This window comes from Phocoena phocoena, chromosome 5 (assembly GCF_963924675.1).
Source record: "Phocoena phocoena chromosome 5, mPhoPho1.1, whole genome shotgun sequence".
Lineage (NCBI taxonomy): Eukaryota > Metazoa > Chordata > Mammalia > Artiodactyla > Phocoenidae > Phocoena > Phocoena phocoena.
The window spans coordinates 50,663,043-50,795,372 of NC_089223.1; the positions used below are offsets into that span (position 1 = coordinate 50,663,043).

Genomic DNA, 132,330 nt, shown 5'->3' on the forward strand with positions numbered 1-132,330 from the left:
TAGATAAGCAAATATTAATAGGCATTTTCATTTATTTAAAAAATATAAATTATAGCATAGTATGCATACTATTCTGTACATTTCTTCCCATTTAATTACATTCTAAATATTTTATATGCGTATATAAAATCCTTTCTCATTTTTTAAAATGATTGTACAGTGTGGGTGTATTTCATTTAACCTGTCCTTACTGATGAAGATGTAAATTGTTTCCAATCTTTTGCTGTTATACTGCTGAAAGGAATTACCTTGTATAAATTTGTATCATTTTGTACATACATAAATTTCTCTGTAGGATAAGTGATCAGAGTATGTGCACTTGTAATTTATATCTAAAATTCAATTGATATCTATAATTTGTTTTTCCTTAGTTTGCACCAGCAATGCAATGCAAGTGTCCATTTCCCCATAGCCCCCCAACAGTGTATTAGCAATCTGTTCTTTGGCAATCTGCCAAGGTTAAAAAAAACACACAGAATGGTATTATGATGGAGCATTTCTTCATGTTTAAGGGGTTTGGGGATTTTTTTTCTTATAAATTTGTCTTCATATCCTCTCCCCATTTTTCTTTTTCTCTTATAATCCCCATCTACTTATTCTCATTAATTTTAAATCAACTTCAAGACAGCATCATTTTATCTGGATATATTTCAGTGTACATCTCTTTTAAAAAAGAACTTTAAAAAAAAAAAAAAAAGGACTTTAAAAAGTACCATCATTCCTAAAAATACTAATTTCTTATCAAATATCTATATGAAATGTCATTTTATAAAAGTATATTTGAATCATGATCTGAACAACAGTCCACACATTGCAATGGTTATTATGTCTCTTTTTTCCCCTGCAACATGTTTTAATAAAAAAATTCAAGTATCTGGAAAAGTTGGATTAAAAACATGCCTATACCTACCACCTAGATTCTACAAGTAACATTTTGCCATATTTTCTTCATCATGTATCTGTGCACCCATCAGTCTTTTTTCTTATGTGTGTCAAAGTTGTAGACATCTATACTTGAATCTTAAGCTTTGTGGCATCCATATCATTAAGTAAACTTCTTGTTCTTGAGGTAAAATTTACAGTGAATTGAACAAATATTAATTTGATGAGTTTTGACATACAGCTGTGTAACCCAAACCCCTTATACAAGCTATGGAACATTTCCATCACATCAGAAAATTTCTGTAGTCAGTTCCTCTACCTCTCCCATCCCTTCTTATTAGGATATTGTCTTCACCATAGATTAGTTTGGCCTATTCTAGAACTTCATAGAAATGGAATCAGTATGTATTATTGTGTAAATTTCTTCCTCTCAGCATGTGTTGAGATTCATCTATGTGTTTCAGCTCTTTGTTCCTTTTCATTGTTGAGTAGTATTCCATTGTATGAATATGCTATAGTTTAACCTTTCACTTGTCGGGTGAACAGCTTGTGGGCGCTGGGCTGTTTCCAGTTTTTGGCTATTATGAATAAAGTTGCTGTGAATATCCTGTGCAAGGCTTCATGTGGACCCACGTTTTAATTTCTTTTGGGTAAGTACTTAGTAGAATATCCTAAATTGCAAGGTTGATATATTTTTAATTTTACTAGAAATTGACATACCCGTTTCCAGAGTGGTCATCCTGTTTTAAACACCCGCAAACAATATGAGAGTTCCAGTTGGTTCACATCCTCACCATCTGATGTTTTCAGCCTGTAATTTTAGCCATTCTGTAGATAGTGGTATTTCATTGTGGTTTTCATTTGCTGTCCCAATAAATGATGTTGAGCATATTTTCATAAGCTTATTGACCATTCAGATATCTTTAGTGAAATTGAAGTGCCTGTTTCTTATTTCTTTTAATCTTAATGTTTCCCCTTCCATTTCTTTTTTCCCTTCTTATTTGTTGAAGAAATGCAATAAACCTTTAGAGGTTTTCCACAAGCTGAGTTTCGCTGATGCCTTTCAGTGATGTTAAATGAGCACTTTTCTATTGTGTTTGGTCTTTTTCTTAATTAATTGGCTTAATTGGCAGGAGACCTTGCAATGAGCTGGCTTTAAATACTGCCCCGCCACCCCCTGACAGTTTGTCACTTTATTTGCTTATCATGGCAGAAATTGTTTTTATGTGGTAGATTTCTTAAATCTTCCCCTTTTATGGCTTCTAGGTTCTGTGTCAGAATTAGGACATCCCAGTGAAATGATTTTGAAAGCACCTGGTGATAAAGCATGAAGGTGTGTAGCCAATGTAGACTCTAGAATATGGACAGCTCAGTGAAACCCACAAGGATCACCAAGGTACATTTAAGAATAAGCTTCTCAAATGATCCAGACTAAATTTGAAGCCTGTGAAACTTCACAAGTATATTCAAAGACTTGTGATCCCAAAACGTGCTTGGTTCTAACTGAAATAAAGAGGCTCTCAGCCTTTCTGCCACTTGATGACATTTGGGAATAAAGACCAGAACTGAGAAACCAAGTTACTCAGAATTTCTGATAGGCTGGCTGTAATTCCATCCATTTCTTGTCCCCTCAAGAGAGCAAATGGGGGAACACAAGTGACAATATTGGGCTAATTTTTAACCTGCTCTAATATATAGGAGTAAACTATTTGTGATAGACCTTATAATTGAATATGAATGATCCTAATCTGCTGAAAAGCAGCACCCCAAAATGGCATGGTAGTACTGCTGCCTGGAGACTTGTTCAGTCTTTCTACCCCACTACCCATTAGAGTCCTGAGTCCTCTCTCTTTACCAAGCTTAGTTATTAACTCAGGAATCTGACATCCTCAGCACTGCTTACAGTTGGTCTCTGGTTCTATTTTTTTTTTTTTTTTTTTTTTTTTTTTTTTTATGCGTTACGCGGGCCTCTCACTGTTGTGGCCTCTCCCGTTGCGGAGGACAGGCTCCGGACGCGCAGGCTCAGCGGCCATGGCTCACGGGCCCAGCCGCTCCGCGGCATGTGGGATCCTCCCAGACCGGGGCACGAACCCGTGTCCCCTGCATCGGCAGGCGGACTCTCAACCACTGCGCCACCAGGGAAGCCCTGGTTCTATTTTTAACTATGTTTACATTTCAAGATGATATGCTGTCCTTGAATAAAGTTTGTCTTTTATTCTAGGTATAGAAACTGTGCTTGTCAGATCCTTGATTCCTGATTTGGTAGATTGACATGCTTGCAAAATCTCTTACACAAAAGTAATTAATGTGTTAACAACAAAATCAACTGTCCTCAGGAATGTTGAGAATAAAATAGAAGACCTCAATAATTGACAATCCCCAAGCTAACAAATGTCTAAGAATCATTAAGATTTGACCTGGGAGAACATTTGTGGGGTTATTAGGCTAAGTTATTAAAAAGATGCTTTACTATATATCAAAACATGCCACTTACTTCTGAAATATAATTCTTTAAAAAGGGCTATATTTTCTCTTGGGCAAAGCTGAAATGAGGCTGTAATTTAGGCGAGGGCCCTGAGAGTTACTTCAAAATCATTAGGCCATACCTAGAGTCCTTTTACAGAATGGTTAAATTCCCTTTAAGAATTTAAATCATACATTTTTTTTCCGACTTTCACTATTTTTTATTACTAGGTGTTTTTTATTTCCATTAAATTTTTTTTAAAAAATTGAAGTATAGTTGATTTACAATGTTATATTAGTTTCAGGTGTACAGCAAAGTGATTCAGTTATACATATCTATATCTATCCTTTTTCAGATTCTTTTCCCATATAGGTTATTAGAAAATACTGAGTATAGTTCCACGTGCTGTAAAGTAGGTCCTTGTTGGTTATCTATTTTATACATAGCAGTGTATATATGTTAATCCCAAACTCCTAATTTATCCCTCTCCACTGCTTTCCCCTTTGGTAACCATAAGGTTGTTTTCTATGTCTGTGGGTCTATTTCCATTTTGTATATGTTAATTTGTATCTTTTTTTTTTTTTTTTAGATTGCACTAATAAGTGATATATACTTGTCTTTCTGTGTCTGGCTTACTTCACTCAGTTTGATAAATCTCTAGGACCATACATGTTGCTGCAGATGGCATTATTTCATTCTTTCTTATAGCTGAGTAATATTCCATTCTTTATCCATTCATTGATGGACATTTAGGTTGCTTCCATGTCTTGGCTATTGTAAATAGTGCTGCAGTGAACATTGGGGTGCATGTGTCTTTTCAAATTATCATCATACATTTTTATAACTTGACTGTAAATAATGAATGAACCAAGGACGTTGTGCTGAGCTATAAATCTGATTTAAAATCCTCATGCTGAGGAAAATTCTCAGATTCTATTTGGAAATAAACTGCATTTAGGGAGTTTAGTCAAGTTCTATTAGGTCAGACCGGTAGTTGTTTTGAGTATGAAAGCACAATTTTTTAAATTTAAATAAACTTTATTTCAAAATAGCTTGAGATATACAAAAATGTTGCAAAAGTAGAATTCCTACTTCTGCCTCACCCAATTTCCCTACTATTTACATCTTACATTCCTACAATATATTTGTCACAACTAACTTTAGTACATAACCATTAACTAAATTCCAGACTTCATTCAGATTTTATTAGCTTTTCCCTAGTATCTTTCATTCCAGGATCCCACATTACATTAGTCTTCGTGTCTCCTTAACCTCAGTCTTTCTTGTTTTTGATGACCTGACAATTTTAAGGAGTACTGGTCAGATATTTTGTTATATGTCCCTCAGTTGGAGGTTCTTCTCATGTTTAGACTGGGGTTGTTGGTTTTGCAGAGAAAGAATACAAAGGTGTCATTCTCACTGCATTCATCTTATCAAGGATTCATGTTATCAATGTGATTTATCACTGACCATGTGAATTTTGATCACCTGACCAAAATAGTGTCTCCTAGGTTACTATAAAGTTCCTTTTTTCTCTTTCTATAGTCTCCTTTCTCGAAGTTACTAAGCACAGCCCAGATTCAAGAGGTGGGGAGGTAAGCTCCACTTACCTGAAAGAATGGTAGCTACGTAAATTATTTGGAATTTTTCTGTATAGGAGAGATGACCATTTATTAATGGTGAATTAATGGTGAATTTCTTCACCATTTATTTAATGCTTTATATTAATATGGACTCGTAGGTATTTTATACTCTGGGTAATAATCCTATTCTGTGTTATTCTGCTCACATTTTTTCAGCTTTACTCATTGGGAGCTTTTAGCTTGTTCCTGTATCCCTTTGAGAATCAGCCATTTCTCCAAGGGGTCCTGGTTCCTTTTATTGGAGAATGATATTAGAAACCAAGGTTTGGTTTCTAATGAAAGATTGGGCATTGGGTGTGCCCAGTGATACTGGGGTGTCGACTTCCAGACCCTCTCAGCAGATGGGGCTTTACGTCTGTGTACCAGCCATATACACATACATATCTAATTATTTTCTGTATCTGACTGGAAAGCATGGTACTTTAAAAATCGTGGTAAAATATACATAACAAACTTTACCATTTTAATCATTTTTAAGTGTACATTTTTGTGGCATTAAGTACATTCATATTGTGCAGACAACACCACTACCATCCATCACCAGAACTTTTTCATCTTCCCCCAACTGAAACTCTGTATCCATTTCCCCCTTCCCCAAGTCCTTCATAACCACCATTTTACTTCATCTCTGCCATTCTACTATCTATGAATTTGACTGCTCTAGGCACTTCAAACAAGTGGAAACCTACTTGTCCTTTTGTGACTGGCTTATCTCACTTATGTCCTTAAGGTTCATCCATGTTGTAGCATGTGTCAGAATTTCCTTTTTAAGGCTGAATACTACTCTCTTATATGTATCTGTCATATTTTGTTTATCCATTCATCAGTCAATGGACACTTGGGTCGCTTCCCTTTTTGGCTATTGTGAATAATGCTGCTATGAATGTGGGTGTATGAATAATTGGTTTGAGTCCCTGTTTTCATTTCTGGGTATATACCCAGAAGTGGAACTGCTGTATTAATGGAACTTTTAATTTATGAACCAACCACGATACTGTTTTCCACAGTGGCTGTAACACTTTACATTGCCACCAACAGTGCACAGGGGTTCCAATTTCTCCACAAGTTTTTAATTTTGATGAAGCCCAACCTATATTTTCTTATGTTGCCTGTGCTTTTGGTGTCTTATCCAAGAAATTGCTACCAAATCCAATGTCATGAGTCTTTCTCTTCTCTATGTTTTGAGTTTTATAGTTCTAGCCCTTATGTTCAGATCTTTGATCCATTTCGAGTTAATTTTGTATATGTTGTAAAGGTCCCTTTTAATAATTTTGGCATGTGGATATCCAGTTTTTCCAACATCAGTTTTGAAAATACTTTCCTTTCCTCATTGAATAGTCTTGGCACCCTTGTCAAAAATAATTTGACCATATATGTGGGGGTTTATGTCTATGCTCTCTATTCGATTGGTCACTATGTCTCTTTATGCCAGTACCATACTGTTTTGATCACTGTAGCTTTGTAATAAGTTTTGAAATCAGGAAGTGTGAGAGACATTCAATTTTGTTCTTTTTCAAGATTGTTTTGGCTATTTAGGCATCCCTTGAGGTTCTACAGGAATGCTATTTCTGCCAAAAATATTGGGATTTTTGATAGAGATTACATGGAATCTGTAGATGGTTTTAGGTAGTATTGGCAATGTTTTGTAGTTTTTCGTGTACAAGTCTTTTACCTCTGTGGTTAAGTTTATTCCTAAGTATGTTATTCTTGGTGATGCTAAATGGTGGAAAGCACAATTTTTAAGGAAGAAAGGTCTAACATTAAGTTGAGGTATTCATGACTTGGTCCCTTTGCTTTTGTGGGCAGCTGCACTAATAACAGATCTTTGGAGCTTTGTTTTATTAAAAAAAACAAAAACGGAATGCTATATAGCTTATGTGCATTTCAAAATCAAATCTCAAGTGGTTAATTACTTATTCCTCCTTACATTCCATGTGGCCTCTTTTCAATTTAATTCAAAATTAATTATAAAATAACTTTTGCTAATTCAGGATAATTCCCCACATTATCTGTAGCACTTAGAACAGTGCTGGCACATATATGTGGTAAAAAATAAGGAGAATGAAGAATCACAAGAAATAAATATTATTTAAAGGGAAAAAAAAGACCACAAACGAGGCTAGAATTATTAGATTTTATTTTTCCCTAGTTCTCTTAAAACTCAGCTTCACCAAGTAACAGGTCAGACCTCTGGAATAACAACTCTTTTTCTGGGCTGTAACCCTTTTCAGGAGACAGAATTTATCAAATATCATAGTTCCAGGATGTTTCTACCCCATAATTCTAAGCCACTTACAGAATCATATCTTCTTAGGTCTTAACTGGAATCAAACAATCTAGACACATGTAACATAATCAAAAGAGCATAAACCATTTCTTTTCCTTCCCCTGCTGAATGCACTTCCCTCTTTTTCCCCAAAGGGTTTGTTACTAAGAGATGTTGAAGTATCTTACTTTCCAAGAAACCTGCCTACCAGTTCTGAATCTGAGCCTGGAATAAGGGATCTCTTATTCACAAAAGAATTTAATAAATATTCTAAGCTAATTATTCTCAGCCAAGACAAATTAAATTTGTTTTACTTTACACCTGACATAGCTTTGCTTCAATACTTCCTACTTGCAAAAGTCAAACCCTATCTTTAAAACCCCTTATAATTTCCATGACTGAGAGGAAAAGAGGGAGTGGGGAAGAGCTGGCTTGTTGTGTAGTAGGGGATTCTGAAAAGGGCAGATATTTAGTTTTGAAGTCACTAAGTGGAAAAACAGCAAATGTTCTTGCTCCTTATTCTGATAATGAAAACACATGTAGGCCAGAACTAGAAAATTCTGGTCCTAAAACGATAATATATTATAGTTTTAAGTACATTCAAAATTTATATTACTCTTTAATTTATTTTCCCTGAGTTTGGGTTCACAGTTTGATAGAGATACTTTAAAGAAGAGGTAGTTAGTGGGGGTAAAGAAGAAATAATGTTTGTGTCTAGCAGCATCTGGGAAAATATGTAACATCTGTCATTTCGATCTCAGTTAACAATTATCTTTTCCTCTAGAATCTGAGAATGTAACAGAGGGATGATCGTTTTCCTTTTTATTCTTATCCGCCAAGGACCCTCTCTCCTATAACATCCACCTCAGTAGTATTATCACTATTCATAAAAATGAACAGCCCTTCCAAATGCTCCAAAGTGGGGTTGTTTAGATTTAGCAGAGAGAGGCTCAACTGAGTAACTTTTATTCATACAGTCATTAGAGAAAATGAGCACAATTCCAGTACTGCCAACCACTGCCTTTTCTCCCTGGACCTGGTGTGTTTAAATCATTCCTGTCAATTCTTGAGTTGATTCTAAAGTCTGGGCTCTAGGGGATCCTGACATCTAACACAGGTAGGGACATTTTGGTCCAGATCTCAGCCTCCAGTCTTACAATGGGCTGCTGGAATATTGTTTCATCAGATGCTCATGACAGGGATTGCAAACTCGCTCAGGCTTGATACTTGAAGGAAGAGGCAGTTCGTTTGTTGAGCAGGCATTACAGAAGGTTCCTCTGCAGTTCTTACACACATTCTACAAGGAGAGGGGGAGATCAAGTGGGTAACAGAAGAGCAGGGCATAAGGATGCATGGGATATAAGAGGCCAAATATGATAGATGCTCAATGTCTAGTAAAATACTGGCTGAATGTGTGCTGTGTGCCACACAGTATCTAACTAAACAATCTGTCTACAAAGAAGCATACAGTCTAGTTCTTAGATTTAAATGAAGAGAAGCATTTCCACAGAATGCAAATGAACAGATACTACAATAATTATTTATCTTTATAATATATACTTTAATTTATATTCAGCTTTAGGTGGGCTAATTCTAAAATTAGTTTGCAATTACCCAAGCATACTTCAAATAAGGCAGGCAGTGACCTAGCCATGGGTAGGGTTGGGTAACTGACATAAGATTAAAAACTTTGCTGAGCATGAACTGGAAGTATAATTTCTAATACACTGATGTGCTCAGTGCTTTCCTATGATGCTCTACAAGCACATCCTTTGGGGTTATCAGTGCAGCAGGAGCACAGCTTCCTGCATCCTTTTTATTGGGAAGTTAGTCTCTTTATTAAGCATTTTGAGTCTTTAGTGGCCAAACTGTGGGACAGCATGTGGGTCATTATGGCAGTGCCACTGGTAAAGCTGTGATAGGTTTGGTGCACACATAGCTCCAAGGGTCCCTATTTAAAGGCTGTGAAGAATGATTTCCCCCATAAATAATGCTACTTTTCCCCAAACAATTCATCTTCCTGAGGGTGCCGCAGAGCTAGGGGGGGTCACTTTTATTTGAAAGCCTGGGAGGAGTCTTCCTCTGACATATTGCAGTTAGTTTGCATGGCTTAGAAAAGAAAAGCCAGAATTAGATTAGCAGCTTCTTCTGTTTGGGAACATATTTCTCTAATTACAACTTCCAATTCCATAAAGGCAGTTCATCTTTATCTGCTTCTGCTAATTTAAGACTAGGTCATGCTACAATTTTGCTTGTTAAAATTTAGCAGTATCACATATGGTGGCACGCAGGTTGTAACCCAGAATTTGGGCACGTTTCCTTCTCTTCTAAGCACTTGTTTCTGACATTCATTTGTCTATAACATTTCTTGAGCATCTACTATGAGCTGGGTACCATACTAGGTGCTGGGGGATCCTACTGTGAACAAGGCACAGCTCTGGCTGTCAAAGACACTTACTTTTCCTGCATGCTTCCTTCACCCTGCTGACTCTAGGATAACAAGCTGGGTAGGGGTTTAGGCAGAGACCCTTGAGGATCCAAGGGGAGAACAAGTGATTTGGTGGAGAAAGAGCTCATTTCCCTCTCAGAGGCTGTTTCCCCAAATAATTCAAAGAACCAAAGAACCCAACCCTCCACCCCGCCCCCAACCTATCTTCTCTGTACTAAGCAGGATGGAGTACTGGAAGGAGTATAGACTTTGGAGCCAGAGTCAGGTTGCATTTGGGCTTTCAGTAACTGGGATAATGCACTTGACACCTCTGAGCCCAAGGTTCTTTATATAATGATGGCACAAGGGACACAAGCTTAACAAGAACAAGGACTTGGGACTCGGTCTACATTTTGTTCATTACTCTTTCTCCGGCACATGGAATAGTACATTCCGCATAGTAGGCACTCAATAAATATTTACTTACAAATTTATGTTTGTTTTAAATTACTTATATAATTTGTATTTAATATTTTAATGGGGACTTACTAACATGACTTAATAGGACTGAAAAAAGTAGGTACACACTAAGTGCTTGCTCCTTTTGCTTTTCTCCCCACTCTCTGCACTCTATACAGCGAAGTCCCTATCGTGAGAAGCGGCTGGTGGTGCAGTGGGTGTCCCTGTGAAGAACCTGTTCATTTCTCGCCACTGTTACCTTTGTTAGACTGCAGTCTTCCTGGCACAGCTGACACATCTGTGGCTTTTCGGAGGGCAGCGGCTGATCCTAAACCACACAGTGAGCCGGTTAGTTTCCCTTAGCCCCGGAAAGACGAGTATTTTCAGAATATGCATTTTTTAGTTACAAAATTAACATAATCACACTACAGGCTATCTGGAAACTAGAAAAACAAATTACATACAGTCTCACCACCTTATATACAACTCTGATAATCCTATCATTATCCTTGGTGCTCTTTTAATTTTTATAATAAAGTAACGTGATTTTATCTATATAAAGAAAATTCATGTATATAAACGTAAAAAGCTAAAAAAAGGAAGCCCCATCCCTCTTGTCTTATTCTATCACCAAGAATGGAGGGAGTAGGCATCATTATATCCTAATAGATAGACGAGAGCAGTGACTCAGACATCGTAGCATTTATCAGTTTTCTCATGGAGTTGTCATCTACCACTATATTTGTAAATGTTTGGTTATTTCTAAGTGATCAAGAAGTATTTTTTCTCTTCATTTTATGTAAGGGAAGACTAAGGGAAAGGGAGGTACAGTGAGCTCTCAGGTCCCATGGTATGTCAAAGAGAATCTCAGATAGGAAGTTAAGAGCTGCTGTTTACTTAGTAAATTGCTCCAAACGGGGCTACTTCCTGTGAGCGTTTCAGCCAAATGCATGTTTGTTTAGGATATTATTAAAAGGATGGGAAGCAGAGGCCTGTATGCATTCATCTACCTCCCTTGCTGCCTTGTGTACAGCTAGGCATGGTCCAGCCAACTATTTATACAAGGTGTTTTAGGACAGGAGACTCAGTTACCTGTTCATTCACAGGGTGAGACGGCAGCCTACAATGGGAAAGTAAAAACAGTAACTAATAGCAACATATTTCCTTTTTCATCATTTCAAAAGCACACAAAAAGCAATACCATGGTTCTTTTATGTTGCTGAGACCAAAGTAATTATTAATGTTGACCTCCAAGGAGAGGAAATTTTGGTTGTTAAATCTATAATCTATCCTACATTATGCTATAGATTCCTGTTTAAAAATAGATTGGAGTTACATTTTGTTTCCTTTTTACTACCAAGAAAATAGTGGTTATGTTTCCCAACCTGCAAAACATCAATGGCCAAGGCCATACTTTTAATAGCTTTCTTCCTATCCAATATTATGGAAACCTACCCATTATCATATGTCATGTATTAGTCCCTTCTCCCACGTACCCATTCAGATTGAAATATTGCTTCATGATACCAGCTGAGCTAACCCCGATCTTCCCAACTTGGAACAGAACTTATACAAGAGGAGAAGCAAAGCCTCCTCCTCAACAAAGCCTCAGCTCTGGGAAAAACGGACCACAGATCTACAATGGTTCCAATTCTCTTTGGTTGAGTGGCAGTGTGACCATCAGTGTTACCAGGTTTTTGGCTGTTCCTTGGACCACAATCCCAGGAAACCTCGGTATGTTTTAGGTTTGCAGTTCTGGCCAGGATAGGCCCTGGCAGCAGCTATTATATAGTGCAGAGACAAAGGGCTTAAAAACAGAAGACATGATAAGGAGAGGCAACTTGGGCCTCTCTGTGGGCCTCAATTTTCTCACCTGTAAAGTAGGAATGGATGATTAAACTTTTGTAAGGAGATAATGAATGTGACACACTTTTGAAGCTGCAGAGCACAATACAAATATAAGGTAGTACACTTGTCCCTCCCTATCATCAGGTTCCACATCTGTGGTTGGTTAAATCCCCAGATGAGCAACCCACAGATACAGAGAGCCCATTATATTCATTATACTAGGCCATTTTATGTAAGGGGCTTGAGCATCCATGGATTTTGGTATCTGAAGGGGCTCCTGGCACCCTGGATACCGAGGGACAACTGTATTGTCTTATATTCTGAGGGCCTAAAATCAGAACCTGGCATGTAAGACCCTCTTGAATGTAAATGACTTGATTTTCGTCTGGAACGAGGCTGACTCTGAAAGGCCCTTTTGAGCCCTGGTTAATTTTGTGGTCTAATTCCTTCCCATGGCCCATGCTGATCTATAATGTTAGATGGACTGTAGTTTAATAAGGCTGGTCCTAGATCAGACCATGTTCTCTTTGGGAGTAAACTTAAAGGTACTGGAATCATTCTGGCTTTGGAGGTGAGGAAGAGCTGTTTAGGCTAGGTACCTGCAAAATCAGCCTACTGTTGGACTGTGTGATTTATCTTCCCCAGCAGCTAGTTTTGCTCCAGATGACACCCTATCTCATTCTTAAGGCATTAAAGGCTGGACAGGTACAGCTGCCAAAAATGTATACAGTATAGGTCTCTCAAAATCCCTCTATGGTATCTTTCCTTGATAATAATCTATTTTTGTTGTTGTCATTAATAAGACTTTAAATTTTAGAGCAGTGTTAGGTTCACAGCAAAGCTGAGCAGAAAGGACACAGATTTCTCATATATTCTGTTGGACCTCCCACCCTCCCACCACTATCAACGTTCCACACCCAAGTGGTACCTGATGTTACAGTCATTGAACCTAAACTGATACATCATAAGTCATAGTTTACCTTAGGGTTCACTCTTGGTGTTGTACATTCTGTGGGTTTGGACAAATGTATAATGACATGTATCTATCATTATAGTGTCATACAGAGTATTCTCACTGCCCTACAAAATCCGATTCATCCATCCACATCCTCTAAGCCCTGGCAATCACTATCTCCATGGTTTTGCCTTTTCCAGAATGTCACATAGTTGGACCTTCTTCATTTTTTAATACAGTGACAGTATGTTAATGTTTTGTTGTTAAAATAATTGTTAAAAGTCAACTTCCTTGGAACGATCCCATGTTCTTTGTTGCGGGGAAATGAGATGAAGAGTTAAGAAAAAGGAATAAAGCAAAACCGTTTTTCTCCTTAAGAGAAAAAAAGTAAGGGAAATTAGAGTATTTATTTGAAACATAGCTGCCTTTCACTTAGTACTTAGGTGGAAACAAGTCATGCCCAAGTACATTTAAGAACCTAGGAAATGCTATGGTTTGTGCTTCATTTACTTGTCCTACTGATCCAGTAAAGGTTAGATTAGACATGATCCTTTAAGTGATAGTTTGGGGATTAACCAGGGAAGAATCAGAGGACAGCTTGATCACCTTTCTTTCTTTCTTTCTTTCTTTCTTTCTTTCTTCTGGAATGGACTAAATGAGTTTGGTTTAATATCTATCTGGCTTGTTATTTATTCACTCCCCCTTCAAAATGTCTTTCTGAAATATTAATATTACAAGTCAGTGTCTGGTCTGTGTCATTGCCAGTGTATATCAAAAGCTCCCTTTTTCCCACCACCCCAAAATAGCTTTATATCTTAGTTAATACTTCATTAATAAACACCTGTGGCTTTCTTCCACGGGCTTTTTTAGTTTAACATTTTCCTCTTGAATTTTGTGCTTCTCATCCTGCCAAAAGAAAACAGCCCAATTTATTAATTATTCAGACCGTTAAACAATGATGATGCTGCAGACATTTTCTTCTATATTGTCTTAGCTTGGGTATAAAGCTAAGCAGCTTTTGTTTTTTTTTTTTTTGCGGTACGCGGGCCTCTCACTGCTGTGGCCTCTCCCGTTGCGGAGCACAGGCTCCGGACGCGCAGGCTCAGCGGCCATGGCTCACGGGCCCAGCTGCTCCGCGGCATGTGGGATCTTCCCGGACCGGGGCACGAACCTGCGTCCCCTGCATCGCCAGGCAGACTTTCAACCACTGCGCCGCCAGGGAAGCCCTTTTTTTTTTTTTTTTAATTAGGGAAGGAGTTTACCTTTCGAGATATTTTCCATCATTCTTTGTTCCAAATAGTTTCTTAACAAATGATTCTGATAGGGTTTGCAACAAATGATTTTCAGAGTAGATATTTTCTTTAATGCTTGAGACTCAAATGAAATTCAGAATGTATCCTATTTACTTACAAAGTGGCTTCAAGGTATCAGTTACTTCTTAGGAAAAAAAAAAAGAAAAACATACACACAAACCCCCAGCTGAGCTCTGGACAGCTAGTGAAACCGAGCATGGCCATGTCCGGCAGACTGTGTAATCCTCTAGACGCTCGGTCAAGTAGTTGCCTCAGTATCATGACAACTTCTATAGCCGATACAACTCGAGGAGTTTTCTACTCTGAAGGACCAATGGAAAATTCCAAACTGCATTTCTACCAATGCTGCTAAGCCCTGCCTGGGCAGTTTTAGGGGGACAAATTCTTCCTGTGGCACAAACACTGCTGTCTGCCTTGAACTCCTTGCCCATCAGCCTCTAAAAGGAGCATGTACGTTCTCAGACCACTCCTGGAAAGGCTTGCACTGCACAGCGATTCAAGATTGAGAAATCTAAGGCCTCACTGGAAAAACAGGATAAGATGATAGGCCAAGATTTTAAGTAAATCTCTGTAAGCCCTTATACGTAGATTTTATGTTCACTAAACTAAGATAATAAAGACAGCCTGCTACAGAGAGAATGGTTCTTTGCACGTTACATTAGAGGTGTAATAAATTTCCGTTCACCACTTTTCTACTCTCCAGCAAATTAGCAGCTCACTCTCTAGAAATTTTAAAAAGCTTTGTCCTGCTTTGTTATATATAATTTTTACAAAGAAGGTATTTTTTCCCCTGTATCTGACAGAAAAAGTATTTCACGCTTTCCTGATTTTATTATTTGAAGAGAGTGGCTCGGTTTCCTGGGTCCCAGAGATGATCGTAATCCAATGTTAGATCTCTCACCACTACAGGTTGCTGGAGGTCTCTTTCCTAACACTGTTCTGTAGAAGCTTCTACTCCTGCTCTTTAAACCACTCTGTATTACCTTCCTTTCCCCGTGCCTAATTCCCTTTTTTTCTAATTTTCCCAAGAGAAGTACCTTGAGTATACTAAAATTGAAATCTTCATGACTTGAAAAAGGTGTACAGAAGCGAATCCATATTTAAGACAATTCTGTTAAAGGGCAATTCAGGGTTGGGGAGGGATGACTATACCATATTATTAAAAATATTAGATACTAAAATAATCTTACTTAACAAACTGAAAGGAATAAGATGGTCACTGGGAATTATGGTCATTAATCCCCTTTTCCAAATGAATTCAACTTAGTGTCCCAGGGGCAGACTCAGAATCAAGCCTCCATGTGTTTACTCCAGCTCTGGCCTGCCACCTACGTACTCAAGGCCATAGCAATTAAGCATGTGTTCCATAAGAGAAAACTGTCCGGCCCATCAAGGTAGCCTCTAAAAATTAAGTAAATGAACATGGGAATAACAAATATTACCGTTTTGGGTTCTGGCTTCTGGGAACCCTTTCCTGGGATGCTCCTGTTGTTTTGTAACCTTCTTTCTCTTTCCTGTTTTAGTTCTAACTCAAGCTGGTTCCTGGGATAGGTGGGAGAGAAAAACGATGAAAATTTGGATTTCTGTACTCCTATCTTCTAAAGAATGCCAAACCCTTTTCTTAGAGTTCAGTAATTAAATTTTAATACTTGATTAATAAAAAGTAAACCAGATATATATGGACAACCAGGTTTTAAAGTACTAAAATACAGTACAATCAAACCAGTAACACTGAAATACATTCAACATGTTTAATCTTCCTTGGATGATTAAGAATGCACTTTCGGATCTCCCAGTGCCTGAGGGTCACGGCTCCGAATAGCAACATTTAATACTAACTCTTAATGAAAAGTTGTGGTCAACTGAATGACAACTAGTAAGATTTACTATAATTGAAAGACAGTATTTCTAAATTTTCAGCAAGATACAGTATGAAAGCACTAACTCTGTAGTCCCATTACATATGAATTAGCTGCTCTCTCTTCACAGTTATGTAGTAAATCCCCAGTTAACACCCTCAACCACTAGTATCCTTAGTAACTGTGTGCTTTTATATCCAACAGCAAAGTTCTGTTTGTTTGAAGTCAGTGCCTTAGGTACAGAGTTGAGTCTCATTTGAGAGACGGTATGGAAGAATGATTAAGGGCTTGGAGTCAGAGAAATTGGCTTTTAAATTAGTGTTGTTACCTATTAGCTTAACTGTGTGAATTTGGACAATTTAACCCCACTAAGCCTCAATTTCCTCTGAAGGTGGGGGTAATAAAATCACCTACAAATAGGGTCGATGGGAAGATGTTAGGAGAGAATGCATATGAAGTGCTTAGTAAAGTATTTGGCACACAGTAAGAATTCAGGAAATCCTGTTATTATTAGTGTTGTGTTGGCTATTAATTCTCCTACTCCATCCTATTTACCTGGGATCTTGGGTTCTAATTTCCTAATTCTTTGATGGCAAAAGATGTTGACGAGATTTTGGGAATGCTTATGTATGTGAAGCTTTCTGAATTCTAATTCTGGAGAAAGGACATGGCAGGAGAAAACAGACATGGCTTGATCAGGAGACCGCCCCTCTCTTGCTGTCTGGCCTTAGTACTTCCCATGACCACCCTGGCCGCTAAAGCCACCCGTTCTTCACCGCTGCCTGGTGAGTTCCTCCACTTCCAGCTGCAGACTGTTGATCTTGTCTCCGAAGTCCTGCTTGAAGAGCCGGTTGTCCAATTCAGCAGACTGGCGGCCTCGCTCAGCCTGGCGCAATCTGGATGTGAGCCATATGAACTTGTGATAAAAAACACAAGCCATGGTGGGGAGGAATACCAAGTTCAAAACACAAAATAAAACAACCCAAGGGCATGAAGAGACAGAGAGAGGAAAATAAACTTTGTAGGACATGGGAAGAAATTATGGGGGGAGAAAAGATGGAGAAGAAACAAATTCTTTAAAAAAAGCAAGATGAAGGTGAACCAGGCAGAGGAATAGTTGATTTTCCATTTTTTTTTATTCTAGTACTACAGTTTACAGCCATTAGATGATAAACAATAAAACATCACTTTTTAGAAAATCCATATCCAAAGCCAACCTCGAGTACATAGTAATTAAAGTTAAATCCACTTTTTTGTTTGTATTTATTTCCTAATAGGTTTGGTAGTTTATATTTCTGTTTTACACTCACTGGAACTTGCAAATGGGCAACTACCTTCTTATATGTGGAATGAGAACATTTTCCTGGTCCCTTCCCTAAACCACAAATTATATTAAATCACTGGACACTATACATCAACCTTTACCCAGGCTTCGGGTTTTTAACATAATGAAAAGCCTTTGGCTATCTCTTTCCTTTTCCATTTCTACCAACTGGTGTGTGACTAAGTGGACAAACAATTCAGCACTGGACCTGCATAAGATTCCTGGCCATATTCTCTGGAAGATTGTGAATGTTTTCTCCCAAATATCCTATAACTTTGCACCTATAAAGAAGCATGTTCTAAGGTGAAATATCTGGGGCTGTCTGTAATAGAATTTGGGAGCATGCTACTATGCTACTATGTATAGTCTTTAAAATGTTTTATTTTGGTGTTTGAGCACTCCTTCCAAATGCTCATAGAAAAGGCAACTCATCACCACAAAATGTTGATGAAGGTAAGAAGAGGTGCAAAATTATAAGAAATAAACTAAGTTCAAAAGTACAGCCTCCTCTTCCATGAAGTTGGTCATATTTTCTTTGACTTGACCTTGGTTCAAGTCTGCAAGGACCTATAAAAACACACATGAAATCTATCTTACTCTCTTAACTCTGTTTTTTTCCAAGAAGACAGTAAAGAATTTCAAGAGCTGGGAGCAGAGGGGTTATCTTTGTCCCCACTTAAGCAGCTGAAATGCTGCAAATCTACTAGAATGAGAAAAAACAGAAAAACAAAAAATTTCCCAAGACCTTTTGAAGGAATAAAGGCTTATGTAACTAACACCTGTTCCCCCAAATCAAAAGTCATTAAAAAAAAAAAAGTATTTATAGGATTATTACAATGTAATGCCTAGGAAGGGTCAGATCTGTGGTCACTTAGAAAAAGAAGCCCTGCTGATTATTGTTTATGAATACCTACTGGGAACCTTTATTTTTAGACTAAATAATAATAATGAATATAAGTTTATCATTTGTCTATTTCCTACTCTGAAATGGTTTTCTAATAGATTGTTATTCTCCTAGAAACTTAAGCAAATTCCCATCTGAACAAAAAGTAACAAACTCTTAAGTAAACGTTGCCAGCAAGGAACAAGAGGCAGGAAACCATCACTCATGTCTGTGCCTTGTTGTTTTTACTCCAAAAGGAAAAGCAGGATAGATGTGAAAAACGTGTAGCGTATTTTTTTTTTAATAGAAGAGATGTGTTTTTATTAAAATTGTTCTCTCTGAGCTACCTAAATAGGAAGTGGAATTGCAGGAAAATGGCAGAGGTAGAAGATGACAAATATTAGGAGGGTTTTCCCAAGCTTCCACATTATTATGTTATCATAAGTTACCTAATCACTAACTTTATCTCTATGACTTTAAAGAAATGTAAGGATGCTGTTCCCCGCCCTCACCCCACTGCCCCCCACCAAAGTCACTAAGGCGAAATAGTTGCAAGCAATCTTGGTTACTGAGAGTAGAACTGTAGTGGAATACTAAGTACTTATCCTTGGCTTGGGGATTAAACCTAGATGACAAAAGTGAAAAGGGGTCATGGCCTAAGAGACACAGAACTACTTTAGAAGAGTCCAAGACCATGTGGCCGTCACCTCTAGTTCATTACATCGCAACGGCAGAACAGGCTCAATGACACAGACATCGCACCTAGAAAATGGTATTGTTGGGGACTGGACTGTAAAGGTATCAGTCATATATGTACAGAGCTTCAATTCCCTAGGATGTTTTTTAATGGTGTGTTTATTTATTGGTCAACTCAGAAGTAATTTCTCAAAGTTTATTTGGTATTTAATTGAGAACTTATACTCAATTTTCTAACTCTGGGGAGAAAATAAAGAAGAAGAAAACACAGCCTATATATATCAAACGTTTTTTTTTTTAAAGTCCAGCAAATTCAATGTTTGGTGACATTTTATATAGAATCAGAGCATAAATGCAATAACTTTCAGATTTCTTCCTTTTACAATTAAGCTGTGGTATCCAACTTGCGAGGTGACCAGCTGTAAAATGCCTAATGATGTTTTGGGATCAGTTTATTTGCTGCACTATTTAAGGTCTTTGCCTGTTTCACCAAATCCTTCTCACTATATTAATACAATAAAAATAAAAATAAAAATGGGAGTGAAAGGGGAATGAGAAAATGAATAAATAGGAAAGACAAAAATAGCAAGAGAACAAGTCAGCTTAATAATACTTGAAGAGGTAAGTCATTATTTTAGTTCTGTCTGCTTTAAATGCCAAGCCAAAAATCCACTGAAAAATAATCTGACACATTTCAAAAACACAATTTATGAACACTAAAATTGATTTCTTAAATCATAAACATATAACTGCTATGAGCAAGCACTTAGATAACTTCCAAGATAGACGGATACTTTTTCATTTCAAATCAGCCAAACCAGAGTTTTCAAGCTTATTTATTAATTTGCAATTAACTTTTGATTCAACAGCAATATGCAGTGCTGTTCAGGACCCACCCTGGTCAAGAGCCATCTGAATAAAAGAAGCCATCCATTCACCCTTTCATCCGTGTACTTACTAAATGAATGCCTTGGACACTCAAGGCACTGTGACAGATCCAACAAGGGAACTTAAAGGATTAGTTAACTAACGTCAAGGAACTCACACTCTCATCAGAAGATACGTATATAAAGGTTTATAAGGTAGGACAAAGTCAGAAGTGCTATAAGCAGTATAGATAGGTATGGATATAAGGCTATGGGAATTCCAACTAGTACAAATTCGCAGTTTACTTTTAGCTGGGAAGGAGTGTTAGAGGAAGCTTTGGGTAGGTGGCATTGAAGCCTGAACATAAAAAATGTATCTGAAGAACAAGGAAGTGGGAAGACAAAGGGCATTTCTAATTGGTGAAACTATTAGGCAAGACATGGATGGGGAAAATGGGAGGCATGTCTAGTAAGTAGTTTAGTTTTGCTCAGGTGCAAGAAGGGTGATCAGTGGGTGTTAACAGGTAGCAACACAGGCTGGCAACGCTTAATGACCATGGGTGCCGCGGCTCATTCAATCTTCAAGCCTTAGCCGTTTCTCTTGGCAGCTGAGTCATCAGGAAGCACATGGTGGCTTCAGACAGAAAGAGAAAAGAGTAGCATAGGGAGAAGATGTACTCTGGGCAGACTGAATTGTAGGTACTGGTGGGAAATAACTGGTCAGGGGATGAAAATGCAAGACTGGTCTCCAGATTGAGGACAGAGCGGGAGACCGACAGATCTGAGAGGTGTGGGCGGGATGTGACAGTAGAAGCTATAGAACTCTTCAGGAGAAAGCAGAGAGAAAAAGATGATAGAGGAGGGAAAGGGGTTACAGTTATTAGAAGGGCCCTCAGTACCCCTCCATCACCTAGCACCAAAGTCTTCAAAGACCTGAGTGATGAACCGTAACAGAATCACAAACAGATTTAAAAGTCCTTTCATCCTTGTAAGTATCCCTCCTCTAACACATGACACTAAAATGGTTTTTAGTGACATCTTTAAAAATCACAAAATTTAACTGGCTTGCTTTCTACTTGCATGCCTGGTGTTAAGCTTGGAGATTCCCACATACTCTCTGCCAAATGCATAGCGCATTCTCTTCATGTCCAGGACTGAACGCCCTAAGTGTTTCACTAAAGAAACAGCACTTTTACCTTTGTTCAAGTTGTTTAATGGTAGCAGCCATCTGATTAGTCTTCTCTTCCAAGCGACTGTTTAGTTCACTTTTCTGTTTTACTCCTAAGTCTGAACTCTGTTATGGAAAAGAATTATGAGTGATGTTTATGTTTGCATATAACATAAAATCCTGAAACAAATCACACATACCTTTTGAACCTAATGGTAAGCGGGAACTAGAGAAATAGAAATGCTCATGTATTTGCTTATCAGTTAATTAATTACCAAGTGTAGAAAAAGCAAGAAGCAATATTTAAGATTACTATTGTTAAATGCAGTTTTGTCTCAAAAATCAACATTGGAAAGTACATCAATTTATCTATATAACTCAGCTGGCAAGTTAGGCTGGAGAGTAGAAATTATTTTATAGGATAAAAAAGACCCTCTTGCCCAGTTACAATGTAAAAAGTGGCCATGACTTTCCAGAATAGTAATACAGGATCCTAGGATAGACTGATTCCTAAAGTGGTTTATTGGTAGCTAGCCTCAAAATGAGATGTGACCCTTTCTTCTTCTTTTTAAAGTGTGATTCTAGAGAAGAAGAGGGGCAGAGGGAAGCCCTGGGATTTTAGAGAGCCAGTGAGCCTACCTGCAACTTAAAGGCAAGTTCATGCTTAAGAGCCCTGAGATCATCCAGCTGCTGCCGCAGAGACACCAGGGCATCCTGCTTCTCACAGACATCCTTCTCCAGCATCTTCATAGCCAGTTCCATCTCCTGTCTCATGCTGATCTGGATTTCCAGTTCTTTTTCAACATCCTGCCCCGAAAGGAAAACAAATTACTTATTCTCTCTTTCCTCAACTAAGTGCAAACCACAAAATTCCACAGGACAAGGTAGACCAAAACTCTCAGGTCTAAAGGCTGGCAAAACAGCTATAAGCTATCATTCAATACAGAGACATTAACAAAAATAATAATTAGGATAATTACAGTACCATTTACTCAATAATTTACGAATCTGAAAAACTCCGTAGGCCAAACATAGTGCTATCTAATATGTCTAAAATACTTGAGTCACTTCATTAGATATTAAAACAGACAATTGATGTCACATCTTATTATAGAAATATACATTAAGTGTTACAGCAGCCAGCACAAAATGAAGCAGTTGGAATTCTCTTCATTTGGAGGCTGTTGACATTTTCAAGAGCCCAAGGAACCCAAAAGATACTTTGGGTCCCCAAGGTAACATCTCAGTTACAGGGAATGGTCGATATGGCTGAGTTTTTTCTTTTTTTAAAAAAATTTTTATTTCATATTGGAGTATAGTTGATTAACAGTGTTGTGTTGGTTTCAGGTGTACAGCAAAGTGATTCAGTTATACGTATACACGTTATCCTTTTTCAAATTCTTCTCCCATTTAGGTTATTACAGAATATTGAGCAGTGTTCCCTGTGCTATACAGTAGGTCCATGTTGGTTATCTATTTTAAATATAGCGGCTAACTGAATTTTTCTATTCATTTATCATGAGACGTATTTTTGTCTCAACCATTATTACTGTAACATTATTTGGATGATCAGGGGTACAAAGACCTGAGGTTCTTCTGCATCCATGCTGTGCCCAGGGCACATTCAGAACCTTGCCTACTTGCTTGGTTTCTTTCTCTTTTAATGAACATTTATCTTAATGTGGTACGAGAATGTGGAAAATTTTATGTAAAATTTTTTCCCTTGCCACTTAACTGAGGCACTCTTCTGTACATGGTTAGCATGACAGAAGACAAATCAGACTGCTTCTTAAAATGCTGACATACATTATTTCTAGGACCTTCCTTATGGAAAGTATTTTGAGATCAAATCCACAAACACATAGAAGGAAAATGATAAATATTTCAAGGATGTTAAATAACAGTGTTAAAGTAACATTATAAAATAACCTGAAATTCTGTTCTATACACTGTTTGTGATAACAAACTACAAATCAGATCACCCCTTATTTTTAGGCTTCTCCCTGCTGTTAGAAACATTATTGGAGGGGGATTATTTGGTTGTCATACTATCTAAATTACAGGAAGAGTTAATGTACTAATACCACGGGTGTATTTAATATCCTAATATTTGGATAAAATCTATTATAGGAGTATTAGTCCTTATTACACATTCTTTTATATATGTATATATATATATTTTAATTTCTAAAAATATCTTAATACTGATGTACATTTTTCTGTTTATGTATAAGAACAAGAATAAATTCAGAAATAACAACTAAAAGTAAAAGCATACGATTCTAAATTAATGATTCTTAAGGAGAAGAGGAGCTGCCCGATCCAAGGAGACATATCTTTGCCGGGGTGAGGACTGAAGCAGGAGGGGAGATAGCATAGCTTAAAAATGTAGGTTCTGCAACTAAGCCCGTGTGCCACAACTACTGAAGCCCGTGCACCTAGAGCCTGAGCACCACCACGAAGAGGAGCCCCTGCTCGCAGCAACTAGAGAAAGCCCACGCACAGCAATGAAGACACAACACAGCCAAAAATGAATAAGTAAATAATTAATTAAGAAAAGAAAAAAGTAGGTTCTATATACCTAATGTTTTTGCAACACAAACTATAAAAGCAAAAATAAGTTAAAAATTAAAATAGGTAAAATTCCATTGGCTGTTGAGAATGCTCAGAAAAAGGACTGAGGAAGCACTGTAGGGAATATGGGTTAAAAGAATGAGAAACTATTTTATAGGATCCATAAAATTTGCTAGAACACTACTGATATTCCTTGATCTGTGAGGTAAAACCCCTAGGTAGGGGTTTTAATGTGTTCCTGAACTATTAGGACCTAAGCAAAGTTTACCAGTCGTAGTTGTGTCTCCTCCTTTAAGTGCTTCCTTGCTTCACTCAGTGCTTGCCCTTCTGAAGTTCTGTCTGGCTTAGGGCCCTTGAAAAGATAAATAAAATAGTACATATTTAAGGATTTAAAGAATTTATACAGTTAGTGGACACTAGCACTGCTATTTAGTAAGGGAAATGATCATACCTAAGCGTGTATGATAATGAACGAAGACAACAAAGAAACTGAAGAAGTTTAGTAAGTATTCCTAAGCCAAATTGGGTATTTCTTGCCATTTTGTTTAAAGTCCTAAGATAGTTTACCAAACCAAGTGGTAGAAGTCTTAAAAAATCAGCCTCGGAAAACAAAATAGCATTTACTGTAAACTATAAATTGGGCCAAAGATTCAAACAGGAATGTAGTCCTACTCCAGAGATCTCACATCTGGTGTCTCCACCCATACAGAGAGATCAGAGCTAAACATGAGTAGCTCATCAGAAAATGCTGAGTAGTCACAGTTGTTTTTACAAAGTCCATGCATTAAAGGCAAACATATTACTCATGTCGGTCCCCACTCAGAGCCTAGGTGCTTACTCTTTAAGAACAATGTTAATAACTGGATTTCTGGATCCCTAGGTCACAGCAGGTTAGAAGCATTAGGATAAGTAGGGAGACCTTTCTAGAGAGAGTAATGCTAACAGCAGTAAGAAGCAATAGATGCCAGTGAAATAAAAGGCAGAAAAAACCACCCACAGTAATCTGGGAATATTTAAGCTCAGGAGCTAGAAGCTCTATCAATTTCAATAGCCGACCCCCACCAAAGTAGCACTGTTATAACACAGTACAGAATTGCCAATGTTGATAATTATGATATTCAGTCATCATAAAGGGCTAAATGTGTTCAATTACATCCTCCACTTAAGAAAGCTTAGAACTGTACAATATACAAAAGGTTTGCAAAATATCTGTTTAGACATATATAAAAAGTTTGGTATTGGGTTGGCCATAAAGGTCGTTTGGGCTTTTCCATAAGATGTTATGGAACCAACCCTATACTTTAAGGGACTGAGTTATCTAGAAAATTCATTTATATGGTAACTCTTTCCCAGTGATATCAGATAAACACTTTTTACAAAACAGTAACATGGTCTAAAAATAATGGTATATTTAATATAGTAGAACACTTAAATATAGTACAAATCACTAGTATGTAAAAACAAGACATTGAATTAGACTGTTTATTGAAGACTCTAAACAGATGTGGGTGGCGGTGAAGCCAAGCTGTGTCTGTAGGAGAAGGGACATAACCCTCCCATAACCTTTGCCATTCACTCAATTGTGCCTGGAGCCTCAGTGAAAACGGTGCACTTAACATATGCAAATGCTCACAGCTACCAAGTGGTTCTCTGGAGGCAGCCCCCCCCCCCCCATGACACATGACATGCTCTCTGGGAATATTTCATAAATCCAGTAAGATTAACCTTCCGATTAGATTCCAATATGTAGGAGCTTTCCTCTTTAACTCGTTCCATATCTTCTTGCAGGGTAATAATCCTGTTGTTTGCAACTGCAAGCTGTTGATAAAATTTTTAAAATAATCGTTATCTTTCTTTCACTAAACACAGGATAAGATAATTCATGATCTCCTAGGACATGATTTTCAGGCTTAGCTATTCTTAGAAGGAAAGAACGCTATCTATAGCCCCATAAAAATGTTCTTATAGGGAACTTAGGAGAAATGTCTTTAAAGATAAAAATAAAAAATTTCTCCTATTACTGCTTTTTGTGGAAACATTTTTTCAGTACCACAATGTTATCTTACAATTATTTACCTGAAGGGTCTCCTCATGGATAACTTGTAATTATATTTAGTTATAAAATCTATTTCTGGACTTCCCTGCTGACACAGTGGTTGAGAATCCGCCTGCCAATGCAGAGCCCATGAGCCACAACTACTGAAGCCCACTCGCCTAGAGCCCACGCTCCACAACAAGAGAAGCCACTGCAATGAGAAGCCCACGCACCACAACGAAGAGTAGCCACAACTAGAGAAAGCCCGCGCACAGCAATGAACACCCATTGCAGGTAAAAAAAAATTTTTTAAAACCTATTTCTTTTTTTTTAACATCTTTATTGGAGTATAATTGCTTTACAATGGTGTGTTAGTTTCTGCTTTAAAATAAAGTGAATCAGCTATACATATACATATATCCCCATATCTCCTCCCTCTTGCGTCTTCCTCCCCACTCCCTATACCACTGCTCTAGGTGGTCACAAAGCACCAAGCTGATCTCCCTGTGCTATGCAGCCGCTTCCCACTAGCCATCTATTTCACATTTCGTAGTGTATATAAGTCCATGTCACTCTCTCACTTCGTCCCAGCTTACCCTTCCCCCTCCCCGTGTCCTCAAGTCCATTCTCTACGACTGCGTCTTTATTCCTGTCCTGCCCCTAGGTTCATCAGAACCTTTTTCTTTTTTTGATTCCATATATATGTGTTAGCATGCGGTATTTATTTTTCTCTTTCTGACTTACTTCACTCTGTATGACAGTCTCTAGGTCCATCCACCTCACTACAAATAACTCAATTTCGTTTCTTTTTATGGCTGAGTAATATTCCATTGTATATACAGGCCATATCTTCTTTATGCATTCATCTGTCAATGGACACTTAGGTTGCTTCCATATCCTGGCTATTGTAAATAGAGCTGCAATGAACATTGTGGTACATGACTCTTTCTGAATTATGGTTTTCTCAGGGTATATGCCCAGGAGTGGGATTGCTGGTTTGTATGGTAGTTCAAATTTCAGTTTTTTAAGGAACCTCCATACTGTTCTCCATAATGGCTGTATCAACTTACGTTCCCACCAACAGTGCAAGAGGGTTCCCTTTTCTCCACACCCTCTCTAGCCTTTACTCTTTGTAGATTTTTTGAGGATGGCCATTCTGACTGGTGTGAGGGTGATACCTCCTTGTAGTTTTGATATTCATTTCTCTAATGATTAGTGATGTTGAGCATCTTTTCATGTGTTTGTTGGCAATCTATATATCTTCTTTGGAGAAATGTCTATGTCGGTCTTCTGCCCATTTTTGGATTGGGTTGTTTGTTTTTTTTAGATATTGAGCTGCATGACCTGCTTGTATATTTTGGAGATTAATCCTTTGCCAGTTGCTTCATTTGCAAATATTTTCTCCCATTCTAAGGGCTGTCTTCTCATCTCGTTTATGGTTTCCTTTGCTGTGCAAAAGCTTTTAAGTTTCATTAGGTCCCATTTGTTTATTTTTGTTTTTATTTCCATTTCTCTAGGAGGTGGGTCAAAACGGATCTTACTGTGATGTATGTCACAGAGTGTTCTGCCTATGTTTTCCTCTACGAGTTTTATAGATTTATAGTCTGTCTGGCCTTACGTTTAGGTCTTTAACCCATTCTGAGTTTAGTTTTATGTGTGGTGTTAGGGAGTGTTGTAATTTCATTCTTTTACATGTAGCTGTCCAGTTTTCCCAGCACCACTTATTGAAGAGGCTCTCTTTTCTCCATTGTATATTCTTGCCTCCTTTCTCAAAAGTAAGGTGACCATATGTGGGTGGGTTTATCTCTGGGCTTTCTCTCCAGTTCCATTGATCTATATTTCCATTTTTGTGCCAGTACAATACCGTCTTGATTACTGCAGCACTGTTGTATAGTCTGAAGTCTGGAAGCCTGATTCCTCCAGCTCCGTTTTTCTATCTCAAGGTTGCTTTGGCTATTCGGGGTCTTTTGTGTTTCCATACAAATAGTGAAATTTTTTGTTCTAGTTCTGTGAAAAATGCCATTGGTAGTTTGATAGGGATTGCACTGAATCTGTAGATTGCTTTGGGTTGTATAGTCATTTTCACAATGTTGATTCTTCCAATCCAAGAACATGGTATATCTCTCCATCTGTTTGTATCATCTTTAATTTCTTTCATCAGTGTCTTATAGTTTTCTGCATACAGGTCTTTTGTCTCCTTAGGTAGGTTTATTCCTAGGTATTTTATTCTTTTTGTTGCAGTGGTAAATGGGAGTGTTTCTTTAATTTCTCTTTCAGATTTTTCATCATTAGTGTATAGGAATGCAAGAGATTTCTGTGCATTAATTTTGTATCCCTCTACTTTACCAAATTCATTGATTAGCTCTAGTAGATTTCTGGTAGCATAATCTTTAGGATTCTCTATGTATAGTGTCATATCATCTGCGGACAGTGACAGCTTTACTACTTCTCTTCCGATCTGGATTCCTTTTATTTCTTTTTCTTCTCTGATTGCTGTGGCTAAAACTTCCAAAACTATGTTGAATAACAGTGGTGAGAGTGGGCAACCTTGTCTTGTTCCTGATCTTAGAGGAAATGGTTTCAGTTTTTCACCACTGAGAATGATGTTGGCTGTGGGTTTGTCATATATGGCCTTTATTATGTTGAGGTAAGTAAGTTCCCTCTATGCCTACTTTCTGGAGGGTTTTTATCATAAATGGGTGTTGAATTTTGTTGAAAGCTTTTTCTGCATCTATTGAGATGATCATATGGGTTTTATCCTTCAATTTGTTAATATGGTTTATCACATCGATTGATTTGCGTATACTGCAGAATCCTTGCATTCCTGGGATAAACCCCACTTGATCATGGTGTATGATCCTTTTAATGTGCTGTTGGATTCTGTTTGCTAGTATTTTGTTGAGGATTTTTGCATCTATGTTCGTCAGTGATATTGGCCTGTAGTTTTCTTTCTTTGTGACATCTTTGCCTGGTTTTGGTATCAGGGTGATGGTGGCCTTGTAGAATGAGTTTGGGAGTGTTCCAACCTCTGCTATATTTTGGAAGATTTTGAGAAGGATAGCTGTTAGCTCTTCTCTAAATGTTTGATAGAATTCGCCTGTGAAGCCATCTGTTCCTGGGCTTTTGTTTGGTGGAAGATTTTTAATCACAGTCTCAATTTCAGTGCTTGTGACTGGTCTGTTTATATTTTCTATTTCGTCCTGGTTCAGTCTTCGAAGGTTGTGCTTTTCTAAGAATTTGTGCATTTCTTCCAGGTTGTCCACTTTATTGGCATATAGTTGCCTGTAGTAATCTCTCATGATCCTTTGTATTTCTGCAGTGTCAGTTGTTACTTCTCCTTTTTCATTTCTAATTCTATTGATTTGAGTCTTCTCCCTTTTTTTCTTGATGAGTTTGGCTAACGGTTTATCAATTTTGTTAATTTTGTTTATCTTCTCAAAGAACCAGCTTTTAGATTTATTGATCTTTGCTACTGTTTCATTTCTTTTTCATTTATTTCTGATCTGATCTTTATGATTTCTTTCCTTCTGCTAACTTTGGGGGTTTTTTGTTCTTCTTTCTCTAATTGATTTAGGTGTAAGGTTAGGTTGTTTATTTGAGACGTTTCTTGTTTCTTGAGGTAGGACTGTATTGCTATAAACTTCTCTCCTAGAAATGCTTTTGCTGCATCCCATAAGTTTGGGGTCATCTTGTTTTCATTGTCATTTGTTTCTAGGTATTTTTTATTTCCTCTTTGATTTCTTCAATGATCTCTTGTTTATTAAGTAGTATATTGTTTAGCCTCCATGTGTTTGTATTTTTTACAGATTTTTTCCTGTAATTTATATCTAGCTTCATAGCATTGTGGTTGGAAAACATACTTGATAGAATTTCAATTTTCTTAAATTTAAATTTACCAAGGCTTGATTTGTGACCCAAGATATGATCTATCCTGGAGAATGTTTCATGAGCACTTGAGAAGAAAGTGTATTCTGTTGTTTTTGGATGGAATGTCCTATAAATATCAGTTAAGGCCATCTTGTTTAATGTATCATTTAAAGCTTGTGTTTCCTTATTTATTTTCATTTTGGATGATCTGTCCATTGGTGAAAGCGGGGTGTTAAAGTCCCCTACTATGACTGTGACTGTTACTGTTGATTTCCCCCTTTATGGCTGATAGCATTTGTCTTATATATTGAGGTCCTCCTATGTTGGGTGCATAAATATTTACAATTGTTATATCTTCTTCTTGGATTGATCCCTTGATCATTATGTAGTGTGCTTGTCTCTTTAGTCTTTATTTTAAAGTCTATTTTGTCTGACATGGGAATTGCTACCCCAGCTTTCTTTTGATTTCCATTTGCATGGAATATCTTTTTCCATCCCCTCACTTTCAGTCTGTATGTGTCCCTAGGTCTGAAGTGGGTTTCTTGTAGACACGACATATACGGGTCTTGTTTCTGTATCCATTCAGCCAGTCTATGTCTTTTGGTGGGAGCATTTAATCCATTTACATTTAAGGTAATTATTGATATGTATGTTCCTATTACCATTTTCTTAATTATTTGGGGTTTGCTATTGTAGGTCTTTTCCTTCTCTTGTGTTTCCTGCCTAGAGAAGTTCCTTTAGCATTTGTTGTAAAGCTGGTTTGGTGGTGCTGAATTCTCTTAGCTTTTGCTTGTCTGTAAAGGTTTTAATTTCTCCGCTGAATCTGAATGAGATCCTTGTGGGGTAGAGTAATCTTGTTTGTAGGTTCTTCCCTTTCATCACTTTAAATATGTCTTGCTACTCCCTTCTGGCTTGCAGAGTTTCTGCTGAAAGATCAGCTGTTAACCTTATGGGGATTCCCCTGTATGTTATTTGTTGTTTTTCCCTTGCTGCTTTTAATATTTGTTCTTTGTATTTAATTTTTGATAGTTTGATTAATATGTGTCTTGGCATGTTTCTCCTTGGATTTATCCTGTATGGGACTCTCTGCGCTTCCTAGACTTGATTATTTCCTTTCCCATATTAGGGAAGTTTTCAACTATAATCTCTTCACATATTTTCTTCTTCTCTTCTTCTTCTGGGACCCCTGTAATTCAAATGTTGGTGCATTTAATGTTGTCCCGGAGGTCTCTAAGACTGTCCTCAATTCTTTTCATTCTTTTTTCTTTATTCTGTTCTGCAGTAGTTATTTCCACTATTTTATCTTCCAGGTCACTTATCGGTTCTTCTGCCTCAGTTATTCTACTTTTGATTCTTTCTAGAGAATTTTTAATTTCACTTATTGTGCTGTTCATCGTTTGTTTGCTCTTTAGTTCTTCTAGGTCCTTGTTAAACGTTTCTTGTATTTTCTCCATTCTATTTCCAAGATTTTGGATCACCTTTACTATCATTACTGTGAGTTCTTTTTCAGGTAGCATGCCTATTTTCTCTTCATTTATTTGGTCTGGTGGGTTTTTTCCTTGCTCCTTCATCTGCTGTGTGTTTCTCTGTCTTCTTATTTTGCTTACCTTACTGTGTTTGGGGTCTCCTTTTCGCAGGCTGCAGGTTCGTACTTCCCATTGTTTTTGGTGTCTGCCCCCAGTGGGTGAGGTTGGTTCAGTGGGTTGCATAGGTTTCCTGGTGGAGGGGACTAGTGCCTGTGTTCTGGTGGATGAGGCTGGATCTTGTCTTTCTGGTGGGCAGGACTGTGTCTGGTGGTGTGTTTTGGGGTGTCTGTGACCTTACTATGATTTTAGGCAGCCTCTCTGCTAATGGTGAGGTTGTGTTCCTGTCTTGCTAGTTGTTTGGCATAGGGTGTCCAGCACTGTAGCTTGCTGGTTGTTGAGTGGAGCTGGGTCTTAGCGTTGAGATGGAGATCTCTGGGAGAGCTTTCGCCGTTTGATATTACGTGGAGCTGGGAGGTCTCTGGTGGATAATGTCCTGAACTTGGCTCTCCCGCCTCAGAGGCACAGGCCTGAAACCTGGCCGGAGCACCAAGACCCTGTGAGCCACACGGGTTTTGGGAAGTCTGAGGTCTTCTGCCAGCATTCAGTAGGTGTTCTGGAGGAGTTGTTCCACATGTAGATGTATTTCTGATGTATTTGTGGGGAGGGAGGTGATCTCCACATCTTACTCCTCCACCATCTTGAAGGTCTCCTGAAAAAAACCTATTTCTAAAATGTATAAGAGGTCACCTCATGCCTTGGGACCCATCTTACAAACCCTCCATAAAACCTTTAACAGATAGTTTTTGTTTTAAATGTTCAACTTTCTTTTTAAAGATTTATTTATTATTTATTTATGTATTTAGTTTATTGTAGGCTGCGTTGGGTCTTACTTGTGGCATGCGGGATCTTTCATTGTAGCATGCAGGCTCTTCATTGTAGTCTGTGGGTTTCTCTTCTTTAGTTGTGGCACCCAGGGTCCAGGGCGTATGGGCTCTGTAGTTTCTGCAGCATGTGGGCACTAGTTGAGGCACGCGGGCTTAGCTGTCCCACGGCATGTGGGATCTTAGATCCCTGGTCAGGGATCAAACCCGCATTCCCTGCATTGTAAGGTGGATTCTTTACCACTGGACCACCAGGGAAGTCCCTACATATAATTTTTAAGAGAGTAAGAAATGAATTCCAAAGTTCTCACTCTAAATGATGCCATTAAGCATTAAAGAGATTTTTCTTTTCAGCACCTACAAAGACAAGGTAATGTTATTGGCAGTGTATCTCTAGGGGAAATGTTTATAACCCTATTCCACTGGAGGGAAGAGTATGGTGGAAACGCTCTCCTCTGCACCCACCGAGCTCAGTTCCCACAGAGAGTGGGAAGGTGCCTGAAGGAGGCTAGGAAAGGAACTGAGCAGACTCCTCTCAGCCAGGCTAGTCTCCCTTTTCGTCATCTCTGCTTGGTTCCTGTTCTACTATGTAAGTACAGAGGAGCCAGGCTCAGGCAAGCTTTCTAGAGGCAGGTATGGCAGCCCATTTCTCTCTCTGCTTTGTGGGCCTAAAATGCGTAAAGAAGTAACTCTGGAGAAACGGGTCTGCTCTCTAGATCCAAGCGCACCTCGGACTGCTTCTTCCAAGGTCTCATCATCAGAGAAAATATTACAAGTGACGACTGCAGATCCAAGTGCACTTTCTAAGTCAGCTTTACCAACATAAAGTGGATGTTTATTTACCTTCATCTGCTCATTTCTTCTCATTTTGTCATATTGGTTCAGAACTCAGGAGGGGAAAAGAGGTCTTTTTTGTTTTGTTTTGTTTTTTACTGGTCCCTTTAAATCCAAAATAGATGGAAATGAGAGAGGGCAGAACTTATTAGCCTTGTCTGCTCTTTATAAAGTCTACACACAGTGCCTTCCTATCTCTAAAAGTTCAAAGCTTTAAGAAAATAAATCTTACTGGTAAGATAAATAAGTAAACGAATAAATTAATATTGTTGGTAAGATAAGTTTAGGCCAAGAACACAAGTCCTGTGACTGAGGGAATAAAATTTATATTTACTGAGTGCTTATGATGTGTCAGGCACTAGTCTAGGCCCTTATGCATTAAATCATTTAATTTGTACAAAAATCTTCTTCTTCTTCTTCTTATCCCCATTTTACAGATAAGTAAACCAAAGAACAGGAGCTCAAGTAACTGGCCCAGGATCAGAAAGCTAGCAAGCGCCAGATCTGGGACACAAATTCAAGTCTAGCTCTGGAGAGCAGGCTTAATTAATATGCCACACTGCCTCAATATAACAGCAGTAGAATCACAGTAGAAAATTGCTCTGCAGAATGTTTCCAAAGCCTTGTGGGATAAAATTCTAAGGGTCATATCAATAAATTAAAGTTTTAATATAATTTAAGAATCTACATCCAAAAATAAAGCCCCCAGAACTGAGTAATATGGAAGGTGTTTTAAAGTCATAACAATGAACAATGATTTTTTCCTTCTGAAAAAAATCTGATTAGATAGCGTTTCCTGACTAGTGCTTTAACTTGTTTATTTTAGACTAAAATTTTTTTTTGAAGTATAGGTGATTTACAATATTATATTAGTTTCAGGTGTACAACATAGTGCTTCAATATTTTTATAGATTACACTTTATATATATAAAATATGTAGATTATATACTTTTATATATTATAACCTTAAAGTTATTATAAAATATTGGCTATATTCCCTATACTATCCAATATATTCTTGTAGTTTATTTATTTTATACATAATAATTTGTACCTCTTAATCCCCTACCCCTATCTTGCCCCTCCCCGCTGTTAACCACTAGTTTGTTCTCTGTATCTGTGAGTCTGTTTCTGTTCTGTTTTATATTCATGTGTTTGTTTCATTTTTTAGATTCCACATTTAAATAAGACACAGTATTTGTCTTTCTCTCTCAGATTTATTTCACTGATACCTGCAGCACAATACCCTGCAGGTCCATCTATGTTGTTGTATTTAACCAAATTTTTCTCACTGTATGTAATAGGATAGTTATAATTTGAAAAAGAGAAGATAAAGTCTTTGCCACCTAAAAAATTTTATTTAAGGTTTCTCATAGAAATGTCCAATGCTACTGAAGAAAAAAATATGTCGCTTAGCCTTTGGTAAGTTAGGGGGAAAAAAATTAATCAGAAGTAAAATATGAGGTTATTTTTCTATTCTAATTTTAGGGACTTTTCTAAGAGTTTTCACATGTATATTCTTACTTGATCTTCAGGGTAATTGTGAGCTAAAAGGGGAAACACTCTAATTTGCCAGTTAGGGAACTGGGCCTCTTGGAGGTCAAGTGACTTACTTGCTCAGGAGCACATGACATGTAAATAGGAATTACTGCTACACCAAGCACTCTTCTAACTGATTTTACTTGCATTACTTCATTACTCCTTTCAACAACCCCATGTGCTAGGTATGGAGTTATTATTATAGATAAAGAAATGGAGGCAATGAAAGAGTAAATAATAGGGTCATATTTGTTATTTCATTGTCAACTGCAACCACATCTTTGCTAGGCTAACATCCCCACAGTTTACTGTTAGTTCATTATTAGTACTGGTCTCCTGACCTGTGTTCTTTATGTCATCTACCCCATCACCCCAAGGAGAAAATAAAACCCTTGAAGGCAGGAACTTGCCAATCTGGCACACATAAATCAATGCCTGGCAGATATAAATCTTTGTCTAGCCCTGGCACATACGTAGTACCCAAATTGTTTGATGAATGAATAAATGATGAATATCACGCTACCTGCTAAACATTAACTCTAGGCTAGCCCAGACAAAACATTCACAAAAGAAAGCAAAATATTTGATCAGCCCAGGTTCTATGACTTCATATTCCAACTGGATAACTGAGACCCCTCAGATAAGCCAGCTGGCCATTACTGGTCACAACAAGGAGTCCTATAGTAGATATTATCTGAAAAGTCAAGTCCTTTATTTCCAGGCTCCAGAGAAATTATTTTCCACTAATGCACTCTACTAAATTCTATAAGTCAATCAAAAAACTTCCAAAACACTTACCTCCTCTGTCAGTTTAGTGTTGGATTTTTCTAATGCATCCACTTTTGCCTGAAGGTTGTTTACAGTAGCACTATCAACAGAAGAAAAAACATAATAGTCTCTTTTGATAAACAGAGCAATATCCTGTACTTTCTTTTAAAATACTCATTATACTTTCATTGTTTACTGTCCATAATTCTTGACAGACTTGTAGGCTCTACGACAGCTTACAAGGTGATGTGTGTCTTACCTGCTACATTCTTGGCACTGAAGTTTGTATTTAATAAGCATTTGTTGATGAAATAAAAGAGTTGATGCACTACACAGTAAACTTTGTTTACTTAAATAATAATAATAATAATAGTAATAGTAATAATAATAATGGGCTACATGAATTATGATGTGCTTGCCATACACCAAGCACTCTTCTAACTGATTTTACTTGCATTATTTCATTACTCCTTTCAACAACCCCATGTGCTAGGTAGGGGGTTGTTATTATAGATAAAGAAATGGAGGCATTGAAAGAGTAAATAATAGGGTCATATTTGTATTTCATTGTCAACTGTAACCACATCTTTGCTAGGCTAACATCTCCACAGTTTACTGTCAGTTCATTATTAGTACTCAGTTCCCAGAGAAAATGTACTTAAATTGTTCTTGAGTTTTCTAGATGGAACCAAGACTATAATTTATATTGATACTGGTATAGTCACATTTTAGGTCTTACTTAAATTAAAATGATTATCTTTCATAAGAGAATGATAAATAAGGTAATTAATGGGTATATTAATTCTTCTGAATTATTCAACAGTTTTTAGACCATCAGTACACTTGAGAATACCAACAAATTTTGAATAGCTCTCCTCAGGAAAGAAGAGATTGTTTTATAACCTGGTCATGAAATTACTTGGTGAGTACTTGGTAAATTAATGGTAGTGATGGTGGAAAAAGGGTAAATTAATACTATCAATCCAATGTATGAGAAGAGCAAGGGACCAACGAGATACAATTAAAGGTACTAAAACGATGAGTGCTTTACCCAAGATTTAGTCCTGAAATATGTGGCTGGATCTACCGAACCAAGAAGACCTCCAATTTCAACTATGTCACAAATTTAAGAGTTCTTAACTGAATATATTTACATAATCGCTAAAATTCTAATTACATACTAATTTTATATTGCTTTTCATTAAAGCTCACTGAACAGTTAAATGCCACACATCCAGTGTCTAGCTCAGTGCCTGGCAAGCAGTAATTCTATATATATTTGTTGAGTATTGTCTGAATTTATCCTAACTGCTCATCAGTTTACCTTTCCCTTCCCCCACACCAAAACCCCCAGGAAAGTAATAGTATTTATTCATTCTTTACTTCAGATGTCTGTTGAGTTCTTCTACATAGTTCTTCTGATCCAGAATTGCAGTAATCTGGCCATCTCTGAGGGAAAAAAAAAATAGAAAAAAAGTAAATAATATTAGAAATACCAAGATGCCCCACCCCTAATCTTTTCGTAAAACATAGAAAGGAAATGATGGCACAGACACACTGTATCAGAAGACAGACCTGATGTATAATCCCCTTGGCATATCAACAAGAGACTTGGAGGTTTAAAATGGAAACCACCCCTGCATATTAATAAAGCTCTTGCTATAGCTTATATATCTTAATAACTTAGGTTATAGGTATAATGTACAATCTATTAGAGGCATTTAAAGAATAAAAAGTTTCTTCTCACAATTGACAGATTTTTATTTTAGCTTTGTTAGTATTATTTATCATAACCATTTTCCATTTGTCATAGGAATTGAATTAAGCTTATTTGGGTGAAATAATTATTGTTCTCAAAGGCTATATATTTATTTGCCTTTAACTGCTGTTTGGCTTCAAAGTGAATGGTATAAACGGCTTTCACAAAGATCAGGTGTTTATTATTACATGAGTAAATTAAGTGTGGAAAAAGAAGGTTCACTTCTGGGACCAGCTAATCTAGAATAGGTAAAAGTTAGACAGACTTTTCAACTGAAAAACAAAATTCAAGGCCAATACCTCTATGACTACTAAAAGGACAAGCAATATAATCTTAGCTCAATGCCTAAGGTTAAAAACTTCAGACCAATTATGCTTTCAACTGCTGAATTTATAAAGGTAAAAGGTGAGTTTCTGATTGCTAATTTCCAAGTACCATATGAATATTTTTAAAACTTTTAATTTTGAAATTATTTTAGATTTACAGAAGTTGTAAAAGTAGTGCCCAGTTCCCATATACTCAGCTCCCCCTAATATTAGCATTTTACATAATCCCATGATGCACATGGAATAGTGCAAATTTTAAGCAAACTGACAATGCAATCCTTCTGGTCAAGAAAACCATGTTTCCAAACATTACTTTTAAGAGATGAAGCATTTGATTCCGTTTATAAAAATTTTTATTTTGTTTGCCCCTGAGCCACATAGTAGGAAAGTCTACTTAACTAAAATCCTTTTAGGGTTTAGCAGGCATAATTGTCAGTTATTTTTGACAAGATTCTATTAAAGCTATCTCATCAGAAATTCTTCCAGCACATCTGTTAAAGCAGTACTGTTGTAAACTTTAAATACTATCAAAGAACATTAAAGAAAAAAGAAAACTAATTTTCTTTGTACATACCCTTCACTACCTTTACTGCTGTTCCCATCCTTGAGATACATTGAAAAATCTATAACTCCAACCTACAGAGAGAATGTTCAGAATTCAATATAAAATTAGATACTTTCCCCAAGGCATAACACAATGTCTCTTTTTAGGTACTCAAAATAGTATTACGGTCATGACAACTACTAGAAATTTTTAATAAAAATTTGATGTTTTATTATAATCAAGAATTGACGGTTGTAAAGCAATTATACCCCAATAAAGATGTTTAAAAAAAAAAATAAAGGATTGACAGGACTTCCCTGGTGGCGCAGTGGTTAAGAATCTGCCTGCCAATTCAGGGCACACGGGTTCGATCCCTGGTCCGGGAAGATCCCACATGCCGCGGAGCAACTAAGCCTGTGTGTCACAACTTCTGAGCCTGTGCTCTAGAGCCTGTAAGCCACAACTACTGAGCCTGCGTGCTGCAACTACTGAAGCCCACGCGCCTAGAGCCCACGCTCCACAACAAGAGAAGTGACAGCACTGAGAGAAGTGCTGAAGCCCGTGCACTGCAACGAAGAGTAGCCCCTGCTCGCCACAGCTAGAGAAAGCCCGTGCGCAGCAACGAAAACCCAACGTAGCCAACAAAAGAGAAGAAAAAAAAAAGTTGGAAAAGGTAACTTAAAAAAAAAATGCTCCTCCTTAAAAAAAAAAAAAAAGAATTGGCAAGGGTTGTAAATAAAGAACCAAGATTAAGTCAGTAGGACATGACTAAGAAAGTCAACTGAATACTTAATATAAATTAAGGTTTAACATTTCTTTCTCTCTTGCTTATTTAAAATATTCTGCTACTAAACCCCTGTGTATATATTTTGGCTTATATGTGTGTACATATATTGGGTTGGCCAAAAAGTTTGTTTGGGTTTTTCCATAAGATGCTACGGCAAACACATATACATATGTTTGCCACTGAACCACACAGCACACAGCATATATATATATATATTTTACCCTGTGCAAAATATTTTTAACAGGGATCACAGTTAAGACAAGAATTTGAAAAACATTCATTATGCATAAATAAGCCACGCTGGAAGGAAAAACAAACAGATTTTTTATATTCACATCAAAAATAAAGAAAATCCTATTTATGACTCATAGACGTTCCCCTAATTTGGTTGGTATAATCTGATCAATCCAAATTCTGAGATAACAGAACTCAGAGTGACACACTAGGTAACCAAGTATCTTCCTCATACCTGAGAGTCCAAATCTTCTCCTTTCATACAGAAATTGGCATCAATGACATTCAGACCCACCAACAGACCAGCAATTATGGCTCCCTCTTCTTCCATCATGAGGGCATTGGGTTCATAGAATTCACTGTAAGAGAAATCCATGAAACAGTCTACTGTAATAAAACCTCAGGAATCCAATGATGTAACCATGAGACAAGGAGAAAAGCACTTGCCTTGTGGTTAAATATGGCCATCTATAATAACAGCAAAAAAGTAAAAACAAGGATTACTTGGATACTTTATTTTAGATAATAGGGACATGAACAGACTCTAGATAATAGACAGTCCAGCTGAAAGAAAAGTGATTAGAATGGTATTTTCACTGAAGTGAGCATTCATGCTTCTGCCACATATCTGTATTTGTAACGCACCAGGGGATAATTTTTCAATCTTTCATGCATCTTAAAAAAACCGATTAGTTTGTTTTTAAACAATTGCCTTTTTTCTGATCCGCTGTATTTTTTTAATTTAATTTTATATATATTTAAAATTCTTTAATTTTATATTGGAGTATAGTTGACTTACAATGTTATGTTAGTTTCAGGTATACAGCAAAGTGATTTAGTAATACATATACTGTATTGTGGTATGCAATAGTAGTTCATTCACTTTCACCTCTGGACAGTATTCCATGGTAGGGATATACCACAATGGATTTATTCTATTTGCTGTTTCAGTTGTGCAGGCTACAGTGCTTTGCTGAACACTACTGCACATGGGTTTGGGTACAGATACACATGCATTTCTGTTAGACATACCTAGGGTGTGAAAGTGCTGAGTCAAAGTAAGTGAAAATATGTATTAAAAAGTGTTCTCGGGCTTCCCTGGTGGTGCAGTGGTTGAGAGTCCGCCTGCCGATGCAGGGGACATGGGTTCGTGCCCCGGTCTGGGAAGATCCCACATGCTGCGGAGCGGCTGGGCCCGTGAGCCATGGCTGCTGAGCCTGCGTGTCCGGAGCCTGTGCTCTGCAACGGGAGAGGCCACAACAGCGAGAGGCCCGCATACCGCAAAAAAAAAAAAAAAAAAAGTGTTCCATCTAGTTCGTAAGACTGAATGCATTTACTCTAGTGCTCTGCTGGATGAAGAGCTAATTCTTCAGACCCCAATTGAATCATATAATTTTGTAGCCGCCTACAGCTTGAACACTAGACCCTACACCACTTTAAGGCTTGATCCTTGGAAAGTTGAGCCTTCCCCTTGTGGAAATAAATAAGCTCTCCAGAATGGTTACTGTTTCTCTTTCTCCTGATTTGTTTAATTTTCTTAGGCAAGAAAACAGCAATCAATGGCACACGCAGCTGCGGCAACATTAAAACAATGCTCCATGTTAGGATCTGCAGTGCAATTTTTCGTAAAAACTAGGCTCTTGAAAAATTCAGCCATGTCTTTAAATTCTCGATTACTTATTCTTCTTACAATATTTCTCAGAGGCAGTCTGCTACACTTGAATTTCTTTTAGTAAATATTAATGACCTATAAAGTATGTATTAAAAAGTACACAAATCATACAATACAGTGGAATGAGTTTTCACACAGAGAACACACCTATGTAACCAGCACTATATTAAAAATCAGCACATCATCAGAACCTCCAAAGCCACCTTGTGCTCCCTTCTACTCCGCATTTACTACCCCTACCCTGCCAACGGTAGCTCTTCCCTGACTTCTATCATGAAAAATAAATTGTGTACGTTTCTGAACTTTATACAAATGGAATAATGCGGAATGTATTTTTCATGTCTGGTTTCATTTGCCCAACATTACACTTGTGAGATTAATTCATATGGCTGTGTGTAGCTGCTATATGGTATTTCATTGTATGAGTATACCATAATTTACCTACCCATTCTCCTGTGAATAGATACTTGGGGTCTATTACAAACATTTGGGGCTGGTACAAACATCGTAATAACGATGAACATTCTTGTTCATGTCTTTTGTTGGCTATAACTATGCATTTTTTATTGGATATAATAACTAGAAGCAGAATCCTCGATCACAAGGAATGCTCATTATCAGCTTTACTAGAGGATGACAAACAGTTTTCTTAAGTTTCTATACCAATTCACTCATCAGCAGGACATTAAAGTTACTTCACATCCTCACCAACACCTGCGATGACCTGTCTTTTTCATTTTACCCATTCTGGTGGTTGTGTGAGGTTATCACACTCTTGTTTTAACTTGAATTTACAACATGGCTAATGAAGTTAGGTATCTTTTAATATTTTTACTGGCCATTTCAATTTCTTCTTCCGTGAGAGGCTTGTTCAAGTCCTTTACCCAATTCTGTCTTTGCTCGTCTGCCTTTTTCTTTTTGGACTGACGGAGTTCTTTATACACCATGAGTATGCATAATTTGTTGAATATATGTATCATGTATTGCAAATATCTCCTTTAGAGTTATCGGTTACCTCTCACTCTTAATCTCAAGAGTGACTTTTGATGGACAGAAGTTCTTCATTTTAATGTAACCAATTGAGCCATTTTTTCCTTTACAGGTAGAACTTTTTGTGTTTAAGAAATTTTTGTCTACTTTATGTTTCTTCTAAAAGCTTTGTTTTCTCGTTCCCATTTGTACCTATGACCCAACTGGAAATTTTTTTGTGTGCTGTATTTGAATTTAATGTTACACATCAACTTCCTGTCTTAGTGAGCCTGGGTATATGCTAAGGTGTCAAAAGCCTTCCCTGTTTTCTAAAGGTGTTAAGTTTTGACCTGTCCTGCAAAGGACCATACATATGCCACAGAGACAATGTGAACACACTTAATATAAAAACATCTATTCTTGCATATGTGTGTGTGTGATGTGGGAGAAGTTATTAGCTGAGCTACGTGAAATTGTCATGAATCAAATGTTTCTGACCCCCCAAAATGATAAATTTATATGCTTCAGCCTCATATGATATAGAACATGGGGAGAAAAAGAAGGAAGCTCAATGAGAAGATCTTCATACCTGAGAAGTTCCTTCTTATTGATCAGAGCTTTCATATACTCTGAAAGTTTCTTTTGCATCAATGCCAAACGAAGCCAGGCTCTTCCTCTGCCTACTGGTGTCCTACAAAAACACAGAAACCAACTAAAAGTAGCAGAGCTAGAGGCCACAGTGGGACAGGTCCATTTACTCCCCCTAACGGGCCCCCCCCCCAGTATAAGGTGCACAGGACGTGCCCCTCACAGCCTCTCCCACCACACTCCTGTGGGAGGACTTCTGTGTGGGCCAGTAGGAGCCAGGGGTGTGTTTGGGACAAATGTTGTCGTGAGGAATTAATTACTGAATGAGACTATGATTTGAAGACAAGACCTCTGGAAGGCCAAACTGAAAATGCTCCATCAGACTAGTTTTGGTAAATCCTCATAAATTTAGTGTGGATCATGTAAGGACCCGAATAACAATAATCAGGACACAGGCCACTTAGACCTCTACTTGATTACAATTAGACCAATCTAATTTGGGAAGGTGATTACCACTCTTTTTCAAGTCCCAAGGCAGGTTCCGGGTGTCAGATCCTGAGGCTCACTTGACAACTGTTTTAATCTTGGTTCTCATCAAACACATTGTTTGTCTTAAGTCCAACACGCCACCTCCCTAGATCTAACTTCTTGAGACTCACTAGCTGATACCCACAAGTGTTTTTTAAAAAAAGAGAACATTTGGTATTTTAACATGAAGACAACCTTTCTTAGATTAATAATAATTATCCCTCACACTTCTCATTATTCTACGCTACCAGTTCTCTCGTAACATCACTTATTCATAACAGCATTTTGCATTTTGGACTGTTATGAAATAAATTATTATGATCACCGTTGTCTTTAGTCTCACTCCTAAAGGAGGTAGATAAGAAGAATGTTTTCCCTGACACACAGAATTGAACCTTAAACTTACTTAAGTCCTGGAAGGTCTTTAACACTTGCTGTTATCTCTGCAGCTTCTGGAACAAGCTTTTCTACCAGTTCTAGAGGCCCCCAGAAGGATTTATTTTGTCCAAGAAAAGTTTTCTTAGCTAAGATGATTAAAAAAAAGCAATATTTTAATATTTTTCACAACATAAACACACTCTCAACACACACATACCCTCTCCCATCTATTCAGTGCGCTTTTCTGGGAATTAATCCCAGGTTATCAGACAGTTCTAAAATTATTCATGCTTTCATAATAGATAACATTTCATAAAAATCAAAAATCCCCTACTTTCCAAGACTCAGTCCTTCCTCTTTCAGGAAGAATTTATGGACTAGCTGTATAATAACGATAAAATATTTTAACAATATCATGCTTAAAGCCGTGTGGTACTAGTGAAGAAAACAGTCCAGGGGAAAAGAATATGTAATCCAAGAATAGGTTATCAAAGATTGGAGCAGGAGGAGGAAAAGAAGCCAAGGTGAACAAGACCAGGTCCTGTCCTCAAAAGCTCACAGTTGGGCTTCCCTGGTGGCGCAGTGGCTGAGAGTCCGCCTGACGATGCAGGGGACACGGGTTCGTGCCCCGGTCCGGGAAGATCCCATGGGCCACGAAGCGGCTGGGCCTGTGAGCCACGGCCACTGGGCCTGCGCACCCAGAGGCTGTGCCCCGCAGCGGGAGAGGCCACAACAGTGAGAAGCCCGCGTACCGCAAAAAAAAAAAAAAAGAAAAAGAAAAAGAAAAAGACTCTTATTCTTTGGCTCCACCAGGAATGCTTCTCTTCTGGAGCATGTATTGCTAGGAAACAGGTGTGTGCACATTTGTATTTGGAGGCCATGGTCTACCTTTCAAGCCGTGTTTCAGGCAGTGCTCCATCACCACAAAGAACTGCTGGAGAGGTGCATAGTCAGAGTCCAGAGTCCTCCCTAGGTTCAGAGCAGATTCAATCAAGCCCTTGATACTCAGCTTGGCCATGTTCATCAGGTTCATGCGTTCGTTAGCCATGAGATAATTAGGATCTGCAGCCAAAGGAGAAAAGGATGAAGCCTGGTTACTGGAAATAGCGCATTAAAAAATTCAGTATAAGTTCACTGTGTTGACATTTGCATTGATGGCACAAAAGCAATAGCGGGTAAGACTGTTGGTATCTTGGCAAGAATCAAGGCCTTGGCACCAAATTATACTATTAGTTGTTGTATTCTTCTCCACCATGTGCTTTGCTTTTTTTAAAAAAAAAAAAAGATGCCAGTCTCCCTTAGGAATATTCTTGGTGAAACAGTAAAAAATGTATTTATTTTATAAAATTTTGAGCCTTGAGTACAGTCTTTTAATATTCTCACCACTGCCTCTGTTACCAGCCTAACTTGGGTCCGTCACAACTCAGTACTGCACAGCCTTCACACTGGGCTGCTTCCACCCTTGCCCTGCCTCACCCATTCTCTACAGCTTGTGAAGCACTCTAAAAAATAAAGCCGGGCTCCCCTGGTGGCGCAGTGGTTGAGAGTCCGCCTGCCGATGCGGAGGACGCGGGTTCGTGCCCGGTCTGGGAAGATCCCACATGCAGCGGAGCGGCTGGGCCCGTGAGCCATGGCCGCTGAGCCTGCGCGTCCGGAGCCTGTGCTCCGCAATGGGAGAGGCCACAACAGTGAGAGGCCCACGTACCGCAAAAAAAATAAAATAAAGCCAATGTAGAGAAAAAGGATAAAGCGCTTAAATTTTGTTCCAAATACGCTATGTGCACTATTAGTATTTATACTAGTTAGCATTATTATTTAAACTAAGCATTACTAAATGAACTAAAAATAATTAACATTATTAGTATAATGAAGTATTAGAACTTAATCAACTCCCCGATTTTTTTTTTTTTTTTTTTTTTTTTTTGCGGTACGCGGGCCTCTCACTGTTGTGGCCTCTCCCATTGCGGAGCACAGGCTCCAGACGCACAGGCTCAGCGGCCATGGCTCATGGGCCCAGCCGCTCTGCGGCATATGGGATCTTCCCAGACCGGGACACGAACCCGTGTCCCCTGCATCGGCAGGCAGACTCTCAACCACTGCGCCACCAGGGAAGCCCAACTCCCCGATTTTTTAAGACTTAACATAGAGCATGTGGCTCTCATCAACCAAATAAACTCCCTGAGGAAAGGGACTAAGTACCACATTTTACCTGACAACCTCCCGAAAGTTAAATGTGTTAAATTTCTATACGAATTGAAAAAGGCCTAGAGATCTATGAAATATTTTACCTTTTTTAGGAGGACTAAAAGTAGTACTAATAAAAGCCATGCTCCCATAATAGAAACAAGCTACAGCGCAAAGCAGAGATTATTTCATTCAAATTGTCCCAAGTAATTTTCTTCACACAGTGTTTTCATTTAGATATGCATTCACAGTTAAATGAAGCAGAATCAAATAGTCAAATTCTAAGCTCATCTTCTCCATTAAGTTTAAGGACTTGTAGGTTTACAGTGCCCACTATACAAATCTTGGTTTGTTGTAGTGTTCTCTGAGGTAATAATTTTAGAGGATACTTTATTAGGAAAGTCAGAATTGGTGTATGTTGCCACTAATTCTCTCTTGCACACCAACAAATGTTTTAGGGCCATGCCTCAAATCTGGCTCTCTCTGTTCATTGTAGGTCAACTTGTCAAGAATGGAATAAACCCACAAGGGACATTGAAATACACAAAAAACTACCCCCTGACAAACCGCCATGAAGAACAACTTTATCAGATATTAATTTCTAACATTATTATCAGCATTTATGTGCACTGTACTGTTTCCGACCTATAATCCCTGGGAGAAAGGAATAGGGCAGGGGTGTGTGGGTATGCATGAATGTTTGTGGAGAGCTACTGGATTCTCCATTCAACATAAGAAAATGTGGCTGAAGTTGGATTAACTGGCAGTCCATAAGGTACCACTCCCTCTGCCTTAAGTCTGTTGACCAATAATTCAGGGAGCTAATAACAAAACTGAGCAATGCTCCTAGTCAAAGTAAATAATCTAATTCCAACCTAGTGAGAACTAGTCACGTGGGAGAGCTGGATTTGGAATATGTACAAAACGCGATGCTTTGAGGCATTTTTCCAGAAGTGGTGGTACCAGCTCTTCTACATTGCCTCATCTCGTTCTTGTAATCAGTAGCAGAAATGTTTAGGACATCTGGTCAGTGGCTGGGATGCATTAAACTACAGAAAGATGAACTACTGCCTAGGGAAATTAAATTCCTGATACCTTAGACTCCATTAGTATGGTGCTATAACCTATTTGAACTAACCTGCATCAAACCTAAACAACCCACCCATTCTTTAGAAAATATTACTCTCAGTCTTGGCATTACTAATATTTTGGGTCAGATAATTCCTTTTGTGGGGGGCTGTTCTGTGAATTAAATTTAGCAGCAACCCATGCCTTTACCCACTAGATGTCAGTAGCACGCTCTAGTCATGGTAACCCCAAATATCTCCAGATATTGCCATAAGTCCCCTGAAAGACATCTCTTACCTGTGGAGAACTACTACCCTAAACAAATGAAAGAAAGTCAAACAAAATTCAGGGTAATTTGACAACTAGACATAAGAGCTCAAAAGAATTTATTGCTCATTATTAACTGTTTAATTAATGCAAAAGTTCAATGATTATTTAATGCTTACTATTATCAAAGTGGTGCGGCACGGCCAAAAAAAAAAAAAAAAAGATTTTGTGGAACTAATGTATGCTGTTTGTTTGGCTGGGGTTTTTTGGGCGCACCATGTGGCTTGCGGGATGTTAGCTGCCTGCCTAGGGATTGACCCATGCCCCCTGCAGTGGAAGTGCGGAGTCCTAACCACTGGACTGCCAGGGAATTCCCTGTATGCTGTTAAAAAGAGAAGGGCTGCAGTGACCAAAAGAGAGCATGGGGGGACTTCTGAGGGGCAGGTAAAGTTCTCCTTTTGATGGGGTGTTAGCTTTGTGAAATTGGTGAGTATGTGAAAATTCACTGAGCTGAGTACTTATAATATGTGATCTTTTTTATATATTTTACACTTTTAATTATAAAAAGTTCTGTTTTATTATATAGACCAGAAAATTATTTTAAAGTACAGGACTTTTACAATGTTGTCTGTCATACTCTTTCTATGAGAAAAATAATTAAAATTGTAATTATTCACAATGCTAACATTTAACACTATTTTTCCAAAAGTGAACTTTTGTTCATTCATTCATTTTTTTCAATAAATATTGAACATCTACTTGGTGTTAGATACTGTATTTAATGCTGGGAATCCAGAGATAGAAAACCTAGTCCTCGACATCCAAGTGCTTATTATTTATCAAAACTGGGTTATACAGATGTCTGGAGAACAAAACAGGGCAGCTTACAGAGAATACTTGAAACTTCAGGATAAACATTATCATCTTCAACAAAGATTAATTTTATTTCAGGACAAATAAATTAAAATGTTTTTATGTTAAGTCATATATATGCATTCTATGGAATCAAATGTAAATTTTATATATATTTTTAAGGCTAAGATAGTAGATATGAAAGTAATGTAGGATTTCAGGCAAGCTGCGAGTCCGATACAATTTCCTCTGCCATTGGATGTATTCTGAGGGAAAGTTTAAGAAGTGTCCATTACCCATGGCTATTACTTAACATTATACTGAGGGTGGAAGACCAATGCAATTAGAGAAGATAAAGAAATTGGACACATATAAACTGTAAAAGTGTGGATCATATATTACTGCTCTCATACAATCTGATTTTACACCCAGAAAAAATCAAAGTAAACTAAAATTTTTACAAAAACATAATAATTCACAGAGGTAGCAGAATACAAAATTAATATATAGAAATCACTAGGTGCCAAATACAGAGGATGAGACTTTTGAGTTCAATCTTAAAGGACAAAGAGAAATTAGTCAGGCCAGGAAGGGTTAGGAGTAGAGCTGTGAAGGGAGTAGGATGGAAGGACAGCTTGGGTAAAGGAACAGAAATATGAAAGAACATGGCATACTAAGGAAAACCAAGAAAATGCCGTAAGTTTATGATACATTTGAGTAAGGGTTGTGAGATAAGACAAGGGAAATAGGTAAGGGAGAGATTGCTAAGGACCTTGTTTAAGGAATATGGATTTTACCTTAAAGTCAGTAAAGATTTTGATGTGAGGCGTAATGTCACTGATTTGAATTTTAGAGAAGCCATTCTAGCAATCTTGTGGAAGATGGATCGAAAAGGAATAAAATCTCAAAGCTGGGGAGCAAGTAGGGGTTTACCACAGAAACTGAGGAGGAAAATTATAATATGGGATGGAATTGGAGCAGTGTGTGCTTGTGGAGAAGACGGAGTTAGCTCTGAGAGATGTTCTAGGGGTAGAATGTTAGGATTTCAGGATTTGATCACCAGCTGGATTGAAGGAAGAAGGAAATAGAATGGAGAGCAACTTCTGTGTTTCTAGTTTTGGTGATTATTTGATTGTTTCTACATTTGGACGGTGGTACAAATCACCTTGGTGGGAAACATAGTAGGAGCAGTGGACTAAAGAAACCATGTAGAAATGACTGTAGTTATAATAAACCATATTGGTTTTCAAAGTCCTTTTAAGAGCGTATGGGTCTTCATTACACCTCTTCAAGGCTGCTAATTTCCATATGAGGAAATTCTAACAAACTTTACAGAGTCATGTGGTTCATCTAGTCAATAGTGATGACAAAAATGGACCGAAAGTCACACAGCTAAGAGCGACAGTGAGTCTCACTGTTCTGCAAACCAATCATCTAACCAAGACCCTATTTTATCTCCTTATAGTGCAGTGACTAAGGTTCATACCGAAAAATATTGAAATGTTTTATGAATAATTGAAGGAAAAGTAAGTTATCTTTAACATTATGTTAATATTAAGTATGTTACATCATACCCAATTCTTGGTAAAGTGGGAATAATTCATAGGTAGCACAACAGTTACTTTTATCTTAATGTGAAACAAAACAGTTGTCCTACAGAAATTTCCCAATGATACCTAAAAGCATTAATATGAGATTTAAAATGACCAACTAACAGAAAGATATTGAAAGGAAAGCTTACTTGATGTTCAGAATGATGAAGACCAATGATTCCTAAATAAATCTACTTTGAACTTTTGCTGTAATAGTTCTTAGAGTATAAAATTAAGCATAAAATGAGTTGTCTGTGATAGTGAAAGAAATCACTGAAAGTACTAAAAAGATCTTTAATAAAACACCATTTAACTAGTCTGATGACACTTATTTGTACAAAATAATTATGAACTTTTACTCAATCCTCATTTAAAAATAATAAAGTCTTAAGACCCTTACATTATCTATATATGTATCTATATCTGTATTTATCTCTTCTCCTTAATGTCATTTCAGATATCACATAAGCTTCTAGTCAAGAATAATGAAGAGGAAATTCACTTAAACAATATTTTCTCTGGGTTGAAATCTGTTAAAGGAGTTAATCAAGAAAATTTAATCACTAATTTATTTATCCTGATTGCTACCTTTCCTTAGTAATAGCATAATCAAAGATATACTTTGCTAAAATTAAGCCTTATCATCAGAAAGATTATATCCACCCACTACTCAATCTGTTTGATATGAATCATCTGTGCTAATTAGCTTATTATATGATGCCAGGCAAGGAATCTTACTTCTTTGGGGCCTCAATTTCCTCATCTGTAAACGTACTTATTCAGTAATTTTTTTTATAAAGACATCACACACCCGCACCAATCATAATGACTAATTGCAGCACTAATTCTCAAGCAGGGGGCACATTAATATGCCTGGAATGGGGTGAAACAACATGGCTTGGAAAACCCCACCAACCACTCTGATACCAAATGAACTAGATCCTTGCCACTCCAAATGTGGTCCTGGAACATCAACATTGGCATCACCTGGAAGCTTTTAGAAATGGGAAAACTTGGGCTCCAATGGTACTACTGAATCAGATTCTGGACAGAACCTAAAGCAATTTTTATGTGCATTAAAGTTAGTGAAGCACTGACCTAGCTCTTCTAGCTCTAGAATGTCATAATTCCATGATTTCACAGATGGCTTCCTCAAGGCCAACCAATAAATACATTTATCAGTAGAAAGCCCCCAGGAGAAAGGAATAATAAAGATCGCAGCAGAAATCAACAGCAAATAACACTATTGAGAGAAACCAGTGAAACCCAAAGTTGGCTCTCTGAAAAGATCGACAACATTGACAAATATTTAGCTATACTGATGAAGAGAAAAAGAGAAAAGACTCAAATTACTAAAATCAGAAACGAAGACAAGACATCACTATTGACCCTACAGAAACAAAAAGGATTATAAGGGAATACTATGGGCAACTGTATGCCAACATATTAGGCAACCTAGATGAAACAATTTCTAAGGACAATTTCTAAGAAAGATAAACTGACTCAAGAAGAAATAGAAAATCTGAATAGAACTATAATAAGTAAAGATATTAAATTCATAATAAAAAACACACCCCATAAAGAGGCCAAAACCAGATGGCTTCACTACTGAAGTTTACCAAACATTTAAAGAATTACTACCAGTTCTTCACAATTCCAAAAAACAGAGGAAGAGGAAACACTTCCCAACACATTCTATGAGACCAACATTACCTGAGACCAAAATCAGACAAAGACATCATAAGAAAACTACAGATCAGTATCTCTTATTAATATAGATGCAAAGCCCTCAACAAAATACTTGCAAAACCAACTCTAGCAACATACAAAAAGGATTATACAATATGACCAAATGGTTTCTTAGATGACACCAAAAGCAAAAACAACAGAAAGAATAAACTGGACTTCACTAAAATTAAAAACATTTGCACTTTAAAGGACATCATTAAGGAAAAGAAAAGACAGCCCATAGAATGGGAGGAAAAAATATAAATCAGATCCAGTATCCAGAATATGTAGAGAACTCTTATAATTCAACAATGAAAGACAAATACAGTAAGTCCCCTACATATGAACCTTCAAGTTGAGAACTTTCAAAGATGCAAACATGCGTTCCCATGTCCAATCATGTAAGTTAGCTCAGACGTCTGTAAGATTACTGTACTGTAAGATTAAAAATGTTTATTTTTTGCGTTTTTTTTTAATGTATTAATGTGAGAAAAGTATTATAAGCCTATTACAGTACAGTACTATATATCTGACTGTGTTAGTTGGACACCTAAGCTAACTTTGTTGGACTTAATGAGCAAATTGTACTTACAAGCACGCTCTCAGAACGGAACTCGTTTGTAGGTAGGGGACTTATTATCACCCAGTAAAAAAGAATGAGCAAAGGATTTCAATAGACATTTCTCCAAAGAAATACAAATGGCGGGACTTCCCTGGTGGCACAGAATTGAACTGGTGGGTTGTGAGCAATAGTGGAGAAGAATCTGCCTGCCAATGCAGGGTACACAGGTTCAAGCCCTGGTCCAGGAAGATCCCACATGCCGCGGAGCAGCTAAGCCCGTGCACCACAACTACTGAGCCTACGCTCTAGAGCCCGCAGGCCCCAACTACTGAGCCTGCGCACCACAACTACTGCAGCCCGTGCGCCTAGAGCCCGTGCTCTGCAACAAGAGAAGCCACCGCAATGAGAAGCCCCTGCACCACAACAAAAAGTAGCCCCCGCTCACCGCAACTAGAGAAAGCCTGAGAGCAGCAACAAAGACCCAATGCAGCCAAAAATATAAACTAAAAAAATATATACTGATAATTATTGAAGTTGGGTGATGGAAACGTTAGGGTTTCTTATGCTACTCTCTCTACTTTAGAAAAAGTACTCTCTACTTGAAAAATCTCACAATTAAAAATAAAAAAGAGAGGGGCTTCCCTGGTGGCGCAGTGGTTTGAGAGTCCGCCTGCTGATGCAGGGGACACGGGTTCATGCCCCGGTCCAGGAAGATCCCACATGCTGTGGAGCGGCTGGGCCCGTGAGCCATGGCCGCTGGGCCTGCGTGTCCAGAGCCTGTGCTCCGCAACGGGAGAGGCCACAACAGTGAGAGGCCTGAGAGTCTAGTACTGCTTTCTTCCCTGAACATAACAGATATTCCCCTTTTGATTGGCATTAGCGTTCAAAAGAACAAGCTTATTTGGTTATTTAAATTCCAAAACCATTGTCTATGTACTCTTACTTATTCTTCATCAGGTATTGTGGAACAATAAGAAATCAATCAATTTCTCTATTTATCTAAGCCCTCATTTGCTAACACAGAGCTCCTAAAACCCTAGCAATTTCCCAGGTGATAAGAGTCATAGGGGCATCTTTTGTTATATTTGGTTCTTGTTTCTAGTTCTGAAAAAGCTCCAGAGTTAAAGGTATTATAAAAGGAGCATCTTTGTTATTTATAACAAGTCCCTTTCAAACACAGACTTTATGCTAATGAGGTGAATTTTAGAAAGCCCCTAAGGATGGGAGGGCTGGTTGCCAGGGGGAACCAGTGGTGTGATAAGAGGGTTGGAACTTTCACCCATTCCCTCCCCCACCTCCAAACCCAGGGAGGGGAGACAGGCAGGACAAAGAGCTCAAACATCAAAGACCACGATTTACTCAATGATGCCTACATAATGAGGCCTGCATAAAAATCCTCAAGGAAAGTGTTTAGAGAGCTTGTGGTTAGTGAACACATCGAGCTGCTGGGAGGGTGATGTGCCCAGAGAGAGTATGGAAGTTTCATGCTCCTTCCCACATACTTTGCCCTATGCTTCTCTTCCATCTGGCTGTTCTTGAGTTGTGTTCCTTTATAATACACCTGTGCTTTAGCAAGTAAACTCTTTCCTTGAGCTGTGTGAGCCAGTCTACCAAATTATAAAACTTAAGGAGGGGTCATAGAAACCTCTGATTTATAGCTGGTTGGTCAGAAGGACAGGTGACAACCTAGACTTGTGATTGGCATCTAAAGTGAGGGGGCATCTTGTGGAGTCTGTGTTAACCCCAAGTAGACAGTGTCAGAATTGAACTGGTGTTGGAGAACTGGTGGGTGTGGGAAAACATCCCCACACATTTAGTGTCAGAAATGTTGTGAGCAATAGAGGAAAACACTTTTCTTTTAGGTATCCATTTCTCTAATCTTTAAAAAATGTCCGTTTCTAATTCCAGCTTGCCCAAGAGTTCCTAAGAAACCACACTTTCTTCTTCTTCACTGCCCTCCCATATCATAATACAATCAATTTTAGTTTGGGAAAGTTTCCCAAACATCTTCAAGTACCTTTACCTGAAGAATTCTGCACCACAGAAGAATACCCAGACGATTTCTGGGAACATCTAGAAGTTGGGACAATAGTCAGTCTTCTCTGATGCAACGTAAGAAACTTAGGTGGTAAGTACAAATTCAGGAATTCCTTACTCTGCTCAATTTACTCCATAGAAATAAGTTAAATATTAGGGGGCAACACGGTGATCTAGCATAGTTAGATCTCTGATCTAGAAGAGTTAGAGCTGTCTCTCTCATATTCCCTGGGTGATATTGGGAAAATTACAAATTTCTTTATATCTAACCTGTAAGATACTGAGACAGACAATCCTCCATGGACTTCTTGTGCCACTACATGTCTTTATGGGTTGTATCAAGACTGCAAGGCTCTCAATGCTCTTTTACCTAGGCCATTTCTCAGGGTTCTTTATGCAACTGATCATCTTAAGAGAGGAGGCTTTCCTACTGCTTCCTATAAAAACAACGGTTCCCCCAACTGTGTTCCTCAGTTGCAACACTGAACCACAACATGTGTAGCATTTTTCTAAGCGATACAGTGTCTCCCAGGTGCAACTCTGGTGCAAGAGGAACTGACACAAATGTGTTGATGCTCAGACTGCTTGCAGTGTCATGAGAAATAAAGTCTTTTGTCGCGTCCTTCGCCAGTATCCAAGAAATAGGCTAATTTTTTAGTTTGTAAGTAGAGTAAACCCCAACCTTGACAAAATATAGGAATAATCTCTACCCTTAACTTAACTCCTTGGAATATTGTACACTTGTGCTCCAAATGAGACAACACCAAAAGTAATATAGTTAAAAGCATGATAAATTCCAGTATAGGATTTGAGGCAGACCCTAAATATGAAATTCACAGAAAACATGGAAGAAAGTATTCCAAATGGGGAGAATGGGTATGTGAAGTGAGGTGAAGGAAATAAGAATGGTGTGGGGAGTTCTTCCTGGGGAGAACTGGAAAACAGGAAAGGTAAAGTCAAATGACAGGTCTCTAAAACTAGACCTGCATATCCAGGAAGCAGGCAATGGGAACCAATGTAGGTTTTGAGCAGGGAAGTCACATGATTAGAACTTTGTTTCAGGATGATTAGTCTGAAAGGATTATGCAAAGTGAATCTGAAGAAGTTGGGGGAGAGGATCAAAATGGCTTCACTTGAAGAACTGGACCTGTTAAGGATACAGAGGAGTCGAGAATAACCTAAAGTTTTTGCCCTGTGAACTTCGAATACTGTGCTGAAAATGGAAATGAAAAAAAACTGAATAACTGTTTTGGAAGTAAGGGGTAAAATCAGCTTGGCTTTGGATATAATAAAGGATACAATGATGTAGAAGCATTTGAAACATAATTTTCATCACATAGTTGTAAATACAAACTAAAGTTTGGGTTGGGATAATCACTAGCCAAGGGATAATAGTACCAATGATTAGAAATAAGATGTTTCCACCAGAGGAGATGGTTTAAAGAGAAATAGAAGGATGCAAGGTAACTGGCCTTTAAAGGGTACCAACAATTATAGGCTAGGAACAGAACACAACATACTGGCATTGCTGGAAGAGCTCTTTTGCTTATATCTTGGTAGCTAGAGCTGAAATGGATATACACCAGAGAGGCACTATGGGATACTGGACTATCTTTCAAATTAAAGGTCACTACCCCTTAGTGGGGTATAAAAATCGATTTAGTATGTCCTACAGTGTAAGGTTATACGTTGTTTCATGAAACTTCTGTTCTAGATATTTAGAAATAAATGTTGTGTGTATGGAATTTTGATGAAAAAGTATTTTTGAGAGCCAACTAGGTTTGAACTTTGGTATAATGGTTAACAGCACAAGCTCTGCAGCTAGCCTGTTGGACTTTGAACTCTACTTGAACTCTTCCCCTGGCTGTGTAACCCTAGGCAAGTTCCTTTTCTCTTTTCTTCCATTTTTTTTTGCACTTATTATTTTGAGACAATTATAGATTCACATACAGTTGTAAGAAATAGAGAGATATTGTGTACCCTTAACCTAATTCCCCCAAAGGTAACATCTTGAAAAACTAGAGTAACTTATCACAACCAGGATATGACGCTGAACTGTATCACAAGGATCCCTCACTTTGACCTTTTACAGCCCACAAGCACTTCCCTCCTGTCTCCTACCCCCTTATAACTCATAGCAACTACTAATCTGTTTTCCATTTCTGCAGTGCTGTCATTTCAAGAATGTTATATAAATGGAATCATACAGTATGTAACTTTTAAAATTGGCTTTTCTTCACTCAGCATAGTCCATGAGGGATCCATCTAGGTTATCAATAGTTCGTTCCTTTTTATTGTTGAGTAGTAGTCCACTGGGAAAGTTTCTTAACTCTGTAGACCTTACTTCCTTCATCCATAAGATAATGAGAGGGTTTTGAAGATTAAACAAGTTCATGTATGTTAAGCATTTAGAAATGCTTGGGATGTACTAAGAATAAAAAATTGTGGGACTTCCCTGGTGGTGCAGTGGTTAAGAATCTGCCTGCCAATTCAGGGGACACAGGTTCAAGCCCTGGTCTGGGAAGATCCTACATGCCGCAGAGCAACTAAGCCAGTGTGCCACAACTACTGAGCCTGTGCTCTAGAGCCCAGGAGCCCAAGAGCCTAGAGCCCATGCTCTGCAATAAGAGAAGCCACAGCAATGAGCAGCCTGTGCACTGCGACGAAGAGTAGCCCCTGCTCGCCACAGCTAGAGAAAGCCCACGCACAACAACAAAGACCCAACACAGCCAAAAATAAATAAAATTTTTTTAAAAGAATAAAAAATTGTTAGCTATCAAAATTATTATGGTCCTCCATAAGTAAGTTTAACATTTTTATTTAATGTAAAATAAACCTTCACTGAATGTCTATGTGATACAGTGCTAGATGCTAAGAAAATTTCTTAGATATGTTCCTTCCATTTTTCAGAACGGTGGACATCAAGTCTCAACTCACAAAATATATCAAGGAACCAGTAAGCCATCTTGATGAGGTATTATTTCATACAAATTATATTATTTCCCTAATTCAAGTAATGTCCCAGCCACTCCAGTGCTCAGAGAGATGAGTAATCTGGGCAACTGCAAGCTCACATAATCTGTTTAAAAGGTTTGTAGTAAGTACAGATAGGAATTCAATATTTATTGAGAAGCTAAAGGTAGTAAACCATGTTTTATTATTATTATTAATATTTATTATTATTTTAACCATGCTTTTATTATTTCATTTAATCTTCATTTAATCTTAATTTTCTAGTGAGTTTCAAAACTTTTAGACCCAAATTAATAGCATATAATGAGATGAGATGTGAGATAATTGATCAATGTTGTAAGCATGATACGATTCCACCCTAAGAAGACATTTCATATTCTACCAGACGGGAGTTACAGACACATTGACTGTAAAACCAACCATCACTGTAAGAAATCAGTTCACCAGAAAAACCTTCAATCTTGCCAAAATCAAAACAAAATAAAAGAAAAACCAAACCCCAAAGCTAACAGTTCAAATCTGTGACCTCCTAGAGTTTGTTATTTTAAAAAGCAGATTTTCAGGAGGCTGGAAGCCAGTGTTAACACATTTCCTATTAAAAAGCCACCTCTTATGACACATCCATAACAACAGATAAGAAACAGAATTAAAACAGCTCAGCAGTGAAGGTCTCCTGACAAGATCTGAGCCTACATACATCAGCAGCTTTCTCCGGTTCTGACTGCAGGCTCCTTCTCAGACCCTGAGCTGCTCTGGGTATTACATGTGGATAATACTCCATAACTCATGTTCATTCTTGTTACAAGTACTCATTTACAAAAACTCTAAGTTATGTAAACAGTAAAATTCTAGCATTTCATATAACTGAAATGATAAGAGATGTAGAAAATTGTATAAAAAAGACAAGGATGAAATGATTCAAAAAAAGTTAACAAGTAAAAGCCATTTTCCTTCCCCCTTCCTTCCCCTTCTGACTTTCTTTTTTTAAGCTATATTCCAGAAAGACTTTTCTATAAATAAGTTCTTGGCCAACATTACCATATACCACTTTACTGGTAATCTACTAAGATCATCAAAGTAACACAATTTACATCTTCTTACATGCACCCCTATGTTCACAGCAGCACTATTTACAATAGCCAAGACATGGAAACAACCTAAATGTCCATCAACAGATGAATGGATAAAGAAGATGTGGCACATATATACAATGGAATACTATTCAGCCATAAAAAAGAACAAAATAATGCCATTTGCAGCAACATGGATGTAACTAGAGATTATCATACTAAGTGAAGTAAGTCAGAGAGAGAAAGACAAATACCATATGATGTCACTTATATGTGGAATCTAAAATATGTCACAAATGAACCTGTCTATGAAACAGAAACAGAATCAGGGACATAGAGAGCAGTCTGGTGGTTGCCAATGGGGAGGGAGTGTGGGGAGGAATGGAGTGGGAGTTTGGGATTAGCGGATGCAAATGGGGTATATATAGAATGGATAAACAACAAGGTCCTACTGTATAGCACAGGGAACTATGTTCAATATCCTGTGATTAACCATAATGGAAAAGAATATGAAAAAGAATGTATATAAGTATATAAGTGAGTCACTTCGCTGTACAGCAGTAATTAATACAACACTGTAATTCAACTATACTATAATAAAAAAAATTCACACATCTTCTGGGGGTTTCCCTTTTTGATTTCACCTATGACAATCATTCACAAAAATTCCAGCAAAAAGAAATGAAAAGGAGGAGGCTGACTCTTATAGTAGGCTTGATTCTTGCAGTAGTACCTTGTATCAAAGAAATAGAATTTTGCCAGGGCTAAGTCATAGGGAAGAAGTTTCTAAGAAGGGCACAGATTTGTTGGCCTATACGCAGCATTTTTCTTTAGTACGTAGTCTATTAAAGGAATCAAAACCTTAAACCTATCTAGTGCCTGGTAAATAATAATAATAATGATAATGGCAGCTAACATCAGTACTCACTGAATGAATCAACACTGTCCTCTTTTTTTTCTTGTCTATGAACTGTCAGTCAACTAGACAATACTGATCTGCCTTTTCATCAAAATACATGTAACTAATTATATTAAAAGTAGAATCAAAGATGGAATAAAAAGGTAGTTTGACTATAGGAAATGAGATGAAACTCAGGATAATTTACTCATTCAAAGTAAAGTGCTGAAGAAGAAACTATTGGGCATCACTGGAGAGAGAAAACTGCCTTAGTTTTTTGTCTGGTGTGACCAAATCTACGGAGGACAATACTGTCCTAAGTCTGATACGAATACCAAGAAGTTTAAGACAATCTCTGCTCTAAAGGATTTTACACTTTAACTAGGAATGTAAACACACAAGAATTAGAGAACAAGTAAAAAGCCTTAGGCTCCAAGTTCTGCAGGATTTGAATGAATGGAGAAATGAACTGGGCCAAAGCTGTCAGGGAGTGCTTCACAGAGCTCTCATCTAGACTAAATGGGGACGTAGGGGGCACAGGGGGAGGGAGAAGGGAAGTAAATGCTCCGGGTGGGATGTCACAGGAACAACGCAGGAGAGGAGGCTGAGGTCAGCTCATGCAGTCAGTGAAAAGGCCAGTGTGGACAGAGTTGTGGGAGTGCGTGTGCTAGGAGAGCATACACTGAAGCTGGGGGACTTGTAGGTGCCCAGCCAAAGTGGGAGAATGTAAAATGATAAAGTGGAGCCAAACTTCAATTTTTCTATCTTTATTATAAAATGTGTGAATCACCTTGAGATCCCTAAAGTTAGGTGCCAATTATAGAAGAAATAATTACTGGTTTGGGGAACCTTCATGCATTTGAACATATGTGCTACTTTTCAAGGTAATTCCACCAGAAAGGAATGCTATTACATGACCAAGCTCAAAATGACTTAATGTTCTGGGAAATCTACAAATCAGAGCAACATTCCAGGTACTTGAAGTTCCTGGGATCCGTTTGTTTTTAAACTGCTTGTTCATGGTAATACATATAGATATATATATTTCTTTTCATGAATGATAAAAAATTTACATCTTCCTAACGCATGAAAAAACAGCCATAGAAAAATGATATAATCTTGAAATAAAGTCCCCTTTGAACATATTATTATCTTAAAGGAACAGCATAAACATATATTAATCCCACTTTACTTGGAACCAGAAAGATAAAGATTTTTAAATGCAAGACTCTGAAAACCTAATCCTGTACGAAGTACCTGCATGGAAAATCTGGCGAATATGCTTACTGCTCCAGTTACAGTCATGGGAAATAAAACCTAAAGCGGACACTTCCTCTTATGGAAAACAATCAAAAGGTGGTTAGAAGATTAAAAAAAAAAAAAGAAAAAGAAAACTGAAAGATGTTGGTGTGGCACGCACCTTCTGTATCATCGCGCATTTGCTCCACCAAATCTGTCAAATCCTCCCAAGAGTCTTTGCAAACAGCAAAAAGAAAGGAAAAGAAAGATAAAATGTCATGCAAGCCAAGAAAGAAAAGTGTTATTAAAAACAAGGTTTCAAAAGGGATAACTGAAAGGGAGATGCCTAGAACTCTTTGGGCTTAACTCAGAGACTAGCGGTGAAAAGCGTTGGGAAAATACCCAAAGAGGAATGTGACACTAACCGAGCAGAAATATCAACTATGACTATTAAATAGGTCTCAAAGCTAAGATTAATAATTTCAAGGCTTCTAATTTCACAGATCTTCTATGGGATCTGTATATCCCATAAATAACAGACTTTTTTTTCCCACTGAAAATCAAGATGAGACTCTGTATTCTAGCGTATACAACACTGACCTCATTCAGTATTTCTTTTGATCCCTTTAGTGAAGCTAAAAAAACATTGTGGAATGTTTTTTAGACTCAGGCCAAATATCATGATGCAAAACTAGTGACTTTTCCTAAAACAACCAAAGAATACCCTAAATACCTTTCCCAAGCCTTCCACCCAAACAGCTCTCCTTCCCTCAAACAAAAATAAAGGAAAAGTTGCTGTTTTGAAGATAAATCACTTATAATTCAATAAAGACAGATGTTTATTCAGTTAAAAGTATAGTACTCTCTCTCCCCTCTTACTGTAAACTCAGTGTTCTTGTATACAGAATATTCCATGTGAGACAAAAGGACACAGATGTCATGATTACAAATACAATAAATACTTTATTATAGTGTCTTCTAATAGTGTCTTAAAGCTGTAAGATCATTATCTGTTCTGAAATGAATTTTGAGAACCTATAGGAATTTTTAAAAAAATGGATTAGGTTCATCCTTCAGTAACTCTGAAACCATGGTATTATACACAACTGCAATATTCATAATTAAACTCACCAAATCATGTGAATTTTATATGTATAAATATGCAAATACAAATAAAGGTAAGTTCTCAGAGGATGAAGCATAACAGAAATGAGAAAATGGGCAAAGAATACTTTGCCCATGACAAGCCCTCTTTCTTGAAAAATTTATCATGGAAGCCAGCATAGGGTCTGAAGCAATAACTTGGAGTAATGATCCAGAAAAAGAATTTATCATTTGTCCTACTCATTAGTTCATTATATTATCACTGTAATTAAACTGGTCAACTTTGGTTCTCACGTGGCATAGTGATTTTCAAGTGGAATGTAAGCATTCATTCTAATGTGAAATATATGTTTAGTTATCCTGTAAAGATGTGCAAAAAACCCCACAAATATATAAAAAGTTAAAATTTAAATTCAGAAAACAGGGAAGCAGATGGGGATCTAGTAAAGTGATATGTGATTAAAATGGAACTTTTTTGAAAATTACATATATAAAGATTATTGGTTAGGTCAGACACAAAGACAGGCAATATAAAAAGTAATATAAAAGGTAATATAAAAAGAATGCAAGTACCTATACCCTATTACACTTGTACTGTTCCCCAATTCAAAAGTTTAGAAGTCAATGACTTAGAAAACCAAGCACAGGAGTACAGCTCAGAGAACCAGGATTAAATTCCTAACGTCTGTCAACATCCCAAGCAAGTCACTTTATAAACAGAGGTAGGAGAACATGATAGTTCAGAGAACAGACTCAGGAGCTGGAACACCCGGGCTCACGTCCCAGCTCCACCCCTTACTGTTTGTATGACCTTGGTCCAGGTACTTCATCTGTTTTTCCTCAGTCAGTTTCCTCATCTATAAACCATGGACAAGAGGAGTACTTATCTTACAGCCCTGCTGCAAGGAGTAAAAAGAGTAAATACAGGTCCAAAATATTTTAGCTGAATATTTTCTGGCCAAAGGTATTCTGAAAGGCAGAATTTAATTTCTTTTAGAAAGGTAAAACGGCATATACTGAGGCCAACATGCAGAACCAGCAGGGCCTGAGACAGCACTTCACAAGCAAGCACATCAGCATTTCTGCAGGACACATATGGATATTCAGATTAAACAGGATAAAGACTATAAATAGCCTGAAGTAAATTCAGGTCATGTTTTAGCATCAAGTGAGTTCAGGCAAATTTATGAAAAATGCTTTTGGCTTTAAGAGCTTTTTTTTGGATTTATGTCTAGAACACTTAGAAAGTATCTCATACAGAAAAAGCACAAAATTATTATTTTACAATGAATTTGTGTTAAAAGGCATATATATATATATTTGCATATACGATTTTCAAGTATAATCCTCTGAAAATATAATATGCTACAGATTTATATTATGTAGGACTATAGATTCATAAGAATATTCTTTTAACGATCATGTTAGTTTGCCATATAGACTTGCCATGTGACCTTGTGAAAATCCGTAAGGTGACTTCCTATTTTATTCTTCATTTCTTTAACTAAAAACTACATTTGTCACCTAATAAAAGTCTACTCTATTAAAGCAAAATATAAAGAAACTCCAAGATTTGTGCAAAGAAGAGCTCAGGAAAGTGAATTTCTAGTTGGAAATGGGTGTGGGTACAAGGGATCTCTCTGATTTTCCCCTTGGCATGGGCCACCTAGAGCACTTTTCTGTTCCAACCAGACATATTTTGTTTTGTTTCTAAAACAACATTTAAAATTATGAGTGTCAGAGTGATGGAATCAATTTAAAAGAGCCCTCCTCCCCAGAAAGGTAAAAGGTATGTTTTCTCCTTTTAAACTTGTTACCCACTTTACCTTGGCATGCTCACAGTTTTATTGTAATAAAGAATGGATACCATACTGCTCTTTTATAACCCCCAAAGAAGGATTTATAAAAGATTTTTTAAAATTGTGCCCTCTGGAATATGTTCAAATTATTAAAACAACAACAATAAAAACAAAAGTATGTAATACATGAATCAAAGAGGTGGGTGGCAGCATGACCAACTCTTCTCTTTCCCAGAACATTTCCTTTTTCTAGGGATAATACTTTGTTGACTTGAGCATGTTTCACCTGGTCTGAAAAAACTATATCACCTTTAATTTGAATCATAATACATATTCACAAATTGCAAAGAAGCATAATCTAAAGTCTTGCTGGTTGATACAAAAGATAGGTCTGGATTAAAATTTTGCTCTAGATAATGCATAGTGCAGAGCTGTAGCAATCAGAATTGTGCCAGATGTGCACTATAAATATTCAAGTGAATGGTAAAGGGGAGCTTCACAAAGTTACTCTGGCTAAACAGACAGCCTCAGTTCACTCAAAACACTGACTCATAAGGAAAGGAGTGCATACCTTATAAATGCCAAGTGGATTGTCACAGGGTGTGGTGCCATGAGACCAATGCAATGTCAGGACCACCACTCCACTCTAAACGCTTGGATTTAAAGCAGTTAAAAATGCTGCTCCTAACAGACTCTATCATCTTATTTTTAAGATGCATATGAACAAAGACATCTTTTAAAGTCAAGAGATAAGAGTCAGGCTGGAACTATACAAAGGCCCTGAATTAGGAAGCATAGGTTATTTGAGGTTCACTGAACCATTTCCTGGCTAAACATGGAGACTAATTTACTTAGCTCTGGAAATATTTAATTAGGTGGTACTGTAAAATAGTTGTTCTTACGGTACGTGGTGACTCAATGATGATGCAGTGAGGTCTGGTAAAAGAGGGCCTAGCTTTGACACTGGACCCTGCACAGCTACTTCTTTTTTCTCTCCATGAGGGAGAGCTGAAGCTCCATCCCTCCTGAGAAGCACTGGAATAGACTCAAAGTGCTTCTCCATTGTTTATGTACCCAGGCTTGTGAGATCTCTCTTCTTCTCGATAAGTTCTCTCTTCAGGAGTATTATTACTATAGACAAGGGAGTTGCAGTCAAGTTTAGAGACAAAAGCAACCAAGTTACACTGTCTCCTTGAGGCTAGGTGTCTTTGATTTAGAGTGTTACTTTTTAAAAGTTTACTAGAGTTTCTTGAGAGTTTCTTGAGGGGACAGCCTTCCTGAAGCCCCAACCACTGATCACAAATAACTCTGAAGGACTGTTGTGAAAGTAAATGTTAATTAATTTAAAGTACTTAGCGAATCACAGGTACTCAATGTCAACTTTACATTTATAAGAAACCAATATGTGCCCTGTATTTTGATTTGGCTACAAACTGGAGTCCTCTAAGTATATTTGCCATAATTATTCAAAGGAAATAGAGGGAATGGGATTGGGAAAACAAACAAACAAACAAACAAACTAAACTATTAAACACAGAGAAAGAACATAAGTCAATGTAAGTAGACCAAGGACAAATTTAGCAGCTGAGACACTGTTAAACAATAACATAATTAGGTTGGTAACCTAATAATAAATATTAGCAGAGGAACTGTCAAGCTAACTTAAAAAAAATGCTAAGAGGTCCTGCTATAATAAACCAGTAATTTAGGCCAAGGTCTATCTTCTCCTCAAAGTATAATAAAAAACAAAAATATCTGCAAAGAAATACAAATGGTCCTGGAAAAGGTAATATTAAGTTACTGTGGGGCTTCCCTGGTGGCGCAGTGGTTGAGAGTCCGCCTGCCGATGCAGGGGACACGGGCTCGTGCCCCGGTCCGGGAAGATCACACGTGCCGTGGAGCATTTGGGCCCGTGAGCCATTGCCGCTGAGCCTGCGCATCTGGAGCGTGCGCATCTGGAGCCTGTGCTCCGCAATGGGAGAGGCCACAACAGCGAGAGGCCCGCGTACCACAAACAAACAAACAAACAAACAAAAAGTTACTGTGGCACTGTGATTTATAATAAGAAATATATCTTTGGTTTTCATGCCAAGTCCCTGACAGAGGCCTCCTGAAACCATATAAATTCCTAAGTGCTAAGAACAGTAGGAGCATCTTTTGTTCTAATCAGGTGACTCTGGGTGGCTCCTGAATGGGATCTGGTTCCCATCATTAGAAGCTTGGAATTATCAGCAACACTCCCCCACCTCCCTGAAGAGACGAGAGGGGCTGAAAATGGAGTTAATAATTGGTCTTATCCATGTGAGGAAGGCTCCTTAAAATCCCAATAGTATGGGGTTTGAAAGATTTCAGGTTGGTGAACACATTCACACACGGGGAGGGTGATGCATTCCAACTAGACAGGGACAGAAGCTCCTGCGCTCTGGGCCCTCCCAGACCTCACCCTACGTATCCCTTCATCTGGCTGTGCATCTCTTTCCTTTATCATATCCTCTAATAAACTGGCAAACGTAAGTTAAGTGTTTCCCTGAGTTCTGTGAGCTCTTTAGCAAATAACTGAATATAAGAGAGAGGTCATGGGAATCTGTGATTTGTAGCCCAGCCAGAGAGAAGTGGTGGGTGATCTGGGGCCCTACAACTTGCATTTGGCAGCTGAAGTGTTATGGTTGTGGGCTGGGAGGGAACAGTCTTGAGGGTCTGAGCCTTTGATCTGTGGGATCTGATGTTATCTCCAGGTAGACAGAGTCAGAAAGGAGTTAAATTGTGGGACACCCAGCTGGTGTCACGGAATTGCTTGGTATTGGGAAAAATCCCACACATTTGGTGACAAGAAGCGTCGGAACTGAAGTGTTCTGTGTGAAAGTAAAAGAGAGACACAAGAGGAGGAATGCAGGTTTTTCCAATAGTTATCAACATTTGAGCCATTTAATATTTGCTGAGCACAAACGGGGAGCACAGGGCTTTACTAAGGCAGTTAGGACAGTTAATCTGTACAGAAAAGACAAAGATGAAATATCCACAGACACTGCCCTTGAGGAGAACTATGTAACTATGACACAAGGTAAAAAGGGATTGGTATTAGATAAAACAGATTCCTAAGTCAGGTGAGCAGCTAGGTGACACAGGGCCTGACGGGGAGTGAGGGGATGAAAAAAAGGGGCCTCCACTGCATCAGGAGACCCTTTGCCCTCTTGCCTGAATGGCTGCAATGGCAGAAAATAACGTCTCTGACTAACTGGACCTCAACTGGGTAGCTGCTGCCCATAAAAGAGGACACTGTGAAATTCTCAGATAACACAGAGTACACCTCATACATACCCTAAGTTTTACAGCTCTTGGAGAAAGAAAAAAGAAATTCCAGCAGCCTTTTCATTGTAGAAAGTAAACCATAGCAATCTTAGAGAAGTGTGAAATTTCTCACTGTACAATCAACGGTAAAACTCATTCTCTTCTGCTAGGACATTGTCACTAGCTCAAAGAACCCACCCCCCCAAAAAAAAAACAGATAAAACATTATCATGCAGTTTGCAGCTGCTGAATCAACTGTCCTAAAACCCCACAACTGTTTCCTTTGAAAGTTCAGATTTTAATAGTGTGGGAAACCACAACAACTGCAGAGGGAAAAGATAAAAATGAGTTGCAAAGAAGCAGCCAATATGAAAATTCATGACACCATGGCATTAATTTTTTTTTAATGTTTATTGCAGCTTGGAAATGTGTATAAAAAAAGTAAAATATATTACTATTTGACCCAGAAATTCCACTTCTAAAAATGAAACTGTTCAAGTGAAAAGTGTTCAATTTATAAACATAATGTACCAAAACTGTTTGGGGTAGCCTAATTTTGAAATAACCTAAATATCTATAATAAGGGAGTAAAGAAATCATGGCACATCCAAACAAGTGAAGACATTAAATGAGGCAGTAGAGATTTCTATTTACTGAAGTGGAGAGAAGAACGGCAGGTCACACAAGACAGGTATGTGATGACCTTACATGCATAAAATTGTGCGAGTTTGTAAACGAACCACATGTGTATATATTAAAAAAGAGAATCAGGTTGCTAGACCTTACCAGTGGTTACTGATAGGTGCTAGAATTTTAGGTGAATTCTACTGTTTTATATATTTTCACTTGTCTGTATTCTGTGACTCTTAAATGCGAGTATATTATACAACTTTAAAAATAAAGTTGTTTTCACTAAAATTCATATATATATATATATATATAATTCTAAATATATTTTTCTAAGAGAACCCCAGTATTTTCAATATGCTGATATAATATTTTTTATTGGGGGAAATTTAATTATGATGAAAAATAAATACTCAGGGGTCATTTGACAATAAGTATGTTTCACTGTCCCTCTACACATGTGTTTCTAAGCTCATCAAATTCATCTATTTGTTCTCTGGCAAAGTTCAAATACAAAAAAACTGCAAGGGAATGAATTTTAGTATTTACTTCCCTGTACTCAAAAGTACTTTGTAGCAGTCCCAGTGGGGTTAGAACAACAGCAAAGGAAAATCATGCCCCATTATACTCTCCACCTTCCCAAAAAAGGGGCACAACCAACAAACCCGAAATAATACAGAACCACACTGAAGCGCAGAGAATACTGTGGGCGCTCTCAAGTGACAGCCTTGCTCTCTTCCTAGCCAGGTCTCACAGGTACCCAGGCTTGGGAATCCAACAGCTTGAATTCCAATCTGAGATCCATCACTGAGTATTAGTTATCTAATTTGGCACAGCATGTACCTCTGGAAAATGACAAAGATGTCCATGATTAGCTTAGGACAAATAACCTTGTGGCACTAGGCGCTGATAACCCAAAGAAGAGTTAATGTGAACTACACTAAGAAAGTCACAAATTAAAAAGTAAAAGCTCCGTTCAAAAATGGTCCAGAAAAAGCTCACCAATAAAGAGGAAAGACAGTAGTAAGGCACTGTGATTAATGACAGGGCACTAAAGCAGACTCCAGCGACAGGAGTACTAGGGAGTTGGAAAGAAATTGAAAGCAGACCTGAAATCAGAAGGAGGAAGCTGATTTTAGGGAGAGCACATTACAGTCAGCTCAGAGGAAACATGTAGCTCTTTTATGGTTTCATTACAGATTGAGGTACAAATGGAACTCTGCTGATACTTCTCTCCCAGATTTAGGATTTTATAAAATCTCAGAGGCAAGTGGGTAAAACTTACCTTGTAAAGGTGACTAGCCAGACTATTCCCAGAGCAGAACAACAAGAAGGGATGAACCTTGTCCAAAGAACTTTGTCTGGTAGGTTTCTGAGATGGTAGTAAAAGCTATAACCTCTTCACTTTGAGAAGTTCACGAAGACTGCCTTGTGCACATGTAATCACAACTCGAGAGAACCTGACTATGAGGCTAACCGGGTTGGTGGCAACAGATATTCCAATAATCTCACTGAGGGCAGATTACAAAAGGAGGAGTGCCAGAGCGAAAGCAAAGAACACGATTCTGTAAAACAGAGAATCCTAACAACTCAGGTTTTATTTTCTGAACACAGGAAAGGAATAAATCAAATGCTGTACTAAATGCACCTAAGTCTAAATGCTGTGGGTCACCCCTGTGCACAGCATGCAGCATTCAGACAGCTCTGAAAACAAAGCAAGCCAAAAAATAAACCCTGATCTGTGACCTGGAAAAACTCAAGATGTTTACTAGAAATATTAAAAAATTATAGTGGAAATTGAATCTAAAGCAGTAGCTCCACTTTTTTTTTTTTTTTTTTTTTTTTTCCGGTATGAGGGTCTCTCTCTGTTGTGGCCTTTCCCGTTGAGGAGCACAGGCTCTGGCCGCGCAGGCTCAGCGGCCATGGCTCACGGGCCTAGCCGCTCTGCGGCATGTGGGATCTTCCCGGACCGGGGCACGAACCCGTGTCCCCTGCATTGGCAGGCTAATTCCTAACCACTGCGCCACAAGGAAGCCCATAAAACTTACTATATTTTAAAAAATACTCCCTGCCATTAAATATTCTTCCACAACACCATTATTAGTGTTTGTTGTATTGATGCTCTACAATTTATTGAACAATTTTCCTATTAGGTTATTTAAGTTGCAATTAAAGTTTTGCTACTATAAATCATAATACAGTGATAAATATATATACCTATATATTTTGCCTTTATCTCTGATTATCTCCTTAGGATAGATATCTGGTAAAACAACTGGAACTTAATTTTTCAAGGCTCTTGATTCACACTGATAAAGTGATTTCCAAAAAGGATATACCAATATATATCCTACTAGCAGAGCCCTATCTGAGCCTTCCCACACTTTCATCAGCACTGAATATTATTCATAGATATTTTAAACAACAAATTATTTGTTGTACTAAACTTCCATTTTTTTTTTTTTTTGCGGTACGCGGGTCTCTCACTGTTGTGGTCTCTCCCGTAGCGGAGCACAGGCTCCAGACGCGCAGGCTCAGCGGCCATGGGTCACGGGCCCAGCCGCTCCACGGCATGTGGGATCTTCCCGGACCGGGGCACAAACCCGTGTCCCCTGCATTGGCAGGCTGACTCTCAACCACTGCGCCACCAGGGAAGCCCTAAACTTCCATTTTTGAAATAAGATACAATGAGTTTATAATATGAGATAAATGATTTTTTAAAATACCCAGAAACGTAAGTTATGTGTAATGGAGGGAAGGTATTCCAATAATCTTTTCATAAACTTTTCTTTTAAGAATGATTATTTTCTGGGGTTATGAGGCATTAATGAGTTCACCTAAAGTGTGTTAGATAGCTACAATAAACAGTACACAGTAATATAAGGCCTTCTGAAGGATGCAAAAGAAAAGTTTTACCCTAAAGAACTTTCTGTATAATCTCATAAAGTATGAATCACATAGGTTAAAATAAATCACTGGAGAATGATTTAAAGTGCATTCAATCAAGTGACACAGACAGTATCCAACGATTCAGGAGATGAAGGATATTGGACTTGTTGGAAAAGGTTCATTGATGAACCCTTTCCTAATTTAATGTCAGCACGGAGAATCTAAAGCGGGAATAGTATAACAACAAGAATAATCAGGGTTTTGGCAAAGTGCAGAATCACAGCCTGATTGAAATAGGTAAGCATTGAAAAGGAGTTTGAAAAAACATTTGATAAGTAAAATTACCCAAAAGAAGGGCATGGGAATAGTTAGCTAAAGAATAAGGATTCAACGTCGTTACTGTTTCAGACAATCCATAATCATGAACATTACTGCTACCACAAACAGCTTTCCACGTCATTTTGCACATCTACTTGAGAAACATTTTAAATTTAGCACATAAAGGTGCTGCCTGCCCACCAGGTCAGTTTCAGCAGTGTGCCATTTTTACTGTTTCGCAGCATCTGCACAACTATGTAAATATTTTTATGGGCTTTATAAAAATGGGTGGAAAGAGGAAAATAAAACCCCAAGTGGATAACATGCTAAGGTATCCAATTTAATTGATGGCAATCACCAAGCCTGCCCCAATTGGCATGCTTTTGGCCTCATTTGGATGCTCACTGAACATAAGCTGGTCAATGCCACGTTCAATTGTGTACAAAACTACTGGAAATATGTCACCAGAGACTGGAAGATGTTCTTTATGACACACAGGTCTATTGTTCGACGTACACTCACTGAATTGCGGTGTAGGTGAGCTGCATGTGGGTTGGATGGAGGCTCCAACACTTACTACATCTCTGAATCTGTCAATTTGTAAAATGGGGATAACAGTACCTAGGCTCAAAGGGTTTTTGTAAGGATTAAATGAGATAATACATATATATTACTTAGAGGAAACAGTTCCTGGCACAAAGTAGCTGCTCAATAAAACATAGCATCTCTTCTTGCTACACCACCACCACCACTACCACCTTTTCAGGAATATTCTACATTCAATATAAAGGCTGCCTGAAACAGGCTCATGTACAAGAATGAAAAGTTTACTTTCTTGAAGACTCATTTGACAATTTTATAAAGAATGAATCAGTATAGGAAGAGAAATGGTTTGGAGAAAAGCTAAAAGTAGGTGTAGGAATCTGGATGTGACATAATTAGATCCTGGTAGTTGCGGAAACTAAAATGAAAGACAAAACTAAGCTTCTGTTGTGGAACAGAGCACATAAATCCCTCTTCTATGGCCTAACGCATACAGCACTATTTGTTTAATCATAGCAGAAAACTACAATAGCCAGATGCCTTAAATCTGGTTTATATAATTTCATACATATATATTTCATACATTGGCTCTGTACCATGGTACTACAGTGATTGCCATTTTACTTGTTGAACTACCCTACTACCCACTTGTCAATAAGTTCAGAAAATATGGAGGAGCGGGCTTATTCACTGCGCTGTACCTCAGGACCTAGCATAGTGTGGAGCATAAATTCTGATCTTATGATAAAAACTGTGTTTTTTAAACACTGCTTTTTTTCTTTGGGGGTTCTAACAGACCCTAAGGATTTTTCCCCTAGGAAAAAAAAAGCACAAATATAAAATTTTATATATAATTTTTTGAATCATGGTTCCCAGATTTAGAAGCCCTGCACTAGACTGTAGTGAATTCATGCTATGAAGTTTCTTGGTAAACAGCCATTTGGCTTCCCCTGACAAAATGCCCACTGGGACAGGTACTTTTTTCATTAAAACATATGCAGGTCCCAAGCAGGATGGGGTTTTACTAGTGTGCAGTGATATTAATGAGTAAGAGTACGTTAGTAAATGTCAATGGAGTTATCTCAGCACCAGACACTTTCCACAGTCACCAGATAACAAACATTTTCCATTTCATCTTCAGGGGATTTTTCCTTGCTTGTTATATCAGTAGCGTATTCCCTACTGAATGGAAAAACCTGATCCCAAATCTACACCCATACTGTCCTTTGGGAAGTGTGGTCACTCTAAGTGTTACCTGGCTTTGAATTCCATGTTCAGTTCCTAAGGAACAGGATTGTCCTTTAGCAACTAAGTAGTTTACACTTGTTTTACAGCAGCCTCTGACATCTTTGTTTCATCTCTTTTCCTTGACTGTGAATTCATTGAGGGCAAGGGCCACCTATTTCTTAGTCTCTAGAACTGGACTTTGCATGAAGGGATGCCCAATAAATATTTCTGACCAACTGACAGACCAAAACACACTCCTTGTATGTGGTGCAGTATCATTACTACACTCACAGATGTTACATATAAGCTATCTCCTTATACATTACAGTATAAGTCTAATGAACACTAAAGCAAAATGCAACTACCAGGGGAAAACTGCAGAGTTACACAGTAACAGCATGTCTGAAGTCGGCCATCACATACAGTTCTCTATAGTAACACTAAAATCAAAGACTTGAGCAGAGATTCTCTCCTCAGTGTGCCTGCTCAATGTATCATTTCTTCGTAGTCTGCCTCTTATTATCTGTATTTGAGAAGGAAATTTTCTAAGTCAAAAAAATAACTCAAAGCTTATAGCTGTCTTTATAACCAGATGGTGTATTATACTGTACTAAACCGATCATCTGTGTTTCACCTCTCAATGTCAGATTCCTCTTCTTTAAAAGAAGGTTAATAGGAAAAGAAGTATTTCTTGATAACTGCGTTTTATTTTTAACCGATTATTTTCTTCTTTATATGAATTTAAGCTACTAACCTTTAGTCTGTCTGGTAAGCAATTAGTTTAGACTACTCCAGAAAGTTAGATATAAAAACGGAAATACACACTAAAACGGCAATAAAGAATGGGGCTTAAACTGTTGCAGCTCAAACCACTGCTCCATGAATAACTATTACACAAATAACTAAATTTATAGGGCACTTTACATTAAGTATCTCATTTAATCCTCCTAACCTACTATCTGGTAGGTACCAGTCCTAACTACTTGTTATACCCGAGCTTGGCCAGCTCACTATGTACTGTCTGAAACGTCCCCTCCAACCCCTACCCGCCACAGTGTCAGCCTGGTGATGGTCTAGTTATCACACAAGGTTGAGCCCAGCCCAAGTGTCACTTACTGGATGAAGCCTTTGCTGAACCTTCTCCTTACAATTAAAGATTTGGAGATTTGCTCCAGGTTTTTCAAAAAAAAGTGTATTAAAAGAAGTGAGAGAAAGATCACCTCCTTGACCACCAATAAGCACTGAAATAATTAAGTGAGTTTTTATCCCCACGTATTTAAGAGTTAAGCTAGGCAGAAATTCTAGGTCCAGGCCTACACTTTGGACAGCACAGTGAAGGAAGGAACTCTGTTTTCAGAAAACAAAAGTTGGAAACTGTAATGCTTGTAGTGCTGAGGCCACAAAGTTAGTCTATATTATCCTCTTAAGAGGATACATTATGCTTTTGCCCCTTTTCTCTTGTGGGTGTCAGAGGGCCCCAATGCAGGATTTGCGCGGTCAGATGTCTGAAGTATTCTATGAATACTCCTGTGCCTGGGCACCAGGTGCTCCATTTTGTCAACACAGTAAGATTCCCATTATCACTGGCCTGGTGATCACCACTTAAAGGTTAGTAGCTAAATTAAACTTAACAATTGTCACTAGCATCACTATTAAAGCAGACATTTCTTTGGTTCAAATGACTGTTTAGACATCCAGAGTTAGCCAGTGGAGCAAGGAAATAAAATCCCTGTATTTTATTTACCTGGTTTCCTAGATCACTAAACCTATAGATGTTTTCCTGGGTCTGGACTTTCTTTTATTACTTCTAGTGCTAATCATTTGAAATTGTTTCTTCTTTTACCCAATTTAAGGCAGAATTCCAAAATTCATTTGTTAGCATTTCTCTATTTTCCTCCACACCCTCCATAGTTGACTCTAAGGTGTTGGGAACTTCCTATTTGTCTGTTTCCCTTAATCTAAGGATGTGCCACTTAAGCTTAGGTTGCAGCTCTCATACATTTTCCATCACAGATTTCTCCATATTGAATTTAAACAGTACCACTACAAATGCTTATGTGAACCAAACAGCTCACTTTTGTTCACTCACAGGAATCTTGCTCAAAAAACAAATATGTATTCAAATTATTAAATTTGTTAAAAGTTATTTTGAGACACTGACACACTAAATTTTATAATTAAGGGAATATTTGATATCGCATGACTCTCAAAATGAATATATTTTAAAACAAAATATGCAAATTGAGGCATTTGCTAAAAGACTTCTTGGTAGCCTTCTAAAAATGTATTTTTCTTCCCTAAAGATTTTTAAAGCTTTGGAGGCTGTTCTAAACAGTACTGGCATTGTATGCAGTTCTAGCTGATGTCCTCTAACCCCTGTGCACATTCTGAAACTTAGAGTCAAAGGAAGCTGTCCAGCTGACAAATCAATTGTTAAGAGATGCAAAGGGCCTTAAAAACTACTTAAACATTGCCCTAAAGACACACCCAAATGAATGCTTTGTGTTGTGATGTTAACCCTCTCTAAAAGTGTCTAACTGGGAAAATAAAATCCTTTTCAGACACAAAGAGTGAAATCTGAGTCATGATAAGATTGCAATGACACTAGGTCAAGGGAAAGGAATCACTTTTCCTAACCCAATTGCTAAGTGCAATTCACCTTGTGCCCTCTATCCTGCAGTATGTCTAAATATTAGGGAGATTTTATGAAGAATTTATTCTCATACATGAGCATTTCTGTCTTCATTACTTTAAGGGTAGAGAATAAACACTAGCTAAGAGGTCACTACATAAAAATACAAAACAATTTGACTCAAATTATGACTCATGTTAATTCTCTTCCTTACTGTACTAAGAGAATTTAGGGGTAGAAGATGAAACACTCTCACAATTTAGAAAAGGTTCTGGGAGAAAGTCACAAGTCAAGAACCACAAAGGTCTCAAAGGTACTGACAGTGGAAATTTCAAATGGGTCATCATAGATACCACAAATAACTTATAGAAAGCAACGGCCAATACGTTCCATGGGAAGGAATTACCTTATCAATCATGCCTTTTTAAGGCATTGTGCATTTTTAAGACACCATATTCATTAAATAAGCACTGAATGTAAAACTGCTTTCTCATCTAACCTTATAATCTATACTATTAAAGAAAAAAATGTTTGACCAAATACTTTCTAGATATCATAGCCTGTTTAACATTATATCCTGATGATAGGATGCCCTTCATGAGCGTTTCAACTATATCATGTACAACCCTATAATTATAGTCATGCTTTTTTATCTTTATTAAGAATCATTACAATTTCTATAATATTTTAGCATCTAATCAGAATTAATAGCGTTTTCATTGTTGATTAGGGTCAGATGTGATAAGTGACCTCAAATGTTCTTTTTAGAGGCTTCAAGACAAAGAACTCTAAACAAGCACCAGCATCTTTTGAAAGGATACCTCAGGGGGCAGGGAAAAATTATTTTTCCCAGTAAAGTAGAGAAGGGGAGCTGGTGGTAGGTAAGGATGAAAGGTTTTCAGGCTTGTTAATAGTTTACAGCATGGGTTCTTCCTGCCTTTCCCTGACCCTCCCAGCCCGAGTAACAATGGGGATGCTGGTGAGATACTAGTGAATGGGTTCTAACCATACCTTCGTGGGTAGGCTCTGGGTCAGGTGTAAGTGAGATGTCATCCAGCTCTCGCAGGCAGAGCCATTCTCCATCCATAGACACTCGGAATTTGCAAAGGTAGATGGTCTCCATAGCAGCTTGTGTGATCTTGTCAGTGGTGGGGGTCGGCATATCGGTGGGAGGCGTCAGAGCCGACATGATGACTCAGCTGGGACCACAACACACACACACACACACACACACACACACCCCACAAAAATAAATCCTCCTCAACAAAAACCCCCAATCCAAAGCTCTGCAACAAAGCTCTCAAGAAATGGGGTGGGGGAGGTTAAAAAAACACACCTTGTGGTTTAAGAACCACTGTTCAAGATAAACAATTCTACACTATCTCTTCTCATAGACAGCTCCTACCACCTAGCAAAATAAGATGATGCTTGTCTTCTTCCAGCTTCTCTTTTGTTATCTTCCCCTTCCCTACCTCCTTCTTTTTCAGCTGAGCCAGAGGCTTGAAATCCTGCACAGCCGATGCTACCTTAGCTGGCTTTGAAAAACTGGCCTCTGTATGAGTAAGTGAAAAATCCTCCTTCTCTGTGCAGGAAAAAAAAAAAGTACAAAAGAAAAAAAAAAACCAACAAAAAATAAACCAATATTTTCGATTTAGCTTAAAAAAAAAAATCCTGAACTGTAGAAATCACTTCCAGGATCTGCTCAGAGGAGCTGGGATGCTGAGTTCTAATAGGATTGGTCGTGCGCAGTAAGCAGGGTGTTGACCAAAATGGCTGACTAATGAACTGAACTGAAAATTCAGGCTCATGTGACCAGCTGCTCTGAACGTAGGGTGAGCAATTCCCAGGATGCTTTATAGATGCTGCTGATGCAGGGAGAGCAATTAGGCTGCTAGCTCTCATCCTGCACAACCCACTTCCAGACTATGCTAGTCAAACTGTGATCAGACATAACACAATGCACATATCCTCATCAATTCCCCTCTCTGTGGGATAAAAGGGCTGGATAACAGGAAGACAGTTAATACTGGGTAATACTGGACAGCAAAGATGGTAAAAGAGGTAGTTAGATTACTTTAACAAGCACATAATTCACCTCTTTTTTCCTTATATACTTAGCTATCAAAATTCTTTGCTCTGCTAAAGGTAGTGTTTTAAGAAAAACTAAAGCAGATTTTCCATTTAAATACCATACTCTCAGGCATTCATAATTTCCTTCTCCAAAGTACAAAGACCTAACTTTGTAGACAGGACAGAAGTGCAAGAAAAAAAAACATGAAGTGAAAAAAGTAAAATCCTTCCTGATTAATGGCAATTTTCCCCTCCCCTTCTGATATTGCTGTATTTACCAAGTTTCTGCATTAGATTATTTTCTAGTACCTTAAAAATTCTCCCATCTTGGAACATGCTAAGGGCACATTATCCAGTTCTCTTAAACCAATCTACCAGTTTACCCACCCACCCACATATCTATACTATCCAAGGAGACCATTATGCCTTGGTAGCAAGAAGTTAGGTACTTGCTTTCTGAGCTACATAAATAACAAGGAGATAAGGGATGACAAAGATTTTCTGTGACAATGTTTTGGACGATTGAAAACAAGTTTTTGTTTGTTTTTACTTAAGGGTCTGGTTTTTAGGAGGAGCACAAAACTTCAAGAAATATGCCCCAAGATGATTTATTGTGTTCTAGGATTTCTTATCAGAGGGTTATCTAAAAACTGAAAGAAAAATTTCTCCTTGAGTATTATTAAAATTTTTAAAAATATTTATTTATTTTTGTATGCGTTAGGTCTTCGTTGCTGTGCACGGGCTTTCTCTAGTTGCGGCGAGCAGGGGCTACTCTTCGTTGCAGTGCGCGGGCTTGTATTTGTGGTAGCTTCTCTTGTTGCAGAGCACAGGCACTAGGTGCGCGGGCTTCAGTAGTTGTGGTGTGTGGGCTCAGTAGTTGTGGTGCACAGGCTTAGTTGCTCTGTGGCATATGGGATCTTCCCAGACCAGGGCTCGAACCTGTGTCCCCTGCACTGGCAGGTGGATTCTTAACCACTGCGCCACCAGGGAAGCCCAAGTATTTTATATATATATACACACATATAAATAACTGAATCACTTTGCTGTACACCTGAAACTAATACAACATTGTAAATAACTATAATTCAATAAAACAATTTTTTTTAAGTAAATGAAAAGGAAAGCCATACTGGAATAAAGTGTTTACAGCAAATACAAAAAAATTCATAAATGCTTCCATCCTAATTTGAGATTCAACTCAAAGAAAAAATGCTGAGAACCAGATTCTGTAGGTAAACAGGTATTTTCATATTGTTAGAGGGAAGGCAATCTTGTACAATGTAAGAATATATATACGTATATGCTTATTTATAATTAGGAAGAACATCAGCAAGTTACTAAGGAAAATAAAATTTTCCAACTAGGTTTATTCATTTCTATTTAAATCTCTTCCAACATTATTCTACATCTGGACCAGAGCTATTCATTCATTCATTCATTCAGTAAATATTCACTGAGAGTACTCCATGTGCCAGGCACTGGGCATGCAGCTTAAGACAAGATCACTTCTTCAAGGAAGCAGAGTTTACATATCCAAATACTGAATATAAGTCTTTATTTAACACATTCACATTTAATTACAGTGCAATTCCTTTGTAGCCAGACATCTTTATAGATTAAAACTTAAAGGGAGATAGTTTATAGTTTCACTTTAAGCCATGTAATACTTCAAAACACCGTTAAGCAGTCATTAAAATCTTTAAAATTACACTGAATAGTTCCTGGAACCACAATACCAAAGAGCCCTGGCTATCTGTACATATGACATCAAGACTCTAGGTCACTGATACATTCTTAAAATATAGAACTGTGAATATATGAATTAATCTGAATGCTCTGGGATTGCCTGTGTCCACCAAAATCTGAATTCAGCCTGTCACAAACCATGATGGACAATCTTCCCACCAACCAAACAATAAGCATTTATTTAACCCTGAACAGGAGATCTGGATTGATTACAACGTACCAGCAAAACAAAAACATCTAGGTCAATAAACACAGAAACTTGATTAACATTCCTTCCAAAGGTCCTCTCCAGCTAGACACAAGGAAGGAAGCCCAAAGCAACTAAAACTTCTGCCAAGGAGAGAAAAACCTGTCTGCACTGGTTACCCTTGAGTTTCCCATACCTATCAGTTTGAGGAGGTATTAGCAGTTATTTCAGAAATAAGAACTGTGGGTGGGCAGGAAAACCTGTACTTTTACCCAGTTATACCTGTTTGCAGGTAACCACTCTTGAGTCTTCAACATGACAGTTACTCATTGTTCTGTTCATAAGCAATGAATTTACTATGAAAACACGCACTAAATAGAGGACTAATAAAAATAATTTAAAATATTGCTTGGTAATGTTTTTACTATGTAAACATATTAGCTTAGAATATAAAGGCAATATCAAGTCATCAGTAAGACATACAAACCTTGAACTTTTTTTTTATAATCTTTTCTCATAAACACACTAATTATAAGCTGTATTGAACTATTTTCTCATTTGATTCCACTTGAGAATAACAGCATATATTTGTAAAAGAGTTGTGAGGAGGTCTGGGGTACAGTTTGTGGCCCTAAAACAGAATTAACAAGGCTATGTGAAGTTCAAATCCAAGATAATGATCTGAACAATACTATGTTCTAACTGCTCACCCAGCATGAATTTTCCACATTATGGTTGATTCAAAGCAAATGAGATTCACTTTTCAAAGTTAGTAGTTACATTCCTTTAAAGTATATTTACTCAGCTACTATTAAAAGACAAAGGCTGATTTGTCACACCCAATGTCCCTGTTATACGATGTGGAAAAATTATTACTACTTAAGGTAGCTACCATTTATTGAATTTTTATTTTCTGTTAGGTGCTTTGTAAATATCATATCAAATCCTCACAAGAATCCTGCCAAGTTGGGACTTTCCTGGTGGCGCAGTGGTTAAGAATCCGTCTGCCAATGCAGGGGACACGGGTTCAAGCCCTAGTCCGGGAAGATCCCACATGCCGAGGAGCAACTAAGCCCGTGCACCACAACTACTGAGCCTGCGGTCTGGATCCCGCAAGCCACAACTACTGAAGCCCGTGCGCCTAGAGCCCGTGCTCCGCAACGAGAAGCCACCGCAATGAGAAACCCGTGCACTGCAACAAAGAGTAGCCCCTGCTCGCCGCAACTAGAGAAAGCCTGTGCACAGCAACGAAGACCCAGTGCAGCCAAAAAAAAAAAAAAAAAAAAAAGAATCCTGCAAAGTAGGTATTGATATTCCCTCTTTACATTGAAGGAAACCAAAGTTGAGCCACATAACTGGCCCAAGATCACACAATTAGCAAGTGGTAGAACCGGGATCCCCAGCTGCTTCTAGAACGCCCATTAAGTCCATTTTTTCTTCTATACTTTGCAGCTTCAGCACTCCACCCCAAGGATTAAACTTTACTCAGGGAAAATAAAGGAAAACAAAACAAAAGCAAAAACAAAGTAACACAGGCAAGGTCCTCTTGAAATTTCCTAAACAGTTATTTCAACAAAGTTAAGATTTGAAGCAGAGAAAAAATTTAACCGCTTTCATACTTTACACCTTAATGTTTCACAAACCATATATTCCACTTAGTCACCGTTATACATCTAGTTTATGTTTTTAATAAGTGGGCATTTTCTTTTCTTTCTTTTTTTTTTGGCCAAGCAGCAAGGCTTGCAGGATCTTAGCTCGCTGACCAAGGATCAAACCCAGGTCCCAGCAGTGAAAGTGCTGCATCCTAACCACTGAGCACAGGGAATTCCCAAGTGGGCATTTTCTGAGAAGCTGAGAATCCAGCATGTATCTTTCTGCTTGTGCTGGCGAAGGGTAAACCAGATTCTTCCTGACTATTGTGAAGGATGTCACTTGCTTAACTGTACCACTGAAGAAACCATCTTACCGAGTTCCCACCACATTTACTTATCCGGGTGGACATATTAAGAACACCTGATACATCCAGAAGTGTTAAAAGATAAATGAAGTGGGGGGGAACTATTTTCTAAAATGACTCATTTCAGAACTTCTTTAAATAACAAACTTCGATGCCTAATTTTAATTCTTAAAAAAAAAAATCACCAATACCCATGAAACCATTGCCCAACTGGAGAAACAGATCAGTGTCTTTCATTTACATGCTCCTTCTCTGTTCTGAATTCCTGCCTCCCCTTTTGAGGCAGCTACTTCTGAATTTTGTGTAAATCACTGTCTTATTTTAGAAATATTACAAATACATGGATGCCTAACTAATATTTTAGCTTGTTTTTTTCTTTAACTGTAGCGAAAAGGGTTTGATACTGTATATAACCTAAGCCTTTCACCCAAAACTGCATTTTCTAAGATTTATCCATATTGTAGTGTGTAGCTTGTACTTTACCCTTTGGGCTGCTGTGTTACAAGGTAATAGTCCATTGTATGTATAAACAATTTTTGATCTATTTTCATGCTGGTGAGCATTTGGGTTATTTCTAATTTTTTCATTTTAAATGATATTATTTAGATACTTTTCAGAAATAGATTTCTGGTAGGTATGCCAATTCTTCTTCAACAGGTTTGAGGGTAAGAGACCACTTCATTTACTTCTTTTACAGTTAGCTGACTCCTCCTATTACTTAGTTCCTATTCTGCACACAACAGTGCTTCTTAAAATTTGTCAACTTGTGCAACTACATCAGTTTGTAAAGCTCACAAGTTCTGTTCCCCAAGGCTTCCTGGGTCACGGTTTTACAATTTAAGAAGAAAAGTCTCATCCCCTCCCCCCAAGTTCACTAGTTGCTGTTAGCACAAAAGGGTTCCCTTGATGAATTACCATCATGATGCCATCTGGGAAAGCCCAGATGTTTCTGCTAAATTATAAGATTATTCAATTGAAAGATCATGACTTTGTCACATGCTCCAGTCCTCCCTTTCACTTCCTTCCCTCCCCCACACAAAGATCTATTATATCCTCCTCTAATGTTGAGATTGCTACAAGTTTAGGTTTATATACTTGGCAGGCTCAGTATTACTTTGTAGATATTCCAAGGAAGATAATATATACTATGAGTATACCTGAGAAGCTGAGTTATGGTTGCTAAAAACACCACCAGGACTATTACATTGCATAATATTTTTCTTGTAAAATTAACCAGCATAAGACTGAAAATAACTCCTACCTTAATAACTAAAATGGATCTCATGGCTACGTGGCAGTAGGTAATAATTTACAGATGTAAAGCTACCAACTACTTAGTAGACAATCTTGGGAAACTTGTCCTCCTCTTGTCTCAATTTATTCAGCTATAAACATGGAACTAAATAACTAGCTTCACAAAGATCACAGGCTCCATGAGAAGAACTCTGCCTGTTTTACACACCATTACATACTTGCTTAAAATAATACCTACCAAATACCAGACACTCCATAGATACTTGTTGGTATAGATATGTAACTCTAAAGCACTCTATATTCTTGCAATGATATATTTCCACCCTCCTGTTTCACTTCAACCATGAAAATCCCCAAGTTCTAGAAAATCAAGCTATATTTATGCCCCAACAAACATGTCATTCTAACACAGGCTTTATTCATTTATACACAACAGATTCAATGATAATATGTATAAAGCACCTATTATGTCTAGCCACTATGGATATGAAGAAAGAACAAGGCAATAGACAAGAAACAGAAAATTATAGGTGTTTAAGAAATTTCTAAATCCCTGTCACACACATGGCTATTCAGTGTTGCTTACATACCTAACTATATTCTCTGTCACACTGGTGGCTTGTGAATTTCACATTAATTCATTTTTAGCAAATAGGGCTTTATCAGGTAGAACAAGGAACTAGAGGGCTACTGCTGCCTAAAGAGGAGCCTCCAGTTTAGGATGTGATTCCAGTTATGGGAGGTGGTGAAGGAGGCTGAGAGCATGTGGACTCAAGCCAGAATGCCCACAGTCAATCCTAGGTCCATCACTTAGAAGCTGAGTGCTTGTTTCTGCGCCTGTTTCTTCACTGACAAAATGGCGATACTCATATTAACTACTTCAGAGTTAGATGAAGTAATGAAAGTAAAATGCTCAACATGGCACTTCACACAAAGTAAGCAGTCAGTAAATGGCAGCCATTATCATCATTTTAATATGTGATTCTGCTTTCGAGAGTACTGGGAAACAACCCCAAAACCCAAAAAACCCAAAAACCCTATCAATCACATGAAATGAAAGTCAGTAAGGATGAATGTTCAAGGGACTAAGGTAGAGGAAAGTAAAAAAGGCGATCTGAGTAAAGGGTATGCTGGGGCATCACTTGGGACTTGAGAAAGGAAGAGGAGAGAGGGGTCAGAATTTTACCAAGCCTTTGTAACAGGTGACCAGATTTCCTAAGTTCATAAAAAAGGCAGAGGAAGCAGATAAATGTCTGTGGACAGTCCATAAACAGATTCTAAAATTAGAGAGAAAAACCGTATTCTTAAAGGCAATATGTTGAAACAATTTCTCCCGCTTTCTACATGCCTTTTGCTGTCACAGTCTGCTAATCTCTCCTTTCCTTATGGATCATGAGGTTTCAGACTTTCCCGCCTCTGCCTCACCATCCATGACACTCCCTCTGACACATGCTGAGTGTCATGTCCATTCCGTATGGAGCAAGTTTAGAACCAGACACTCACTAAGATGGGTTGTGCAAAGAGGAATATCATCTTGGCCCAGCAGCCCTTGATTCCTGATCTGTTATGTTTTAGGAAGACTATGAACTTTTCACAATTACTCAAACATAGCTACAGTAGAGGGCATGACAGTATTGATAGGTACCCTCTCAAGTACCACTGCCTTTGTAACTCTAAAAGCATTGCTTTTCACGTAATTTCAAACCAATTCTTTATGCTTATGGTATACTACTAACTTCCCAAAATAAAATTTAAAGCTCATACTTGAGCCACTTCACACAGTAGGAAGACATTATAATGTTAATAAGGTTTGTGTAGAAATATAAGTTGTGATGCTCTGCAAAGTTCATTAAAATGGGATTCTACTTTTATTTATGATGGCTACAGGTTACTTATTGTGTAATGATAGAGAAGCAGCATATCTTTTATGCAACTTGTTTCATTATTTAAGGAATTTTCAAAAATATTAGCCAACAAGGAATTATCATTATTTCATCCAGTTAATTTGGCTAAACTCTCATCATCATCCACCTAGACTTTCTACTACCTATAACATACACTAGAAAAATATGTTCTCAGCTTCTTGATAAAATTTTACCTGTTTAACACATAGGTTTCTGTTAAAAGTCAAACAAAAAAGGGAAAAGATGAGAGACAAAATACAGTCAGGTGAACACGTTTTGAAGCCAATACTATTCTTTCAGTCTGAAAAGTTGCTTTCTTTGCCACCTTTCCTCTGCTGTCTCTCCCACCCAGGAACTTTTTTACTGTCTTCTACCCAAACTGGGTCCTTTAAGGCCTTGGTGAGGGAGTATACGGTGATTAACAACATGAGCTTTGGATACTCAGACTATTGAGGAATATGAATTCATTCTCTGTCCTTCAGTTAAAAAAAAACAATATATACAAATATTGAATTATTATGTTGTATACCTGAAACTAACACAATATGTCAATTATGGTTACGGGGGGGAAGGTTGAGGGGAAAGGATAGTTAGGGAGTTTGGGTTTGACATGTACACACTGCTATATTTAAAATGGATAGCCAACAGGGACCTACTGTATACCACAGGGAACTCTGCTCCATATTCTGTAATAACCTAAATAGGAAAAGAATTCGAAAAAGAATAGATACATGTATATGTATAACTGAATCATTTTGCTGTTCACCTGAAACTAATACAACATTGTTAATCAACTATACTCCAATATAAAATAATTTTTAAAATACGTCAATTATATATCAATAAAAACAAAAACCAAACAAACAAAAAACACTTCTGGGGACAGGGCCAGAAATCTGTGTTAACAAGACCTCCAGGTGACTCTGATGTGTGCTAAAGTTTGAGATAAGACTTTTCCTAAAACCAAAGAGTCTACATCTCCAGAATAATCTTCTAAATCCAAGGTTACTCTATCAGAATTTATTTCATAATAGCTTAGATATCACTGAAAGACTGAATCAAATACTCTGATGAAAAACGTATGTTGCACCTACCTATATGAATTCTATGTGAACTACTCCTCCCCATTTTTTTCTTTTCAGCTTTCATTGTTAAGTGAGTAGTTTTATGCACTAGCTCTTCCATCTAATGGAAATTCTAAGAAATACCTCTTATAAATATAACCCCCCAAACTGATAAGTACTGATACATGTGAAGTTTGTGCCTCCCTGCCTAGAACATAAAAATATTCTATAAATGTAGCCACTAAGTACCATTACTATCTTACTAGTCACATTCTTTATTCATAATTGTTTGGGTTACAGAACTACAGTAAAATTTCTGTTATCTAATGAAGAACCTTTTAGGATCCTCTAGTATCCAGAATGAAGCTAAGATGAGAACTAAGAAAAAAGAAAACTCTGAAAGAATGAACCCATGATTATCAATAGCAGAGCAGCCAAAACAAAGACTCAAAAATTACATCTAATATTCTGAAACTGTTGCTTTGTCAGTAAGAACCATAACAGGACTTTTTGATAATGCCAGGCCAGAAGAGTAAGTAAAACAAAAGAAAGCAGGCAGAAGAGAAGGGGAGCAATTGGCTGGGAAGACAAACTGTTGACAGTTTAGGCAGCAGTGGTGATAAAAGCAAAATCAGGAAGGCAAGCAGCAGACAGCAAGCTTAGTCATGAGGTGGGAAATGGGGGTATGACCCAGCTCCCAGGATGCTCAAGATCCCAGGTTATTTCAGCTGTGTGTGGAAAAGGACCCACCTGCATTTAGATACTCTTAAGGGCTAAACTACAGGTCTCTGGTAGTCACTAATCTACAATTACACACCGAAGATGCTACGTTTCTGAGGGTTTCCCCCCTTTTCTTATGGGCCTTTACTTCTGCTACTTGACAAAACAGCATTTAATGAATCAGAAAGTGGCTCTTTGCATTCTGAACACAGCTGGAAAAGAGCTGATGGCTGACAGATTTGTGAATCACAATACTGTAAATGAAGGCACTGCTCTACATTAATTATAACAAAATGCTGTCTTCTAAAAAGTCACACATCAAGCTAAAACCTACTCATGTGAGGTGAATGCTCAAAACTTTTTGGTTCTGATGGTTCAACCCTTCCCCTGCACACCTCCCAATTTTGAGCAGATGCCTCTACATTTACAAATCCAAAAAAAGTGACTTTTGTCTTTTCAAAGTTTAAAAAGCATACAGCAGATGAACTGATTAATGTGTATTCAACTCCTAATCAGGTATAATGTTTTCTAGAGTACTATTAGACAATGAAAAAAGAAGAAAGAGAGAGACATAATAATAGAAATACCCATGGAGAATAAAGTCAATGAATAAATACATACATACACACACAAATAATGTATATATGCACATATACCTATATAATACATACATATCTTTCTATTGCAGGTGTGTGTATGAAACTGTGAACCTAAAATTGATTTTCTCCTCTTAAATACACATTCCTGGGTTCATATGTAAATGAGAACACTCATTCCCCACATCATGGACTCTTAAAGAGCATCCATGAGAAACAGTGAATGCTTCTAGAAGCCTCATTCTCTGCACTTTCCAGGGCTCAACCAAGGCATTCACTGTTAAGTATACTCAACTTTGACGTGGGTAGTCACTGTAATGCTTCCAGTCCTTCCCAAGGCCTGTTTCCCCCTTCTTTCTATTCCTTTCCTAGCTCTCCTATCTCAAAATAGCACATACAAATACAGAAAGAAAGCTGCTACTTTGTGAGTGGACTCTTTTTTGGTACACTGCTGTATTTGGGAGAGAAAAGACAAGGGCAGAGATGTGGGCTATTTGTATGGCATTGCTTTAAATATAAATGTTTGTGGTAGCTCTGAGAGTTGAAAGAGGAAAGGAACTGTCAATAGAAGCTGATAACCGTGCAAATGGCAGGGGTGCCTCTTCCCTCCAACACCAAGGAGAAGCCATCTCTTGTCCATTCTGTCCACTCACAAGACGACTTCTAAAGTTAGGATGGAAAAGGAAGGCATTAGGTGTTACTGAGCAAGGGCTGGTGTGCCCTTGGCACAGAAAGCCAAACTCTGATAGCAGGTGTTTGCGGCAAAGTAAGGGTGTATTTGCAGGGCGCCAAGCAAGTAGAATGGGCAGCTCATGCTCAAAAGACCCGAACTCCCGGATGGCTTTCAGGCAAGGGTTTTTAAAGACAGTTTTAGAGGAGAGGGTCGTAGGATGCGTGATCAGCTCATGGACCTTTTTCTGATTGGTTGGTGGTGAGGTAACAGGCTGATGTTTCAGGAATCTCAAACTTCTGGTTCCAACCAGTCTGGGATCTACCTTGCTTGTGGTCAGCATGTAGTGGCCATCGTCCACCTGGATGGGGGTCTTAGTCTCTACAGAGCAACTCAAAGATATGCATCAGGGGCTTCCCTGGTGGCGCAGTGGTTGAGAATCTGCCTGCTAGTGCAGGGGACACAGGTTCAAGCCCTGGTCTGGGAGGATCCCACATGCTGCAGAGCAACTGGGCCCGTGGGCCACAACTACTGAGCCTGCGCGTCTGGAGCCTGTGCTCCACAACAGGAGAGGCCACGATAGTGAGAGGCCCACACACCGCAATGAAGAGTGGCCCCTACTTGCCACAACTAGAGAAAGCCATCGCACAGAAACGAAGACTCAACACAGCAAAAATAAAAATAAAAAATAAAAAATCACAAAGAACTGAAGTAATCTGCTGATTCATAAATCTAAATATTCATTAAAAAAGATATGCATCAGATTGTTATCTATATCCCCTCAGGAGAAACCAGGAGTCCTGTGACACTACTGTCCTCTTCACTGACTGCTTGTATCTGCTCTTTGGAAGGCAGGGAAGGCCTAGGAGTCTAAAGCCTTTTTTTCTACAAACAAGAAATGGGACTTTTGTACTTGGGAAAGTCCCACAGGGTCCTGCTTGGTTTCAATGCCCCCTTTACTTTGATACTCCTCAATCCTGAGGGGAACAGGTATGGGACAAGAAAGGAAATAGAGTTGTTGTTTTTTTTAATATAAATTTATTTATTTTGGCTACGTTGGGTCTTCGTTGCTGTGCGCGGGCTTTCTCTAGTTGCGGTGAGTGGGTGCTACTCTTTGTTGCGGTGTGCGGGGCTTCTCATTGTCGTGGCTTCTCTTGTTGTGGAGCACGGGCTCTAGGCGGGCAGGCTTCAGTAGTTGTGGCACGTGGGCTCAGCAGTTGTGGCTTGCAGGCTCTAGAGTTCAGTCTCAGTAGCTGTGGTGCACAGGCTCAGTTGCTCCACAGCATGTGGGACCTTCCTGGGCCAGGGCTTGAACCCGTGTCCCTTGCATTGGCAGGCAAATTCTTAACCACTGCGCCACCAGGGAAGCCCGGAAATAGAGTTTTGAATAGAGAGGTTAATCATAAACTTGGCAGAACTCAGTTTTAGGGGGACTTGGTTTCAAAAGTATTGGACCATGGCATGCAATTAGCTCCTTCTTAGAGAGTTGATGAGAAATTGGAATGGACGGTCATACACCAAGGGAGAAATGGCCCCACGATATATGAACACATACATCTCTGTGAATGCACGCAAAAGTTCTGGAAGAAAACTCACCAAACTCAAAAGTGGTAGTCTCTGATAATAAATTGTGGTGGTGATGGGGGGTGGGGGAGAGGAGGGTTTGGGGGCCCACAAAGAGGAAAGTCACTTTGTGCTCAATGTACTTTTGCATTATGAAACATTTAAATAGTGAGAACAGATCCATGTGCTATTTGTAATTTTTACTTTAAAAATAAAGGCATGGTAGAAATTTGAGATTTAACAGCTAGGAGCATACAAATTTAGCAGATTACCAGCACTCAGAGTCAGAGAGTGACATAATCCAACAAGGCACATCAGAAACCTTTTATATTGCATTTAAGCTCGCTGCATGTTTCATGGACATTATATCCTGCAAGATTTTACACTGAAACCTTACATGTCATGAACCCTGAAAGGTTTAGGCTACCTCCTCTGCACACATTTTTGCTGTTCTTCATCGGTGTCATTTATAACAAATCTTCTAAACTCAAATGTAAAGGTTAATTTTAAAATCTCTGAGTACAGTCAAGACTTCTAAAATGAAGAGATAATAATGCCTTAATAAACAGTCTATCAAAATGATTATATATTATACACTTTTGGCAAGTACATCAGCGAGAGTTAAAAATTCAGTGTTGAGGAGGCAAATGTTCATTAGCTGTTGAGGCTGAGTCTAAGTACTGCCCTGCTAACTGAAATGAGAAGTCTTTGAAAAACTGTTGGTCTCAGGTTGCTCAAATGAGTCATCAGGACAACCCGAGTTCTGATATCCAGGTACATCATATAAAGCAATATTGCACTGACTCTACAGAGCAGCAACAAGGAAGTATTTTTATTAATATCCAGAGAATTCCTTTTTGCAAGTATGTGTGTTCTAAAGTACATATAAAAATAACAGGTAAAAATAAAAACAGTACAAAACAAAAACTACTTTAAGTCAATTTTATAGTTGAATAAAATAAGTATCAGTGATCTTTGACAATATGAACTGTCCTCAGTGACTGGTCTTTAAAAACAGTGTAAGTGGGACACGTGTATTTTCCCAGTAAATTTTCTGAGTACTTACACACCAATAAACTATTTCAGAAATTAAAGACCAGGACGAACTATTAGAACTTTATATGCTAACAAATCATGCCATACATCTGCTACTGTTGTAAGGTAAGGACCAAGGGATCACAGTCACGAAACTTTAGCTTTAAGTTCTCCATTGCTGATCTTGATCATGCTAAGGCCCCAATTTTCAGACAATACATAAAAATAAATAAAGTCAACCCTTAATATGACGAAGGAATCAAATAAATCACCTGAAATTCAGATAATTCCCATAACTGATACTGGCCAACAGTTGAAAAAATTTTCTATATCACAACTTCTACCACAACTGTTACACAGAGTTATGAAGAAGTGAGAGGAGGGTCTTCTTCATCCTATAATGACTGGTTAATAAGCAGATTACACAAAAATAGAAATTCTTAGGAAGAAAAAGAGAGGCTGTGCTTAAAGAACAAAGTAGAAAGCAGATGCCTTAGAAAATGAAAAGCAGTGTTGCGAATATTCTTATCTTAACCTCCTCTGCTTATCAAAAGACTCATTTCTGACATTATTAGACACTCTCTTTTGGAAATTAGCAGATTACCGCAACAAACTATGACTTTACTAAGACTCTAGGTCTATGGTCAGTGTTGGCCCCCATTCTAGGTAAGTAATAAAGAGAAGCTAACAAAGGACTACCTCCAGCTGAATCCAATGGACCCTAATCTAGGGAGGAACCATCCAATCACAGTTTTGGACGTCTGCTATTCACTTAAAGAACATGGGCTCGGTAGGCAAAGAATCTGGATCAACTTCATTCTTTTTCTCACACTGTTACTTAGGGCAAATCACTTAATCACATTGATCCTCAGCTTCCTCACCTGAAAAAGTGGCACATCTGGCTTACAGAGATGTGACGATTAACTATGATAATCACAGCACATGCACATAGAAAGTATTCAACTAATGTTAACCTTTTTCTAGGGGACGGATCAGGGGCAGAAAAGGCAAAGTCAGGGTTTCTTGGCAGTGCAGAACAGTTAAAAGGTTTGCTTTCGTGCTAAACAAGAAAACTCTAGCTGTGTCTCAGAGAGAGACATAAAGAGGCAGATTGATCGATTGATTCCCTCTTCACCTTAGGCAAATTTCCCTTTTCAGAACTCCTACAGCAAAGTATTAGGCATTTATATCATGCCTTGTATCTTCAGTCACATTTTCATACTCTAAGATCTTGTCTTTTTAAACCAGACTTAATATTCTTCAAGTCTTTTATACACATTGCCTACTCTAGGGCCCCGCTCACAGCAGGTTGCAATAGACATTTGTTGACTGATACAGCACAAAGTGCGGTGCGCTGCATTTAGAGGACTCCGGTGATAGGGCTTTTAAAAGGTGGAGGCCTCTTCCTGTCAAACGATATTATCCTGGGAAGTGCCCTCCTAAAGCCACACTTTCCCTTCTCGTCATCTCGCGCACAGTTCCTGATTTCTCTTCCCATTGTGGGGGGCGGATATGTGATATTTACGGGTGTGGAGTGAACGCTAGTAAAAAATTTAGTGGTCCAACCGAGGCCACGCGGGCGGCGGCGGCGCAGCAGCCACACCTATCGGCCGCAGCGGCGCTGGGAGCCCGCAGAAGGCGGGACAGCTGGGCTGCCGGGTCTCCGGACGCCGCCCCCTCCTCCACTCCTTCAGGGAGGGCTCCCACCGGAGACCCGGGGCTGGGACCCGGCGAGCACGTGGGAGGCTGGCGAGGACGAGTGCCCGGCCCGGGAGGAGAGAGGAGGCCGGGCGGGAGCCTGCGGCCTTGGGAGACTAGGAGGTAAACAGTCCGGCGCCCGGACCGCGGCCGCCCCCCTGCGCCCCCGGATGGGAGCTTCCTGAGAGCCGCCCCCAGCGCCCAGTCTCCCCGTTGGCTCGGGGCCCTGCTCAGCTTCGGGGAGCCAGCAGGAGGCGGATTTCTGCGGAGCCAGACTGGCCCTTCCCGGCCGAGGCCCCCCTTCCCCACCGGCATCCCCCTTCCCGGCCGCTACTCACGGTGTTTGCCGCCGCCGCCGCCGCCGCCGCCGCTCGGGTAGTTCAGCAGCAGGAAGGGCAGCGGGGAGCCCGGCGACGGCGGGGTCCTCCAGGCGCGCTGTTGCTGCGGCGGCGGGCGCGCTACGAAGCCGGCGCCTCCATCGCCCGGGTAGAGCAGGAAGAAGGGGGCAGCCACCGGCGAGCCGGGCTCCGATTGCCCCGCGGGGGAGGCCAGCGGCGGCCCCGCCTCGTCCTCTCGGTCCGCGCCCCCGGCTGGAGTGCGGCGCGGCTCCTCCAGCCGCTGCTTCCCGCCCCTCGCCGGCTCCTCGCTGCAACTTTCCGCGCCGGCAGTGGGCGGCGGCGAGGTCTCAGCCATGCTCGTTCCTTCCTTCGCCGCCGCCTCCGACTCGCACCCGGGCCTGGGAAGGGGAGCAGAGGGTCACGGCGCGGAGCCGCCGCCCCGTCCCGTCCGCGCCACCGCCACCTTTCTCCTTGGCTACGGGCCGGCGTCTGGGCTCTGCCGTTCCGTGTACTGCCCGCCCCGCCGGGGTCCGAGCCAGCTGAAGGGACGGCCCCGCCCGACGGCGCGGCCTCCCTACCGGCCGCCTCCTCCCGCCTGCCCCTCCCGCCCCGGCCCCCAGCCTGCGGCGCGGCTCCCCTAGGGGGCGGCCTCCTCCTCTTCCCACTTCCCACCTTCCGCTCGGCTCCGGCGGCGCTGAGCTCCCTCCCGACCCTGGGGGAGGGTACGGTGCCCAGTAACTGGTCCTTACCGGACCCCGGCACGGCCCTCCTAAGCGGTCAGGTGTGTTTACCCCCCGGTGCTTGAACGGTGGGAGACCTGGCCAAATATCTAGCGGCGCTTTTCTGTGCAACCGCCCAGCTTCATCGGTAGCACGGAGGCACAAAGATCTGGGTTGAAAAGGCGAAAGCTAATTTTAAAAAGAACCCTGCTCCCCCCACCCCTCCCGTATTAAACTGTACCCTATGCCTTGCATACACTATAACCGTTCATTCACGGTTTTGATTTATGAGCTTTTTATGTGAGACACCAGAGGTGGGTGTCTTCCTTCCCCCACCTCTTTTGTTCTCTGTCATGTGCCCTGTATAGAAATCTTGTATTTGCTCTGACTTTAACTCCCTGGTTTTCCGGGGTTCCGCGTGCGCATGAATACGTTTTAAACCAAACAGCTTAGAATTTATATGACAGGCGTCTGTTACAGGGCGACAGTTTTCACTTTCATAGTGCCTGTGTCTCACTAGTAATTGGCCCCTGTTGCTTTATTTTGAATATTTGAATCGACGATTACTGATCCAGTAATGCCCATAAGTAAACATTTCCTACTATAATAGAGACAATTTCCAGTTACTATCGTTATTCCTTAACTCTAGATTCTATGAACGTGCCCTCGTATTTCCTAGGTGATTAGCTTTGTGTTCGGGTTGCAAAATGCTGGCATGGAATCCATGTTGACTCATAATTAAAAATCACTGTTGTGTAATATTTTGAACACCTGCTTTTCCTTCTTTCTCTGGTCTGTCTTTCCCTCTGTAGAGGAAGTTATGCTTCTCTGAAAGGAAAAGTAAACCTTTTTTTTGTTGTTATTCTCTGGAAATAACTCTTGAAATTACAAGAAATTACTGTGACACATCTAATACTATCTTTCACCAAGTCTTTTAAACAAAACATATTTTAAAAGGAGATGTTCACAAGAAGCTAACTTCAAGGAGTCAGAAAATTTCTTAGTAGTTTTTCAGTTTCTGGCATTTCCCTGACCTGTTGATTCCAGTGCTACAGCCTACTTGAATAAGTTATTTGTTCTCTGAGCCTGGATTCCTGTTCTGGAATAGGGGAAAATAATTATTATTAGCTATGTATTATCATTTTAGTAAAACAACATATAACTTACAGTAATAAAAACAGAATTGCTGGGGGGAGCTCTTTCATCATGTCTTTAGCATTTTGGAATTTTGTTGGGTCTTTTCAGTCTCTGTAAGGGCGAGAGTCTTGATAAAAAAACATACTTGCCTTTTAGGAATTACAAGCTGTATAATACCTTGAAGAGAAAACCTAAAACATTACAGATATATGATTTTAATACCCAACCTTAACTGGATCTTTTTTTTTTTTTAGACTGAAGTATAGTTGATTTACAATGTGTTAATTTCTGCGGGATAGCAAAGTGATTCCTTAACTGGCCCTTTTACCTTGTTTTGGCATGCAGAAATTTCTAGGCATCATTGTATTCTTGTCAGGTTCCTTCACACAGGTGTTCTGAAATTTTTCAGTAAAGAATTTAACAAGAATGTACACTTATTCCATTGTAGGTAGAAGAAAAGAAAACAGACTCCACACAAATCACTCTTGAGGACGGGCAGTAAAAGCCAAGGGAGTCACCAAGTTAACAAAGTATAAAATGTCTAGTTTAAATCACCAGATTTCTCCTTTCTAGTTATCCATGTTACCTACAGGTATTAGAAACATTGACATGCTGTGGAATCTTGCAGTATACTGGGGTTTTTGTGCCTCTTTACTTTTAAAACAGTTCTGTTTATGCTTTATGTCATTAAGTGGCAGTGCAATGAATATAGAAAATCAACTGAAATATGAGCCCTTTAACATTTACAGGCAAGGCTATTTATGGGCATTTTCTTTAAAAGTGGATGATACTCCAAGTTCCTAGTTTCTTATGCTTTTAGCTTTTGGATCAATATTATAATCACAGCTCTACATAAGCTTTAGTGACATAAAGGGCTGATTCAACTGCTACATACATTTAGGGACGCTAAGATTCAAAACACAAGCCTAACCATGCTGCTCCTTTATGAAAATGCACAGAGCATCTGCCTATACTGTTTTAAAGGGATGAAATCCAAGCCACTGTAAGAATCAAATACTATTAATTTTCCTGTAAAATAAAGCAAGAGGTGTTTTTCTACTTTATTTGCATTTTGTTTTTAGTTTTTCATGTTTGGTTGGGTTTTTTTTTTTGCGGTATGCGGGCCTCTCACTGTTGCGGCCTCTCCCGTTGCGGAGCACAGGCTCCGGACGCGCAGGCTCAGCGGCCATGGCTCACTGGCCCAGCGCCTCCGCGGCACGTGGGATCCTCCCGGACCAGGGCACGAACCCATGTCGCCTGCACCGGCGGACTCTCAACCACTGCGCCACCAGGGAAGGCCTCATGTTTGGTTTTTTGAAACCCTTAGGGGATCTTAAGGATGGACACTTAGAATATATTACAAACTTTTAAAATATCAATGTCATGGATGTACTTTTAGCCTAAGCTTCTTAGAACTGTGATCAGATAAAAGATACCGCTTGGGAAGGGATGAGATTCTTTTTCAGATTTCAGTTGTCTTAAATTTATTGAGACTTATTTTGTGGCTTAGCACGTGATCTATCCTGGAGAATGTTACATGTGCACTTGAAAAGTGTGTATTCTGCTGTTTTTGTATGGAATGTTCTATAAATAGCTATTAAGTTCATCTGGTCTAACGTGTGATTTAAGGCCAGTATTTCCTTATTGATTTTCTGTGTGGAGGATCTGTCCATTGATGTAAGTGGGGTGTTAAAGTCCCCTACGATTATTATATTACTGTCAATTTTTCACTCTATGTTTGTTGATATTTGCATTATATGTATCTAGGTGCTCCTATGTTGGGTGCATACATATTTACAATTGTTACATCTTCTTGTTGGATTGATTCCTTTATCATACTAAATGTCCTTCTTTGTCTCTTGTTACAGTCTTCATTTTAAAGTCTATTTTGTCTGATATAAGTATTGCTACCCCAACTTTCTTTTCGTTTCCATTTGAATGGAATACCTTTTCCATTCACATACTTTTTCAGTCTATGTATGTGAGATATTTTCTTTCATGATATTTATTTATTTATATTTTATTTTATTTTTTTGAATTTTATCTTATTTTTTTACACAGTGGGTTCTTACTAGTCACCCATTTTATACACATCAGTGTATACATGTCAATCCCAATTCATCACACCACCATCCCCACCCCCCGCGGCTTTCTCCCCTTGGTGTCCATACGTTTGTTCTCTACATTTGTGTCTCAACTTCTGTCCTGCAAACCGGTTCATCTGTACCATTTTTCTAGGCTCCACATACATGCGTTATATACGATATTTGTTTTTCTCTTTCTGACTTATTTCACTCTGTGCGACAGTCTCTAGATCCATCCACATCTCAACAAATGACCCAATTTTGTTCCTTTTTATGGCTGAGTAATATTCCATTGTATATATGTACCACAACTTCTTTATCCATTCGTCTGTCAATGGGCATTTAGGTTGCTTCCATGTCCTGGCTATTGTAAATAGTGCTGCAGTGAACATTGGGGTGCATGTGTCTTTTTGAATTATGGTTTTCTCTGGGAATATGCCCAGTAGTGGGATTGCTGGATCAGATGGTACTTCTATCTTTATTTTTTTAAGGAACCTCCATACTGTTCTCCATAGTGGCTGTATCAATGTACATTCCCACCAACAGGGCAAGAGTGTTCCCTTTTCTCCACACCCTCTCCAGCATTTGTTGTTTGTAGATTTTCAGATGATGCCCATTCTAACTGGGGTGAGGTGATACCTCATTGTAGTTTTGATTCCCATTTCTCTAATAATTAGTGATGTTGAGCAGCTTTCCATGTGCTTCTTGGCCATCTGTATGTCTTCTTTGGAGAAATGTCTGTTTAGGTCTTCTGCCCATTTTTGGATTGGGTTGTTTGTTTCTTTAATATTGGCCTGCATGAACTGTTTATATATTTTGGAGATTAATCCTTTGTCCGTTGATTCATTTGCAAACATTTTCTCCCATTCTGAGGGTTGTCTTTTCGTCTTGTTTATGGTTTCCTTTGCTGTGCAAAAGCTTTTAAGTTTCATTAGGTCCCATTTGTTTATTTTTTTTATTATTTTTGTTTTTATTTCCTTTACTCTAGGAGGTGGATCAAAAAAGATCTTGCTGTGATTTATGTCAAAGAATATTCTTCCTATGTTTACCTCTAAGAGTTTTATAGTGTCTGGTCTTAAATTTAGGTCTCAAATCCATTTTGAGTTTATTTTTGTGTATGGTGTTTGGGAGTCTTCTAATTTCATTCTTTTACATGTAGCTGTCCAGTTTTCCCAGCACCACTTATTGAAGAGAGTGTCTTTTCTCCACTGTATATCCTTGCCTCCTTTGTCATAGATTAGTTGACCATAGGTGCGTGAGTTTATCTCTGGGCTCTCTATCTTGTTCCATTGATCTATGTGTCTGTTTTTATACCAGTACCATATTGTCTTGATTACTGTAGCTTTGTAGTATAGTCTGAAGTCAGGGAGTCTGATTCCTCCCGCTCCGTTTTTTTCCCTCAAGACTGCTTTGGCTATTCGGGGTCTTTTGTGTCTCTATACAAATTTTAAGATTTTTTGTTCTAGTTCTGTAAAAAATGCCATTGGTAATTTGATAGGAATTGCATTGAATCTGTAAATTGCTTTGGATAGTATAGTCATTTTCACAATATTGATTCTTCCAATCCAATAACATGTTATATCTCTCCATCTGTTGGTATCATCTTTAATTTCTTCCATCAGTGTCTTATTGTTTTCTGCATACAGGTCTTTTGTCTCCCTAGGTAGGTTTATTCTTAGGTATTTTATTCTTTTTGTTGCAGTGGTAAATGGGAGTGTTTCCTTAATTTCTCTTTCAGATTTTTCATCATCAGTATATAGGAATGCAAGAGATTTCTGTGCATTACTTTTGTATCCTGCTACTTTACCAAATTCATTGATTAGCTCTAGTAGTTTTCTGGTGGCATTTTTAGGATTCTCTATGTATAGTATCATGTCATCTGCAAACAGTGACTGTTTTACTTCTTCTTTTCCAATTTGTATTCCTTTTATTTCTTTTTCTTCTCCGATTGCTGTGGTTAGGACTTCCAAAACTATGTTGAATAATAGTGATGAGAGTGGACATCCTTGTCTTGTTCCTGATCTTAGAGGAAATGCTTTCAGTTTTTCACCATTGAGAATGGTGTTTGCTGTGCGTTTGTTGTATATGGCCTTTATTATGTTGAGGTAGCTTCCCTCTATGTCCAATTTTTGGAAAGTTTTTATCATAAAACTTGTTGAATTTTGTCAAAAGCTTTTTCTGCATCTATTGAGATGATCATATGGTTTTTATTTTTCAATTTGTTAATATGGTGTATCACATTGATTGATTTGCATATATTGAAGAATCCTTGCATCCCTGGGATAAATGCCACTTGATCATGGTGTATGATCCTTTTAATGTGTTGTTGGATTCTGTTTGCTAGTATTTTGTTGAGGAGTTTTGCATCTATATTCATCAGTGATATTGGTCTGTAATTTTGTTTTTTTGTAGTATCTTTGTCTGGTTTTGGTATCAGGGTGATGGTGGCCTCATAAAATGAGTTTAGGAGTGTTCCTTCCTCTGCAGTTTTTTGGAAGTGTTTGAGAAGGATAGGTGTTAGCTCTTCTCTAAATGTTTGATAGAATTCACCTGTGAAGCCGTCTGGTCCTAGACTTTTGTTGTTTGTTGGAAGATTTTTAATCACAGTTTAAATTTCATTACTTGTGATTGGTCTGTTCATATTTTCTGTTTCTTCCTGGCTCAGTCTTGGAAGGTTATACCTTTCTAAGAATTTGTCCATTTATTCCAGGTTGTCCATTTTATTGCCATCGAGTTGCTTGTAGTAGTCTCTTAGGATGCTTTGTATTTCTGCAGTGTTTGTTGTAACTTCTCCTTTTTCATTTCTAATTTTATTGATTTGAGTCCTCTCCCTCTTTTTCTTGATGAGTCTGGCTAATGGTTTATCAATTTTGTTTATCTTCTCAAAGAACCAGCTTTTAGTTTTATTGATCTTTGCTATTGTTTTCTTTGTTTCTGTTTCATTTATTTCTGCTCTGATCTTTATGATTTCTTTCCTTCTGCTAACTTTGGCTTTTGTTTGTTCTTCTTTCTCTAGTTCCTTTAGGTGTAAGGTTAGATTGTTTATTTGAGATTTTTCTTGTTTCTTGAAGTAGGCTTGTATAGCTATAAACTTCCCTCTTAGAACTGCTTTTGCTGCATCCCATGGGTTTTGGATCGTCGTGGTTTCATTGTCATTTGTCTCCAGGTATTTTTTGATTTCCTCTTTCATTTCTTCAGTGATCTCTTGGTTATTTAGTATTGTTTAGTCTCCATGTGTTTGTGTTTTTTACATTTTTCTCCTTGTAATTTATTTCTAATCTCAAAGCGTTGTGGTCAGAAAAGATGCTTGATATGATTTCAGTTTTCTTAAATTAACTGAGGCTTGATTTGTGACCCAAGATGTGATCTATCCCAGAGAATGTTCCTTGCGCACTAGAGAAGAAAGTGTAATCTGCTGTTTTTGGATGGAATGTCCTATAAATATCAATTAAATCTATTTGGTCTATTGTGTCATTTAAAGCTTGTGTTTCCTTATTTATTTTCATTTTGGATAATCTGTCCATTGGTGTAAGTGAGGTGTTAAAGTCCCCCACTATTATTGTGTTACTGTTGATTTCCTCTTTTAGAGCTGTTAGCAGTTGCTTTATGTATTGAGGTGCTCTTATGTTGGGTGCATATATGTTTATAGCTGTTATATCTTCTTCTTGGATTGATCCCTTGATCATTATGTAGTGTCCTTCCTTGTCTTTTGTCAGATTCTTTATTTTAAAGTCTATTTTATCTGATGCGAGTATTGCTACTCCAGCTTTCTTCTGATTTCCATTTGCAATGAATATCTTTTTCCATCCCCTCACTTTCAGTCTGTATGTGTCCCTAGGTCTGAAGTGGGTCTCTTGTAGACAGCATATCTATGGGTCTTGTTTTTGTATCCATTCAGCAAGCCTGTGTCTTTTGGTTGGAGCATTTAATCCATTCACGTTTAAGGTCATTATTTATATGTATGTTCCTATGACCATTTTCTTAATTGTTTTGGGTTTGTTTTTGTAGGTCCTTTTCTTCTCTTGTGTTTCCCACTTAGAGAAGTTCCTTTAGCATTTGTTATTGAGCTGGTTTGTTGGTGCTGATTTCTGTTACCTTTTGCTTGTCTGTAAAGCTTTTGATTTCTCCATCGAATCTGAATGAGATCCTTGCCGGGTAGGGTAATCCTGGTTGTAGGTTCTTCCCTTTCATCACTGTAAGTATATCATGCCACTCCCTTCTGGCTTGTTGAGTGACTGCTGAGAAATCAGCTGTTAACCTTATGGGAGTTCCCTTGTATGTTATTTGTTGTTTTTCCCTTGCTGCTTTCAGTAATTTTTCTCTGTCTTTAATTTTTGCCAATTTCATTACTATGTGTCTCGGCATGTTTCTCCTTGGGTTTATCCTGTATAGGACTCACTGTGCTTCCTGGACTTGGGTGGCTATTTCCTTTCCCATGTTAGGTAAATTTTCGACTATAGTCTCTTCAAATATTGTCTCTGGTCCTTTCTCTCTCTCTTCTTCTGGGACCCCTATAATGCGAATGTTGTTGTGCTTAATGTTGTCCCAGGGGTCTCTTAGGCTATCTCCATTTCTTTTCATTCTTTTTTCTTTATTCTGTTCCACAGCAGTGAATTCCACTATTCTGTCTTCCAGGTCACTTATCCGTTCTTCTGCCTCAGTTATTCTGCTATTGATTCCTTCTAGTGTAGTTTTCACTTCAGTTATTGTATTGTTCATCTGTGTTTTTTTTTTTGGGGGGGTTGGTACGCGGACCTCTCACTGTTGTGGCCTCTCCTGTTGTGGAGCACAGGCTCCGGATGCGCAAGCTCAGGGGCCATGGGCCTAGCTGCTCCGCAGCATGTGGGATCTTCCTGGACCGGGGCACGAACCCATGTCCCCTGCATTGGCAGGCGGACTCTCAACCGGCAGGCGGACTCTCAATCACTGTGCCACCAGGGAAGCCCCATCTGTTTGTTTGTTCTTTAATTCTTCTAGGTCTTTGTTAAACATTTCTTGCATCTTCTCAGTCTTTGCCTCCATTCTTTCCTAGGTCCTGGGTCATCTTCACTATCATTATTCTGAATTCTGGAAGGTTGCCTATCTCCACTTCATTTAGTTGTTTTCTGGGGTTTTATCTTGTTCCTTCATCTGGTACATAGCCCTCTGAGTTTTTATCTTGTCTCTCTGTGAATGTGGTTTTTGTTCCACAGGCTGCAGGATTGTAGTTCTTCTTGCTTCTGCTCTCTGCCCTCTGGTGGATGAGGCTATCTAAGAGGCTTGTGTAAGTTTCCTGATGGGAGGGACTGGTGGTGGGTAGAGCTGACTGTTGCTCTGGTGGGCAGAGCTCAGTAAAACTTTAATCCGCTTGACTGCTGATGGGTGGGGCTGGGTTCCCTCCCTCTTTGTTGTTTGGCCTGAGGCAACCCAACACTGGAGCCTACCTGGGCTCTTTGGTGGGGCTAATGACAGACTCTGGGAGGTCTCACACCAAGGAGTACTTCCCAGAACTTTTGCAGCTAGTGTCCTTGTCCTCACGGTGAGACACAGCCACCCTCCACATCTGCAGGAGACCCTCCAACACTAGGAGGTAGGTCTGGTTCAGTCTCCCCTGGTGTCACTACTCCTTCTACTGGGTCTCGATGCGCACACCACTTTGTGTGTGCCCTCCAAGAGTGGAGTCTCTGTTTCCCCCAGTCCCGTTGAAGTCCTGCAATCAAATCCCACTAGGCTTCAAAGTCTGATTCTCTAGGAATTCCTCCTCCCGTTGCTGAACCCCCAGGTTGGGAAGCCTGACGTGGGGCTCAGAACCTTCACTCCAGTGGGTGGAGTGGTATAAGTGTTCTCCAGTCTGTGAGTCACCCACCCAGCAGTTATGGGATTTGATTTTACTGTGATTGCGCCCCTCCTACCGTCTCATTGTGGCTTCTCCTTTGTCTTTGGATGTGGGGTATCTTTTGTGGTGAGTTCCAATGTCTTCCTGTCGATGATTGTCCAGCAGCTGGTTGTGATTCTCGTGTTCTCATAAGAGGGAGTGAGAGTATGTCCTTTTACTCCACCATCTTGCTTCCTCTCCCTGTATTTTTTATATTTCTAGTAGTAGACTTTTCTTTTTGGCTTAGAGAATTTCCTTTAACGTTTCTTTTAAAGCTGGTTTAGTGGTGCTGAACTCTTTTAGCTATTCATTGTCTGTTAAATTCTATCTCTCTTTCAAGTCTGAATGATAACTTTGCTGGGTAGACTATTCTTGGTTGTAGTTTTTTTCCTTCTGGCTTGCAAAGTTTTTGTTGAAAAGTCAGTTTATAGCTATAGCCTTATGGAAGTTCCCTTGTATGTAACTAGTTGCTTTTCTCTTGCTGCTTTTAAGATTCTCTCTTTATCTTTAATTTTTGGCATTTTAATTTTAATGTGCCTTTGTGTGGACCTCTTTGGGTTCATCTTGTTTGAGACTCTGTGCTTCCTGGACCTGAATATCTGTTTGCTTACCCAGGTTGGGGTAGTTTTCAACTATTATTTCTTCAAATAAGTTCTCTGCCCCTTTCTCTTTCTCCTCTCCTTCTGGGATCCCTATAATGGAAATGTTAGTATGCTTGATGTTGTCCCAGAGGTTTCTTAAAATATCCTCATTTTTTAAAATTCTTTTTTCTGTTCAGCTTAGGCAGTTTCCACTACTCTGTCTTCCAGATTACTGATCCATTTCTCTGTATCATCTAATCTACTGTTGTTGATTTCTTCTAGTGTATTTTTAAATTTCAGTTACTCTATTCTTCAGCTCTGTTTGGTTCCTGTTTATGTTTTCTAACTCTTTGTTGAAGTTCTCACTGTGTTCATCCGTTCTCCTCCCCAGTTCAGTGAGCGTCTTTATGGTCTTACCTAGAACCCTTTATCAGGTTGATTGCTTATCTCTACTTCATTTAGTTCTTTTTCTGAGGTCATGCCTCTTTGTTCGGAACATATGCCTCTGTCTCCTCATTTTGCTCAATTCTCTATGTTTATTTCTATGTGTCAGTAGGTTGGTTACACTTCCTATTCTTATTGTTATTTTATTTTTGGCCATGCAGTGCATGTTGTGGGATCTTAGTTCCCTGACCAGGGATTAAACCTGGGTCACAGCAGTGAAAGTGCCGAATTCCAACCACTAGATCACCAAGGAACTCCCTACGTTTCCTGATCTTAGAGAAGTAGCCTTGTGTAAAAGAAATCCTATGGGGCCCATCAGCATGCTACCCTCTGGTCATCAGAGCTATATGCTCTAGGGGTGCCCCCCAATATGGGCTGTGTGTGCCCTTCTTTTGTGGTGGGGCTGACTACTGTGGGTGTGCTGGTTGGAGGAGCTGACCCCTGGCCCAGTTGGCTGCAAGGCTGTGCCTTATGCTGTAGCTGCTGTGGCCTGCTGTGAGGCAGGACTGGGTCCCCGGTGCTAATAAACTTCAGGGAGGATTCCAGGGTGGAACTTATCAGCAATGCTGTTAGCACAGTAGAATGAGCTCCCCCAAAATGGCTACTGCCAACATCTTCACCTCCAAGGGGAGTCCCAGTTGCCTCCTGCCTCACCAAGAGGCTCTCCAAGATCACCAGTTTGGTCCAGGCTTATTTCAGAGTACTACCTCTCTGCTGGGACTTGGAACATGTGAGATTTTGCAAGTGCCCTTTAAGAGTCAAGTCTGTTTCCTATAGCCCTCTGGCTCTCCTGAACATATGCCCTGCTGGTTTTCAAAGCCAGAAGTGCTGAGGGCTTGTCTTCCTGGTGCATGACAACCAGGCTGGGGAGCTTGATGTGATGCTCAGCCTCCTCACACTTTGGGGAAGGACCTCTATGATTAAAATATTCCTCTTGTTTGTGGGTCACCAGATTCGGGGGGTATGGGTCCTGACTATACTGCCTCTCCACCCTTCCTACCCATCTCGTGATTCCTTCTTTATGTATTTAGTTGTGGAAAATCTTTTCTGCTAGTCTTCAGGTTGTTCTCATAGGTTGCTGCTCTGTAATTAGTTGAAATTTTGGTATGTCTGTCAGAGAAGGTGAGTTCAGGGTCTTCCTACTTTTAACATCTGGCCACCTCTCTTATGAGCACTACTCTTAATGCAATACTCTTATTAAGAGTACAATGCACTCTAAAGAAATATATTTAGCTTAAGCTATATATATATATATATATATTTTAAATTTATTTATTTAATTTATTTATTTTTAGCTGTGTTGGGTCTTCATTGCTGCACGTGGGCTTTCTCTGGTTGCAACGTGTGGGGGGTACTCGTCATTGCCGTGTGTAGGCTTCTCATTGTGGTGGCTTCTCTTGTTGTGGAGCACGGGCTCTAGACACGTGGGCTGCAGTAGTTGTGGTGTGTGGGCTCAGTAGTTGTGGCTCGTGGGCTCTAGAGCACAGGCTCAGTAGTTGTGGCACCCAGGGTTAGTTGCTCTGTGGCATGTGGGATCTTCTGGACCAGGGATCGAACCTGTGTTCCCTGCACTGGCAGGCGGATTCTTAACCACTGTGCCACCAGGGAAGTCCCCTTAAGCAATATATTTAATCAAGATCAAACAATGGCACTTTTCTTTGGGTGGTAGAAATATGGATGTATTTTTCCAATTTTCTATTTTTCTGCATTTGCAAGTAGTCTGTAATGAATGTGTTACCTTTATAATAGAAAATAAAACATGTTGAAGGACTATTTTGATGAATAGTTTGATAATTATATCTTTTTTTATTACGTTATATCTTTTTAATGAAGATCTACTAACAGCAAAGTTGTTTTCCTTGTGTATACTATGGAGTAGAACTCAAGAGGCCTACCCTAGAGGAGCTTATCATATTTTGTGTCTATTTAGAGTTTTAATATCTTAATAGAATTGCTGAAGCTACTTCATTGTTTGCTTTTGCTGACCGCCTATGACTTTGTCCACACTTTGTTCCAATTTTCATGCTTTTTTTTTCAGATTTTCTTCTAAATTTCTCTCAAATCTGTCCCTGAATTTGTCCTCTTTGCTTTAATTGAAATTTTCATCTTTTCTTGCCTGTGTTATTGCAAAGGACTCCTACCTGGTTTTCATGCCTCTATTTTTAATCTATTCTAACTCCATTGCTCTACAGCAGCTAGAATGAGTAACTTAATCTTCTGAACGTTGATTTAATTATGTCACACTTATTCTTGAAAACCCTGGTTGCCTTCCCTATACCTGGTATACAATCTAAGCTCCTTAAGATCATTCCTGATCTAGCCCCTCCCCACTTTGCTGATATTATTTTCCTACGCTTGCTTCACCCTTGTTGGCGCTGGATAAACTTTAACATGTTTGACATTCCTTATATTGCCACACCCACTCTTCCCTCAAGATTTCACTCAAACAGATCTTCTCTGGCCTCCTTAAGTAGAGAGGTACATGCCTCTTTGGAGGTCCCATAGCATGCTAACTAGGGCAGTTAATTGCTCCAACTGTGTCTGTCTCTTCTACCAGAGTGTCTACACCCAAAGTTGACATCTTTGAGTTTCTCCTTTTTCAATGCACAACACATTTACTCCTTTAATAGTTCTCATGCCCCTACCTCCTCCCGCCACCCACGTACCTTTTTATTAACAATTCCTTTCCTCTTCCTAAAATCTTATCAAAATTCTTTGATCCTGTGGCCATCAGAGACCTTGAATAGAAGTGATTCAGAAAATTTGGACTGAATATGAAGTTTAAGGAATAAACATTTGGCTGCAGTCTCTCTTTTTGTGTATGTTCAAGCATGATATGCTTAGAAACTTAAGTATGTTTAAAAGCTCGCTGAATAAATATAAATAATTCTAGGTGCTAATAAAATTTTCTTTACTCTTCTACTTTGAATAATCCCCTTACCTACCAATGATTAAGATGATCCCCATATATATATATATTTATTTATTTATTTATGTATGCCATATAAAGCAATGCTTAAGGGTAAAAGGAACAGTCCCCTAAAGTTTCCTATGAAGTCCAAGTATTCCAGGCTTCAGAGAGTCCAGGAACCCAATGACATGGTATGTAAAATGTTGTGATCATGTCATAGGGAAGAACAAATCTAACTCCATATTGGGTCTGTTTCTTTTACTTTACCTTTGTATTCTATTGCTTTTGCCATTAGAATGTTACCTATAGCCTGAAATATACAGGATAGCTCATTTTCGAGTCTCCGACCTTTAAAGGTATAACACTTTTGGGATTTCCCTTGTGGTCCAGTGGTTAAGACTCTGCTTTCCAGTGCAGGGTGTGTGTGTTCAGTCCCTGGTTGGGGAACTAAGATCCCACATGCTGTGGGGTGCGGCCAAAAATTTAAAAAAAAAAAAAAGGTTTGACACTTTTCCATTCATATAGAGATAAAAAGTTACAGAACAGAGAATAACATTTGTCTTGTTGCAGGTTTACAGGAACTTAGTGACCTGATCTATGTGGATAGTTGCAAAAACAAAGGAATCTGACACCAAGAAGCGTGTAACAACCAACTACACCCCCTCCCTTTTTAGTGTAAAAGCCCGAATTCTAACTTGGGTAAGATAGTTCTCTGGACACCCTTAGTCTGCTGGCTTTCCAAATAAAGTTACTATTCCTTGCCCCAATAACTCCTCTCTTGATTTATTGGCCTGTCGTGTGATGAGCAGTACAAGCTTGGACTTCGTAACAATTAGGCCTATGTTATTGTTCTGAGGGGAAGGTCCATTGCTTTCATCAGGTTGTCATGGGGCTACTCTAGAGTTTTTGTAGTCTCATGGTAAATAATACCACATCATATTTCATTCTTGTAATTAATTTCATTCACATGCCTATGTTATAAACAAATAGAACCTAAAAAGCTGTGTGCTCAGAGCAGTGTTTCCCAACGTGTTTTATAGAGCTTCTGGATAAACATTCTCTGAAGTGTCTCTTAAAAATACACATCCCTGGGTCTACACCAGGCCAGCTAAATAATAAGTTGTGGAGGTAGGGCACAAGAATTTGCATTTTAAACTTACCAATGGATCCTTAGGCATTCTGGTTTAAGAACCAGTATGATAAAACCAAGGAGAAAATGAACTCTTTCAAGGGGAGAAAATTAGTTTTGTTTTTATTTATTTTTTAAATGGATTAATAGTAACTAACACGAAACACTTACTCCCTGCCAGGTGCTGTCCTAAATGTATGTTATATGGTTTAACTATTTAAATGGCTATAACAATCATATATTATTCAGTGTGAGGAAATTGAGACACAGAGAGGTAAATAGACCAAAGACACATAGTAAGTGGTAAAAGTGGGATTTAAACTCTGTCTTGGCTCCAGAGGTCAAGCTCCTAATTGCTACCCTATATAGTTTCACTTAAGAGAGAATATTTTTATTAGTTTCCTGCAGGTTTTTTGTTTTGTTTTATAGTTATAAAAAGTGTTGATTCTTAATATTTATTATTATTCAAAGCTTCACTTTGAAGCAAATATTAAAAAATCAGTTTTTCTTCCCAAATGAATAGCTGAAAGAATACGTATGAAAGAAAACATTTTCTGGAACACATAGTTAAAACAACGACATCAAATTAAAAACTTTGATATGACACTGAGCAAAATTTAAAACACTTTAACATTTGTTGATGTGGGTGGTGTTAAATTTTCTATACTGTTTCTGCATTTAAACTTGTGATGGCAAACCACAAATGTTTTAAAAAGAATCAATATTTGAAATGATTTTTAAAACTCTGACTTATTACCTGAAGCAGTATTCAGTTTAAATGATTTGGAACTGTAGTTGAATCCTACATGATGTTTTTGGATCATCTACTATTCAGAAAGTGGTACGTGTTCATCATTGTGATCCCTGAGATGTAAATTGTACTGATTTTCACCCTTCCTGAATTATTTTGGTAATGTTAACTTATATTACCATATTAAAATTCTTTTACTTCATACAACCAGCAAGGAAAAATAAGCGACTCTACTCCTCAGATATATCAAATATTTTCTGTATCGGATATGTGAATACAATTATTCACATTACTTAAGCTAGTTTTTATATTTAAAAATCACAAAAAGTAATTTCCCAGTTTGCCAAAAGTTTTGACTATTAAAGTCTGACAAATTTATTTCCACACAAAAATTAAAGGGATATGATTATTTTATTAACTCCTTCATAAGTAAGAATATAGGTGAGAAATTATGGCTTACAGAATTGACTAGCCCAAAGCCAGTCAGCTGATTTAGTGGCAGAGTAAGTTACTGCATCACTAATTTGATATTTTCTCCTACTTTAATTTTTAATATTTTGTATTTTCAATAGCTGCCCATAGCTTAACATGCTGACATAAAACTAACAGGTTGTTGCTTTGTATTGATGCCTGACACCAGTAATCTACTTTATTGGAACTCTTATCCATGTGAACTCTCCTGAGTTCACAAAGTGAGTCTCTATGAAAAATGATCATACTGAATAGTTAACAATTTATTATTCATGTGTTAGGACAGTATCCAGCACATCTCAGTGCTCTTTAAATGTTTTTTAAGTAAATACAAAATTTGGAAGATGTAAACATTAAATCCAGTAGTTTCTCTGTTACTTCGTTTACTGTTAATTCACCTCAGGCAAAGCCACTTTTTATGTTTATAAAATAGGATAGTACCATCTAGATCCTAGCTATTACAAAATGAATTAATATTTGTAGTGTTGTGAGGTCTCTAAAGGAATATGTGATACATCTGGAGAAATATGACTTAACTTTTTCCACTTTCCTTGATGGAAGATTTTTCTTCCTTTAAAACATTTTTTTTTCCTTGGCACAACTTTATATGTGGCAGAAATTCGACGTAGAACATTAAATACCTTCAACCTCTAACTTCATTTCCTTGTTTTTGTCCTGTCCCAGATTTTCCATATCCCTTTATGTGCTCAGTTACCCAGTGCTCCCATCTTGTTCCAAACTTAGAATATTAATTTCTTAAGCATTTTTACATATACGACTATATTTTATTCTCTATGTTCCTGCAATGCATAGGAATCACTACACTATTAGCTATGTGTTGAGCATCTGTATGTCACATGTGGATGCTCACAACCTGTGATAAGAGCCAACACTGGGCGTTCCCTGGTGGTCCAGTGGTTGGTGGGACTCTGAGCTTTCACTGCCGAGGGCCCGGGTTCGATCCCTGGTTGGGGAGCTAAGATCCCACAAGCCACACAGCGTGTCAAAAAAAAAAAAAAAAAAAAGCCAAAGCCAACACTTATTAGGTGTTTGCTGTGTAACAGGCATTGTTCTAAGTGCATTACATATATTAATTCACTTTATCCTCATAATAATTCTATGAAGTAGGTACTACTACTACTATCCCCAGTTCAGATGAAAAAACTGAGGAAGAGAGATCAAGTAACTTGCCCCTAGTCACAGGTACTAATTGATGAAACTGGGGTAGGAATCTGGGTGAAGCCTGCTCTTCAATCAGAAAAACTCGAGTTTTCCACCTGTGTGTTTCTCCTTTACTGTCACACTATTACAACTCACAACACTTCTGACACCATGTTTCCCCTACCAAGCAATTCTCTGCAACACCAGCTGGGTGTCCTACAATTTAACCAACTCTGACAGTCTACCTGGAGGTAGCGTCAGATCCCACAGGTTAAGGGCTCGGTCCCAAAAGACTGCCCCTAGTCCACTTTAGATACCAATCACAAGTCCAGGTTGTTATCTGTGCTTCTGACCGATGGACTTTAAGTCTCAGGTTCCCATAACTCCCACCTTGGGTTTGATTAATTTGCTAGAGTGGCTCACAGAACTCAGGGAAAGACTTATGTTTACACTTTATTAAAGAACATGATGAAAAATATAGATGAACAGCTAGATAAAGTACATAGGGTGAAGACTGGGAGGATCCCCAGCACAGGAGCTGCTGTCCCCATGGAGTAGGGTGCATCACCCTCCCAGTATGAGGATGTGTTCACCATCCTGGAAGGTCCCCAAACCCCATAATATCAGGATTTTGTGGAGGCCTCCTCACATAGACATGACCAATTATTAACTCCATCTCTAGCTTCTCTCCCCTCTCTGAAGAACGGGGGTCTGGGGCTGAAAATTCCAAGCTTCTAATCACAGCTTGGTCTTTCTGGTGACCGGCCAGGAGCTCACTTAGAGTCACCTTATTAGAACAAATGCTGTTCCCACTGTTCCTACTACTTAGGAATTTACAAGGGTTTTAGGAGTTCTATGCCAGAAACCAATATATATATATTTTCTATTGTCTCACAGCTCTTAACCACTGTTATATGTATATACCTATACCCAAGGTAGGTATAGTACCATATAGCTGAAGAAAATGAGTCAGAGATCAAGTATAACTCAAAATCAACCTAGTAAGTTAACTCCAAAACCTGTACTTTCTTACTATATCAGAAAAGGAAGTATAGGATATGGCTCTTAAGCCAGAAAGGCTAGGCTGAAATCCTGGTTCTACCACTTAATAGCTATATGACCTTGAGAAAGTTACTTCTCTTTGCCAGTTTCTTCATCCTTAAAATATGGATAATAGAATTTACTACATAAGAGTTGTGAGGAATAAGGATATAAATAAAATGCTTACAAAAGTACCTTTGCACTCAATATAAACTTTTATTTCTAACTTTCCTTTTTTATTTATAAGAAAATAATCTGGCATGTGCGCTACTCTGGCAGCAGTTGTAAGCCAGAAGTTAAAAGAATGAAGGCTCAAATTAAGCTGGCTCGGGTCCAAATCCCAAGCCTATGTCCTTTAGGAAGTTAACCTCCGGGAATTTCAGCATCCTCATCTCTGACGGAAGAGAACAGTACCACTGCACAAACTTGTGGTAAATGTTTTAATAATAAATATTAACCACTGCCCATCTCTGCATTTCCAGCAGCTAGCACAATGTTTAATGAATAAACAGTGACATAGGTAAGATGTCCTTTGTGCTTTCCTTCACTAGTCCTCTCATTTTCTCCCTGGCATCATCCTAAAAATTTTTAAGTTCACCATCTCATCTTTTCCCTACTGTAAAGACCAGAATAACTATAAAGAAAAATGTAATTTTGTTACCACCTTTAGTTACCACTTACCCAGTAGTAATCATACCAGATTTTCAGCAAGTGTACAAAGAGCACCCACCAGTACAGAAGGGGAAATGGAATTTTTATCTTACCACATTAAGGACTATTAAAAAATATTCACATTTAATGTAATTAAGGCATATCTCTTTCTGTTTTTAACCAAGTTCCTCTTCAGTCCTAAGCTTGTACCACAATAAAATGTACAAAATCCATAAGTTTACAGTAGACTCATTATTAACAAGTATGCTGCTCGAGAATTATACTTTAGGTAAATGAAATGTCAGAACTACATTATAGCCTGTCTTACAAATAAGATGATTGCCAAAGGTGCATTCTCTTCACTTTATGTGAAAAATTATAAAAGTACTATAAGTTTGATTGTTGCTCCACAACTAGCTGTGGAATTTCCCTAGGCTACTATTTGACAGAATGTTGGAGAACTTTTTTCATCACCATCTCTCTTCCCACGCACCCTCATATTGTTCCCGCAGTTCTTAGTATGATCTGATTCCAAATTAAAACACAAATAAATTAAGCAGTAACCCAAGCAATTTTCTCTATTGACAGACTTTGAAAAATTTACGGTTAGGTATTAAATATTAATAATCATGTCACCAGTTAAAAATAAAAATTTATTGATCCAAAATTATTGCCAAAAAACTTAAGCTAAGCAAAAACTTTATTTAAGCTTAATGCTCTTTTTAACCCCTGCACGAATGCCAGATAGTTCACCACTATAACGTTGCTCTTCTCTACGAACTTCACGAACCTGGCCTCTTCTGCGAATTTTGGCTCTTCTGAACTTCTCCCGGTGTTTCACTCTGGGATTCCGATCAATCTTCTTTCTCCTAGGTGTAAGCCCCCTATTTTTAGCAATCTGATAAGTAATGGCTCTCTTTGCATTTTGAACTTCAAGAGCCTGTTCTTCAGTACTATCTTCTTTCTTTCTCTTCAATTTTTGTCCGTCTTCTATTTTTTTATAGTATTTCAGTGCAGCTTCATCAAAATCAGAATCATCAGAAAGGTCTGTAACAGCGGAGGCAGCAACAGCAGAAACAGATTTTGGCTTGGCCTTTGTGGATTTTGCTTTTAGATTCAGTTCTGCCTTTCCAGCATCATCTTTAAGTGTGAGCAGATGACGAATCTCAGAGGACAGCTTCTGATCCACAAATGACAGCTTGTTGATCAAATTTCGGTAGGTAACAAGCCTTTCTATGACAGGATGTCCATGTGCAGGGACTCTCCTAGCTTTCAGGATCAGATAAAAACTGATGTTGGAGCAGTAGTTCAAATAGAGGTTGTATTTGGTCCTCAGGTATTGGCTTCCTTTTCCAGGTGGAATGATCTTTTGCTCCACCAACTGTAGCAATGGCTCCAGCTCATCCTTCACCTCTGTCAACTTAACTTTCAGGTCATCTATCAGCTCCAAGAGCTCTGGCGATTCCTTTCGCAGCATCTTCAGCTTCTCTCTCACTGAAACTTTCGCCAAATCCTTCACGACCCGTGTCTCAACCTCATTTACCCGAGGTACTGGTTTTGCAAAGGCCTCCACCCAGGTAACTCCAAAATCGTCCTCTTGCAGAGCTTGGGCTAAACGCCGCTGAATGAGCTGTGCCTCCTCTTCCTCCTCTCTTTCCTCTTCCTCTACTTCTTGTTGACTCTGCCGGCCTCGGGACTTGGAACCATAGTCCGTGTCGTAGTAAAGTTTTTTCCTCTGACCCCACGACAAACTGGGATCCACCGAGGCCTCAGCCTCACTCTGCATGGAGCTCCCACTATCATCATCGTCATCCTCCTCATTCCCCGCGCTCTCTTCATCTTCATCGTCCTCATCGGCGATATCTAGGGCAAGAACCTCCTCCTCATCGCCATCCTCCTCGGCCCCACTCTCCACTTCGCTCCATCCCTTAGCCAAGGCAGCCCGAGATCGGGCCTCATGGAAATCATCTACCTTATCTTGGTAGTAGCTGGAGTCCGCTGGTGAGGGTGGAGATTCCAAATTGTCATCATTTTCGTCCGCTGGGTCACGACCTGCCTTAGCTCGCACAGCTGCCCACTTGGCCGCTCCGCGCCGCCGGGATCTCCCCACCATAGCTCGCGGTCTCAGCTTCTACAGCGACGTCTGGATTTCGGTCACTTCTGACTTCCGCGCACGAGCCACGCGCTCCAGCAACAAGCCTCTATAACAGCCACGCGCGTCTGCGGGCACTCCAGTAGGATGCAGGAGTTTCCACCTCCTTCCGGCCCCCAGGATGCTCGCAGTGTGGCGTTTGAACCAGGACTTCCGGTTGGTCCTTCAGGCCTTTCCGTGTAGGAACAATAGGTATAGGAAGTTCAGTTCCGTAGAGCCCTTTAACCCAGTTCTTACTCTCGCGAGGCTGGGCGTCTCTAGGGGGATGGCCTGGTGAACCGCGAGGTGATGTCGCCGTGACCATTGGAGGGCGCTTTACCTTCACGCCTAGGAGAGATCCCGGGGCGGTGTGGTGAGTTGTCCTGTGCCCGTACCGGTTGTCACCGGCCTGGAGCCGAGTCCAAGTGTAGAAGATTTCCTTGTTTACTGGAATTGTTTTATCTTCTCTGCCTATCCGTCTGGAAGTTAATCAGGTTACTGTTGTCTCCGCAACGTCCAAATATGACATTTCTGGGCCCCGTAGCCTGAGGCGGCAGCGGCGCCACTGCGCTCTGGAATCCTGGCGCGGGCGTCCGGGAAAGCGCAGGCCGGGCCGCCGGGCGGGTGGTAGCCCGCCTCCAGCTCCCTTTACGCAGGGCTCGGTGAATTCATGGGATTTGTGTCCCTGAGGAGTTTCTGAGGGGTGACGGTGGGAAGGCAGAGCCGCGCTCTACAGTTTGCCTCTTTCCGAGGAGCTCAAGTAGGCTGCAGAAGGCACCGCGATTTCTCTGCCTTTTAGTGGAAGAGGTTCATTCTTCAAGATATTTTGGAAATGGCACATTTTAACTCTCAAGGGCGGACGCTTCATGAATTGTTCAACATTTAATAAGCACAGGGCAGCGTGCTAGGCTTTGGGAGAACAATGGTGGGCGAAAGCAGACGCTGTTCCTGGTGGAACTTATGGTCTAGCTGGGGCCACGTGTTAATCAAGTCATCATGCAAAACGTGCCTGATTATAATTGGGGTGAGTACAGGGAACACTTGTCCTGTGTTACCCAGCTGCTGAAAATACTCAACCTGCCTTTTTACATCGCTTTTTGTACACGCCATCCATCCCCCTTTACTAAACACTGAAGTGTTGAGTACTCCCGTCCAAATATGGGAAATTTCTGCTGTATTGAAGAGACAGTCTAAGCGTCACCTCTTTGATCTCGTCTTTAATTCCCTTAGTCTTTTCCTCAGTTCTTCTGTATCACCTAGTAGACCTCAACGAACTATGATATTGCAAGCACGCAATACAGTGTCTGGCACAGAGTAAGTGTTCAATGAAGATTTGTTTAATGAATAAGTATTGAAATTGCAGTATTTGATTGTCTATTTCAGGTGCTCCATAAACGGAGGGAATGAATAATGCATAAGGCTGCGAACATCCTTAAGGGAGATAACCTGAGCTGGAATGGATTTTAGGAGTCATGAATTCCAATTCCAGTATTTTCATTGTATACATGTGGAAACAAAGACTTGGGAAGGTTACATTAGCAAATCGAGCACAGAAACCTGGGATAGGGCTCCCACACCAGGCCCTCACATTCAGCTGTTATCAGTCCTTTGCTAATTCAATGTGAATGAGTTTCAGACCTTTTCCAGAGCATAGGCTAAGCTGGGTGGATGAAAGAAACCAAGAGCTCAGATGAAAGTGTTTGAAGCAGAGGGTGGTAATAAGGAAAAAATCAGTCAAATTTGTCTTTAGAAGTATTTCTAGGACTAGAAGTGTGAAAGGACTGCCCTGCAATCTTAGAGTAATTCAGGGTTTAAGTTTTCAGACATTACATATGATAGGTTCATATTCATTATATATGTTAGGTATTATGACACCTTCAGATGTGGGTAGTTGAAAGCTGGACTTTTGATAAGTTGCTAAAATTAATGGCGACATACAAGTTCTTTGCAGAAAGTGCAGTGTCGTTAGGTTATGAAAAATAGTACAATTTTTTAGAAAAATGGTATTTTGAACTAAATATTTTTAAAGTGTTAAAAGTTATCTTAAGCATTAAAAAACCTTTACAAGATTTTAGGAAATACAATTTAAAGAATAAAAAAGGTGTGGGTAAAAGTCTTATGTTCTGATGGTAAGCCCAGAATTCATTTTTGAATGTAAATTTTAATAGGTTTTGTCATTCAAATATTAACTGCTTATTAATTGTAGCAGAATGCTACATGCTGTAGTAGATCTAAAGGTGAATTAGCCACAGTCTCTTCTAATGAGGTAGAAAAGAAGACATACAGATTATACTAAAATACAAGGGAGTGTGTGAGGTAAACCCAGCGCTGTGAGAGATCAGAGGTAAGAGATCGTCTCTGGATTTTGTTCTGGAAATGTTGCTTAAAGAATGTTGCATTTAAGCTGGGACTGTGATTAGATCCATGCTTTAAATGTATTAAATTTACATTATATGTAAGCATTAAGTTTTACTCAGGCACGGAAATCTCAATTTTTCTGTTCATTTTTATGGCTAATTATTTGAGAATTTGTAGTCATACTTAACAAAATGCGTATACTGTTATAGAGAAGGTAGAAAAATATTTTGGATATTTTTAATGGAATGATCACATTCCTCTAATATTATTTGGTTTATACTATACATTATATTTCCTAACTATTTAAAATAAAGCTGCAATAACCAGTGCATATTCAGAGAGTGTTGTATTCTAACATTCTCAGATCTTTTTGACGAACAGTTCAGAAGTTAGTTCTTCCATTCCAGCAGCTCCCATAGTCTAATCTTCCATAGCCTAATCTTGGAATTATTTGCCATTTGTTGAGGAAATTGTTTTCTTAAAAATTTGTATTGCGGTGACTTACCTGGTGGTCCAGTGGTTGGGACTGATCACTTCCACTGCAGGGGGCTCAGGTTTGATCCCTGTTTGGGGAACTAAGATCCGGCATGCCGCACCGCCAAAAAAAAGAAAAAAAAATCCTATTGCTGGAAAGACAGATTAATGCTTTATTATATTATAAGCCTATGCCAATTAAAAGGAAAAACAGAGTCCCCAGAGAAAATGCACAAATATTAAATAACATTTAACTATTATTTTTGTGGCAACTATAATGTATTATCAACTTGAATCTCTATTACATTATTGTGATGCCTGCTCAGGAGTTAGCACACTACACATAATGAGAACCAACAGGTTTCTTTTCTTTTTTTTCTTTTTTTTTAGAATACCCTTTTTGCCTTATTCTAAGCCTCTTGTAGGATTTTCTTACTGTAGAGGTAGGGGTTTATGAATGACACACTAAGTGATATTAGGATACTTTCTTCACGGCATGAGTTCAAGTTGTTTAAGATATTCTACCACCAGATTAGCTTAAACTGATCTCAGTTTCTTCTGGACTTGCAGCAATAATAATAGCTAACATTGAGGGTAGTTATTATGTTCCAGTACTGTTATAAGCTCTTGACATTTAACCCTATGAGGAAGTACTATGATAATCTCTAATTTAGGAAACTGAGGCACATGGAGTTTAAACGAGGTCTTAAGACTGGTAAATGGTAGAACTAGATTTGAACCCAGACAGTCTGGCTTTGGAATTCACACTACACTATAGCTAACTACTGTACTATATTGGCTTTCAAATATTCCCTTAATAGGTCTTTTCACTTCCAGTCTCTGCTATACATTTGATTCAGCATCATCAGATAAATCTTCCTAGAATACCATTTCCCTCATCCCACACCCTTGCTCAAAATGCTTCAATGACTCTCCATTACTGTCAAGATAAAGTTCACAACATACATGGCCCTCCCACAGTTTTGCCTCAAAGCAACCTTTCTCGCCATACCTTTCATTACCTCCCTACTAAAATCTTCCATTCTAACTTAAATGCTCTACCACTCTTTATTCCCCAAACGTTGCTTTGCGATTTCCTCCTCTGTTTCTTTGCTCATCTTTTCAGTGTTCTCATAATTCCTTATGTAAAAAAGTTGCAAATCACTACAGACATCTTTTTGGTTAAATTCTCACACAGGTCCATAATGGGACCTGTATGAGGCTGTTTGAAAAGCTATTATTGACAGCAGGGTGTTGGAGACAACCTGGATGTCCATCCCTGGAAGAGCAGATCAATAAATGTCATGGGTGAACAGTATGGAATTTAGGAGCATAAAGTGACCATACAGCTTAGTTTGCTTAGTACAGTCTTGTTGAACTTGTTATTCTAGTGTAATTATTAATAGCAACCCTTTTACTTTTATGATTTAGATGATAAAGTATATGGTCATCTTAACTATGCAATAATTGGAAAGTGGATTATATATCCACATAGCAACATGAATGGATCTTAAAAACAATGTGCTTAAGAACAAAAGTAAAAAAAATAGGATATGTAATACAATGTGTGCAACAATACAACAGCACACATTTTGTAAGAACTTATACAAACAAAAAAATGTGCATTAAATACAAAAGAACAATTGCTTATGGAGGAGCAAAGAATGGGATGAGGCTTGGAGATTAGGGGAAATAGGAGAGGTATCAATACTTTCCATGGACCAATAATGATAATGTGCCAGGAACTGAGGAGAATGATTAACTGTTTGCATCTGAGGTTCAATTAAAAATAAGGAAAACAAAACAAAAAACAAAACAAATAAGCAGACAAAAAATGACCATATATGTCTCTAACTTAAAGTCCTTTAAAAGCTTCCCAATATCTACAGGATCAAGTTTATATTCCTTATGACCTGACTCCTGCATACAGCTTAAGCTTTACCTCCTACCACACTCTCACTGTTACTATGTAAGGCATAGCCTTGTATATGTACACAACATATGTACAATAGATGTAAATATTAGGCTAAGAGCTAAAGCCTTTATTGTATAGCAACTGAGGGCTGACTAGAAAAAAAATTTATGTGGGTTGTGTTTCAAAAAGCTTCACCATCAAAACTACAGTTATCATTGTATCAATAATTAATATAAAAATAATTGTATCTACCAGGTTCCTCCTTAACCTGGTACAGGCTATGCTTTTTCTTGCTGCCTTTCCTTTACACATGTTGTTTTCTTCTATGCTTTCTAGAGAATTCTTACTCATCATTTAAGGCTAGTTTTTTTTTTTTTTTTGTGGCCACGTGGGAGCTTAATTTCCTGAACAGGGATCTATCCCGTGTCCCCTGAATTGGAACCTCGGAGTCTTAACCATTGGACCACCAGGGAATTCCAAGACTAATTTTAAATGTCACCTTAAAAGCCTTTCCTTGTCTCCTCAGACAGGATGAAGAACTTCCTCTTTTGCATTTCCATGCTTCAGATCTCTATTTATACTTACTGCTTTCCCTCCATTAAGTGTATAAGCCCCATTAAGGCTGGATCCAAGCTGTTATTTTATAAATCCCTAGAATCTAGGCCAGTATTTGAGAAAATATGTTTCTAAACGCAGTGTCAGCATACAAAATAGTAGCCTTTAACGATGAATTGCAATGTCTTTTGTACTGCTCTGGTCATCAGCACAGGTTTGTTTTTTGTGTTTTTTTTAAGTAACATTTAAAAACTGAAATATTTGATATATAGCTTTTGTGAACTTAAGCTAATAATTAAATGTGTATTTGCCTTTCATCCCAGTGTCACAGACTAGGTTATGATGACTGAATTTGTCAAAGAAGTAGTGTTTTTTTTTTTTGTTTAATGCTCAGAAGAAGTAATAAAAGTTAAAATAATTTGATATGAGAGTAATAATGGGAAGATGTATTCTTGGTGCTAAAAGTGATCAACCTATTTAGATAATTTAATATACCTCACAGAAACTCCTTGAACTAGTTTTAGGTACAAAAAAAGAAGGATTATTTTTAGGTGTAAGAAAGAAAATAGAAAAGATGAAGCATAGTTGCCATCTGCTTTCATTTCTGTCAGAAACCACTTACTCTGAAACCAGTAAGTTATTGATTCTTTTTGCAACTAGGGTCTGTATCTATTTAAAGACACAAAAATCCTAAACGTGATTTGGAAGTAAAATATAGAACTTATACTGAAATATGAGATAAGCATATGAACCCTTGTAAGCTTTTAATTAAAAATGACTAGGTTTGGTAGTTTTAATTACAAAATGAAGAATTTAATGAAATTGTGACACTACTTTCTCTTCCAAACTCTAATTCAACTAAATACTGCACCATTATTTTCTAAACATTATTTTAACCCCTTTTTTTTTTTCTTGTCATGAGGAACCTTGTAGATACAATTATACATATAACTGTTGAGTCAGTGATAATTGTACTTTGATGGTGAAGGTCTTTTGAAACAGTTCATGTAATTTTTTTCTCTTTAGTCAGCCCTCATTCTCTACAGTATAAAGCCCTCTTATCCTAATATTCATGGCCTGCCTATATCTGGCCCCAACTTATTTTTCTAGCTGCTGTCCTACTACTTTCATTGAGGAACTCCACATTGTAGTTAAACTAAAATGCACATTGTTCTTTTTCTCTTTTTAAGATTTCCTTCCCTTGGCCTTTGCTTATGCTGCCCCACATCTCAATTCTTAGGTGGCCTTCAAGGCCCAGCTAAAATCATATCTTCTCAAGGCTGTATTCTCTGATATGCTTCCTTCCTTTGGCATCTAATAGCCCTTTAACTCTTACTATGTTAGGATTTTTTTTTTTAATGGAAGTATAGTTGACTTACATTATTGTGTTAGTTTCATGTATACAGCAAAGTGATTCAGTTATTTTTTTCAGATTATATTCCATTATATGTTAGTACAAGATATTGAATATAATTCCCTGTACCATGCAGTAAATCCTTATTGCTTATCTCTTTTATTTATAGTCGTTTGTATCTGTTAATCCCATACTACTAATTTGTCCCTCTCTCCCTCTCCCCATTGGTAACCATAAGCTTGCTTTCTATGTCTGTGAGTCTGTTTCTGTTTTGTATATAGATTCATTTGTATTATTTTTTAGATTCTACATACAAGTGATGTCATATAGTATTTGTATGTCTCTGTCTGACTCACTTCACTACGTGTAACATTCTCTAGGTCCATCCATGTTGCTGCAAATGGGAATATTTCATTCTTTTTTATGGCTGCATAATATTCCACTGTGGGTGTGTCTATACACACACACCACACCACACCACACACCACATCTTCTTAAGCCAGTTGTCTGCTGATGGGCACTTGGGTTGTTTCTGTGTCTTGGCTATTGTTAAGTAGTGCTGGTATGAACATTGGGGTGCATGTATCTTTTCAAATTAGAGTGTTCATCTTTTCTGGGTATATACACAGGAGTGGGATTGCTGGATCAAATGGTAGCTCTATTTTTAGTTTTTTTAGGAACCTCCATACTGTTTTCCATGGTGGCTACCCCAATTTACATTCCTACTTACAGTGTTCCCTTTTCTTCACACCCTCTCCAGCATTTATTTGTAAACTGTTTGATGGTAGCCATTCTGACTAGTGTGAGGTGACACCTAATTGTGGTTTTGATTTGCATTTCTCTAATAATTAGCGATGTTGAGAATCCTTTCATATGCCTGTTGGCCATCTGTATGAATTCTTTGGAAAAATGTGTATGTAGGTCCTATTTTGGGATTTTAAAACATTTTCTCCATTGTGTTGAGGCTATTTATGTACTTGTTCTATATTTTCTGCCAGATATATCACCATTCATCTCTGTAACCTTTATAATATCTGATACAGTTACATAGTAAGTACCGATAAATAGCTAATCAAATAATGAGAGTTAAATTGAGTTCTCTTAAATTTCAATAAGGTATTAGAAGTTAGTAAAAATAACTTAAAATTTTAATGAGTCTGAAAATGTGACTGATCTATATCTATTTTTGATATTAAGAGATAACTTAGACTTTATGCTAGGAGCAAAGGGGAACCATCTGGGGGTTTTAAACAGGACAAGATTAGAGGATTGACGGGAAGAGGTAAGATTATAGAGAGGAAGTTAGTGTGAGACTGTTACAGTCATCTAGGTGAAGAATTTTAGTGTCTAAACTAGGGCCCTGGAAACAAAAATATAAGAAGTACACAGATTAACAGCTATTTAAGAGATGGTATTACAGGACTCAGTGTCTGATTAAGGATGAGGAGGTGAGGAGTTAAAGTGACTCACAGGTTTTCTTGGACAACTGAGTGGATGATGGTACCCTCCACTAAGAAAACTCAGGAGGAAAGAGGTTAGCAGGGGTGAGGAAACAGAAAAATAAGTTTTGGACATTGTGCCTTTGAGGTGTCTGTGAAGGGGTTTAAGTGTCTAATCTCTTCTAGACAGTAGGATATATGGTTCTGAAGCTTGGGGGTAGAATATGAACTAGAGCAAGAGATTTGGGTGTCTTCCACATTTAGCTGGAACATGAGACTATATTTGCTATTTAACTAAAAAACAAAATATGGTTTGGAGTTGTTTTTACGTAAGTAGCTAGCGTGCATAAATTAGTCGAACAGAAGGGATATACTACCTGCCTGCCACTACAGTTATAAGACTATCATCAAGTGTGAAATTTAAAAGGTTTGGATTAATAAATGAGCTACATGCAATAAAGAATGTAATTTTAAACCTATTCAAGTTTAAGACCTCTAAACTTACCCTGTAAAACTAAGCCATGAAAAATTACTAAAAACAACAACAACAAAAAATACATCTGAATAAAGCTTTCATGTGTGCTCATCTTACATTTTTATCATGTTCAAAAGTTTTAGTCCCTGTCTGGGCTTTCTCCACTTGCTGTTGTCAATAACATTGAATATTTGGGGAGATACTAATTACATATCAGGCACTCTACTAGGTGTCTTAAGTATATTATCATATTTAATTCTCACAATATATCTATGATGAGGGTACCATTATTATCCTCTTTTCACAGATGAGGCTCAGAGATGTGAAGTAATTTGCCTGAGGTTATATAACTGGTTGTTAAACCCAAGTCTGTCTCAATCTGAAGTTATTTTTTTAAACTATTTTATTATACTGTCTCTTAGTCTACATTTTATCACAATGAAAAACTTATGCCCAGAGACATATGCATTTCTGTTTCAATACGTACTGAAAAAACTTGAACCCTCAGATTTATAGACTAAGATTACTCAGAGATATGGTATCAATTTCAGCCAATATAAGGGCAGAAAAATAGAAGAATCAGGAGGCATCAGCCATATTGCAATCTCTCCAGTTTTATTTTAGGGCCTGGGAAAGCACGAATTGAGTAGATTTGTTCAGAGTACAGGCAAATATAGTCATAAAGTATAATTAGAGGATATCATTCAGAGATTGATCTATTGTTCCTTCATTGATTATTTTTGGGCAGATTTATTCTGTGTTTTTTTTTTCTTCTATGATTTTGGTAAAATTGTTTATTCACTATAAATTACTTTGTTTACTTCAACTTATTTTTGTTTACACTGATTGCCGTATCAGAGCATTACTTCACGTTGTGATTACTAACTGTACAATTAATGTTCTATTATGCAATATTTAAAGTAACAGTGAACACATTACTTGTTTCCTTTCATATAAGTATAAATCACTGATAATATTGTGATGTTATATTTGAAAATTGTTTCATGTTGCTAAAGAGCTGAATTGAATGAAGATATTTAATAATCAAGTATAATATAGTTATCTATACAAAATCATTACTCTACAACCATATCATACAATAATGCTAAGTTTACATCCATGTAAACTATTTTAATTTTGCACAGCACCCAGCACTGTAGTAGGTGCTTAAGGGTAAGTGTGTTGAAACATATGAAATATATGGTCTCTGGACTCATACTGCCGTACTGAACTTTCATTTCCTTCAATAGTCATGTTTTCTCTCAACTCCAAATTGTCAATGTTTTATTTATTCCTAGACCATAGTCCTCCCATTTTTGCCCTACTTCTACTCATCTTTCAATCTCAGCGTAGATATTGCTTCCTCTGGGAACCTTTCCTTGACCCTGCCTACCTCTCTCCCAACATCTGTGCTCCTATGGCACTTTGTACTTGTCATCATGTAAACCCATGTGATCAAGGGTCTTACCTATTTTGTTCACTTGTATCCCTGCCACATAGAGTTGATGCCAATAGATACTTGAGAGAAAGAAAAAATGAATGAATGATCATTTGAATTAAGGGCCAGGTAAGCAGCATTGGTCTTGCAGACCACATATACACATTTGCTATAATGGCAACTTTATTTCAGTATCATAAATTTATTTTTAAATTTTTAAAATAAAAATATGTGGTTGCCTCCAATTATTTGAGGAAATTATGAGCCAAAAAGATAGCTATATTAATTTCCTATTGCTGCTGTAATAAACATTGGTGCTATAAAAAAATTAGCCGGGAATAATCAATTATTGCACGTATTTTGGGCCAAAGCAACTTATTTGAAACTCTGAGAGAAATACAAAAGAATTATATAATAGTCTTGAAAGAATGCATCAGATATTTAAAAAAAATTTCTTTGGATATTCCTCACTATGGATTTATGCTTTCTCCTTGTTATTGGGGAAAACAGACTTAGTATGGCACTTAAATATGATGTAAAAACTGAGTAAAAGAGTTAGGAACAAGAAAAATTTTATTTTCTTAACCATTTTCCTAACTGAGTCTTTATAATTCCGTTTTGGTACTTCCTTATATCTTTTTAATGGGGTGCCAATTGCTACTGCTCTTTATGAACCCCTCTCAGCATCTAGAAAGTGTTTATTTATTTTTACTTTTTTTTAACATCTTTATTGGAGTATAATTGCTTTACAATGTGTGTTAGTTTCTGCTGTATAACAAAGTGAATCAGCTATGCCTCTCCCGTTGCGGAGCACAGGCTCCGGACGCGGAGGCTCAGCGGCCATGGCTCACGGGCCCAGCCGCTGCGCGGCATGTGGGATCTTCCTGGACCGGGGCACGAACCCGCGTTCCCTGCATCGGCAGGCGGACTCTCAACCACTGCGCCACCAGGGAAGCCCTCCCCTCCCTCTTGTGTCTCCCTCCCACCCTCCCTATCCCACCCTTCTAGGTGGTCACAAAGCACCGAGCTGATCTCCCTGTGCTATGCAGCTGCTTCCCGCTAGCTATCTGTTTTACATTTGGTAGTGTATATATGTCCATGCCACTCTCTCACTTCTTCCCCGCTTACCCTTCCCCCTCTCCCATTCCCAAGTCCATTCTCTACGTCTGCGTCTTTATTCCTGTCCTGTCCCTAGGTTCATCAGAACTGTTTTATTTTTAGATTCCATATGTATGTGTCAGCATATGGTATTTGTTTTTCTCTTTCTGACTTCACTCTGTATGACAGACTCTAGGTCCATCCACCTCATTACAAATAACTCAATTTCGTTTCTTTCTTTCTATGGCTAAGTAATATTCCATTGTATATATATGTGCCACATCTTCTTTATCCATTTATCTGTCAGTGGACACTTAGGTTGCTTGCATACCCTGGCTATTGTAAATAGTGCTGCAATGAACATTGTGGTACATGACTCTTTTTAAAAAAATTTTTTTTTGAATTTTATTTAATTTATTTTTTTATACAGCATGTTCTTATTAGTTATCCATTTTATACATATTAATGTATATATGTCAATCCCAATCTCTCAATTCATCACACCACCACCCCCCCCCCCGCCACTTTCCCCCCTTGGTGTCCATACGTTTGTTCTCTTCATCTGTGTCTCAATTTCTGCCCTGCAAACCGATTCATCTGTACCATTTTTCTAGGTTCCACATATATGCGTTAATATACGATATTTGTTTTTCTCTTTCTGACTTACTTCACTATGTTTGACAGTCTCTAGATCCATCCACATCTCTACAAATGACCCAATTGTGTTCCTTTTTATGGCTGAGTAATATTCCATCGTATATACGTACCACAACTTCTTTATCCATTCATCTGTCAATGGACATTTAGGTTGCTTCCATGTCCTGGCTATTGTAAATAGTGCTGCAGTGAACATTGGGGTGCATGTGTCTTTTTGAATTACGGTTTTCTCTGGGCATATGCCCAGTAGTCAGATTGCTGGGTCATATGGTAATTCTGTTTTTAGTTTTTTAAGGGACCTCCATACTGTTCTCCATAGTGGCTGTATCAATTTACATTCCCACCAACAGTGCAAGAGGGTTCCCTTTTCTCCACACCCTCTCCAGCATTTGTTGTTTGTAGATTTTCTGATGATGCCCATTCTAACTGGTGTGAGGTGATACCTCATTGTAGTTTTGATTTCCATTTCTCTAATAATTAGTGATGTTGAGCAGCTTTCCATGTGCTTCTTGGCCACCTGTATGTCTTCTTTGGTAAATGACTCTTTTTGAATTATGGTTTTCTCAGGGTATATGCCAGGAGTGGGATTGCTGGGTCATATGGTAGTTCTATTTTTTAGTTTTTAAAGGAACCTTCATACTGTTCTCTATAGTGGCTGTATCAGTTTACATTCCCACCAGCAGTACAAGAGGGTTCCCTTTTCTCCCCACCCTCTCCAGCATTTATTGTTTGTAGATTTTTTGATGGTGGCCATTCTGACCGGTGTAAGGTGATACCTCCTTGTAGTTTTGATTTTCATTTCTCTAATGATTAGTGATGTTGAGCATCCTTTTATGTGTTTGTTGGCAATCTGTATATCTTCTTTGGAGAAATGTCTATTTAGGTCTTCTGCCCATTTTTGGATTGGATTGTTTGTTTTTTTGATGTTGAGCTGCATGAGCTGCTTGTATATTTTGGAGATTAATCCTTTGTCAGTTGCTTTGTTTGCAAATATTTTCTCCCATTCTCAGGGTTGTCTTTTCATCTTGTTTATGGTTTCCTTTGCTGTGCAAAAGCTTTGAAGTTTCATTAGGTCCCATTTGTTTATTTTTGTTTTTATTAGAAAGTGTTAATTTATTTTTAAAATATTTATTTTTTTATTTGGTTGCACTGGGTCTTAGTTGCAGCTTGCTGGCTCCTTACTTACGGCATGTGGGCTCCTTAGTTGTGGCCTGCGAACTCTTAGTTGCAGCATGCATGTGGGATCTAGTTCCCTGACCAGGGATTGAACCCGGACGCCCTGCATTGGGAACACAGAGTCTTAACCACTGCACCACCAGGGAAGTCCCTAGAAAGTGTTAATTTAGTATGAGATAAATTGTACACATATGAAGAAGAGTGATAAAAATGGAAAGTAATATGCCAACTTGTGTAAAATGATATAAAGAGATATAAGATGAATTTATTAGCAATGAAGAAACAGAGTAATGGAGTGAACAGAATGGGATTACATGAAGCAGGGAAGACTTACTAAAATACGTTTAAAAAATTTTAGGATTTTTGACAAAGATTGGCAGGAAGTAAAACGAAATTTATGGTGAGGAAATAACAGAGTAAAAATGATTCTGAAACAGGAGTTAGCAAATCATATATAGGAAAAGGAAAGCAGACATATTTGACTAGAGCAGAGGCCTCCCTTGAAAATAAATTAGAATTGCCTTAAAGCAGCAAGGGACCAGACCACTGGAGTTAATGGATTGGAAGGAGTATTTTGTTGTTTGAGGGGTTTCCTGGAAACCTTGTTTATTATTGTGTCTCAAAAATTATCATGAAACCTAAACCGTTGTTTTTCAAATGAATTTTTGGAGATAGGCTGTTTGTAAATTAGGACCAGCCTAGAAGGTAGTGTGGTGAGAGGGAAGAGCTCTGTATAATGGTCAAATGACTAATATGTAGTATCCCAAATAGCAATTCTATGAAAAGCTACTGCAGGTGCAAGTTTATTTAAAAACAGACTACAACACAGGTGCAATTCTCCTTATAAACATTTAACCACAAAACACTACCCTGAAAGTCTATGTGGAAAGCCATTGGGAAAGAAAGATAATTCAGTTTTTTGTTTGTTTTAATTTTTAAAAGAGTTGAGGATGAAATTTCTTTCTCATAGTTTGAATTCTTTTTAAATTTAGTTTTTGCCTCCTGATATCTACATATAAATTTTACATATGCCGTGATTGGAGGCAGATCAATACTTGAAGAAATTCTGTATGCAAGAACCAAAATGTTTAGGGTTAAAAAATGTCAGTTAGAAGAAATTTCTCCATACAGATGTGAAAAAAATACTATTGATGACTTTTGGTTTTGTGGGAAGTGAAAGAGACTAGAAGTTATGAGGCTTAATGCTCTACTGTTAGCTTTAGAATGACTAAGATTGATTGAAAAATTCAAAATAGATTCTAAACTTGTACAATTTAAATGGAAAAAAAGTTACTCTTATCAATATAAAGAAGTGCATGGCGTCATTACTATGGTTTTCCCCTTCATCATTTTGCTGTAGCTCCAGGGTTCTTTTTGTTTGTTTGTTTTTTGCTATTGTCCTGGGCAGGCCAAGCTCTTTCCTATCTTAGGCCTTATACTTGCTGTTTCCTTTCTTCTTGGGATAGTGTTTGTCTGAGTCTGTGGAAGGCAGAATAATGTCCCCTCAAAAATGTTCATGCCCTAGTCCCTAGCACCTGGAATCTGTTACCCATTACATAGTAAAAGAGACTTTCAAATGTGATTAAAGGTATTGGCCTTACAATGGGGAGATTATCCTCAATTATCTGGCTGGGCCCAGTGGAATCACATGAGTCCCTAAAAGCAGAGAACTTTCCCTAGCTGGAAGCAGGAGAGATATGGCAAAAGCCCAGGTTAGAGACATTTGAAGCTTGAGAAGGACTTGACCCACTGTTGCTAACTTTGAAGATCAAGGGGGCCACTAGTCAGGGAGTGTTGTCAGCATCTAGAAGCTGGGAACAAACTTCAGCTGAGAGCAGGCAAGGGAATGGGGACCTCACCTTTAAAAGTGCAAGGGACTGAATTCAACCAACAACTTGAATGAACTTGTCAGTAGATTCTCTACCAGAGCCTCAAGATAAGACTCAGGCTGGCTGACACCTAGGTTTCCACATTGTGAAATCAGAGCAGAGGAATTAGTTTACCCAGACTTCTGACTTAAAGAACTGTGAGGTAATTCATTTGTGTTGTTCTAAGCCACTCAATTTATGATAATTTGTTATAGCAGCATAGAAAGCTAGTTCAGGCTTCTCACTTGCTCCTATTTCAGCTTAGATGTTACCTCTTCAGAGAGCCCTTTCCAGAGTATGTCTTCTAAAGTAGGCTACATCAACCCTACCGCAGATGCTCTCTGTCACACTACAGTTGTCCTCTGGTATCCGTGGGGGATTGGTTCCAGGACCCCCTGGGGATACCAAAATCTGTGGATGCTCAAGTCCCTTATATGAAATGGGATTTATATAAAATGGGTCTGTGGATTGCGGATGTGGAACCTGTGGATGTGGAGGGCAGACTGTACTTTGTTTATCTGCTTCATTGCATTTATTGCAAACTGTGATTGTTTTATTTTTCTCATCTGTCTTCTCCACTAGAGTATAATCTCTGGGAAGGCAGGGACAGGTTAGTCATGGTCAGCTGTATCTTAGCACCAAGGATACAACATATTAAATACATATTAGGTTGGCAACATACATTTTTTGAAAAGTAATTTTTGATATATAGGCATACCCTGTTTTATTACACTTTGCTTGTGTTTTCTACAAATTAAAGGTTTGTGGTAACCCTGCATTTGAGCAAGTCTATTGGTGCCAACAGTGTTTGCTCATTTTATGTCTTTGTGTCACATTTTGATAATTCTTTGACTATTTCAAACTCTCCACCAGCAAAATTACAACTTGCTGAAGGCTCAAATGATGTTTAGTATTTTTTTTTTTAGCATAAAGTACTTTTAAAAAAATTTTTTTTCTGGCTGCACCACATGGCATGTGGGATCTTAGTTCCCTGACCAGGGATTGAACCCATGCTCATCTTAACCACTGGACCACCAGGAAGTCCCTAAAGTACTTTTAAATTAAGGTTAGTACTTTTTTTTTTTTTAAGACATAATGTTATTGCACACTAAATAGACTAAAGTATAGTATAAACATAACTTTTATATGCACTGGGAAACCAAAACATTCATATGACTCACTTTATTGGAATATTCACTTTATTGCAGTGGTCTGGGACCAAACCTGCAATATCTCTGACGTATGCCTATAATAGTAAATGAAATAACCCCAATGGGGTAGTAGAGTCTTTGTGACAAACCATAGTATATCGACATTATGGAATATTACATAACTACTTCAAAGGTTAACATGTGTTCTATATCACTTTTTGGAAATTGGTATATAAAATATACAAGTGACAAAGAGGAACACAAAATAGTTTGCATAAATGTATAATCATTAAAATGCATTTATATAGACTTTTAAAGATTAGAAATTAATTTTGGAAATAAAGTTTAGTATTCTTAATTCTGCCCTTAATTCTAAGCATTTGCTTAACCTGTAATGATATGCAAAATGTGAGGCCATCATTTAATTCTTAATCTACAAAATAGATCCAGGGTTAAGATTCTGAAAGGGAAGGGATAGGCATGCACTGTTTGGAGTGCTAATTGGTCTTTCTTTGATACTGACTCAATTATCTTTAATTTATTATGAATATATAAGTTGTAAAGGATAATACAACAAACACCCATATACTACTACTTGATTCAAGAAATAAAACATTACAAATCAATTGTAATTGCTTGTTTACTTCTTACCATTATTAAGCATATCTTTAAAATTTTTTTGATAATGATTCTCAATAAGTTATATTTGCTTTTGTGGAATTGGAAGGAGAGTGCTCCACAGGTGTTTTGGGAAGTCCAGACCAACCCAGCCAGGAAGGATCTCCCCTTCCAGGGGAGAAATAGATTACCAGTAGATCAAGGGCTTTAGCTTGCATTTGTCATAGAAAAACTCCCTCTTTAATCTTTGTGAGTAACTTTACGTACAATGGATTTGTGGAACTTTGAATGACTATAGGATGTTTTGGGGCTTCTAGGATGTTTAAAATTAATTGGTAACAATTATATATTTATTATACTATTTATAAATACACAACGAATTTTCCACTTTTTTTTTGGCTGCGTCTGGTTGCAGCACGCGGGATCTTTGTTGAGGCACACGGGTTCTCTCGAGGAGTGGGAGCTCAGTAGCTGTGAGGTGTGGGCTTAGTTGTCCCACAGCGCGTGGGATCTTAGTTCCCCGACCAGGGATGGAACCTGCATCCCCTGCGTTGGAAGGTGGATGCTTTACCACTGGACCACCAGGGAAGTCCCCAGAATTTTCCACTTTATCTTGCTTCTCTTGGAGATCATTTTTGCAGTTAATGATTCTTGGATCTTTCCTCCAGTGCTAATATGATCTTCCCTCAGTTTATTTTCCTATGTTAATTCAAAAATTACTTTTGTATTGTCTAGTGTCTCAAAGGTATAGAAAATAGATATATAGTATATAGAGAGAAGGTGTAAAGGCTTTGTTTCTGATGACTCTGTAACATATTTTAGAAGTTGTTTTTTGGAGCTGATTTGGGCAATACTATTTACTACCAAAACCAGTTTTTCATATAAAGTTCAAGGGCAAATTGGAGCAGTGAATTGTTAATACTAAATGTAGAATTTAATCCATTCGAAGGAAAATCAAGAGTGTTGAGCTACTTCTTGGATTTAAAGCCAGGAAGGCTATTAAAAGATATCATCCTTTTAAGTGTTTAACTGGAAAACTGCCAGGATATCAAGGATCCTTTTATATTATGGAAGACTTTCAAGGAGAGAAATCACATGGTATTAAAGATAGAGGCTAAGGAGAGATTGATTACTTATGGTAAGTATTCATGTTCTCCTTATGGATGAAATGGAGAATTACAGTCTGTGTGATAGTATGGTATTAACTTGATAGTATGGGTTAACTTGAAATGAACTACTATACCCAAAATGTGCTTATTAATGAATTGTTGTTAGCTTGGAGGTGGGACTTTAGATGTATGCCATAGAAGTCTATCTTCAGCACTATGCCACTGTACATTTTTTTTTTTTTTTAATTTTTTTTGCGGTACACGGGCCTCTCACTGTTGTGGCCTCTCCCATTGCGGAGCACAGGCTCCGGACGCGCAGGCTCAGCGGCCATGGCTCACGGGCCCAGCCGCTCCGCGGCATGTGGGATCTTCCCGGACCGGGGCACGAACACGTGCCCCCTGCATTAGCAGGCGGACTCTCAACCACTGCACCACCAGGGAAGCCCCACTGTACATTTTTATTACCGACTTAAATGAGGATTCTGATGGCATGTATATTAAGTTTGTAGATGCTGTGGAGCTAAGAGAAATAACTAATGTGCCAGGTTTCAAAATCTGGACTCAAAAAGAATCTAATAGGTTGTAATGTTGGTCTGAGCTTAGTAAGAGAAAACTTAGGGACCAATGCTAAATCTCACACCCAAATCCCAACTGTTCAAGTATGAGGAAGTTATTACTTTATAGAAACACTTATTATTTTTTTTCCAACAAAAGTTTCACATATTTATTACTGAGCTACACAGTGAGCAGTGGTGAGGAAAGATCAAGAAAAGAGGAGAGAGCATCAAACACAGGCAGCTGTTCCAGACACTAATGATGTTCTGATGCGGTAACATACAGTTGACCTTGATAGCATAAGTGTGGGCCACTTCATATGTGAGGCTCCTTATAGACCCAGCTTGGTTCTTCTCCAATGTCTTCTCTTAGAGTTGTACCTGATTTTATTACCAGTTTTTATTTGAATCCACTGGGAAATGGGACGATTCTGCTTTTGTTTTTTGGCCAGGAATCGTTTGATCCTGAAAGTCTTGTGAGAAGACATGGCGAGGAGCAAATCCAACCGCACATAGGATGGCGGACAAGAGAAAAGACTAGAAACACTTATTTTTTGAAAGAAGATTTTAGTTGACTGACGTGTAATAGAAGCCAATAGAGTAACACAGTTGTCAAAAAAGAGATACTATAATCTTAAGTATCATTTATTGAAAAATGTTATATTCCTGCTGTGTTTTGTACTTGGTCAAATAACACTTGGACAGTTGTATACATATCTGGACATTACACTTTAAAAAGTGACATTGACACTATGGAGCCTGTCCAAAAAAGAGATGAATAGTATTAGAGGACTTAAAATTAGACACAGTTTTCAATGCCTTGTAAAGATGTTTTCCATTCATCCTTTATTCAATAATATATTTTAGGCAGTCCTGTGCTTCGTTCTTGGAAACAGAAGTGAGCAACAAGACAATGCAATTCTCAAGGAGCTTTTATTCTAATGAGGAGGAGACAGATACTAAGTAAACAAAATAAGATATTTGAACAATGATAAATACTATGAGGAAAATAAAATAGAGTAATATGACAGTGACTGGTAGTTAAGATGATTAGCAATCAGAGAAATTGTCTCTGAGGCAATGACATTTGACTTGAGACTTCAATGATGATGAGGGGCCAACCATGCAAGGATATGGAAAGTGTTTCATGCAGAGGGACTATAAAGTACAAAGGCCCTGCACAGAAGTAGCTGCTGGAAAATGATGAATGAAAGGGAGACTTGTGGGAAATCAAGCAAGATAATGAGTTTGAATTTATTCTAAGTGTAATAAGAAGCCAGTAGAGGGTTTTAAGTCAGATATGATCTCATTTACCTTTTGAAAAGATCACTGCTGAGCGGACAATGAGTTATGGGGGTAAGACTGGATGTAGAGAAGAGTTTAGAGCAGAAAATAGTTTAATGAGTAATAAACATGAGACCATTTATTCCTCCCAATCATTGCTTCCAATTACCGTAATTAAATTTTTCTTTGCCTTACCTTGACAAGGTTTTAAAAAGATTCAATAATTTTGGTAATTTTCCATTATTAAATGTTTGGTTTATTTGCTGTGAACCTGTGAAACTGTTGTAAAAAGTAGTCTATTAAAAAAAACCTCTAGTTCAGTCTAAAAACTTTTATCTCATACTTTATGGAAACACTTATTTTTAAAAGAGAAGTTTAGTTGACTGTATAACTGATAGAAGCCAAATAGAAGCCAACAGTGTAACATAGCTGCTAAAAAAGAGATACTATAATCTTAAGTAGTATTTATTGAAAAATGTTGTAGTGTTGCTTTTTGTTAATTTCAAGCCTCTGGCATCTAATTCAAACAAGATGGAATGATAGAGACCAGATTTGCCCTCCTGCCTGGATCAACTGACAAAATCTATGAAATAATGATTTTTAAGACATTGTAAATTAGGCAGCAAAGGACAGTGATCTCTGAGAAACAGAAAACAGATGAGGAGATCTCTGCAATTGCCCCAGCTTGCTTCCTTGAAAGAATTTCTAGGCCATGGCTTCACTGGTGAAATCTGCCAAACATTTAAAGAAAAAAATAATACTAATTCTACACTCTTCCAGAAAATTGGGGAGGAGGAAATACTTTTAAACTTAGTCTATTGGGCCTGCATTATCCTGATAAAACCAGGCAAAGACATTACAAGAAAAGAACATTTCAAACCAATATCCATTATGAACATATATGGAGAAATTCTAAGCAAAATTTTAGTAAGTTGAATCTATCAATTTATAAGAAGGATATTACATCATGATTAAGTGGGGTTTATCCCAGGAATGCAAGGTTAGTTTAACGTTTAAAATCAATGTAATTTACCATATTAACAAACTAAAAAAGGAAAATCATATGGTCATCCAGTAGACAGAGAAAAAGCATTTGAAAAAATACAATATCCATTACTGATTAAAAAAAAGAAACTCTCAGCAAACTGGGAACAGAAGGGAACTTACTCAACTTGATAAA

General features: G+C 38.4%; 3 protein-coding genes across 7 annotated transcripts; all 3 read right to left on the reverse strand.

Annotated features, from left to right (window-relative positions):
* Positions 1 to 8,205: 8,205 nt before the first annotated feature.
* On the reverse strand, positions 8,206 to 90,917 carry RUFY3 (RUN and FYVE domain containing 3). 5 transcript variants are annotated; one of them, XM_065878255.1, is made up of 18 exons: positions 74,772 to 74,949; positions 43,752 to 43,925; positions 42,892 to 43,009; positions 41,959 to 42,060; positions 38,964 to 39,087; positions 37,738 to 37,799; positions 36,462 to 36,527; positions 35,109 to 35,178; positions 25,354 to 25,446; positions 23,897 to 23,980; positions 21,694 to 21,861; positions 21,083 to 21,180; positions 16,894 to 17,013; positions 15,701 to 15,800; positions 13,787 to 13,851; positions 11,235 to 11,262; positions 10,402 to 10,470; positions 8,206 to 8,552 (listed from the first exon to the last, which is right to left on the reverse strand). In XM_065878255.1, exons 1-18 carry the CDS (start codon positions 74,947 to 74,949, stop codon positions 8,409 to 8,411), a joined length of 1,863 nt encoding a protein of 620 aa, XP_065734327.1. In that variant the 3' UTR covers positions 8,206 to 8,408. The 5 variants fall into 5 exon arrangements, with proteins under 5 accessions (XP_065734327.1, XP_065734329.1, XP_065734331.1 ...); XM_065878257.1 differs by lacking the exons at positions 8,206 to 8,552; positions 10,402 to 10,470; positions 11,235 to 11,262; ... (1 more) ...; positions 15,701 to 15,800; positions 16,894 to 17,013 and adding exons at positions 19,321 to 19,523; positions 59,515 to 59,568 and having other exon boundaries at positions 74,772 to 75,569; XM_065878259.1 differs by lacking the exons at positions 8,206 to 8,552; positions 10,402 to 10,470; positions 11,235 to 11,262; ... (2 more) ...; positions 16,894 to 17,013; positions 74,772 to 74,949 and adding exons at positions 19,321 to 19,523; positions 90,563 to 90,720.
* A 19,218-nt stretch (positions 90,918 to 110,135) lies between these two features.
* On the reverse strand, positions 110,136 to 111,769 carry UTP3 (UTP3 small subunit processome component). Its single transcript, XM_065878098.1, has one exon. The coding sequence runs from the start codon at positions 111,607 to 111,609 to the stop codon at positions 110,197 to 110,199; it is 1,413 nt and encodes a 470-aa protein (XP_065734170.1). The 5' UTR covers positions 111,610 to 111,769; the 3' UTR covers positions 110,136 to 110,196.
* An 18,429-nt stretch (positions 111,770 to 130,198) lies between these two features.
* Positions 130,199 to 130,354, reverse strand: LOC136123668 (large ribosomal subunit protein eL39-like). Its single transcript, XM_065878005.1, has one exon. The coding sequence runs from the start codon at positions 130,352 to 130,354 to the stop codon at positions 130,199 to 130,201; it is 156 nt and encodes a 51-aa protein (XP_065734077.1).
* Between the last annotated feature and the right edge of the window lie 1,976 nt (positions 130,355 to 132,330).

What these genes read in the sequence shown, in the direction of transcription:
- RUFY3 (XM_065878255.1), bottom strand. Translation starts at nt 74,949, where the DNA reads ATGTCGGCTCTGACGCCTCCCACCGATATGCCGACCCCCACCACTGAC. An exon ending in ACACTAAACTGACAGAGGAG is followed by an intron (nt 25,447 to 35,108) that starts GTAAGTGTTTTG and finishes TTTTATCAACAG; the next exon opens with CTTGCAGTTGCAAACAACAG. An exon ending in CCCGTGGAAGAAAGCCACAG is followed by an intron (nt 11,263 to 13,786) that starts GTGTTTATTAAT and finishes TTCCCATTGTAG; the next exon opens with GCTGCCGTCTCACCCTGTGA.
- LOC136123668 (XM_065878005.1), bottom strand. Translation starts at nt 130,354, where the DNA reads ATGTCTTCTCACAAGACTTTCAGGATCAAACGATTCCTGGCCAAAAAA.
- UTP3 (XM_065878098.1), bottom strand. Translation starts at nt 111,609, where the DNA reads ATGGTGGGGAGATCCCGGCGGCGCGGAGCGGCCAAGTGGGCAGCTGTG.